Consider the following 140364-nt stretch of genomic DNA (forward strand, 5'->3'; position numbering starts at 1 on the left):
GATTGACGTCCTGCTTTACCTTGGGGAGCCCCAGGTTAAGACCTTCTGTTTCAGCACATTTTGTTTCTCACATGCCTCTCTGGCCCCTCATGCGTGGGCTTGGTTGCACTCTTATTTTCCCAAAAGTTTGGGCATGGGGACAAGTAAACAGGTGAAATAAACTTAGAGTTGAACAGTGTCCTCCAAAATGGAGACAGAACCAGGCTACAGCTGGAAATGAGGAGCCAGCCTTCTTCTCTTCTCCCTCTCCCTCTCCAACTTTTGGCTCTGTTTCCCTGTGTCTGCTTCTTACATTCTTACAGCTCTAAGGCTGGTGAAAATTAAAACCATTTTTTCCTGGTTCCTCAAGCAGAAGGCCTGATTTCATCTCTGACTGGGCCTGATTGCCTTGACTTGGATTATCTGCCAAGTCCTGACCTGTGGCCCAGGGCAGGGTATGTGTTGTTCTGATGGGCCAGGCCTGAGTCTCATGTTTGGGGGATGTGAGTCAGTTTCACCTAGAGTGAAAATCACCAAGCTGGCTTGGACAGTCCTTCCAGAAAACCCAAGAGAGTCCATTCAATTCCTTCCTTCCTTCATTCAACATACTGAGTGTCCTCCCATGTGCCTGTCACGGGATGATACATGCATAGACTAGGATCTACCAGGTAATACGGCAGTGCATTTCAGGTACACCCATTCTGGAGTTGACAAGTGTTATTCAAGCCAAAACCTGAAGGGTGAGTAGATGTTGGCTAGGTGAAGGCCAAGGGAGAAAGGAGTGGGATGGAAGGAGATGGTATTCCAGACAGAGGAAACAGCAAGGACAAAAACCTGGAGATAAGAGGGAACAAGATCCTTTAGATGAGCTTTTTAAAAGCTTATAGCATCGGGATCTTAGAGTGTAAGAGACAGCTTAGCAGAAGATAAAGCTGAAGAGTTAGCTGGGGTCAAATCTCAGGTCATGGAGGCCACGTTAGTGTTGAGAATTTTAACATGAACATAATAGGAAACTGTAGATAGCTTTAAGCAGAAGAGTAACATGATCCAATTTGTATTTTGGGAAAGTCACTCTGGCTTCAGAGTGGGGAACAGATTGGAAGAAGGGAGACTAGGTAGAAGGCTGTTGCTATAGTAGAGACGAGATGATGGCATGAACTAGGGATGATGCTTAGAATTAAAGCTCAGTATAGAGGTTAGATATGAGATAGAAATTTTAAAATAAGTAACTTTCCAATATATCACTGAAAGAATAAAATGGTAAAAAGAAAGAAATTCTGTTCCCAGAGCAACCATAAAGCACACAGAACAAATTTTTTTTTTTTGCACATGCCATGCGGCTTGTGGGATCTTAATTCCCCAACCAGGGATTGAACCTGGGCCCTCAGCAGTGAGAGCACTGAGTCCTAACCACTGGACCACCAGGAAATTCCCTCAGAGAAAAAATTATGACTTTGTCTGTGGGAAACACCTTGACCTCTATGCAGAAGTTCAGCCCAACATTCAGTGAGTGTATGGAACACCTTTGGCCAATCTTGCAGGGAAATTTTGTCAGCTCCTTCCTTCAACCCATCCTCACACCCTGGGGTAGGCCCTGGGCAGCCATGTTTCTGCCAAAGATGATTGGTCTGGGAGTGGTCATCTAACCCACGTTGGGTAACTAAGTTTGTGTTTCCCAAAAGCATAACCTGAGACAAGGATTTCGGTGCAGATAATTCATGTAGGAGGTAGTCCTAGCCAGAGTAAGAGAGCAGGAAGGAGGGAGACACGGAAGGAAGGAAAACAAAGTGTATTATTGAACTGGTTACTACTATGGTTCCCAATTCCACTGGGAGCCCTAGAAGGAAGCATGTAAAATACACCTCAGAATCGTCCTTCTAAAGGACAGGAGGCTGGGCTGACTCCTGTCTTCTGTAAGTTGGGGGTTTCTCCTGGGAGTGATAAGTCCCCCATGTCCACCTTGCACAGCCAACCCGTACCTGTGTGCAAGCTGATTGAGCTACGCGGGGCTTTGGGAAAAGCCCTGAGGCAGAAATACTGAAGCTGGCTCAGCTTGGAGGTGGGAAGGCATCTGGGCTCATAGGAGCTGTCCACAGCGACAGCTGAAGTCCAAGGTGTGCCAAGCAGACGAGGCACAGGGCACCAGGAGCATCTGCTATATTTGGCCAATCAGATTCTTTCCTGGGAATTTGGAATCGAGGCCAAAAAAATCAGTGTTCATTGGATCTGTAACATACAAGCTATGGGCTTGCCATCTGCCATACTACCATGCTGTCATACTGACTGAGGGACAGGAAGAGATTGTTATCTGCAATACTATGACTGATGGGACACAGCCCCATAAAAAGAGATTGATTTTGTAGCTTACACACATGGGTTTAAATCATATCATTACCTCTTTTGCCTCCTCCCAAAGTCTACACCCCCCAACAAAACCGTGGCTAACTGCCTTCATTTCATTAGTTTCACTTTGTCCCTTTAAGATAGTTATAAGTTATCCCATTAGATTCACTGTATTTCCCAAGGCTTTGTCAGACTCTCTTATCACACCCGAGGTCAGGCTATTGACATGCAGGAGACTCTTCATCCGGGTATGCACCTAAGCGTCCTCTGCCATAGGGATTCAGCTTTTGACCCAAGCCCTTCAGAAAGGAGAGCTGTTGAAGAGCTTGCTATTTGTCAATTCCAAGACTCCATATCTGTGGAATCCAGCATCAGTTCTGTTAGATTTAAACATATGAAATTGTTAATAGTTGACTTTTTTTTTTTTTCATTTACAAAAACAGCAATTTCATATGGTTTAATCTAAGCAGCACATGTCATAGGCAAGAACTGTTTTTCCTCTGACCTTCAATCTAATCCTCACCCTGCTGGGTTTTGGAGCCCAGATATGAAGACAAACAGGCACTGTCTGGGAGTATGGTTTAAAGTCCACACACCTTAAAATCAGATGTGTCAAATGTCTATGTACCTTAGCACTTCAACCTTGCACCATTTTCTACTAACAATGTATAAGGAGAGGGTATTGGGTAGGATATAGGTTAAACTGCCATAACAGTGACTCAGAAACAGTGGCATTAACAAGAAAGAAGTTTAATTTCTTGCTTATGTAATTATTCAGGGCTGGCTGGTATGATAGCACTTGTCGGGGACTTGGACACCTCCTATTTTGTTGCTTCACCATCATTAAGGTGTTGCCTTTGTCTACGTGGTACCAAATGAGTCCTTGTTCTAGGCAGCAGAATGAGGGAGCAGAAGGCATCCCCTCCACCCTCCACCCGCCCCACCCCCGCCATTCAATGACCTTGAATTGGCATACATCACTTCTGTGAACATTGTATAGACCAGCTATAATTGTATAAATCATTAACTTAGTCACACGATCACACCCAAGTCCAGGGAAGCTGGGAAATGTAGTCTTTAGCTGGGTGGCTATGTGTCCAGATAAAATTTCAATTATTATGTCAGTGAAGGAGAACAGATATTTGGGGGACAACTAGTGTCACAAAAGGAAATAAAGGATGACTTTTATGGTATTTGGGCTGTCCTGAGCTTGAAGTAATGAAGCAGGTGGTGGGTCACTTAAAGGCACACAGCAGCCAGAATGGTGTAAGGCATATCTCTTAGCTCGGGAGGTTGGAGGATGAGAAAAACAGGACCAAGCACCACCTGGTCAGTCTTCGATTGTAGCCCACTCTACCCAATAGCCATTCCCCAGCTCCCTCCTTGAGGACAAAACTCTGATTTTAATCATCTTTTTCCAAGTAGTTGTTTTTTGCATAGGTCCCTTTGCAGCTCCTAGGATGAGTCTTAAATGGTCTAAGTCAATGTTTTTCAAACTTTTTAACCATTACTCACAATAGGAAATACATTTTTTAACCCAACACAAACACACACACACACATACACACGCAAACACACACATACATGCCTGACACTTGACTTTTTTTTTTTTCTTTTTTGCGGTACGCGAGCCTCTCACTGTTGTGGCCTCTCCCGTTGCGGAGCACAGGCTCCGGACGCGCAGGCTCAGCGACCATGGCTTACGGGCCCAGCCGCTCCGCGGCATGTGTGATCTTCCCGGACCGGGGCACGAACCCGTGTCCCCTGCATCGGCAGGCGGACTCTCAACCACTGCGCCACCAGGGAAGCCCTATTTTTTTAAAATTAATTTATCTATTTTTTTTTTTGGCTGTGTTGGGTCTTTGTTGCTGGGCTCAGGCTTTCTTTAGTTGTGGCAAGCGGGGCTACCCTTCCTTGCGGTGCGTGGGCTTCTCATTGATGTGGCTTCTCTTGTTGCGGAGCACGGGCTCTAGGCGCAAGGGCTTCAGTAGTTGTGTCTCGTGGGCTCTAGAGCACAGGCTCAGTAGTTGTGGTGCACAGGCTTAGTTGCTCCGCAGCATGTGGGATCTTCATGGACCAGGGCTTGAACCTGTGTACCCTGCATTGGCAGGCAGATTCTTAACCTCTGCGCCACTAGGGAATTGACCTTATTATTTTTTTAAAATAAATTTATTGTTTATTTATTTATGGCTGCATTGGGTCTTCGTTGCTGCACACAGGCTTTCTCTAGTTGCGGTGAGCAGGGGCTACTCTTTGTCGTGGTGCGCAGCTTCTCATTGCGGTGGCTTCTCTTGTTGCAGACCACGGGCTCTAGGCACACAGGCTTCCGTAGTTGTAGCACGCAGGCTCAGCAGTTGTGGCTCGTGTGCTCTAGAGCGCAGGCTCAGTAGTTGTGGCGCAAGGGCTTAGTTGCTCCGCGGCATGTGGGATCTTCCCGGACCAGGGCTTGAACCCGTGTCCCCTGCATTGGCAGGCGGGTTCTTAACCACTGCGCCACCAGGGAAGCCCAACCTTATTATTTTTGATACACTTTGATATTCTATTATATTTCATTTTTTTAAAATGCTGGTTGCCATACACTACACTGATTTCCATCCACCATCCCATTAAGGGGATACAACCTTCAGTTTGGGAAAAAACCCAAATTCTCTAAGCCAACAAAACTTCCCCTTTGTTGAGGCATGTAAAACAATTTGTATCTGAAAGAAAAATTTATCCCAAACTTTAAAGAAGACAAAAATGGGGAATTCTCTGGCGGTCCAGTGGTCAGGCCTCTGGGCTTTCACTGCCGAGGGCCCAAACTAAGATCCCACAAGCCACGTGGCCAAATAAATAAGTTAGAACTAAAAAGATAAAGACTTTTAAAAAATAAAAAAGACAAAAAATGATGATCATTCTTTTTTTAATATAATACTAGAGTTTTCCTAAGAATCCAACTTGACCTTCATCTGATACTCCTGGGAATATAACTGTTGTCACAGTATATTTGATTAACAATCCACTACTGATAAAAGCACAGAGGTTACAGTTCTGTAACATTAACCTGTAGAAATTGATAAGGTGTTGTTCTTGTATACCCTTGAAGAAACATTAACCTAAAAGTTATTTTTAATTTATTTTTATTTATTTATTTTTGCGGTATGCGGGCCTCTCACTGTTGTGGCCTCTCCCGTTGCGGAGCACAGGCTCCAGACACGCAGGCTCAGCGGTCATGGCTCACGAGTCCAGCTGCTCCACGGCATGTGGGATCTTCCCGGACAGGGGCACGAACCCGTGTCCCCTGCATCGGCAGGCGAACTCTCAACCACTGTGCCACCAGGGAAGCCCTAAAAGTTGTTATTTTTTAGCCCTGTGGAATGTTAATCAGTTTAGTATCTAACCTAGTAATTATTTTCATTCTGATATGTATACATTTTTTTCCTGAAAACACTCAGAGAACCATTTTTTTGTATTCTTTATCAGTTCCCTCATGAATGATTTATATGTTCATATAGTCTATTTGGATGAGAATTTATAATATTTCTGCTCTGGACATTACCTATGACATCTAGCACTCAGGCAGCTATTTTGTGACCATGAGTGGAGCCAAGCAGAGCCAACATGCTGAAGATGGCAGAGAAGAAAGATGGAAAAGATCCAGGGTCACTGATAAATTAACCAACCCGGGGATACCACATCTGGCTTCTTGTTATGTAAGAGAGGAAATGTCCTTGTTAGCAATGTTTTCTACATTTTGCAACCCAAAGCTTCCTTTGTGATACACCTGTTGTGGCAGCTCACCTTAATAAAAGTGAACATTTGATTCACCCAGATGGAACTTTTTGCTGGTGTATCATCAACATATGATGGTGGCTCTGGTGGTAGCAGTGGAATGATCACTGAGTTTCCCAATCAACTTGAGAGATCCTCCCCTCACAGCTCGGCAAAGACTCCTGATACAGTGATATTATATTCTGCACATTAATGTTCTGTAAACTTGTTTTATCTTTATTTTTGTTTACTTGCTTTTAATTTTAAATTACTTCCAGGGCTTTATAAATCCTTTTGTTTTAATATATAGCTGTCTGATTTTAAATATTTTTTCTTGTTAAACTATAATCATTTCATTTTAAGAATTTTATTTATTCATTTTTTTCCCTCTCTACATTCATGGCTTTAGAGAGGTAGGCTTCCAATTTTTTGGAACCTTGTGTGGAGCAGACTAAACAAAGAGAAACACTGCCTCTTTCCCCGCTCCCACTCCACAAATGCTCAGATAACCAAAAGCTTAGAGAACCCTAAAAATAAAATCTTGGAAGTTCTCTCTTGAGCATAAGCCAGAATGTTTTAACTGTCAGAGACCCCAAAGGCCACAAGAGAGAATGAAGCCCTCACAGTTTCCCTTGTCTCAGGCAAAACTTTTCCTGACTGGTAGGTTATAGTCCAGATTAAGCTATAACCTACCTGACTGGTAGGTTATAGTTCTGACTGGTAGGTTATAGTCCAGATTAACCTACCTATAGGTAGGTTAAGTCCATGCTGATCAGCAGCCTAGGAGCTTCCCAAGATTTAAAAGGATGATGAACAGACCAAAGCCACTACCTCCTGCTACATAGTGTGGACGTAGGTTCCTTGCTTCCGAATAAGGGAATAAAGGAGAACATTGAGAGAAATCCAGTAACACTTTCCACATTGAACAAGCTGTGTCAGAAGATATCAACTAGCAATTGAGCATTGCTTAAGTCTCTTTGATTGTAGACCAACAAAGCACACGCAGACCTGCTAAGCAGCTTTGTGCTTCAGCTGTGGGAAGCTGAGCTGCAGCCTCCCACAGGAAAAGGAGAAATGGGCTCCTCTACAAATCAGCAGGTGCAGTCACGGCCAGACACCTCTTATCTCAGCTTCAGCAGGTTTAAAGCAGACAAGGTCAACGTGAGGATGCCAGCAAGGATGTCTTGGGCCCAATTCTACTCAAATTTTAGTTTAATGGTATCTGTTTAGTTTCGTGGTTTTCCTCCTCCTCAAATGACTCTTAGAGAAACAGTGCATACTGAAAGGGAAAGGAAAACTGTTTTGCTAACTGTCCTGTCCTACTATTACTCATCTCTTAGTTTATTTAATCCCCCATGAAAACCTTTTGAAGTGGATATTATGTATTCCCCTTTTGAAGATAAGAAGACTGAGACTGAGAGAGATGAAGTTACTTGCCTTTGGAGATGGGATCTGGACCCAGGTTTGTGCATTGCCTTAAGTCCCGTGTTCTTTCACTATACAACATTGCCTCCCCCAAATCGACTCTATAACCTCCTCAGCAACTGAAAAGAAGAATCTTAAGTGGTGGTTTTCTCAGAGTGTGGAAAATCCCAAATCTCTCCATGGGTTATCAATAATCAAACACCCTTTCAGAGCAAGGTACTATTTAAATATCTAAATATGACTATTTAAATAACCAGGTGTGGAAGCTCTTTGATTGGAACTGACTTCAGACCCCAGGAGAGACCAGCATGGCTCTGCCTTCACTGAGGTCTGCCTTGCTTTCTTAGGTACGTGATACACAATCTTTGTGACAATATTCAGTCCCTTGTCCTGAAGTGCCCTAGCTCTCCTGTGGATTAATTATAGACCTAGTTTAGGCGCATAGTTCAAATTCATATGATTTTATAGGTCACACAGTGATTTCACATGTATCTGATTCAACCCACTAAATATTGACCAAGTCTTATCAGATGTTATACTAGGCCCTGGGCATAGAGGTGAATAACTTATGGCCTCTACCCCATAGTTGTTCAATGTCCAGAGGGGTAAGGGGATAGTGGGGGAGAGGGTGCTACTGGCATCTAATGGGTGGAGGCCAAGGATGATGCAGCTAAACATTCGACAATGAACAGGACAGCCCCTATCACCACCAAAAAATAATTATCTGGCTCAAGGGGCTTCCCTGGTGGCGCAGTGGCTAAGAATCCGCCTGCCAACACGGGACACGGACGGGTTCGAGCCCTGGTCCGGGAAGATCCCACATGCCGCGGAGCAACTAAGCCCGTGGGCCAAAACTACTGAGTCTGTGCTCTAGAGCCCGTGAGCCACAACTACTGAAGCCCACGTGCCACAACTACTGAAGCCTGCACACCTAGAGCCCGTGCTCCTCAACAAGAGAAGCCATTGCAATGAGAAGCCCTCACACTTTGGGCAAGCCATTTTACCTCACTAAGCCTCAGTTTCCTCATCTGTAAAATGGGGAAGGGGTCCTACATCCAAGCATGATGGTGAAGATTACAAAACTGATACATGTAAAGCACTCAGATCTACGACTAACATATACTAAATTATCTAACATATGTGTATTGTTAGTTGTTTAACTGTGTATATTATTCATTATTACTAAATTTGTTCATTTTCCATGTGTTGATACATTGTCTTTATTTTTTATAATGGGTAGATTGCCAGTCCAAATTCTTGAATATAATTTCCAGATAAGCTTGGTGTCGTGGTTTTAAAATATGTCCATAAGAGAACTCCCTGGTGGTCTAGTGGTTAGAACTAGTGGTTTCACTGCCATGACCCGGGTTCAATTCCTGGTCAGGGAAGTAAGATCCACAAGCAGTGCAGCCAAAAAAAAAGTCCACAAATTTTTTTCTACTTTTCCCTTAAAGAGCTTGGGCTAGACTCAGTGACTTGCTTCTAATGTATAGAATACAGTGGAAGTGATGGAGTGTGACTTTTGACACTAGGTCATAAAAAGCACTGTGGCTTTCTTCTTGCTCTCTTGGACCACTTGCTCTAGGGAAGGAAGCTGTCATGTCGTGATGACACTCAAGCAGCCATAGGAAGAGGTCAGTGTGATGAGGAACTGAGGCCTCTTGTCAACAGCTATCTATCCATAAACACATACGCCTCTGTACTCCATACACCGTACTCATATGAAGATTCTACGTGATATGTGGAAAAACAGCAGTATACTGAGGGAGCACTAGGAGAGCAGGTCTGCTATGGGGGGCGGGGTGGGTGATGTGGAACATCAGGGAAGACTTCGAAAATGGAACGTGGTCTGAAGTACATCTTAAAAGACAAGTGAAATGTTTAGCAGCTGGAGGGATGAGGGGTGTGGGTGTAGAGCAGGGGTGGAGGAGGGCAGTGCAGCTGAGCCAAGGAAAGAATCTGTCTGGGGTTGATGCTGTAGTGTAAAGAGCAAGCCAGGGCAAGGGCAGATCTCAGAAGACTTCTTTTTTTTTTTCATAAATTAATTGAAATTATTTTTTAAAATATTTATTTGGTTGCGTCGGGTATTCGTTGTGGCATGCGAACTCGTAGTTGAGGCATGCACGTGGGATCTAGTTCCCAGACCAGGGATCAAGACTGGGCCCCCTGGGCTTCCCTGGTGGCGCAGTGGTTGAGAGTCCGCCTGCCGATGCAGGGGACACGGGGTCGTGACCCGGTCCGGGAGGATCCCACATGCCGCGGAGCGGCTGGGCCCGTGAGCCATGGCTGCTGAGCCTGCGCGTCCGGAGCCTGTGGTCCGCAGCGGGAGGGGCCACAGCAGTGAGAGGCCCGCGTACCGCAAAAAAAACAACAAAAGAACTGGGCCCCCTGCATTGGGAGCGCAGAGTCTTAGCCACTGAGCCACCAGGGAAGTCCCTTAGAAGGCTTGTTAACCATATCAGGGAGCTTGAATGATACCTTGTAGGAGGAGAGCCTTGATTACTATTAGATAGCAGAAAGCTCACCCAATTTGTATTTTTAACTTATTTAGCTCCTTTTTTGGGCATAAATTTCGGTGGGGGTCAAGAGTGTGGGCAGGGAAGCTGCTGCATTGGGCCAAGTGAGAGATGAGGAGGTTGTGAATCAGGGCTGTGAGAGGGCTGAATCAAGAAATAATTAGGACACCCAATTAGCAGCAACTCCACACCCAACCCTGGGTGTGGGATGAGAGAAAAGCAGACCTTCCGAGCTGGTGGTGACGACAAGCATGATAGTAAATACAGAAAAAGCCTATCTGTGTAGGGGAGTAGTGGGGTGGAATGCAGAGTGGAAAGAGCATGGGTTCAGTTTTTGTTATGTTGAGCAGAAGGTGCTCGTGGGACATTCAAGTGGAGATGCTTAGTCGGAAGTTCTGGGAAATGAGCTAAGATTTAGAAGTCATCAGCATGAGTGGAAACTGAATGGGTGAACAAGTGAAATTGCCCAGGCAGACTGCAAGGAAAAAGTGAGCCAGTGATAGACGCAGTGAAAAACCAACATTTAAGGGAGCAGGAGGAGGAAGTCCAAGAGACTTTAGTTGGACACGAAAAGCAAAACAACATGGTGATATACTGGCCTTGCATGATGGAAAATTCTTATACTCTGTCCTTGCTCTTTGTACCTTTTTTTTTTTTTTTTTTTTTGCGGTACGCAGGCCTCTCACTGTTGTGGTCTCTCCCATTGCGGACCACAGGCTCCGGAAGCGCAGGCTCCGCGGCCATGGCCCACGGGCCCAGCTGCTCCGCGGCATGTGGGATCTTCCCAGACCGGGGCACGAACCCGTGTCCCCTGCATCGGCAGGCGGACTCTCAACCACTGCGCCACCAGGGAAGCCCGATCTTTGTACTTTTAAAGATCATTTAAATCTGTTTTGCAAAATCTCTGACCAGAAAAACAAATTCTGCCTACACTATTATTAATCAAACTCTTCTCAAAGATTTAATTTCTGCCCTCTGCAGTACTACAGATAACCCTGCAAAGTTTGACGGCAGCTAACGTGACTTACTTCAGCATTCCCTTCTTGGCTTGAACGTTGTTACTTCACAGTTCCCCATACGCTCCACGTGATGACATTTTCAGCCTTCATCTCTGGTGATTCTCTTCTGGCACTCTGCTATTTGCCAACTTGTCCACAAGCATAGCAAGCCATCCTCTGGAAGTAGTCTAACTTGTGCACAGTACACTCTAGGTATTATATTCTTTCCAGTAATGCAGCCTAAAATTAAGTTTAGGAGCAGCAACATTACACTATTAGCTGTTTGAATGTGTAGTTAACTAAAGTGCACTGCCCTCCCCCTGCAAACATAAACATGTAACCAACCCTTTTTCCCCCAGCCTGTACTTCATTTTTTTCTTTAGCCTAACTGTAGTTTTCACATTTCTGCTCAGTTTTTTTTCACTCATATGAAAAGCTTTCTTCTTGTCTCTTTCATCATGGGGCAGGAAATGGCCAGGACGCCTGATAATAAAAAGTTGTAGACAAACATATAGCAACCATCAGACCAAGGCAAGTGTCAAGAATGGACTCTCATGCAACTCCAAACATATGGTTAATGTTTTGACCCAACTACAGGCTTCTGGCTCTATCTTCAAGCTGCAAGTTTAACAAGGAAATAGTTTATGGGTGGGGCAGACGGCAGCCATTGTTTTTCTGATTAATTCTACTTTTCCTGAATTGCCTGTTTGATGATTATAACTGTTTTCTCATTCTCTTCAGAAGTTTCTCGATGATTACAAGTTCTTATGCCTTCAGTGACAAAAGACAGGGAGGGCCATTGAAACCCTGAGTCTTTCAGGCAAATGTAAAACAAATGGAAAAGAAAAATTTCTCACACGCTTAAGAGAGATGCAGCACAGAAGTCAACCTCAAAAAGCCAGGTAGCATTGCCATATGGTGTCTCTAGCTGAAGGCCGAGCATGTGAACCCATAAAAAAGGCCATCTGCCCAGTTCTGGGCTTTCCTTTAACGTTGTTCTCCCCCAAAGAGCAAGGATTGTTAAGAGACCACTCTTTGTGAAGCGGAGATAGTATGCAGATTGGTGCTCTATCATTCCCACGCCCTGAGCATCTCCCCATTTGCACCCTACTAATGGACAGGGGCTTCCTGTTCCAGGGTGACTGCTGGAGCCAGACTGCTTGGGTTTGGATTCTGGCTCCACCACGTATTAAGGCCGTGGCCTTGTGAAAGTCAACATCTGTAAAATGAAATAACAGTATCTATTATCTCAGGGTCATGAGGGAAAAACGAGTTAATATAAATCACCTAGAGGAGTGCCAAGCACATATCTTGCGTTCAATTAGCACTAGACACCATTTCTTTAATGTTCCTGGGCCTGGAATCACTTTTAATACAGGTATAGGTCCCGCTTGTTTGGTTCTCCCAGGATAGATAAATGAGGACCGAAGGAGTTAATTGTCAGCACGTAGATGAGTAAGGACTTCTTGACAGTGTTAAGGTTGTGGGCAAAACTGTAGAAAACAACTGTTATGGTCCCAAATTTCTACTGACTGGGAAGCCAAAGCAATTTCCTCCTGCATACAATTTATTTGGACGTGCTCAATCTCACCAAGTATATCACAGCATCAGAGAACACGGCTAAGGGCAGGTTACTTACGTCTGTCAGGGTAAATTCTTGCTTCTTGCCTTGTTTTGCACGAAGGTAAATAAACAGCCAGGAGCGAGGTGGGGGACAATGAAATAAGGGCAGAGCACAGAGTGAGGGCGATAGCTCACAGTGAGGCAGGCAGGCAGGCAGCAGCAGTTCTAGCCATCAATACTTTATTGTTCCAGTCAACACCTGCACAGATGTTACTGTCCAATTCCTGACCCTAGTAGGGGGTCCCACCACACTTGGACCATGGCCCAGAGAAGCAGGTCTCCTTATTCCTCCCTAAGATAGTAAGAAAGCCCCTCGCCCCACAAGACAGAGCTCCTGCTCACTAACGTAGTGCTGGCGCATGTGCTGTGGGATCCCTGCTCCCATCCTGCATTGGGAAAGGCTGGGATGAACCAGGGCAAGGGTGCAGTGGAGGATACACGGGCTACAGCGACTAAGTGCATAACTACTGACCTGACCCACCACCCCGGGCTTCGTCTGCACCTCCCAGACAGGAGCCTCCCTAAAGCTTTGCCGGGGCCTGCTGGGAAGGAGGAGCTGGCAAAGAGTGGGGATTGAGCTGCTAAGGACAGGACACAGCAGGGAAATAAAGCAGAGAGGAGCGTGGCACAGGAGAGAAAAATGATAAAGTGCCTGAACTAAACAACCAAGTGGGACACAAGGACAGAGCAGCACAGGTCCCTGAGGATAGGAGGAAAAAGAAAGGGACAGACCACCAGGGCTTGGGGCATCGTGGAATGAGACTAGAGTTGAGGCAGGGAAGCAAGTGGGAAGGACTCTTCTAGCCCTGTTCACATCCACTAACCCAAATGTAAAATTATTTACAAGCTTAAAACCAATCCCAGGTACTGTACCAGGCCCAGGACAGCAGGCAGGCAGGCAGGCAGAGGGCGGACTGGCTCCATCTGATAGCCAGCTTCCCCACATATTGCTCCTCCCCAGCGCAGTAGGGAAAGGAGGAAACAGTGACATCCCTAGCCAAGAAGCCCTACTGTGCCTGCAACTCCTTCCCCTGGGGTTCATGGCTCTGCCATGGCCTGAGCCTCTTGGGCTGACTGTACCAGAGACGGGGTATTGGGCCCTAGCGGGGGAGCATCAGCGGGCTCTGGGAATGTCTCTGGCCCCAACCCCAGCTCTGCATTCAGCTGCTCCAGCTCCCCCTGATCCAGCAATTCAAAGTCCTCAGTGGTGAGTGCCTCTTCTTCCTCGGGGGCAGGCAGGGGCTGGGGTGAGTCCTGGGGAAGAGGCGGGAGTACTGAGGGGGTAGGGGCCGGGTCATTTTCAGCAAGGCAAAGTAGGGGTGACAGGGCGCTAGGTGGAGTGATGAGATCACCACTCACTGCCTCTGGGCTCGGTGTCTCCACTGGTCCTCCAGCGGAGAGCATCACTCCATCTGTGGGAGACCCCGCCCCATTGAAGTGCGTGTTCACAAAGTGAAGGGGGGATGAGAGCCGAAGCAAGGTTTCCTTGGATGCCACATCTTCTTCCTCCTCCAAGTCCAAGTCTTGCCTTGAGAGGGCCTGAGGGGAGCCCAGCAGGTCTTCGGGAGGGGCCAGGTCTGTCTCCTCTCCCTCCCCCAGCTCCCGACTCAGGGCCTCCTCTGGCTCACTTGGCAGGCTCTGCTGGTCCAAATCTGGGCAGAAAACAAAGGGCCAGGAATGGGCCTGCTGTGCTGAGCAGCTGCAACAGGCCAATCGGCTCGAGGTTGAGAACTCAAGACATGGAAGGCTGGGCCAGGCCTTAGGCATTAAGGTCTTTCAGGAGTTTGGAGTAGAACTAGAGGATCAGCTCCCCACAGAAAACACTTATGGGGGCAACTGCCAGAGAGCACAGCCAGCATCCCACGACAGGGAACAGGAAGCTTGGAGGGGACAAAGGACCATACCCTCCGACACGTCAGTTAGTTGTGGAGTCGTCGCCCGGGATACGGAGAAGCCACCACTTTCCAAAATAGAAGCCTCCTCATCTGACAGCTCTGAGTCTGTAATGGCCAAAGCCAGGGCTGTTTTCTTCACATCCACCTGCAGGAGAACCAGGATGAATGTCACAGGCAAGGGGCTAAGAGAGCCCACTCTCCAGGAGCATCCCTGCCCCACCACCAACCCCCACCCCGTGGAGAGGTGGCTGCTCTAAAGCAGAGCAATTCTCCCCCAGCCCACCTCCCTTGGACCTCACCACTGGGGAGAAGCCAGCCAGTTCTGCCTCACTCTCACTCTCTGTCTCCGCCAGTGGCTCATCACCTCCGGGGGGTGCATTCTTCCCCTGCCGCTCTAGAGAACCAAGAACAGCTGGGCAGTGACCAAGCAGCAACAGTGGTGGGGGACAAACACTGCCAAAGGTATGGAAAGTATCTAAATCCCAGGGCATTTCACAAGCTACAAGCCAAGGTCCTCCCCCATTCCCCCCCTTCTGGGGCATGGGATCCCCTTACTCCTCTTGTCGTGTTTGTGATGCAGGGCATCAGCTTCCGCCTTCATGCTGTAGTCCAGCTGCATGAGCAGGGGCTCCAGACGAGTGTACATCCTCTGGATCAGCTCATGATAAACCACCAGGGGCCACAGCAGGATGCTCAGCACTGGGGGTTAGAGTGTCCACTCAGAGATCCCTAAGCCTATTTCCCAAGGGCCCTCATTCAACTGATGCTTAAACAGAAAAGGCTGAAGGAAGACAAAGTCCCTTCCTGAGGCTGTTCCAACTTCTTCCCACATCCACTGCCCTCCCCAGATGACTATTCCACTGTTACTAATACTACAGCATCCCCTGGAGGTCTCTGTAAATGGGTAACTGGGCAGACAGTGTACCATCCACCCCTGGGTCAGTCCATGGAAAGAAAACAAAGACAGGGCTTTGGAAAGGGGAGAGGTCAGACCCTACTCACAGACAATGTAGGAAATCATAATCCCCGGAACATAGTGTCCCAGCACAGCCAGTACAGCACAGCCAGAGCAGACGCGAGCACAGAACTGCAGAGGAGAGCACAGGATCTAAGAACTGTAGGCTGAGGTATGCGCTCCACTTATCTGGGTAAGAAATATTACTGCTCAGCTGGTGGAAGGAAGCGTATGCCCTCTAGGAATGCGGTGATCCAGTTTAGTCAAGTGGATGCCCAGGACCACCAACTAGGAAGTTTGCAACAAACATTACCAAACACCTATAATTCAAACTGGTCTCTCTCGGCAAGAAACCGTGTCAGAACGGCAGAAGCTTATTCTGCCTCCTGTACCAGCCTACTAGCTGTAAATCTTGCCTCAAGAAGGCACCAGGCCTTATCCTTCAGTCTCCAGCTGGGGAGTTCGAGTCACTCCTCCCCACCCCCGCCTCTATTTCTCCACAGCGTAGAGAACTGTTGTGTGATGTGGGGGAGGTTACCTGAGCTGGATTCTGCCTCTTGTACTGCAGCAGCTCCTGCAGGTGAATCTGGAAGGTGAGCCAGCTCTCAGCCAGGTATCTGCACAACTCGGGCACACTCAGCAGGTGCGGCCGGGCGCCTGACCCCGCACCCTCACTGGGGAGACATGACACGACCCCTGGAGGCCTCAGACACCAGCTTCCTAGGCACTCAAATCCCTCTGAGAATGTCAATGAGCTCTTTAGTCTAAGGAAGTGGACAACCCCACCTCCCAGAGGGAGGCCGTCTGGGTCCTGGAACAAAGCCCAGAGCTCCCAACCCTTTGCCCTGAAAGGAGCAGGCACACGAACACCGGCGCGAGAACCTGGGACCAAGCTTGTTACCAGTGCATCCACTATGCTGGGGCCTGTGCCTGCAGAAGCTGCAGTACTGCTATGCACTGTGGCGGTGAGACACTGGCACCAAAGCAAGACAGGGATTGGGCATTAGTCTTCAAGCGTGGCCTGCACTCACCTGTCAGAGTGTGGCTCCTCTGGGGAGGATGCTTTAGAGAAAGGAGGAAAACAAGTTACTGAGGTGTAGAGCTCTGGGAAACACTCCCTAAGCCAGAAACAGCTGCCCTTCCTCTGCAGTCCCAGAGTGCTTTTTTGAAATGCCATTTGCAGGCAGTATTACATCGTTGTCATTTGTATGTCTGTCTCCTTCTTTAGACTTTACCTTTTTCCACAATGGGAACGACATCTTATTCACGTTTACACCCCAAACAACTCACACACAGTCTGGCACCTAGTTACTCCAACATGTCAATTAAGTGAGTATGTAGACAACAAAAAACACAGGAAGAGCTAACGCTCCTATAGTTCCTATCATATATGAAGCCCTACCACAGGCACATAAAGTGAGTTCACTTCTTTATTCTCCACCTCCTTACGAAATAAGTTTTACAGTCCCTGTTTTACAGTTGAGGAAACAGGCAAACGCAAATCGGAGATCAAGTGACTCTTCCAAGGTCACATACAGGGTAAATGGGAGAGCAGGCAATGGAACCCAGGCCATCTGGCTGCAGAGTCCGCAGTCTTAACTACTACACACAATAACATTAATTTTGAGAAAGGGGAAATTATATTTCCCATCTGGGGAAGCAGTTGTGCTCTGGGAGGCAGGTGGCCTGCTGTACGCTCTCCTCACCATTCAACCCAGCCAGGTGAGTCAGGCACAAAGCAAGTGCTCAACGGGGCTTGCTGAATGAATGAAGTAACACTCACCTGAGATGTCAGGGAGGAAGCGAGGCTGCCAGAGATCCAACAGAAAATAGGCCAAAAGTGAGATGCTGAGTAGGAAGAAGGGCCGTAGGGAGGAAGAAGACAGCAACCTTAGGGAGAGACAGGCAGCTCAGCGGTGAGCGGGTGAGAGAGGCTCCCACATCCATCGCAAAGGCGGAAAAGCGCCCACTGATGGGGGAATGGGAACCTCCAGGCCTAACTCGACACCCGAAGACAGAGAAATGGGGCAACCCAGGCGGACGACGACCTTTAAAAAACAGCTGATGGGTCAGTCCCCCAGGACAAGCATCTTCCCCAGAAAGAGGAATCCGGGCTCTCCCGCCCCCGCTCTACCGCGCAGCCCGGCCCCGCCCCCCTCCTCCGCGGCCCTTACCAGAAGAGGCCGTTGAGCGCGGCCGCCGTGACCAGGCTGTGCAGCGGCTTCTCCCACACCAGCAGCCGCTGCGCTGCCGCCAGCACCGCCTCCCAGCCGCGGAGCCGCAGCCACAGAGCCGTGGCCAGGCGTCCCACCGCCTCGGCCGTGGCAGCCTCCTCCTCCGCCTCGCCGGTGGCCTCACCCATGCCTAGGCTCAGGCCCAGGCCGAGGCTCAGGCCCAGCCCCGAGCCCCCACCTGCGCCGGTGTTACCAGCGCCACCGCCACCGCCACTCGCCATGGCCCCGCCGCAGCCGCCGCCCAAGCCCGCGAGGAGCCAGGGCTGCGCGGCCGCCGCCGGGGGCGCGTCAGGCGGAAGGGGGCGCACGCAGCGGAGAAGGCCGCTGAGGCCGCGGACGGGCGTCACGTGACGGCGGAGCGACGACTCCGTCACGTGACATGCCCTAACCGCCGAGCTAGGGCGGCTGGAGCCTGCGCGCAGGCGGTTGCCGGTGACCCTGCTCCTACGCAGGTTCGTATTTTGGCTGCGCCGAGCGGTGTCTGCCTCTTTCGGACGGAAGGACGGAAATCTCCGCCTTTACCCACCCCAGCCAATTTTCTTCTCCCTGTGTAGTCAGGGCGGCTAGGAAGGCTGGTCTTGGCCCGGTATTTCTGGCGTGATGCGGCCGACAGGGTCAGGGAGTGGGCTTCAGATGCCCAGTATACCCCGAGAGACCTGCTTCTGCTCTGGTAGGGCGGCGACCGTTCCTTTACGCAACACTCGACGGTACTAGTCCTCCCAGTTCCCTCTCCTCAGCGAATAAACAAACAGCAGCGCCTGACTCGACAGACTCAAAAACAGCTCCAGCTATTAAGAGAAGTAGTTACCTTCCCATCTTTCTGTAAACTCTCCCGCCTTTACGCACGGAAAACTCCTTCCAGTCCCTTGCTTAAGCAAGAGATTGGGGTCTGGGGGTGAGTTTAAAAATAAAACCCTGTTTAGGTGCTGTTTACTCTTTGGGGGGCATGTTAACACCATTTGTTTTTGTTTTTTGCGGTACGCGGGCCTTTCACTGTTGTGGCCTCTCCCGTTGCGGAGCACAGGCTCCGGACGCGCAGGCTCAGCGGTCATGGCTCACGGGCCCAGCTGCTCCGCGGCACGTGGGATCTTCCCGGACCGGGGCACGAACCCGTGTCCCCTGCATCGGCAGGCGGACTCTCAACCACTCCGCCACCAGGGACGCCAACACCATTTGTTGAGGCGTAAAATATAACAAGCGTTTTGTGTTTCCTTGAGATCATTTAATCTCTGCAATAATCCTACAAAATTCGTGTTTAATTAGGTCTAAAATTCCAAGCTGTACAAAAGGAAGATGTACAGCCAAAAGTGCTCTTGCCTTTTGTACACAATTCACTACTGTTAAATTTTTGTGTACTCTTCCTGACGCTTTTTTATGTATATTATTCTGTGTGTGCGTATTATCTCCTCTTTAAAAAAACAATTGCTAGAAACTCCCTGTCCTGAGTCTTTGTTTTATTTACATCGGTATGAAAAGTTCACCCGGGCTCGTTCATCCTCACTGCGCCATGGTCCCCTAAGAATTGTTCCGATTTCTCAGACGAGGGCACGCTGGGGCTCAGCGATACCAGGAATAATAGCCCGGCTCCTTCCCGGCGGTCGGGGCCGGTGGCTCGGGCCGCCGGGAGGCAGGAAGTCTCGGGCGCTGACTGGCCAGCGGCGCCCCCGCGGCCTCTAAACGCAGGGCAGACGCGCGGCGCGGCAAAGGCACAACACGCGCCTCGAAGCCGGGTCTTCTCTACTGGGTGAGGTGGACGTCCTGGCCCTTGAGCTTCACTCCCCGAGTCCGGAGCCCAGATCCCGGGGCTGGGAGCCCGGAGCCCCGCCCGGAGCGGAACAGGAAGAGGCTCCCGCCTGCCCGGCCCCGCCTGCCGCCTCTGGCCAGTGGTGGGGGTTGCTCCACCGGCGAGGGTGGGGGCCAGCTTGAGGGAGGCCGGCGGGCAGGTGGACAGGCATTCAGGGGCGGTTCCGCGGCTCCCTTACAATTCGTTTCCTTTCCTTCCACCTTCGCAGGGCGGCGGCTGGCGGCGCGATGGACCTGGCCGGGCTCCTGCTGGACGAAGAAGGCACATTCTCCCTCACCGGCTTCCAGGACTTCACGGTGAGCGTGCGGCCCGCCCCCTCCCCTGCCTCCCCGCGCTTGGAGCCGGGACTCCGGGCGCTCCCGTCGGGGCCCGAGCGGGGCCGCGATCTCGCCTGATGGCTCTGCCGGGGAACCAGGCGGTAGTCGCTCTAACCGTGCCTACTCGAGGCCCTGGCTGCTTGGGCCCCGGGGGTCAGCCGCGGGGTACAGGACTATGGAGTAGGAGGTGGCCAGCCGGGGCCTTTCTCAGAGAACTTCTCCCCCAGAGCCCTCAGCGAAGAGGATTCCACCCCCTGTGGACAGACTGCTATTGGCAAACAGTCCGGAGAATGCGGGGCTGGGTGGGGCATGGGCCGCGCTAGTGGTGAGGCAGGCCTCTCGTCCGGCACCCCCCTTCCAGCCGGGATCCACGATCTCCATCATATCCTTCCCTGCCCTTCGCTCTCCACCACCCTCCTGCCCTGTTCAGTTCCTCCCAGGACACCAGAAGCTGAGTGCCCGGATCCGAAGGAGACTCTACTATGGCTGGGACTGGGAAGCTGATTGTAGCTTGGAGGAGCTCTCCAGCCCTGTGGCAGGTTAGACAGTGTTGTGCGAATGGGCCAACGAGAAGTCTGAAAATGGGGTTGTCAGTGGTCACCAAAATGACTCTAGGTGTACCCTGGGAACTGCACTGTCTCTTCATAGCTGGTGCATTTGATTGGTGTAAGCACTAGGTTTGTGTTTCACTTTTTTTTTTAAAGCCTAGATGAGGAGGAGACATGGCTGTTTTACAAGTCTATATCATTTTTGATTTGTATACCAGAAACTTTAAATTTTCCGAGGATACATGTCGTATATTTCCGAAACAACGCATGTGTACCTTTTCAAATGAATTAAAGAACAAATCTAGATAATTTCAGGTGACAGGGAAATAAGCCTTCCTCCTGGAAGGAGCTGAAATTCAAACCTGGAATGGGCTTTTCGTCTCAGTGTGGGAGAATTCGATGTCTATTTTGTTATTATGGTTCTGCCCCCAAGGCCTCAGATAATACAGTTTTGGGTGATAACAGTGGGGACAACTTTGGAGGAGTTGTTTGCTCACTGTTTTCCTTCTGCCCCCTGCAGACATCGCTGTGGAACTGCTCCAGAAGGCAGCCCCCAGTCCTATTCGCAGGCTTCAGAAGAAATATGTAGCCCATGTGTCCCGGTGAGCCTGCAATTGAGAGAGATGGAGTGAGAGTGTTTCGGCCCTAGAGAGAGGGGAACGGTTATCTCTAAGGAGAAGTTGTAAAGATACAGGGATGAGCATCATAAGAATTACAAGAGCTGAAAGACCCTTGGGTTTAATTACTAATCCTTTTCGCCACCCAGGGAGGCATGCATTTCCCCGTGTGCTATGATGCTAGCTCTGGTGTACATTGAGCGGCTCCGGCATCGAAACCCAGACTACCTACAGCATGTGTCATCGTCTGACTTGTTCCTGATCTCCATGGTAAGATGCCCTCTTCCCTTCATCTCTCTGGTGAGCCGGGAGCCTGGTGTGAGCTCTACTGACACCACCTCTGGTTCCTCTGCAGATGGTGGCCAGTAAGTACCTCTATGATGAAGGGGAGGAGGAGGAAGTCTTCAGTGATGAATGGGGAGCTGCTGGGGGTGTGGCCGTGCCCACTCTCAATGCCCTGGAGAGGGGTTTCCTGAGTGCCATGGTGAGTAACTATTCTCTCTCGCTCTGTTTTCCTGGCCCATCTTTATATTCCTTTCATCCTTTGTCTTTTATCTCCCAGCTTTCTGCTGTCTCTTCATTTCTCTTTTTGCTTGTCCTCCCTGTGCCTTCCTTTGTTACTGTCTTCCCTTCTAGCTTTTCTGGAATAAGCACACCCTTTGGAGGTTCCTGGCATGGTGAAGCCAGAAATGGAGCATCCCTCATCACCAATCCTCCAGGCACCACAGGGGACACTCTGGGCCAGAGCTTATCTTACTGGGCTCTGATTATTTGCTCCCTATGAGTATGGACCATCCTCAAGAATACTTTTTCCCCTTGCTTTTAATGGAGGCTGCAATATGAAACCAGATATGTGGTGACTAAGTAAGTTAATACGTAAAAGCTTTTGGAACAGGACTTCTCTGGTGGTGCAGTGGTTAAGAATCCACCTGCCAGTGCAGGGGACACGGGTTCGAGCCCTGGTCCAGGAAGATCCCACGTGCCACAGAGCAGCTAAGCCCGTGTGCCACACCTACTGAGCCTGCGCTCTAGAGCCCATGAACCACAACTACTGAGCCCGCGTGCCACAACTACTGAAGCCCGCGTGCCCAGAGCCCATGCTCCGCAACAGAGAAGCCACCACAGTGAGAAGCCCACGCATTGCCACGAAGAGTAGCCCCTGCTCGCCACAACTAGAGAAAGCCCGTGCGCAGCAATGAAGACCTAATGCAGCCAAAAATAAATAAATAAATACATATTAAAAAAATAAAATAAAATAAAAACTTCTGGAACAGTATCTGGCACACAGTAAGAGCCAAGTGTTACCCGTAGCAGTGGTTGTACTTGCTCCTCTGGGTCTGGTTATTAATTGACTGTGACTGTGGCTCATATCCAAGCCTGGTTCGACGCTCTTCTCTTCCTACCCACAGGATTGGCGTCTCTACACTGACCCTCGGGAGATCTTTGAGGTGCTGAGCTGGCTGGAGAGCTGGTAGGTTCCAGGATTTAGGAAGAGGTCGAGGGATTTGGGGGGAGGCTTCAGCCACAGGAGCTAAACAGAGATGAGGGTGTGTGTAACTGGGGGAGAGAGAAGACGGGAAAAAGAATCGCCCAAGGTAGTGGTTCCCAAAGCTGTCTGCGGTCCTCTTTGTAATAACCTTTGGGAGGGTGGGAGAAGCTTATTTAAAATACAGATCTTTGTCTCATTCTCAGTTTCTGGATCAACGGGTAGTCTAGGAATCTGTACATTTACCAAGTTCCCTAGTGTTTCCTGGCGGGTCCGCAGGGGAAAGAGCGTGCCAGTGGGCCAGCTGCAGGAGGGTTGCAGACGCTCTCTGTCTTTTCTCCTCTTTGTGCAGCGTGGCTGAGCAGCAGGGCCGCCGGCGGGGCTGGTACACCTACACAGACCTGTGTGTGCTGCTGGAGCAGCCTGCCTGGCAGCTGGCCCTGGGCTCCCTCTGCCAGTGGCTGGCAAAGGTGAGGAGGGGTCAGGAAGGATAGGGAGCTTGAGCCGGCTGCGGTGTAGGGTGGGATGATGGAAAGCAAATACGGAAAGGCTCAGGAGATGAGGTTTGGGAGTAGATGGTGATAGAGAGCTCTCACTTGAGTCCAGGTGTCCAGAAATAAGGGGTGGGCGTGTTAAGGACAGTGAGAAGCGGGTTTGGGGGAAGGGGATCTGGGCACTGACCTTTCTTAATCCCTCTCCTGCAGGTGTCCTGCCTGTTAGCTATGGCATATGTGAGCAGTGTGGCCCTGGCTGTGGCATCGATGGCCGTAATACACCAGTCCTTGGGGCAGTCCTGTAGCCCCCCACCTGGCCCCCCAGACCTTGGACTGGCCTCCAGGTGCCTTTCGGAACCCTGCATACCTGCTTCGGTGCCACGGTGCCTGCCTTCTCCTGCTAACGTCTCTAGCTGCCTGGAAGTCGACGTAGGGCCGCGTCCACTCTGGGGCAGCCTTCTGGCCTCACGGGCACCGCCACCATTGCCTCCCCCGGCTGCTCCGGCTCCTCTCGCTCTTCTCCACAGCTGCCCCCTTTGCCAGAAGCTCCAGAAGGACTCCCCAGCCTGCCGTACCTGCCACCACCCCAACCATACCGTCCCCACTGGGCCCCCCAGCCCCCGGTACCACTCCCACGGCCTGGCTCCCCCCTGGCCTTGGAGCCCGACGCCCCCGCTGCTCCCACAGCCCCAGCAGTGTTCCCTCTTCGGCATCATGGAACTGGCCCGCCTTAAGTCTTTCATTTTTCCAGGCTAGGTAGGGTTCTGAGGAACGCATTAAGAGGATTTGGGAGTCCCTGAGAACCTGGAGGAGCAAAGCGTGATCTGGGTTCTTGGCTGGTCCCCTGTCCTCCTGAGTGATGGAGCTTAAGGGCGTTGTGGGGCAGAAGGACTGAAGGTCACTTGCTCTTCCATCCCTCAGTGGCTGGCTGATTGGCCAGGGCAGTGGTGGTGCCAGGAGAAGCTTCAGCTCAGCGACCAGGGGCGTGTCACAGGTGGACAGGGGAGGAGCCCCTGTCCCTCCATTTCCCCTGGGCTCTTTTAGACTTTTGAGTTTCCTAGGATGGGGGGAGGGAGGGAGGAAACATTGGCCATGGTCTATGTGATGTCCCTGATGCAGGAGAGGCAGGGACTGACAGGGCCACCCACGGTGGGAGCTGCTGCCGGCAGGCGGGGTGAGGGGGGAAACCCTCTCCTCACCCGTCACTGGGACTTAGTCTGGAAAAGCCAGGGACTGCTGGGACCTGCAACCTGGCCCTTTCGTCTTCCACCCTTCTCTTCTTAGTCTCCCGCTCCTGGGCTTCCTTCTCTTCTGGTTCCTCTCCCGGGTGTTCTCCTCACAGGCCTCTCTGGCCACTGCTTTGTATCTGGGTTTTTCACGCTTTTTGTAGAACCAAGATTTCAATAAACAATTTCAGTCGCGTGGCTTGGACTCTTCCTTCTGCAGCAGCCCTCGAAGAACTCTCCTCCCCATATCTACCTTCTCAGCCTCCCTACTCCCTGATGCTATCATCTTGCAACTCATTCTCTCAGCCCCATTCCAGAACTTCCCTGTTGTTTGATGGCCATAGGCTCCCATATCAAGCTTCTCCCTCATCCCTGCTCCCGGCACCCTGGGGCCCCAAGCACTGCTCGACTTGGATGCAGTGGGGCCCAGAAGGTGACTGTGCCACGCCAGGGGGTCGTAGCCCTGTCTGTCACAAGTTCTGATTGAGCACCGTCTTTGTGGATCCGTAAGCACATCTCGTGGAGAGAGGCCAAGCCAAGTATCCAGCGGAGCCCCGTGAGCTTGAGGGCAAGCCCAAGGACACCTTATCTCTCTCCGGACATCCTTTCTGGTCTGACACGTGGTCGTCTTTCTGGTCTGACACGTTAGGTCGCCATTATTAAAGAGAAGACCAAGGCTGGGTTATCACTGGAAGAAGGAAAACTGAGCAGCCAGCTGGACTAAGGTTATTTGGGACCATGGAAGAAGGTCCTCAGCAGGGGTGGTGCTGCTACCTAGGGTGCATCTTGGAAATTTATGGGGCTTTTTGTTTGTTTTTTGGCCGCACTGTGTGGCATGTGGGATCTCAGTTCCCCGACTAGGGATGGAGCCCATGCCCACTGCAGTAGAAGCATAGAGTCCTAACCATTGGACCACCGGGGAAGTCCCTATGGGACATTTTTTGATTGACAAAAATTTGAAGGGAAGGAACTCGCTGGCATGTAGTCGCCCTGTACAGGATGCTACACGTCCTGAAATGCTCAGGAACCCCACCTCTTATTATGAAGAATTCCTGAGACAATTTTTGAACCACCGGATGTACGTCACGTATATGAAAAGCCTGTTTGTCTGAGCCTAGAATTACGTGTTTTACATGTAAACACAATAGATTTTGCACATTTGGAAAAAGACTCAGTTTGCTAGGAATGCACCTCTGTGTAAATTAAAACTATGCTTTGTTCATCACTTTACCAAGAACTTGTTCACTATTTTGGAACATCAGGTCACTAACGGCAGCAGTGCCTGTGGTACACGTGTCATCAGGAAAGCACCGATATCAGTTGGCATTGCAGTTGTCACATCCACGTTGATTCCACATATGGGGGTGGGCACTGGACTACTTCATTGTCTTCTGGTTTAGTTGGGCCCAAGCTTTCACACACTGAAAGGATAAATTACTTGTATTTCTCCTTTATATTACAGTGAGGACATTATACGGAGTTGTGGTCACTGTTGTCGTACACGATGTAGGGATGTTTCCTTTTGAGGTAGTCCACGGGGCTGGACGCTAATAGGCTTGAGAACTGCAGTGTAATCGTGATGGTTGCAAATGGCAGTGGTGAGGAGGGAATACAGTCTGTAAAATCTCCCCAGCCTATTTTAGAGGCTTCCTCCCCACCACTCCTATCCCGGGACAGGGGCTCTAGATGGAGATTCTTGGGGGGAGGGGTCCAGAACTTGGCTCCCCGGTTAATGGGTGACGGAATTTGTGCAAGAGCTGGGCAAAGGTGAAAGGGCCGTGTCCTGCCCCAAATCCCTCATCCCTTCGCTCTGCTTCATTGACACTCCCGCCCCCTGCCCACTCCAGGCAGCTAACTTCACACAAACTCTGACCTCTTACTCTCCCTCCTTAACTCCAGGGCAGGCAAGACAAGACGAAAGGCAGGGCAGCATGAGCCGATCACCCCCCAACGCCATACAACTCCGATCCGTGGGCTCCCAGGGTACCATGGCTTCCCTGCCGCAGCCGTCTGCTGTCCAAAATCCCTCCTCTCACTCTTGGGCCTCTGTGTGTGGGTCTCCACCCTGGGGCCTCAGCTGTCTTCTGGCTCTGCAGGTAGGAGCAGAGGTGCAGGAGCTGGTGCTGGCTGAAGGGGGTGTTTGGAGGGAGGAGGTGTGGCATGAGAAACCCTCTGGAAGTAGGTATTTCTGCCTATTTCTGAAGACTGTTCCTCTGCCTGCAGCATATCTTGGTCCTGGCTTCTCTGCTCTGCGCCTCCCACCTGCTCCTGCTTCAATGTCTCCCTGCAGGAGGACTCTCTTCCTCCCCTGCCCAGCTCCTGGCCTCCAGCCTCTTTTCATGTGGCGTGTCTACAGCCCTGCAAACTTGGATGGGCAGCAGGTGAGGGGAACTCCCTGGAGAGAAGGGAACAGGGTCCCAGCGCGTAGGAGAGGCTCGGGGAGGCTTTCAGCTGCCCCGTGTTTCCAGACTTGCCTGGGCTGCTGTTCCTACAGGCTGCCTCTTATCCAGGCTCCATCCTTAGAGTTTCTTATCCCTGGTCTGGTGCTGACCAGTCAGAAGCTACCTCTGACCACCCGGACACCTGGAAACTGTGAGCACAGAGCAAGGGCACAGGGTGAGGGTGAGGTTGGGTGCCCACCTGAGCACACAGTTGTAAGTGGGTGCAGGATTGAGATGGGGCAATGATGGGAGGGTTAGGCACCATGGGGTGCTGGAGCTGTGTCAGGCACCAGCCAGAACTGTAGAGCAATGGGTCTCCAACCTGTTTATCTCTCTGCTCTCCACGTCCCCAACTTCTCCCAGCTTCCCTTGTGCTGCGCCTGTGTGGGGGACCTGGCTGCCACGGCCTGGAACTCTGGAACACTTCTCTCCGAGAAGTGAGTACGTGGGGATGCGGAGGAGGAAAGCTAAGAGTGGTGCCCGACTGGGGAGGCTCTTGTTTCCACTTTACAGGGACTGAGAGGCTCTAGGGCAAAGAGTTGGGTGGGGGGAACCTCTCCTGGAATTTTTTTTTTTCCACACCACGTGGCTTGTGGGATCTCAGTTCCCTGACCAGGGACTGAACCCGGGCCACGGCAGTGAAAGCCCGGAATCCTAACCACTAGGCCACCAGAGAACTCCCTGGAATTAGTTAAGATGTCCAGGCTGAGGTCATCTCAATTGAGCAGAATGTTTTCTCTTTGTCCACTTCTCCACTCCACCAGGTGTCCGGGGCCGTGGTGGTCTCCGGGCTGCTGCAGGTCATGCTGGGGCTGTTCGGGGGTCCTGGCCACTTGTTCCCCCACTGTGGGCCCCTGGTGCTGGCCCCCAGCCTAGTTGTGGCAGGGCTCTCGGCCCACAGGGAGGTAGCCCTGTTCTGCTCTGCTCACTGGGGCCTGGCATCGCTGTACGTAAGTCCTGAGAGGCGTGGTGCCCGGTGGGGTGTGTGGGAGCGGGGGAGGGCAGAGGTGCTGGCTCCACCGGGTTTAGCTGCCATCTTGAAAGGGACAACACTTTGTGGATCTGGAATCCAGGACTTTTGCTGGATTCATTTGTTCACCCTGACTTTCACCTTGTCTCCCACTGACCCCCAAGGTGCCCTCCTTCCCCCTCCATGGGGGGCTTTCTTCTCCGGGACCCCCTTTTATGGTATTCTGCCACTCCTACCTCCACTGCCCCGCCTCCGGATGACTGCTTCCTCTTGCTCGTAAAGCTCCTTCCCTCTCCTAGGCTTATCCTGCTCATGGTGGTCTGTTCTCAGCACCTGGGTGCCCGCCTGTTCCCGCCTCACCCCTGGAGGCGAGCTTCAACCTCTTCAACCCACACTCACATCCCTGTCTTCAGGCTCCTCTCGGTATGTGGAGGTCTGGGCAGGGGCAGTTGAAGTTAGAAGGGCTGGCACGGAATGCTCGCTCGGCCCCCTACCTTTTGGTTTCTGTCTACCCCTCCAAGGCTAGCTTGAAAAGTTCTGGGGGAGGGGTTCTTTTCCGTCTCAGTCTTGTCCCTCAGGTGCTGATCCCAGTAGCTTGTGTGTGGATCCTCTCTGCCCTTCTGGGTCTCAGCATCACCCCCTGGGAGCTGTCCGCCGAGGCACCGTGGTTTTGGCTGCCTCACCCAGGTAGGTTTTCTCCTCCTCCATCTTCTTACTCAAATAAAGGTGTCTCTTTCTTTGGACTCTGAGTTAGTGAAATTAGCTGTACGGATTCTCAAAACACACAAGGGAGAGAAATTGCCAGTCTGAGGGGCAATGCCAGCCGCTCACCACAGGTGTCTTTGTTACTGTTTAGAGACATCTGTAAGCCCCACCACTGCGTGTTGATACTCCTTAACCAATTTACACATTTATGTTACTTACTCCCACAGACATTTGAGTTGGTGACCTGTGCACAAAGATTGCTTTTGAGGAGGCATTGTATATGAAATTTGCTCTCTCATCAATTTAATAGTGGTCTGTTGAGTGCTTATTATGTGCTAGGCACGTGACAGGGGACATGGTGATAAACATGACAGACACGGTACCTGCACTCATGAAGCCTATAATCTGTTGGGGAATACAGATACTAATTAAATAGTCACCCAAGTAAATGTAAAATTGCACGCCGTAAATTAAAAAGGGCGGGTACCTTGTGTGATGAAAGGTCATAATGGGGAATCTGACTTTATTGGAGAGTTCAGGAAAGGCACTCTTTTTTTATGTTTTTATTTATTTAATTTTTAATTAAAAATTTTTTTGGCTGCACTGTGTGGCTTGTGGGATCTGAGTTCCCCAACCAGGGATTGAACGTGGGCCCTCGCAGTGAGAGCATGGAACCCTAACCACTGGACCACCAGAGAATTCCCAGGAAAGGCATTCTTGAGGAAGTGATCACTGAGCTGAGATGTGAGAGATGAGTAGGAGCTTATTGGGTAAAGGCAAGAGTGAAGAGCATTCTAGGTGGAGAGAACAGCATATGTAAAGGCCCTCTAGTGGCCAGCAACACAAGTACAAGGGCCTGAAACAAGGCCAGTGTATCTGGAGTGAAAGAAGTGAGGCAGAGTGTGGTGGGAGATGAGGTTAGAGAGATAGGTAAGGGTCAGACCAAAGAGGACCTTGTAGACCACAGTAAAGGGATGGGTCTTTACCCTGAGTTTGATGCTTTTGTCCCAAGCCATTATCTTCAGAGACAATGGGGCCTTTAGGGTGCTTGTGTCATAGGCTGTCAGAGGCAGGGGGATGCTTCAGACGTGAGTCTGGCCCCAAAGCAGCTCTTTCTCCCTCCCCAGCTGAGTGGGACTGGCCCTTGCTGACACCCAGGGCTCTGGCTGCAGGCATCTCTATGGCCTTGGCAGCTTCCACCAGCTCCCTGGGCTGCTATGCCCTGTGTGGCCAGCTGCTGCATCTGCCTTCTCCACCTCCGCATGCCTGTAGCCGAGGGCTGAGCCTGGAGGGTCTGGGCAGTGTGCTGGCCGGGCTGTTGGGGAGCCCCATGGGCACTGCATCCAGCTTCCCCAACGTGGGCACGGTGAGCCTTCTCCAGGTATGTGGACGGGGGTGGGGGGAGAGGAGCCGGAGGTGCAGGAGAGGGAAGGGGACTGATTGCCAGCTGTGCCCAGCCCTCTGCCAGGCACTCCACAGCAGTGATCTCATTTAGAGAGGTACCTAGAAGTGGTAAGGGCTAGGAGTGTGAGGAAGACACTAAATCACTACTGAACTCCTTCTGTGCCTCAGGCACTGTGCCAGGGCTGAGGTTCTAGAGAGAAGCAAGTCAGATGAAGTCCCTGCTGTCTTGGGGACTTCGAGAGAGAGAGGTGGACAATTTAAGAAAAAAAAAAAAAGAGATAATTTCCAAGAGTGATAAGTGCTATTTAGAAAACAAAGTGGGGGTGGGATAGTGGTTGAGTAAGGGAAGCCCCTTTAGGTAGAGTGCTGGGGGATGCTTCCTGGGAGAGTGACATTTGAGTTGGGATCCAAACGATGAGAAGGTGTCGGCCAGGTGAAAACCTTGAACGGTCGAGGAGGTGGCTGTGTTTTCTAGGCTGGATCTCGGCGAGTGGCCCACTTGGTGGGGCTGCTCTGCGTGGTGCTTGGGCTTTCCCCGAGGCTGGTCCAGCTCTTCACCACCATCCCACTGCCTGTGCTTGGTGAGTGGATGTATCAGCAGGACTGGTGTTGAACCAGTACCCCCCAGCAGGGCCCAACTGGTTGCTGGTGGTCAGCACCCTTTCTTTCTGAATAGCCTCCCTAATATATGGATGTACGTGTCAGCTGTCCTATTTTCTCAGCCATATCTTGGCCTCTTTTTTTTTTTTAACATCTTTATTGGGGTATAATTGCTTTACAATGGTGTGTTAGTTTCTGCTTTATAACAAAGTGAATCAGTCATACATAAACATATGTTCCCATATGTCTTCCCTCTTGCGTCTCCCTCCCTCCCACCCTCCATCTTGGCCTCTTGACTGGCCTTCTCTGCTCCTGGGCCTCTTGGTTGTCTCCGCCCATTACAACCTGCCCTGGCCTGCAATACTCTCTGCTGTGCCAGCCCTCTCCCAACATCTTCAATTACTTCTGTATGAGACAGGTGGGGTGCTGGGGGTGACCCAGGCCGTGGTTCTGTCTACTGGATTCTCCAGCTTCCACTTGGCTGACATTGACTCTGGGCGGAATGTCTTCATTGTTGGCTTCTCCATCTTCATGGCCCTGTTGCTGCCAAGATGGTTTCGGGAAGCTCCAGTCCTACTGAGCACAGGTGGGAAGAGGGGGGATGGAAAGAGAAGTTGCTTTGCAGTGGGAAAGCAAGGGCTCAAGGCTTGAGTTTCTCTGGACTCCAGGCCCCCACACCCAGAGAAGGGCTTTGGTATAGTCCACCCATTTGTTTAGCAAATATTTATTGAATACTGTGCTAGCCCCTTGGGATACAAAGGTGACTGTAGATGTGACAGTCTAGAAAAAGAGATGAGATGTGTAGAAACATAACTAGAAAGGTTTAGATAAAGAGCTATGGTGCTCGGCGGTGAGAGAGATGGCTTCTGTTGGAGATGATCTGGGTAACTTTTATGGAGAAAGTAACATTGAGCTGGTCTTGAAGGACGGTAAGATTTAAAAACGTATTTGGTGAGAAGGTCATTCCTGGTGGAGGAACCACCATAAACAAAGACATAGAAGTAGGAAGTCACAGGGTATGTCCTGGGAGTGGCGAGTAACTTAGTTAGCTTAGCTTAGCAAATAGCAGTGGTTCTTAACTGAGGATGGTTTTGTCCCACAGAGAACATCTGGCAATGTCTGGAGACATTTTTGGTTGTTACAAGCAGGGGAGAGGTGATTGTTAGTGGCACTTAGTGGGTAGAAGGATGCTACTAAACATTCTGCAATGTACAGAACAGCCCCCTCAAACAGAAAAGTATCTAGTCCAAAATGTTAGTAGTACTGAGGTTGAGGAACCCAGGCTAGAGCACAGAAGGTAAGAAATGGGAAATAAGGTTGGGGCTTTTAATACCAAACTTTCAGGAGACAGGGAGCCTGGAACTATCGAAGCATATCTGGAGGGCATGTGTATGCTTAGAAGATAGGGTGTTGAGCAGGGACCCTGTGGGAAGGGCCTGGGTGTGGGAAATAGAGAGCACAGGGACAAAGGAGGGGGGGCATGGAACAGTTCAGAAAGATCTGTCCTTGGTCCAAGACTTAGGCTTAGGTTGGAAGTATTAGGCTCCTTGGCTTTGCATAGGATCAGAGTTTCCCCTCCTGCCTGGCCCCAACCCCCTGTAGGCTGGAGCCCCTTGGATGTGTTACTACGCTCACTGCTCACAGAGCCCATCTTCCTGGCGGGACTCTTGGGCTTCCTCCTAGAGAACACCGTTCCTGGTAAGTTGAGGCCAGGCCCCAGCAGACTGGGGAATGGCCAGGAAGTCATCACTTCCTGGGTTGGGCAATGGCCTGAACACCCTCTCTCTCTCTCTCTCTCTCTCTTTGAATTAAAAACATATATTTTTTAAAATTTATCTTATTTTTGGCTCTGTTGGGTCTTCGTTGCTGTATGCAGGCTTTCTCTAGCTGCGGCGAGTGCGGGCTTCTTATTGTGGTGGCTTCTCTTGCTGTGGAGCACGGGCTCTAGGCGAGAGGGCTTCAGTAGTTGTGGCTCGTGGGCTCTAGAGCACAGGCTCAGTAGTTGCAGCACACAAGCTTAGTTGCTCCATGGTATGTGGGATCTTCCCGGACCAGAGCTTGAACCTGTGTCCCCTGCATTGGCAGGCGGATTCTTAACCACTGCACCACCAGGGAAGCCCTGACCACCCTCTCTTTTGCAGGCACACAGCTTGAGCGAGGCCTAGGTCAAGGGCTGCCATCTTCTTTCACTGCCCAAGAGGTTCGGATGCCTCAGAAGTCCAGGGAGAAGCCTGCTCAAGAGTATGAGCTTCCTTTCTCCATCCAAAACCTGTGTCCCTGCATTCCCCATCCCCTCCGTTGCCTCTGCCCACTTCCCGAAGACTCTGGGAATGAAGAAGGAGTGCCCTCTGAGCCAGGAGAGACAGCCGACTTGCTGCCTGGCTTTGGGGAGCAGTGCCCTGGGTCTAGCAGAGAAGAACTTAGGTCCCAGTAATTACCAGGACTCCAGCTTCCACCTTGATTACTTTAGCCCTATCTCTCAGCTTGCTGGAGAGCCAGATCCCAGGCTCTACTTTCTCTCAGGGAGAGGATGTGTGTGTGTGTGTGTGTTTCACACGGGCCCACCTAAAGGTCTCATTTCCCAGCAGGTGTGTTTGCCTTTCCTTCTCTTAATTAGGCCCAACTGTTCCAGAGCAGGGCCATGGTTTATGGGCCATGATTGAATGATATTTTGCCTGTGAACTATCTATACTCGAACCCCAGCATTCACTAACTGATACTTATTATGCCTCCTATGTGCAAGGTCCTGGAAATACAGATATGGATAAGGCAGGGTCCCTGCCCTCTCAAACACTTATGGTTTAAAAAGACATGTAATTACCAACTAAAATCCAAAGTAGAAAGCAGTCTGCAATAAAGATCGAAACAATGCTATGGGAGCAAAGCGGAAGAAATAATGAGTTCTGATTGGGGATAGTGGGAAAAGCTTTACATAGAAGCAGCACTGAGGCTGGCCTTAACAAGAGGATTTTTCGTTGTGGAACAGGGATGGGGAGAATTTTTTAGGCTCAAGTATTCAGCTCGAGCAAAACAGTAAGTTGTACAAGGTGCAAGATGAGTTGAAGGATGTCAAGCTTCTCTGTGGTGATGGAGCATAAATTGGGGGTGCATGGAGGGAGAAATGAGACAGGAGAGGTAAAGGATGAGGTCAGACCATGGGATTTATGCCTGGGAGACTCATCTCTTAACTCGAGTGCTGGTGGAGACCCAAAAGAGATATCTAGTGAAGTTCAATCCCCTCGTTTTATTTAAAAACAAAACAACAAAAAAGGCTGGACGCGTAGGGAAGGGAAATGACTTTGGGTTTATCAACAAATCCAAATCCGGGGTCCCCTCTCCTGCACTTCGTCCGGCATTCTTTCTACTCTGCCAGCGCGACACTGAGGGGCGGCCCTACCCCTCCACCTCTCTACCAGGGAGTTCTCCAGCCTCTCTTCTCGCTTTCCCGGCCACGGTGTCGCTCCACCTCTGACGGATCCATTTATCAGCTCCGTGGGCCCAGATGTCCCGCCCACATCAGGCTTGGGCTCCGCCCCAGTGTCCCAAGACCCCGCCTCCCCGTGGTTGGGGGGAAATGCCCCTACTCTAGGCCTTTCGGGTTGCGCGGGCGGGCCAGCTTGCCGCGGGGAGAGTGAGAGCTCTCGAGGCCGCTCACGGTAGGTGGGGTCGAGCTCTAATCGGGGCCAGGGCCGGGGCCGGGCGGCGAGAGATTGCTCGGACTCTGCGGGCTGGCCCTGGCAACGCGCTTCCTCCAAGAGTTTTCCTCCCAGGAGGGACCCGCGCGCGGCCGGGGTTCTGGGACAGGCCTCCGAGGGTGGGCGTGGGCGGGGCCGGGGGGCCGCGCGTGCGCAGCTTGCCTCCCGGCCGCGAGGCGGGGTTTGTGCGGGTACTCCTATGCGGGCCGCTCGGCGCCACCAAGCAGCCGGTTTTCGGTTTTGTTGCCCTTTGAGGGGTCCCGAGCCGCGCCTCATGCAGCCCGTGCTGTAAAAATAGAAACGTGGGGCTTCCCCGGTGGCGCAGTGGTTGAGAGTTCACCTGCCAATGCAGGGGACACGGGTTCGGGACACGGGTTCGTGCCCCAGTCCGGGAGGATCCCTCATGCCGCGGAGCGGCTGGGCCCGTGAGCCTATGGCCGCTGAGCCTGCGCGTCAAGGCCACAACAGTGAGAGGCCCGCATACTGCATAAAAAAAAAAAAATAGAAACGTGAACGGTGAAGGCCTTTCTAGTGAGGGCGAATGGAAACTGGACGCCAGGCGGGTCTCCTGGGGTAGAGCTGTGGTAAAGGGACCGAGGGGCGGGGCGGGGCCCAGCCCGGACGGTCGCCGGGGTTTTGCTGCCCTCTGCAGGATGGCGGAGGAACTGCGCCGAGGGAGGGGCTCACGGCCGAGGTGCGGGACTGGGTGCCGACCCGCTTTAGGCCACCCCACTCCTCTGTTGGCCCTCGGCGCTTCCCCATCCTCATTCAAAATAATAAACGGGTGACTCTGGTTAACGTGAGGGTTAAAGGCATCCTTGAAGGAAACATGAGAAAGGTGAGATATAGAGGCCTCAAAGCAGGACACGCGTGGTGGGAGCAGCAAACCCAGGTCTGATGCTGAATTTCTCAGACCTTTTTAGGGGGCTTGTTGATCCCAGATCCCACATTTTAAACTCCTCCCCCGCCCGCAGAACAAAACATACTGTGTGAGGGTCCTGAGCTTCCAGGCTTTCCGAAGTGACAGGCTCGGATAGTCAACCCAATTTTGGTGACTCTTAGAGCGCACGCTGGGGAGTGCCTGTAAGGGAGAGAAGGGCTTGGCGACTTGCTGTTTGTGACCGACTTGCTGTTTCTGACCTTGAGCAATGTGGAACTCTGGTCCCGTGAGGACTAGCTTAATCATTCCAAGATCTTCTCTTCCCAGTAGGAACAGCAGGGGGGAATGTGACTGAAATACCATCATCTGAACACAAGGTTTTGAGGCTGCTGCAGATAAAAATCACAATATATATAGTTCTATTTCACCTGTCTAGTGACTGTACAAATTATGTTACAAGGCCATGCTTCAAAAACTAGGTTATGGTTGGAAGAATAATGGCTTAGATTGAGATGAAAATGACTGGAAGAACAGCACCGTGTTAACCACGTTAATGAAATCCAAGGATTTTCATTGTTTTCTTTGTATTCTAAGATCTGCGCTCCCCCCACCAACTTCACTTTGTGTTTATAAACTGAAATTACATCACGTTTTTTGTTTGGCTGCGCAGGATCTCTGACCAGGGATTGAACCCGTGCCCCCTGCAGTGGAGGCATGGAGTCTTAACCGCCAGGGAGGTCCACCCTTTTTTTTTTTTTACCCTCCGGAAAAATGATCAAACTGCCTGTAAACTAGCCATAGTTACTGAACATCTACTAGATTAAGGCTACAAATTTAGTTGCTGAAGTCAAAAGGTTGGTTTCCAGGATGTGCAGCCGGGCATGATATCATTGATGGCAGTGCCTTGGATGTGGGTGTGGATGAGTGAAGTGGAGTTAATTCGTGGTCTCTACCTCTGTGATGTGCTGTGCCTTGTATTGACTTCTTAGTCATTCAGGGTCTTCTTGAAATGGGGTTGGGGCTTTTCTCCTTGCTTCTGGACACAGAGTTATTAGCTCTTTATTTGTGTCTCATTGATCCCTTTGAGAATTTGACCATAGCTGTGGACGTCTTCCCTCCAAATGGGTATATGCAGGTATGCACAAATTTTGCACATAATTCCAGAGGGTTTACATGCATAGACTCTAGATTAAGAATCCCTGACTTAGAGAATGTATATATATTTAGGGAAAAAATATATTTAGGGGGCATATAAATATATATATATATATATATATACACACACACACACACACATACATACATATATTCATTTAGGAAATATATATATATGTTTAGGGAATACATATATATATATACCCACACACACACATATTTAAAATTCTGAGAGCTTCCAGAGTTTTTTTTTTTTAGATTTTATTTATTTATTTTTAATTTATGGCTGTGTTGGGTCTTCGTTGCTGCATGCAGGCTTTCTCTAGTTGCGGCGATCGGGGGCTACTCTTCCCTGCGGTGCACGGGCTTCTCATTGCGGTGGCTTCTCTTGTTGTGGAGCACGGGCTCTAGGCGTGCGGGCTTCAGTAGTTGTGGCTCGCGGGCTGTAGAGTGCAGGCTCCATAGTTGTGGCACACTGGCTTAGTTGCTCCACGATATGTGGGACCTTCATGGACCAGGGCTCGAACCTGTGTCCCCTGCATTGGCAGGTGGATTCTTAACCACTGCGCCACCAGGGAAGCCCAGAGTTTTGCTTTTAGATAATGATCAAATAATTTGAATTTCCTGCGTGTGACACTTATGACATGATGTTTTGTAAAACAAGAACTATTTCTTCTCTTCTAGAAGCTCTGGGAAAGGATAACATTGACATATTTATTAGGAATGTGATAAAGGTGCAACAAGAATGGTTTAGGTTTCCATATTGTTATATTATTAGAAAGCAGAAATACTAGTACCAATATGCTGAGGCTTAACCGCTATAGAAGAAGGAGATATTTTATGTTTTCTAGGAATTTAATATGGGAAAAAAAACCCTCAAAATTCTAAATCGATTTTTAGTGGCAAGAGGTGGTAAGGTTGGTGCTCAGCTGGTTATATACTGGGAGGGTGAAGGAGAGGGGGTAGAATGTAAATCAATGCCTTCTGTTTTCTTAGGGAGGATTTTCACAAGATGTATTTGATAGAGAACTCTCTGAGTGGTGTCCCCCCAGGCCTACAGCACCCTGGGGGCACTTTGCTAAATTAAGACTCTCCTGCAGATGGAGGAACTGGAGCAAGGCCTGCTGATGCAGCCGTGGGCATGGCTACAGCTTGCCGAGAATTCCCTCTTGGCCAAGGCTTATATCACCAAGCAGGGCTATGCCTTGCTGGTTTCAGATCTTCAACAGGTGTGGCATGAACAGGTGGACACTAGTGTGATCAGCCAGCGAGCCAAGGTAAGTGTGAAGAGAAGTACTGCTATGGGTGGCAGTGGACATAATTTCTTTCCTAGTGAAGGTCAGGGGGCATTAACATCACCCAGCTCATTGGCCTATAGGTAGCCAAGGAAGGTCAAATTAGGTTGCTACAATTCCCATTAATGTTCTGCACTTCTACCTCTAGCCCTAGGATCTTTCCATATGGGTGTGTGTGTGTGTGTGTGTGTGTGTGTATGTGTGTTTCTGTAGTGCATTCAGTGGAAGGCAGAATTGTGAAGTAGGCCAGTTGATCTCTCTTCTTTTTGTTTTCTTCTTTCCTGTTCTGATGTTTTTATTTTCCCTTCCCTTCCTCTTCTGCCCACTGTCTTCATGTTAACCAGAGCTTTCCTTTGCTGTTACTTACCAGGGAGTCAGTTTCCTTTTAGCCCTCTCACCCTGTGCAACGCTTGCTCTCTTCTTAGGAGCTGAACAAGCGCCTCACTGCTCCTCCTGCGGCTTTTCTTTGTCATTTGGATGATCTGCTTTGCCCACTGTTGAAGGACACTGCTTGCCCTGGCAAAGCTACATTCTCCTGTGATCGTGTGGCAGAGGCGCTGATACTCCGGGTGCGGAGTGAGCTCTCTGGTCTCCCATTCTATTGGAATTTCCACTGCATCCTAGCTAGCCCTTCGCTGGTAAGTGCAATTCAAATACGGGGTAGGGAAAGGGATGCCAGCTGCTTCCCCTTCTCAAAGCTTCTCAAATGAAGCTTTAGGTGGGTTTTTTTTTTTTTGGTAAACCCCATTTGACATTTGTCTCCAATTAGAAAACTTTCCTTGACTAGGAAGAAGGCAGAAAGATTTCTTGACTGGTACATTCTTTCCTTACAAAAGGAGCATAGTTTGGGCCTACATGCTTTACCGGGTATCTTTATTCATTACTTGGTTTATTCAACATTTATTAAGCATCTACTATGGGCTAATTGTTGGGTGTCCAGATCTAAAACAATATAGCCTATTCCTGGAGTTCATAATCTAATGAGAAGGCAGACAGACAGGAAACAGGATAAATTATGGTATATACTTTGATTGAGATAAGCCCAGGATGATTGAGGATCTGAAAAACCTTTTTGAAGAGAGAGTTTCTGAGCTGAGTTTTGAAGATGAATAGGAAATAAGTGGGAGAAAATAAAAAGATCATTTTAGGCATGAATGCATTCTGAGAGGTGTGGAGATGTATAAGTGTGGGGCAAGTGGGGGAACTTCATGACTACAGGGAGCCGTGAGAAATGAGGTAGGCAGTGGCCAGATCTTGAAGGATTCTAATGAGTTTGGATTTTACCCAAAAGGCAACAGGGATTCACTGAACAACTTTAAGCAGGGGTTTAACACGATCCAATTTGTAATTTATCAAGATCACTCTGGTAGTAGGGTAGGCTATATACCAGTGTTGAGTACCTTTCTGAACATTATCTTGTCATTTAATCCTCACAACTGTCCTGTCCTGCAAGATAAATATTATTGCCATTTTTCAGAGTAGCAAGCTGAGATTGAAGGTAATTTGTCCAAAGTCATCCAGTTTATAAATGAATGAGCTGGAATTTGACTCCCAGGTAGGTCTGATTCAAGAGCCCATTTTCAGGGACTCAGAAGATAATGTCCTCTGCTCACTTGTAGCTTTCTAGGCCCCAAGAGCTTTTATTAGCAATTAGTTAGTTGAGAGTGAAGAACTAGTTTGCAGGAATTACTTCTGCTTGTCCTTCTACCCTTTTATAGAAACAGAGCTTGTTTTAGCATTAGAGGACAGGGTCTTCTTTGGGGGTCCTAAGGTTGTAGGTTTATCAGCAGAGGGATCTGAAGACAAATGGGCATCATTTCCTGTCTCCCTTCTTTAGTTTCCCAGAGGTAGTGTGATGCTTTGGCAACAATAGGGTGATGGAACAAAGTGCTTTTCAATAAACTGTTCCCTGTTTTTGATCTAGTGTTTTTGACCCAAGCTAGTCTTGAGTGTTTGGAGAACACTAACCTCTGAATTTTTAAGGCCCATTAACAGTGCTTAGCAAATAATAATCACTCAATTTTGTTGATTTTAATTGAACTTCTTGTGAAAATTTCCACCTTGCTTTAGGTAGAATTTATCTTGTTCAAAACCCCTGTAACTTTTTCTAAGTAACACCAGGAGGCACTGTTCCCTCAATAATGCTTGTTATGACACAAAAACATTTGGGCAGCCTTGGGGAAGCCCTAGCAATAGCTACTCTCATTTTATATCACACAGCCCTGGAAATTCAGAAGAGTGAGATTGGGGAGGCAGTTCTTGTTGGAAGCTGATGGGCTCTAATAGTTTTTTCTTTCAAAAGAATACAGTAAAGAACACTTGTATAATGATATTATAATTGAAAGTAATGGGTGAAGAAAACCTAGCTATTCTAGGCAAATTCCTCTAATTGCAGAGCTGCAATTTAAAAAGAGGCAACAGGGGCTTCCCTGGTGGCACAGTGGTTAAGAATCCGCCTACCAATGCAGGGGACAAGGGTTCAAGCCCTGGTCCGGGAAGATCCCACATGCCGCGGAACAACTAAGCCCGTGCACCACAAATACTGAGCCCGCACTCTAGGGTCCATGAGCCACAACTGCTGAGCCCGTATGTCACAACTAGTGAAGCCTGCACGCCTAGAGCCCATGCTCCACAACAAGAGAAGCCACCGCAATGAGAAGCCCGCAGACTGCAATGAAGAGTAGCCCCCGCTCGCCACGGCTAGAGAAAGCCCACACGCAGCAATGAAGACCCAATGCAGCCAAAAAAATAAATAAATAAAATAAATTATAAATAAATAAAAAGAGGCAACAGTGTTTAGAGTGGAATGAATCTCGGTTGGCCATGGGGAGAACAATTTATTAATAATTATGCTTCAAGGTATATTATTAAAAGAAGAAGAATGCCATCCCAGGGAAATCCCTGTACCTGAGGAAGCTTTATAGGGAAAAAGTTAGAGCCAGTGGACACCGGTGAGGATGTAGGCGGATACTATTTCAGGCTTGTGTGTGTGTCTATGAGGTCACACAGTCATAATTTTTGTTTGTTACTCATTCTTGTCATAGTTTTTATTTAATTCTTTTTGAATGAGTAACTCATGCAAAAGGCAAACACTTCAAATAGCATTTAAGTGTATGTAGGGAAGAAATAGGTCTTCTTTCTACTCCCTTTCCAGTCCCTCATTTTCCTTCTCTGAAGCAATTACTGCTGTCAACTTCTTGTGAATTCTCAAGCAAAGCCACGTATATATGTGTGTGTATATGTATGTATATATACATATATATATCAGTATATATATATATCAGTACATATGAATATACTCATATAGTCAAATACATATCTAGATATATGTATTTTCACAAATGGCAATATTCTGTTCACAGTGTTCAGTACCTTGCTTTTTTCACTTAGTTTTAGAACATAGAAATCATTCACAGCAATACATTTAGAAGACCTGCCTTAATATTTTTTAATGGCAACATAGCATTTTGATGAATGAGTTTATCAACGTGTGTTTAATTGCTCTGCTGCTAGTAGACACTTAAATTGTTTCCATTCTTTTGTTTTTATATGTAGTGAATATCCTGCATTTTCTTTTCTTTTTTTTTTTTTTGGGCGGTACGCGGGCCTCTCACAGCTGTGGCCTCTCCCTTTGCGGAGCACAGGCTCCGGATGCGCAGGCTCAGTGGCCATGGCTCACGGGCCCAGCCGCTCCGCGGCATGTGGGATCTTCCCAGACCGGGGCACGAACCCGCGTCCCCTGCATCGGCAGGCGGATTCTCAACCACTGCGCCACCAGGGAAGCCCTGCATTTACTTTTTCTATGTGTAAATGTGTGAGTAAATTCCTAGAAGGGGAATAGCTGAATCAAGGAGTATTTGCATCTTTGATCTCGCTAACGTAATGTTGTGTTGTCTTCCAGAGAGACTGTGCAGCTTAACTCCTCCAAGTCATGTCAGAGAGTAGGAGAGTACCTATTTCCCCACACTCCCTACCACATTCACATTAATAATGTAATACTTTTTATGTCTCTGCAGGATATTATGGAATATACAAAGCTTTCTAACACTAAGCCCATTTCCACTTCTGGCCAACTTCTCTTCATCACCCCCTCCTCCTTCCCACTGTCTATTCTTCCTAGTATCTAATGTAATTATTTTTTGTTGTTGTCATTCTTATCTTTTTTTTCTAGTGTAATTCTAGTGTAATTCTTTATATTCCATATTTTGAGTTTCAAATTTGTCACCTCTTTGGCCAGATTATGATTCCCAGGAGTCACATCTGAAGGTTTTTTGGGTGGTAGAAGGAGCACAGGCAGACCTGAATTTGTAACTCAGCTCCATCACTTTGACTACTTGTATTACCTTGGATAAGTTACTGAATTTTTATGAGACTCAGTTTCTTCATCTGTAAAATGGCGATACCAGTCCTGACCTTACCACAGAGACGTGAGGATTAAATAAGAGAACATATGTAATATTACTTAACCTTAGCATTATAGTGGGCCTGTGAGAGCAAATAGTCCAACTCCATAATTTGTCTTTTTAAAAAAAAGACAAGGGGCTTTCCTGGGGGCTCAGTGGTTAAAAATCTACCTGCCAATGCAGGGGACATGCCATCGAGCCCTGGTCTGGGAAGATCTCACATGCCGCAGAGCAACTAAGCCCGTGCACCACAACTACCGAGCCTGTGCTCTAGAGCCTGTGAGCCACAACTACTGAAGCCCGCGCTCAGTAGTTGAGCCCATGCTCGGCAACAAGAGAAACCATCGCAATGAGAAGCCTGCGCACCGCAACAAAGAGTAGCCCCTGCTCGCCACAACTAGAAAAAGCCCGCGTGCAGCAACGAAGACCCAATGCAGCCAAAAATAAATAAATAAAATAAATTTATTTTAAAAATAAATAAATAAAATAAAAATAAAAAAGACAAGGACCATGAGAGTACTTGGGGTTAAGCCATTTTCACATCTAGGTGCTATGAGAGCCAGGGCTAGAATCTTGGTCTCCTAATTCCCAGTCTACTATTCTTTTCATTATATCCAAACATGATATGTTTCATCTTGGGATTGGTAACTGCCATCCTGCTCTTCTGCCTATGACTTATGAGCATTTCTATGGGAAATCTGAAGATGCTGGGGAAAATTATAAATAGCTTTTCCTCTGGAGAAGATTGGCAACTCCTGTTCTGTATCCACCACACTTCCTGACTTCCTTAACTGTTGTGATCTCTTTGAGGGCAGAAGCCTCACAGGGTCAGAGCGTGTATTCAGCACCCAGTAGGTATTTGTTGAATTGATTTATTGAACTGCATCTTTTCATATGTTGCTGTCTGTAAATGAAGGGGAGGGAGTGTCCCAGCCTCCTAAAGCACTTCAAGATTTTTCTTCGTAGTGTCTGTGGATTTGCTTTGAAATCTGTTGCTTCAGCCACAATGTTTTATTCTAATTAATTGATCTAAGTTAGGGTTCAACTAACTTTGAAATGAGTTATACCCCAATGAGTCGGAGTGGTGTAACCCAATCCTATGAAATTATTTGAGAAGTTGAAATATTTAAGGATAAAAAACTTTTAAAAAATGCTCTATAGACATTGGAGTCCTATCAATAATTTCAATAATTACCACATTTAATTAGACATAGCATTGATTAAAAACTGTTCCTCATCATGTTTCATGCTGTTATATTTACCACTACTCAAAGGAATTGCTGTGAAAGTAGCCCCCAGAGAAAGGTTGGTTATTGACTGTAGGAATTTCTGTTATTTGAGTGCTGCCAGCAGATGGATGGTGATGCTGCTTGGTTGGTAGTGGCAATTATTTTCAATTCAACTCACCAAACATTGGCTTGCTTTCATACAAGTATTCACCTATTTTTCCTCCTGATCTCCCTTGAGAAGGAGCAAACTTAAAACAATTCCTAGGAAAGAGAGTTGAGTCTAGAGCAGATACATTTTCCAAAAGCAGAGCTTCTGTCACATTCTGAACAGTACTTCCTGGAGGTTTAAGTTTATACTAAGGACTGAGCTGGGAGACAGTTCTATGTTGGGATGTGCTATGTGACAGAAAGAAGTGACGGGTGTCTATAGCTGGACCTGATTGCCGGCCTTCCACTCTGCACTGTTACCCTGCGTTTCTTGGGTCCTAGTGCTGGTGCAAAAGCTGCTGCCACTAAACCCTAACCTCCCGCAACCCTAACGCACACCCAGTGTCTTCTCCTCTACTCTGTCTTTAGAGAAAAAGAATCATTTCCTGTTAGTTTGAGCCACAATACACCTGAAATTTTTAGTAATAAGTTTTACTAGAAAATTAATGGAAATGAAAACGTACAAGTCTGAAGAGTCCAGACTTCTGATCCTGATCCAGATGAGTCTGGCTTGCACATCTTATGGGCCACTTTAGTACCTTTTCCTCACTTCAAGCCTCTGTGGGGTTTCTTGTCTAAAAGCTATCCTTTTTAGGTCTAGGGTACAGGTTGGCATACTGTGGCCAACAGGCCAAACCTGGCTTGCTGCTTATTTTTGTAAAGTTATACTGGAACCCAGCCACCCTCATTTATTACATGTTTTCTATGACTGCTTTCTTGCTACAACAGCAGAGTTGAATATTGTGACAGGGACTATATGGGCCACAGGGCTGAAAATGTTGACTCTCTGGCCCTTACAGAAAAAGTTTGCTGACCTCTGATCTAGGGCGTTTCTTCTCACTGCCTCCTTTAGTTCACCTCCTTGGGGGAAGGGAAAGGAACTTTCATAATACCCCCCAGCCACAAATTATCGATTTTAGCTAATTTTTTGGACGGCTAATGGACACCTTGTATAGGTGAATGGAATGGTTATTCTATATAGCTATGCATTATCATATGAGAACATCATTCTAGCTGTGCTGCAGTGTAGCCATGCTTACATCCTTCTTACCTCTGGTTAAGAGCAAGCTGTGTGGAGGGGTGGTTTATTCCTTCCTAGGCTGGTCTCTTGGTGACTGGCTTGTTTCTATTACAACAGTGACCTTAGACTTTGCTGCATTTGTGGGAACAGATGGAAACTCTGGCCTCATTCTGGGCTATCATCAGCCCTGAAATGGTTCATAATTGGTGTCTGGGTCTGATTTGACTTTCACAGTTCTCTACTTTCTGTTGATATTTGTCTTCTATTACACTCCAGCTAGCATACTCTGTTTTAGTTGCACCTACTTGCTTGGAGGTTACTTGGATCTTCTGCTTTCATCTCTCAGTTTTTGCTGAGAGTTGAGTCCACACTTACCTCTTATCACCTGTATCACATCCTTCTCTCTCTTTTTTTTTTTTTTTTTGCGGTACGCGGGCCTCTCACTGTTGTGGCCTCCCCCGTTGCGGAGCACAGGCTCCGGACGCGCAGGCTCAGCGACCATGGCTCACGGGCCCAGCCACTCCGCGGCATGTGGGATCTTCCCGGACCGGGGCACGAACCTGTGTCCCCTGCATCGGCAGGCAGACTCTCAACCACTGCACCACCAGGGAACCCCACATCTTTCTCTAGGTTATCTGTTCTCTAGGTTATCTATTCATACATGTTCTCCTTTATTCTTCCCATCCTTTTATCTGTGCCACAAAGAAAATCCTTGAACCTCTTTCATATATTTATTTAATTATTATATTTGTGTTTACATTCATGTAAATGGGTTGCTTGACTATGAAAATACAAGTTCCTGTGAAAACATTTGTTTTTCAGTATTTTTTCCTGGTACCTTATACACTGTTAGGGAGTACTTTGTGTTTATCTGTTGGCTAATTGGTATCTCTTCCATGGAAGGTCTCCCAACATTTGATTCGTCCTCTGATGGGCATGAGTCTGGCACTGCAGTGCCAGGTGAGGGACCTAGCAACATTGCTTCGTATGAAAGATCTGGAGATCCAGGACTACCAGGAGAGTGGGGCTACGCTGAGCCGAGGTGAGAGGACATTCTTTGAGGAGTTGGGTCGTGAGTGGTACAGACGGTCGAAGAGCCTTAGCAAAGGGGGAGACTCATTTGCATTAGGGAGGTGCTTTCCCGAGGGTGGGTGCTGACCAGGACTGGAGACTAGATGACACTTCTTTTGCGTCAAGTACCTGGCTGGGGCCCAAGTATCCAATAGAAGCTGTAACTGAGCCCAGACATGCCCTAGGCAATGGGAAGGAAAGACTCTGGAAAGGGCCAACAGCTATATAAAATTGCATGAGGGAAAAATGACCTGGGACTTTAGGAAGCTGCATAGCTCCAACTTCAGAGTAAAAATTCAATTTCACCTGTCTTTGTGGTGGGAAAACCTTCTAGAGCGCATGCTGCCAATGAACCTGTCATTTATTGCTAATCACCCTTTCCTCCTCCTGTTTGTCCTCTTCTCCCACTGGACTAGGTGTCTCTGGGTGTTGCATCTTTATCCTCTTTCCCAAGAAGTCCTGGGCTCTGTTCCCTTTCCATCTCACAGGTAGGAAACTCATTCTAAGACTCATATTTCTTTTCTGCCTCCCTTCTTACTACAGATCGGTTGAAGACAGAGCCATTTGAAGAGAATTCCTTCTTGGGACAGTTTATGGTAGAGGTAGAGTATTTGCTATTTCCTTTCTCCTTGTGCAGCTTTGCTTTACTTCCTCTTTCCAGGTGCCTGAGTGGTGACTTGCATTTTGGGTGTTAGGTTTGCTTGCATCGTTGGAGAACCCTTTCTGTGGAAAAGTTACCTATAGAAAGTCTGATAAAGCTGAAGATGTACCTGGGGAAGATGGGGAGAAGTAGGGGGAAAGATGTAAAAGGCAAAAGTGAGCTGATTAACATTTGTAAAACATCTCTGCTAAGGTACCTAGGGATTTTGTTTGGAATTCTCTTGGAAACCTTGGTTGACCAGTTGCTAAATTTTTGCTTGCTGAGATCTGTTCCCAGGTCTGGATTGTGGAGCGGGGGGCTAGTCATTATTACTTGTCTGGGCCCCTTCGACATCCCACAGTAGAGGAAGGTGAAAAGCACAGGGCTACCATTTGGGGACTGTCTTGTGGGCACGGTAGGCTGTGGAAAATCACAGTGTTTATACAAGGGGACTGGCAAAGGAATGAATGGGGAGTAGATAATTGTGGCCTGTCAGAAGCTCCTGCCTAGGTTTCCCTTCTAAGGATTGAGCTTGGCCAAAAGAAACATCTATTAAATGCCAAGCAGGGGTAATATTAATAGTAGTGACCTTTGATAATACCAGTCAATATTGATCTTTTTCTCTAACTCTTCTGAGACTTGTTGGTTGTACAGTTAGTACCCTAGTATTATTGCACTATTTTCTAATTATACGTGTTACCCAGGTTGGTACTTTATTGTGTAAGTAAATAATGCTGTTATAATATTGTGTTATGTATAGATTATTTATATTTCTGTCTTGTCTTCTAGGCTAATTTGTAAGCTTGTTGTGGACAGGGGCTGTGACTCCTACTTCTTTTGAACCTGAAATTAGTGCTTTTCACAGGGCTGAGCAAAGCAGGTGATTTGGAACCTTCTGTTCTGCCTTTTGTCCATTGAGCAGTAGCCTCCTGATGCTTGAGGTCTCAACAGTGAGAACAAAACATGTGAGTTGAGCGTTCAGTCCATCTACTGAAGCAGTTGTAATTCTGGAGGAGAAGGAAAGCATGTGTTGCTAAGTCCTGAAGCAGAATAGGTTTCAGGTCTTCATGGGGAAAGAGAGATCATTAAACCTAAACCTGTGACAGAGAGAGATTTCCTAGGCCATTTTTCTCTCAGATAGCTTCCCCCATTTTTCTCTCAGATAGCTTTCTCTCAGATAGGTTTGGGTATTAAGGAGGTTAATGTAGGCTGGGATGGCATACTAGTTCCCTACCTCAGCCCCTTAGTCAAACAATGAGATGCTTATTCTTAGCTCAGCAGGGAGGTCCCTTCCTGATCTAGTGCCTGCATACGTATCCAGCTTGGTTTCTCAACATTTTTCTCTGTGTATTTTATGCTTCAGCCATGCAGAATGGCTTTGAATTACCAAAAACGCTGTTTTCTCTAGCCTTTGTGTCTTTGCACACATTGTTCCTTTATCTAGAATGCCCAGTGCCCTGGTCTTATCTACCTTGTAAACTTCTATTAATCTTTCAAGTGTCAGCTTCAGCTTCTTTGGGAGACCTTTCCGGACTGTCCTTGTAAAGATAATCCTTCTTTCCTGCTACTATAGTGCCTTGGTTCATGCCTCTATTTTACTAGTTATAACTTTGTCATGATGCTGTTTGTATGTCTGCAAGACTATGTCTTTTTCCACTCATCTATGGACTCTTTGAGGGCAAGGACCACGTTGAATGTGTTTCTATGTTCCCAGCACCAAACATAGTGCTTAGAAGTAATAGGTTCTCAACGAGTTTGTGGGTGAATATGTTGATAAACCTACACTGGAGGGATTTTATGAAAATTGTGGTGGTGTGGGCTGTGGATATAGTGTTGCTTGTTAGACCCATATTTGGGATCTTCAGTTATTCTCCTGATTTATTTTGCGGCTTTGGATAAATCACTTCTCTCAGAGCCTCTATTTTCTCATTTGTAGAACTGAAGTCTCATTTCTTTCATGCTGTTGGGGTGGAGGAACACTGCAGAACTGAATGAGAAAGCATGCGGAATACAGGTGCTAGCCCAGGAAGGGGATTGGTGTTTGGAACCAACTACTTCAAGAACTCTGGTCCTCTAGGTTCTGGGTGGATCACATCCAAACTGCATAGACTTGTGGAATTTTATTATATCTGGAAAGGATCTGGACGATAGATAGTTGTAGCTTTCCATTTCATAGATTAAGAAATTGGGCCTCAGAGGGCTTAGGTGACTCGCCTAAGGTCATATGGTGGCAGCTGTATGTTTCGGGCCATCCACACTTCTTGACTCATAGTCTAGGATTATCCCTATTTTGTTTTGCTACTTTTACTGGTCGTACACACAAATTAGAGGAGAGTCAAGGGCTAGGATAATGTAGAATTCTTGTGACCTCTGGGATCACTGCCCTGTCCTCGGAATGTCCTGTAGAACTGCTAGAACTGAAAGGTTTCCTACCGGGACTGCAGCATTTCTTATGGCCAGTGCATCTTTTCAGTTACTCTGCTTGCCTGGGGTCCTACAAACAGGACACAGAAGGGTCACGGGGTCACCCAAGACCGAGCTGGAAGGATGTGCCATCAAAATAAGCAACATAGGAAGATAAACAAACCAGAGACAGAGAGCTCGGGATGAAGGTGCAGGGGGCAGGGCTGATGTCAGAGGGCCATGCGGTCAGTGCCTTTGCTCTGTTTTTCCTGCTTCTCGTTAGGACTATTGCTAGGCAAGAGGACATCGAGATAGGGCACAGGAGGCAGTAGGATGGGAGGTTTCTAGGATACTAAGGCCAGGAAGATTATTTAAGGATCGAACAGGGGTTACTTCTCCATATTTAGTCCTTTTGTTTTCCCTCTCCCCTTAGGAGCCTGATTTTCATTTCCAGGGAGCCCAAGGGGGACAATCGATGGTGACCTAACTAGAGGGGGATTCCTGGCAGTGCCCATTCAAGTCAGGGCTGGCCCTGTTCTCACAGAAGGCAACATCCCCATGTAGAGCATTTCCTAGGACTAGGGGCTAGGAATAGAAGACCAGTCAAGGAATTGGGGGCTATGACTACATGCCAGTATGAACAGTGTTAAGGAGGAAGTTTAGGATGAGTGGGCTGGCATGGCCCACGCTCAGCAGGGTCCACTGGAGGGAGTTCCTTCCCCTGGCCGCGTCCATGCCTCCCTCTCTTCATCTGGTTGCCATCAGGCTGTACGGCTGCTGGCGTGCTCTTTATTTATTTATCCCAGTGTAATGGGGTGAGGAGGGAGCTGGCCTAAAGCTGGCATTCCGAGGCCATGCCACGAGCCACAGGCGGTTTGCATGGGTGTGTGAGTCACTGGGGCTGCATGCTGCTCAAACCAGACGCGGCTGGGCTCAGGGACAGCAGGCAGCCCAAAATAGAGCCCCGCCCTCTGCAGCTGGCAACCCCTGGCTGGGAATCAGCCCTGTACACCGAAACCTGGGCAGTTGCGTGAAGTTGGCTTCCTTGGGGAGGGAGGCCTTAGCAGAGATAGAGATTTTTGCAGTTCTCTCCTTCTCTATCTTCAGAGGAGAATATTCAGCATAGCAGTCACTCCCGTTAACTGCTTTCCGAATGCCTTGTAAGACTTAAAGAATCTGTTCTGTGTAATATCTTAACCAATTTCTATTATATAGTTAGAGTTCTACAACTATAGTTAACATTGATTTGACTCAGCATCCTAAATGTAGCCATGGCCTTTGTGTCCTGTCTAGTTTTTGTTAGTATTTTCATCCCCTGTCTGGTTGCAGCCTGATTCTAGAGCAGAGACTTCAAGCTATGAAGATATTCATTGCTGTTCTTATGAAGCTAGAGCTTATATCAGAGACACCTGGGGAAGATGCAGAGTTCTTTAACCTGAAAATTGCTATCCTGTTAAGTTCACAGACAGCTTCTACTTGGTTTCCTTGGCTGGCTCTCCATCCTTTCCCTACCCTCAAATGTTAGTATAACCCAGGATTGGGTCCTCCATCCTCCCACCCTTCACTCTCTTTCTCTCTGGGTGATCTCATCCAGAACCCAGTTCTAGCTATCACTAGTACACCCCTGAGTACCAGTTTTATATCTCCACTATGTTTCAGGCCCATATTTCTTTCTGCATATTTGACATTCCCACCTGGATGTCCCAAATGCAATACCCTAAACGTGTCCAAAATTAATCATCTGCTCCCCCCAAACCCAGTTCTCTTCTATATTCCTTATCTTGGGGAATTGTACCATTATCCATTCAGTTTTCTAAGCTAGAAACTTGGGAGTTATGCCCTCTTCTCTTTGTCCTTACTTCCAGAGCCTAACTTATTAACCCGTTTTTGAATCTGCTCTTCTTCTCTATTCCGGCTTCCATTGCCTTAGATTAGCCATTCCCCACCCTGTTTCTGGTTTGACTATGCCACAGCCTCCTAACTTGTCTACCAGTCAATACTTATTTTCCTCCAGTTGAACTTGCAGTTATGTCAGAGTGATCTCTTTAAAACAGGAACATGATGATGTCACTCTCTCGCTTAAAGTCCTTAAGTGGTTCCCAACAGGCTGCAGGGTAAAGTTCAAACTCCTTGCATGCCACACAAGATGGTTCATGATTTGGTCCTGCTGACCTCTTCAGCCTGACCTTCTGTCACTCCCCAGTAGCACCCCACCCTTTCATCACGTTCAAGTATTGACAGCTTCCTGCCCGTACGTCTCGTGATCCATTTGCCAGGTATTCTCTTGTCCTCATGCCAAACTCCTGTTCAATTTTCCCAACTCTGCACTGGTGTCATCCCTTTTGTGAGTCTTCCATGACAGTTTTTCCTTTTCTCAGTCTGCTCTCCTTCCTCTAGGGATAAGTACACTACCCTGCTAGCCCCACAGCCCCCTGTACTTATCACTGCTGTAGAATTTGACATCAGGCAGGATGTGGAAATGAAAAGAAGAGTAGGGAGACAGAGGACAATCGAGTTGGCTAATCCTTTCCCATTTAGGTTTTTCCTTTATAATGCTTGTCAGTTCCTTCTCTTCAATATACTTTCTTAACATGGCTTCCACAGAACAATACTCTCCTGTTTCTCCCCATCTCATTGGTTGTTCCTTCTCAGAATCTTTTGCTGGTTCTTCTCCCTTACCTCCTAATGTTGGAGTGCCTTAGGACTCAGTCCGTGATGCTCTGATCTTTTTTCACTCGTTTAGTGATCTCATCTAGTCCCATGGCTTTAAATATCATCTTGTTGATGAATCCCAAGTTTAATCTTAATTCTAGACCTTGCCCCTAACTTCAGACTGTCTCCTCAACATTTTTACATGGAAGTCTAATGGCATCTCAAATTCAACATGTCCAAAACTGAACTCCTAATCCTAACCCCCAAAGTTGCTTTTCTAAAAACCCCCTCCCATGTTGATGGAAACTTCATCCATTTACTTGCTAGGGCCAGAAACCTTGGAGTCATCCTTGACTTCTGTCCTTTCACATCCTACATCCAGTTTATCAGCCTCTTGGCTCTACCTTCAAAGTACACCTGTAATTTCACCTATGCTGCTACCACTCTTGTCTGAGCCACCATTGTCTCTTACCCACATTTTTGCATTAACCTCTTTATTAGTATCCCTCTTGCTACTTCTCCTCCCTTCTGGGCCCATTACCAACAAAGTGATCTTATTAAAACACAAATCACATCGTGATACTCTCCCGCTCAAAGCTGGCTTCACATTTCATTTATAGAGTAAAACCCAAAGACCTTATGATGGCCTACAAAATCCTACATGATCTGGATCTTATTACCTTTCTGACCTCATCTCCTCCCTCTCCCCCCACCCCCACTCCACTGCAGCCACACTGGCCTCTTGCTGGTTTTCTAATACTCTAAGCATCACCTCCTTTAGGGCTTTACACTGCCTATTCCCTCTGCCTGGAATGCTCTTTCTTCAGATATTTGTATGGCCAAATTCCTCCCTTCTTTTCTGTCTGTATTAGTTATCTATTGCCGTATAACAGATTACTCCAAAACTTAGTGGCTTAAAACAATAAACATTTATTATCTCACATGGTTTTGAAGGTCGGGAATCTAGAAGCAGCTAGCTGGGTGATTCTGGCTCAGAGTTTCCCTTGAAACCGCAAGTCAGGATCTCGGCTGGAAAGGCAGTCATCATAAGGGGTTGGAGAATTCACTTCCAAGCTCTCTCATGTGACTGTTGGCAGGAGGTGCCATTTCATTGCTACATGGCCTCTCCATAAGGCCGCTCACATGACATGGCCCTGGCTTCCTCCAGAGCCAATAATCCGAGAGACTGAGAGACCAAGACCAAGACCAAGATGGGAGCTGCAGTCTCTTTATAACTTGATCTCAGAAGTGACACCTTATCACCGTCTTGTTATATTCTCTTCGTTAGAAGTGAGTCACTAAGTCCAGGCCACACTCCTCCAGGAAAGGGTAATTAAGCTCCACCTCTTAAGGGGAGGCATGTCAAGAAATGTGCCGGCATATCTACATGGACTACAATCATGTCTTTGTTCAGATGTCACCTTCTCAGTAGGTTTACCCTAATTATCCTATTTAAGACTGTAAGCCACATCCCTGCCCCTCTGCACCTGGCACTCCCATTTCACTTTACCATGCTCTACTTCTTATTTTTTCGCCATAGCACTTATCTTCCATATTACCATCAAGTTTACTTATTTTATTATGCTTATGGTTTATGGCCTGTCTTCCCCCTGCCCGAATGTATAAACTCAATGAGGACAAGGAAGTGTGTTTTGCGTGCTGGTTTATCCAAGTGCTTAAAGCTATGCCTCCACACATAGTTGGCACTCAGGAAGTATTTGTTGATGGATGAAGGAATCATATCTTCCCATTCTTCCTTATTTTTACTGTCTTATGACTAGGCCATGAAACCATCACCTGTTGGTAGCCTGAGACTTAGACAGCCCTACTGTAAACAGATGAGTAGCCTAAGGAGAAGATCACTGTCAGATTGCCATTCTACTACCTGCCTTGTTTCTTTGACACTTAGTTTACTGGGAGACAGTCCCAATTTTGGGATGAAGTATAAACCTTGAATCTTTTATTACTGAGAGATCCTAGAACCTCTTTTTTTAGAGCCAGTTAAGAAATTAAGTATCTCAAAAACCAAAGGAATAAGAACCTGACAAAATCCTGGGAAGAACATTAGTCATAGAACCCAAAGTAAGTTATTAAGTTTCTTCCTTCCTCAGTCTTTCCTTCCTCTTCCAAGTCTGGAAGGGCTGCTCCTCTGCCATATATCTGTTCTACAATATGTAGAGGAAGATATAGCATTCAGAGGATGTTTTTTCAGTTTTCTTCATGGGCATCACAAAGAAGGATAAGTCTAGATGCATGAGAACATCCTGCATACGATTGTATGTGTCAGTTCTCTGATCTCGCGAGACTTGCAGCTAGTTCATCCTTACAGTATTCAGTGTTGTGCATATGTATTATGAGCATAAATGGCAATATTGCCATCAAAGAGCTTGCTGTACTTAATGAATGGCTACAGGGGCCACAGTAGTGGAGTGATTGGAAAAAGCTTCCTGTAAAAGGCATGACTTGAACTGGACTTTAGTCTTTCTTTCAGATTTTGCTAGGGAACTATGTGGAAGGCATTTTAGGTGAGAAACACATGGGCAAAGGATGTAAAATAAGAAGAAGAGTGGGTGAGGATTAGTAGAAAATAAAGTTAGCAAGATAATAACTTGAGGCTAGGTTGTGGGGAGGCCTTAAATGCTGGCCTGGAAGATTGGTGCTTTGTTCTGAAGGTAAATGTTTTTTAGCTCTTTTCTGCCTGTAATCCATTTATTTGCCCGTTTCAGTCCAGTTATTAACATCTATCATTACATGCAGTGATTTTCAAACGGCGGCACGTCTCCTAGGAGGGAGATGGGGCGCTTCCTTCTTGCAGTTAATTACTGTTATAGAGAGTGGGAAACCATTGGAAGTTTTGACTGGAGAAGTGACATATGAAAGTGATCTTTTAGGAAGATTAGGCTGTCAGTGCTTTGCCTATGTGATCTGAAGAATAGTGGTGCCATTGACAGACTGGAAAAATCATGGGTGGGGCTCAATTAAATCTAATCTTGGGCATATAAAGGAATGGTTTTCCTTATTTAAAACACAAGTCCACCAGTATTTGAGGTCTGGAATGAAAGTCTCCGGGGAGGAAGGGATGGCTGCACATGTTTCTCAACCATATTTCTTTTGAATTTTGCCTTCTCTTTGGGGTTTTCTCACTGGGATTCCTGTAGTCACCACTGAGCCCTGCTACCAGGGGTCACCACTTCTCTCTTTTTGCCCCAAGAATGTATAAAAAGGCTTCTTTCTTTATTTTCCTTTTACAAAGCTCTATAAGGGCTTATACTTTCAAAAGAAAATTTATTAAAAGTCTGAGGGGAAAAAAACCACCAAAAATCTGTGGGAAAACAAGAAGGAAATCAATATAGAGAATACAAGTGGGTTAAAATTACTCATTTCCAACAGTTGGGCTTTCTGATTCTGAGAATCCCAGTAGTAAAGGGCTTTATCACATTTCAATTCTCTTATCCTAAAACGCTCAAAACCAGGTATTACAAACTCAGATGACTACAGGGGGTAGGTATATAACAGAAACATGTATCTAGCTGGATAAAAGACAACAGAGTTTGTAGGGGCCTGTGGAAAACTAAATCCTGCATGTCTAGATACATCTAGACCCAGATTGGCTAACACAGTTTAACAGACACTGCCGCAGGGGCTGTGCACCTTATTTCATTCAAAGGAAGTTACCTACTCTTCTAAAATGAAAACTGTTTTTCTTTTTTTCTGTTTAGCTTCACCAAATCCACTGCTAGTCTCTCATTTGGTTTCAATCTCTGGTCTGAGAAATCCACTGAGATGAGAATTGCGTAGTGAGGGAGTGATAACTGATACCTTATTTCTGGCAAATATCGAGTCCTTTTAGGTCTAACCTATAAGCTTCACATACCTCTGGAACATTTTGCCACAATTCACACAGTTGAATCTCCCTCGTCGTCCCCTAGTAGAGGAAGGGTTTCATAAAAGCCCATTCATTCCAGTGTGACCACTTAACGATGCCTTAGCTTATTAAAAAAAAAAAAGCCTTATATATAATTAGAGTTAATTTAAAAACATAAGACGAAAATCTTTTTCAATACATGTTGGATTTAAATTGATTATAGGACATACAAGTGGGAATGTTCAGGAAAGAGTTAAAAAAATAGGATTGAAGCTTAGGTTGAAAAAGGACCTCTATAAATAGAATTGGGAATGTTCTACAAAGGAGCAGCATTTGAAGGCATGAGAATGGAAGCATCTTTTGCTGGGAACAGCATGGAGAAAAGAACAGAAGTCCAATGATTGAGATTTGGGGAACACTCATAATTGGAAGGTAGTAGGAGCCAGTGAAGGAAACGTGAGATAGGAAGAGAATCTGGATAGAGGAGTAAGTTAGCTAAGAAAGGGGAACTAGCAGTTATCAAGTACATACTGCTCGTGTGTTAGGTACAGCAGTAGGTGCTTCAGCTAAGTTATAACTTTTAATCCTTAAAACAAACCTACGAGGTTGGTTTGATATTATCCTCATTTTAAAGATAAAGAAGCAGGAGCTCAAGGGCTAGGTAATTTGCTTCGGGTCACTTCAGGTCACAGAATTTGTCTCTATTCAAATCCCATGCTCTTCCCATTACCAGGCAGGGTCGTCCACCGTGCCATGTGCTGGATAGAGACTAGACTGACTGCCTGAGGAAAGATCATCAGGCAGTTCGGAATCTTGGGCAATATCAGCAGATTGTAGGCAGCTAAAGAAGGGTGGATTGATAAGGCAATGGAGGCAATAAGTGTAGAACTCTCATCGGGAAGTTTCACAATGAAAAGGAAATGAGAGCTAGCTGGAGAGCTAGAAGTGGCCCAGCAAAACTCCCCTTTAAAGAAGAGAAGACACATACGTGTTTGAAAACAAAGAAGCCACTGGAGAAGGAGAAACTTACGGTGGTGAAGGGAAAATGACAGTGTGAAAGCAAGGACCTACGGAGTGGAGCAAAGTGAGGGGATAGGCCTTCCTCTGGGATTTGTGGGTGGCATGAAGGCACAGGCGATATTTTGAAGATAGGTGACTTGATTTCTGCCTATTTCCCTCTTCTTTCCCTAGGGGATGTAGCCTTTTCATCCAGGAATTTTGCAGTTCTTTCCAAGGGCATTTAATTCTCCTTACTTAAAAAGAGAATCAGATGGTTCCATGACATTTCTGTTATGCTAGAAATAGTGAAAGGGACAGAAGTCAAGGTATAAGCTATATTCTTTCCCTCTTCTGAGATCCCACAATGCTTTGTATCTTTCCTGTGTCTCTTATCACTTTGGCCTTGTATATAAGAATTTCTGTACTTATCGCCCCTGTTAGGTGATAAATTCCATCAGGGCAAAACTGTCTTGCTCATTTTGTTTCCTATTCTGAACCTACTGCAGTGCCCTGTAGTAGGAGGTACACAATAATGAGTGCTTGTAGTTCAAAGGTCTTGGCATTGGAGAAGTTTCTCACATTGGTAAATGTCTCTGGTTATAGAAAGGAAGAGAGAAAACAAAAGTATCCAACGACTTACCTTTAAGCTTTGCCTGATCTATTGACTTTATATAGCCTTATATAAAGTGGTCTCTTATGATGGCCTTCGCTTGTGGGTGAAACCTGTTTTGGATAATGAGCCACAGTGAAACATGAGAGGGAGTCTGAGTCCTGTAGGTTGGCAGCTCAGCTGTCCAATGTTTAGGGAACAAGACAGCAGGATTCGTGGGCATCCTTGTTATCTCCCGTAAGGGAATTGTCAAAGGGGAAATTGCCCCAGAGTCTCAGGAAGCATTTTTTTCATTCTGTGTGGGTGATCTTTAGTCTATTTGTTTTTTTATTTGGAAATTTAAACTCTGTGTGGACAGTACTTATTAAGCACCAGTGAAATATTAAACATCGTGGAGTCATACTGAGAAGTTAAAACATGGTTTCTGCCCTTGAAAGATGGACATTTTTTTTTTTATTTTGCGGTATGCGGGCTTCTCACTGTTGTGGCCTCTCCCGTTGCGGAGCACAGGCTCCGGACGCACAGGCTCAGCGGCCATGGCTCACGGGCCCAGCCGCTCCGCGGCATGTGGGATCCTCCCGGACCGGAGCACGGACCCGTGTCCCCTGCATCGGCAGGCGGACTCTCAACCACTGCGCCACCAGGGAAGCCCCCGAAAGATGGACTTTTGAAGAGAGAGATTAGACCATGTTTACACATATGCAAAGAATATTCTAAATACATAAAATATATGTTGTCTGAGAGGAGGAAGAAATAGATTCATTTGGATGGGATCTGGGGTTCATATCAGGCTAGTTTGGGTAAGGTACTTCTGGGAGAGGTGAATCTTGAGCTTCAAGTTCAGAGAGATTTTGTACGGTGAATAGCTGCTGAAGGAAAGACACATCTAAGGATTTTATTCATTTATACAATCTGAGAGGCTCTCCCTAAGTGTGGTGGTTTGAGGGAGTCCTTCAAAAGCTCTTTGGCTACTGTTACTCTTACCCTTGAAGCCTAAGCAGTTCTGATGCTGTACATTGTCTTCTTCGAATATTTATTGCAAAGAACTCCTTCCAACTTGGTGTGAGTGAAGCTAGGAATGAAGAGGAGCTTTGAGACAAGGATGATGATACTGCTCGGTGTAAAGAAGGAATAGTCAATGAGCATCTTAGCATTTAGGTTTCTGTAGTACCCGGCAGCCGGGGAAGAGCAGAGTGAAACTGCTGAATTTAGTGGGTTCCTAAGGAGACGCAAGTCTCAAGCCGAATATCCCCCCCAATTTGGGATCACTTCTGATACTGAGATAAATAAGAATCAATATAAAGTGGATGAGATTAGCTACCTACAGAAGTAATCCACCCAACTGTTTGTAAATATATTGCTTATGAGATGAGGTTATAGATCTCAAGGGCCTAGGCTAGTACCTAAGAAGGAAATTATGGCATCTCAGATATCTTGTTCAGAAGATTAGAGCCATAGAATTTTAAGAGCTGGAAGGGACTTTATCAATCTAAGGACATATCAAGCCTCTTTGTTCTACTTATGAGGCAATTAGGGCCTACAAAGGTAAAAGAACTCTTACATAGAAAAACAGTGGTAGATTTTGGCACCAGGACCCAGAATTTAGCACAAGGACCCAGGGCTCTGAACTTCCAGCCCAGTGTTCTTCCATCATGTCCCATTGCCTTGCTGCATGTTACACAGCTACACCTGGAACTTTCTGTGGGCAGGAGGCAAGACTGAGACCCATCTATGAGCAATAGGGAGACTCGTAACTATCTCGTAACTTCATTTTTTTTTTTTTTTTTGCGGTACGCGGGCCTCTCACTGTTGTGGCCTCTCCCGTTGCGGAGCACAGGCTCCAGACGCGCAGGCTTCAGCGGCCATGGCTCATGGGCCCAGCCTCTCCGCGGCATGTGGGATCTTCCCGGACCAGGGCACGAACCCATGTCCCCTGCATCGGCAGGCGGACTCTCAACCACTGTGCCACCAGGGAAGCTCCGTAACTTCATTTTGAGACAGGGAAGTGGTCCATGGCTAGAGAACTCTGCCCCAAGTACCGCCTCATTTCTTACTCCATATCCCTTTCTTCCAACTCTTCATCTTGCACACCTCTTGGCTCTTACAAGCAATTTGAGAAAAACTGTTATATAGTTAATTCATGAGGTCTGAGGAGATGTACTAACAGAGGAGCAGAGTTGTATAGAATTTAGGAAAAGAAAAGCCAAGGAGTGACAATTGATTAATTTGTCTAGCACAGTGCCAAAGCAATGCTAGAGTAGAATGAGGATGAATGGCTAGTTTTTTCCGCAGTGTATATGAACTATCACATAAAGTCATTTGCTGTGTTTGCCTTTTTTCTGTGTTTAGCAAGTAGCACTCTCAGTGTTTAATTCAGCGTCCCAGGAAAAATCGGCTGAAGATATATCAGTCACTGGAATAGTATAGCCCTCACCTTGTAAACTAATAAATTGGTACTTTAATTTCTAAATTGGTCTCTTATGATTTTAGTTAGCATCAGTTAATCCTCTAGAGTCTGATTATCCCTAAACTAACCAATGGAAACCAAGTTAAAGACTCTGGACCTTTGGTGATGCCAACAAAGTAGAGACTCCCCATGAGATGCTGCTTCGGCAACCACTCAGAGTGTCTCAATCCATGTATCTATTTCCCTCCGCCAACATTTCTTATTGAAAACTGTCAATAGCAGGGGCTCATCTGACTCCCTCTTGGAGGATCAAGGTGATTTTAAATGCATCACAGATCAGTCTTCGGAGAGTGGGTATTGGATGCTGTGCCTTTTGTTCAGTGCAGTAAATGTACACACGGCCCCTTTTGTCAAACCTAACATGTACAGTAAGAAATCCTCCCATCAGTTTTGGGGCTTTGCCCAGCTGGAGAAGCCCTTTGGTGAAGGGAGGTATGAAATTCTAACTGGAAGCAGGGGGTCTCTCTCAGCGCTCTCTTAACTCATAGCTTTCTTTTCTTTGACTTCATCCACCGGTGGAGGAGGGAAATATCGGTGCCCCTTTGACTCTCTTTGTTCCATTTTAGAAAATGTAGTGTCAGAGAACTTCCCAGAGTTTTGTTCCCCTGGTCTAGTGAGCCCTGATATCTCAGAAGTTCGAGCATTGTTTCTGGCTGTACTGATCTGGTCAGAACCGCCTGGATCAACTAGCAATCAACTGACACACAGACCAGTAGCTCCTCTCTCTTGAATCAAATGGCCATTGTACTAACCTCATATCGAGGCTCAGAATGTCAGTTTCCAGCTTGTCCTCATATATAAATATAGGTCTCTCTAGATATAAAAAGTGAGAGAGTCTGTAAGTTGCTTTTTTTTTTCTATACCCCCTTTCATGGGGAAGGCTAATGAGATGCATATCATTAGAGACCCAATGTTTTGTGGGACGGAGCCTTTTAAACTGGATGTGCCTGGCTTAGTCATGGCAAATATTTACCAAAAAAAAAAAAAAAAAAGGGACATACCATATAAAATTAGAGTTCTGAAAATAGTACTGAGAGAGGGAGAAAGAAAAAAAAAAAAAAAAAAAACCAGGACAGAAAATACAGGCCAGTCTGTTTGGGGAAAAGGGAAAAAGAGATAAAATGAGAGAAACCTCGCAGTAAAAACAGCATCTTGGTAAACAGACTATAAAAAAAATTGTGACCTGCTTTCTGGCAGCCCTGGCGGCTGTCGAGCGGGTGAAGGTGGCGAAGCTGGCGTCTGTGTGGACACACGGTGCCCGGGGCGCACGGCTCCCCTGGCCGCGCAGGGCGTTAAATTTAGCCACATAATGATGGGCCTGAGGACAGCCTCTTGTTGACCACACCATAATTACTGCTTCGCTTTATGAATTTTATTTTGCTTATTCTGTTTCCTCCTTCTTTGGCATGAAGGAGGCCTGGAGTGGGGGGAGTCCCGCCGCCACACCCCTCCTCTTACTGGACAAATGAGTCTTCATAGAAACTTGGACTCTTGAGCCAGGGTAAAGAGTAAGCTCCCTTGATTAATCCGAAGGGGAGGAAGGTTTCCTGGTCCCCAAGGCTCTTGATTGATCATAGTAAAGTCATAAATAGGACTTGCCAGCCCTACTTCTCAGTGCTCTTGGAGAAAATGTTCCTAAGTCTTTGGTCTTAGAAGGTGCTCTCCTGTGAGTCTGAGAGGTTGACGCTCTTACTCTGTTTATACCCCAAGAGCTAGACTTCCAGGTGGTGTCAGATGTTTGGGTCTTGGGTCCTCACTCCCTAGCTAGCTACTAGAAGTTTAGTTTTGACAACATTCTGCATCGTGAAGAGGTGCATTGTTTTATATATGTTAGTCTTGGTGATAACTGGGTTCTTGAATCTGAGAACCTAATATAATTAAGTGACTATTCAGATAACTTAAAAATACTTGTTCAGAACATTTTGTTGAAAGCTCAAATATTGTTCTTCTTGGGCACTTGTATAGGTGCTGATTTTCTTGGTTTTAGAGTTAAAATAGCACAGTTTGCTAGAGCATACCATGACCTTTGTCAGAGTAGTGCTCTGAGGCTTAGCTTTACCTACAACTCTAGGGAAGGATGCCCTTGGTCTCAGACCAAAAGTACCATATTGGGGAGAGAAAGTAGGCTGTAGAAAGGGCATCGGAAGAGTCATATGGAGTAGGTACTGGGTCATTGGGGGTGAAGTTCTTGAGTGGTGACCTAGGCTGGCAGCTCCCTATGGCCCCACAGTGGCCCTCCAACTGAGGAAGTGGTGGAAAAGGAAAAGCAAACAGGGGTTGTGGTCAGGGTACTGGCTTGTCTCTCACTGGCCAGGACTGTCCTGTTTGTGTGTCAGGAGTGGTTGGGCTCCTCCCGAAGCCAGGCAAGAACGTGTCAAGGAGAGGCTTCTTGCAGCTCTTGTTTTCCCAAAACAAAGGAAACTCCTTGCATTGCTGGAAGTCGCGTGCTTGGATGCTGAGTTTGTTATTGCCTGATAACCTGGCCACCAACTCCTGCCCTCCTCTTCACCCCACACAGCCAGTGGCTTAGTGGGAGCAGCTTCCTGTTCCTCATCCTCGGCAGCAGATTCGCTCTCTTGTCCCCAGAAGGGAGGGGGGGAGGAGGAGAGCTAGCCCTCCTACCCCAAGACCGCTCCTCTTCTCTTCCCATGGAACCTTCTAGAACAGTGCTTTTCAAAGTAATCTGACACATGGTCTTACTGTGCATAACTCATATGCAGCAGGTGTCACATGTGACAAGTCCAGTAATACTCAAACTGTTTTATACCCTGTTCATTGAGATGAGTCCTCTGAACATGTATTTGGATGTCATGGCAATATCAGGTTGCTATAAAAGTTTTCAAATGCTTACACTTGATTTCTGTACTTACCTTATGTGTGGGCTGGTAACAAGGAGTCCATGGACCAGGAGCAATTTGTTGATAACACTTCGAGTAGCATTATTCTAGAACCTTAAGAGGTAGTGAGTTTGAGCTATTCCTGATTGGACATAGAGGTCCCACCCTAAACCTGTTCAATGGGGAATGAATCTAAAAATAAATTCTTAAGGAAATTTCAGGCAGTAAGAAATAATCTGATCTCAATTGCCAAGTCATGCCAAAGAGCTCTGACACTCAGGTGGAAGGCTGGGCTAGAGGATTAAAGGTTTCTTTCCCAGTGCCAAGGTTCTGCAATTCTAAGGTTAAATGGTGAGGCCAAGAGATAAAGTTAATGACCATGATGATTTTCCCTTAGGGTATTGATTCTAAGCCTTAAACTGTGGCTCTAGGTGACTTAATGAGGTAAAGAAAGAAAAGGAGGGGATGTTTTTCATACAGTTCATTTGCTAGTCTGTCATTATCATCCAGTTATGAGGTCTTTCTTATACAGATCGATCATGTGTTTGGGCAGCATTATCTTAGCCTTCTGTTAGGAGGCCACCAAATTGTTTCTACAGGTTGAAAGATCTAGGATTGAGGAGAAAAGTAAATATTGGCAGAGTTGGTGGAATTCAAGTAGGAGATAAGAAATGGCCCTTGGGTTAGAAATGTGGACTATTGCCTGGGTTACCCGACAGCCCTCATTGGAGAGTGGGGGGTGATACTCAAGAAAGGACAAGAAACCAGATGGAAACTCCTGATTAAAGTAAATCTGGTCACGTGTTCCTGCTGAAAACTGATCGGTGGCTCCCTATTGACCTTAAGATAAAGTCCAAACTCCTTAGTAAAACCATTATGGCCCTTTATGATCTGGCGTCTCCTTACCTCTCCCACTCTTTTGCTAGGCCACACTCACCCCCAAATCTACACTTCCAAATCTACACCCCCAAACCCATCCCAGATCTTCACTTCAGTCGCAGTGAACGACTGTCAGTTCCTAGAGCCCATTATTCTCTTATCTCTAGTCCTGGGCACATGCTCTTCCCTCTGGAAACCTCCTGCCAACCGTCAGCAAAACCTTCTCACCTGGATGACTCCTGTTATTGTTTGGATTTCAGTGAAGATGTCACTTCCTCCAGGGAATTTTCCCTGGCCCTCTGAGTTCAGGCTAGTTGCCCTTCTTTTTTTTTCTTTAAGGCCGTACCGCATGGCTTGCAGGATCTTAGTTCCCCTACCAGGGATCGAACCCAGGCCCCCAGCAGTGGAAGCACAGAGTCCTAACCACTGGACCACCAGGGAATTCCCTAGTTGCCCTTCTTATGTGCTACTTTTTTTTTTTTTTTTTGCGGTACGCGGGCCTCTCACTGTTGTGGCCTCTCCTGTTGTGGAGCACAGGCTCCGGACGCGCAGGCCCAGCGGCCATGGCTCACGGGCCCAGCCGCTCCGCGGCATGTGGGATCTTCCCAGACCGGGGCACGAACCCGTGTCCCCTGCATCGGCAGGCGGACTCTCAACCACTGCGCCACCAGGGAAGCCCTTACGTGCTACTTTATTTGTTCTATCATAGGCCCTATCAACACTGCATTGTACTTACTGGTTTTTCTGGCTCCTTCCACTACACGGTAAGTTCCCCAACAGCAGGGATATTTTCTTATTTTTAATAAATTTATTTATTTTTATTTTTATTTTTGGCTGTGTTGGGTCTTTATTGCTGTGCGTGGGCTTTCTCTGGTTGCAGCAAGCGGGGGCTACTCTTCCTTGCGGGGCGCAGGCTTCTCATTGCAGTGGCTTCTCTTGTTGCAGAGCACGGGCTCTAGGCGTGCGGGCTTCACTAGTTGTGGCATGCGGGCTCAGTAGTTGTAGCACACGAGCTCTAGAGCGCAGGCCCAGTAGTTGTGGCGCAGAGGCTTAGTTGCTCCGCGGCATGTGGGATCTTCCCAGACCAGGGCTCGAACCCGTGTCCCCTGCATTGGCAGGCGGATTCTTAACCACTACGCTACCAGGGGAGCCCCTGAAAGCAGGGGTATTATTGGTCTTGTTTAACTTGTCTCATCCATTGTAAGTACTCAGCAAATTTTGTGGTGCTATGTATTCTGCAGAGAATTTTTGCCTTTGTTATTTAATTTGATTCTCATAACTATCTGATGAAATGAGCAGGTTTCATTGAGGAAAATTCAACATAATATATTGATCACCTACTCAGATTTTTAAAAAGGCTAAAAAGAAAGAACAAATTTACATAAAAATATTTTTCACTCCACTAGTGCCATTTCAGATTAAGGAGATATGATGGATTGGCTAAGAGAATTAAGTGACCTTGTGTCCCACAAGTAATTGCAGTTGAAGCCAGAACCTCATCCTTTGACTTTCTAGTACAGAGCTTTTTTCCACTATCTCACACTGTCTCAGAGACTCTTGTTCTAATGAAATATATTTCAGAAGGCAGGATACTCAGAGAGTAAAAAGCATTCCTGTAACTCTTCTTAACTCTGCCCATTGAAACACAGGTCTGAAATTATAGAAAAAACGGCCAAGCACCAAACTGGAGTATTATCACACAGAAGGTCAAGGAAAAATGTTAGGACCACGGGACATAGAAATGAGCTGAGACGCAGTTGGAGGGGAATCCTCTATCTTGGAGAAGGATCTGAGAAACACTGACATTTTCAGCTGCCAAAATGTTTCCCTTGGGGCCGCCCTGGGAACAGGATAGCCAAGTGGGATGAGAACAGAACTGGGTGGGATACTTGCTAGCCCTCTTCCAGCTCTAACAATTTCTCAGCCACTGAACAAGTAAGGCAGAGCTAGAACCATTAAGGTTGCCTCTCAGCCCTTTTTATCCTTCAGCTCTTGGGAGCTGGAGGGAATTGGTATCACCCAAATCAGCGGAAACCTAGTCTGTAGGCAGAGCTGGCCACAAGGCTAGGTTCAAAATTATTCCTGCGCCCTGGCCTTTGGGCAGGGAAGAGCGTGGCCTGCGTTCTGTCACCAGGAGGGATCAGTAAATTCTAGCCATATAGGACCCAGACGCTCTTTGTCCAGCAATGTTTTCCCAGTGTCTCCTGGGGAGTGATTCAGGGCCAAGGTGACAGTGGGTTTGGAGCCTAGATGAAAGGATCGCGGGGACCACAAGACAAGATCCCTTGTGTGGTGGCCGGCTGGAAAGAGGAGGGAGTGAGTGTGTGTGGAGGTCAGTGACGCAATCCCCCTGGCTTGCAGCAATGGAGGAGAAGGCTCGCGGTGTGTCTCCTTATAAAGAGGCCCTTACCACATGAAGCAGGGGTGAAGGTGATCCCACTGTGAGTCACCCAGGAAGGGACGCCGTGTGCCCAGAGCCCAGAGGAGAAGACTTGTGGATTTCCCACTCTTTCCTTCTATGATTTTATGCGTAATATGGGCTGGTTTAGTCACTCAGGCTGCACTGCTTCTCTTTCTGTCTTCGAATCCATTCTGTCTCCTCACTCTACACCATCCCTGATGTGTGCAGTCTCTAAATCTATCAATTTGCTCTCGATTTTTAATAGTTGTTTTTTTTTAATCTGAAGTTTGATATCTGTTGATTTCAAGAAACCCAAACCATTACTAATTGTGTTTGCCTTTGAGAAGATGGTCTGGTGGCTCTTTGCCAAGCATGGCTGTTCTTAGATTGTGTTTGCTTTCCTTCTTATCTTCAACCAAGGCAGGTTCATATCCTGGCCTGGAATCTGAAGAGATTCTAGGGGCCCCCCGGATCCAATTGCCCCTCAGTTGAAAGCGACTCTAGTCTGGCCTTTATTGAGGTCTGGGACTGCAGAGAGCTCTGGGGAGTGTCCCTGTAATCAGCCAGCCACCAACCCCACACTGCCTTGTAATAAAGCAGCTCTATATTTGTTCTGTTTATAGTCTCCTCTGTAATAATGCCACAGCCCTCACTGCTCTCTCTTTGGGGAGATTTTCTGGGTAATAGGAAATTTTGAAATGTTAAAGAGGGTTGTAGACTCAGAAAATGTTTTTATCTAGGATGTGTCTTAAGTTGGGAAGGTGCCCAGGAAATCCAGGCAGCCAGTGAGAGCTCGTGGGGAGGAGTGTGCTGTGGTGAGCGTGTTGTGTGTGAGATGCTGTGGCCGTAGGGACCGTGTGTGAGGGGGGTGTGTATGGGCCACGCTGTGGTTGTCATACGTGTGAAGCGCACCGCGCTCTTGGTGGCTGCAAGTGGAGTGTAGGGTCGGCACGGGGAGTGTGAGAGGGGTTGCAGAGGGGAGAGTGCAATGACAGAGAACCCTGTTTTGGCAAATTTCGAAACTGTCAGGTATGTTGGATGGTGAGATGTAGACGGTTAGCCTCAGAATAGAACCTTTTAGAGTTCACATTCCATTCATTCTTTCAACTGCCGTCCCCTGTACTCTGGTCCCCAGCCTTTTCAGGCCTCCACACAGTTCTGCGGACATTCCTTCTGCTTCCTTCCCAGTCCTTTCAATTTCTCATCTCTTTCTTTGTTAACCAGGAAGAAGTCAGAGGCAGACTGTTCTGGAGAGGGAGTGGAGCCACCTTGATCGGGGCTAGTGAGAGCCAGCCAGGTGGCCCAGGCTGACCCTTTGAAGTTGAGCTATGTGATGAATACTGGGGGTGCTGTTGCCAGGGCTCTTGCGAACAATTACAATTCTGATTCCTCTTCCCGCCCCCCACTCCCCCCCCCGGATTCTATAAATACTTTATTATATGGCATTAGTAAAGCTTCAAGTGTTTCTTTTTATTAGAGCTACATAATATGGTAATTGTGTGACAGAACACAGCTCCATGAGCAGTCCCCACCCTCTTCCTAGTTGTGGCCTCCACCACCTCAGCTGGGGTTAGGCCCACAGGCCTCTCTGTTCCTCTGGAGTGTGTGCGAAGGGGGCGGGGTCAGGTGTGCAGACAGAGCTGGGGGTCAAGGCCTTTGGGTAGGATCAGGCAAGAGGAGTAAAGAGGTGTTTTCTAGTTTTAAGCAAAGTCTGCTTTGGTGTGCAAGTACAGCAGGAATCCTATTATTAGCATTAATTCCAATCCTCGCATGGCGCACTTAACCTGCCTTTCCTTTTTTTTTTTTTTGCGGTACGCGGGCCTCTCACTGTTGTGGCCTCTCCCGTTGTGGAGCACAGGCTCCGGACGCGCAGGCTCAGCGGCCATGGCTCACGGGCCCAGCCGCTCCGCGGTACGCGGGATCTTCCCGGACCGGGGCACGAACCCATGTCCCCTGCATCGGCAGGCAGACTCTCAACCACTGCGCCACCAGGGAAGCCCCTGCCTTTCCTTTTAATAGTATTGTCATGTGCCATGGAAGTAGGTTTTGAGCTTAGACCCAGGGCCAGTGGTGGCTGGGTTTCTTTGGTCAACTCAATTCATGGTACTTTTCCTTTATTTATGTATTTTTCATAACAGTCATCATTCTTACTGGTGTCTCCTGGGTTCAGAATCTGTAGGTGCTTAAGGAACCCGATCCCTCTTATCTCTTGCTCCTTCAGTGTTAGAACATCTTTTCCCTTAAACCCAAGTCATTGGTCTCTGTGTCTGCTTGTTTCACGGAAGGTGTAGGGCTGGAAATTCCACAGCCTGTAGGTCTTTCATTACTGTTAATGTGTGACCTGCTAACTGTGTATTTTGTTGCCTAATTGAGCCTTATTATTTGATTCTGGTTTCTGTCCAATGAGATCTGACTTTGAACCTTCCCTACCCCTCTACTGTAGCTCTTGATTGATCTAGGTCAGGGTATCCCTACCAGTTCTTCTCTGAATTGAGTAAGACTTAGTTTCTGCATCCTTACTTCTGTAGAGCTTGAGAATTGGGGATTTCTGCCTGGGTAGCAGATAACAGAGTCTTCAGTGCCAGGGACGTGGGCACAATGTTTAGTCCTTTCTTAACTGCCCTTGTGCCCAGCGTTTGCATAGAGGCCAACCCCCAACTAGACTCTGCCATTCGCTCTTTACTCATCACGGAGTCGTATGGGCATATGCTCTTCCCACCTTTTGGGACTAGCCAAGGTTAATATTAGACCTTCTAGCTGGGCTGCTGTTCCCGAAAGCCACAGGGTGTTGTTAATATTCATGTGACCGCAGAGGCTCATCAATATTCATGAGGTATCTGCAGCCTTCCTTTGGGCCCTTAGCTTGGAGAAAACAGGAATGATTAGAGTTTCTAGAACTTAAAACTAGCTCTATTTCCTGGAGTCTCTTGAGGAGAAGGCAAACCTTAAGAGTAAATGTCTGGGCCAAGAGAAAGAGGAATTTTCATGCCAATATCCTGAACTGGTCTGACAACTTAGCAGAGTTGTGCTGGATGGCTGTTCATGCCATCGTCCTTGTCCTGTGTGTATTGAGTACTGCTGGGTTTACGTTCTTGCGTGAGGTACTCTGTGGGGTAGGAAACTAGCATTGGTAAGTACTCAGTGAGTGCTAGGGATTCCTGCCCCAAGAGGCACGTGGAAGAGAAGGGGAGACAGTTAGGTATTCATATATCTATTATCCAAAGTGAGAGTACTGTTCCGGAGACGTACACAAAGCGCTGAGCGAGGACAAACGAGGAAGTCGTTCTCTGTGAGGAAATTAGTGAAGGATTTCCAGGGAGCTCTTGAAAGGAAAGAAAAATAGAATTTCCTGCGATTCCTTTAATAACCCTCAACAAGGTGTAAAGCCCCTCTAAATGCCACCTCCCCCGGGTGCCCTGCTTACCAGCCTTGCCTGCTACACCTTTTGTCAGATGCTTCAGCTATTCCAGTATCTTATTTAATAGAACTTCTTTCCTAGAAAGTATCCTTCTACTTCCTAGGTGGGAAAATTTCCCTTTTTTTTTTCTGAAAGATTTAACTAGTAAGAGCTCCCAACTGTGATACAGTTTTTGGCATAGTTTGGTTATTTAAAAAGATGAACATAATTCCAGATTGCATAATTAAAAGAAGAGTAGGAGAGCCTGAGGCCACCCTTCCATTGTAGCACTAGTTGGCCACTTAGGATTTTGGTGTCATGTTTGAAAGATGCATGGGGCCTTAGTGCCCATAAGAAGATCAGGACAATAATAAAAGGGATGGAAACAGAATTCTTAAAAAAGTATCCAGGCTTCCCCGGTGGCGCAGAACCTGCCTGCCAACGCAGGGGACACGGGTTCAAGCCCTGGTCCGGGAAGATCCCACATGCCGCGGAGCAACTATGCCCGTGTACCACAGCTACTGAGCCTATGCTCTAGAGACCGCGTGCCGCAACTACTGAAGCCTGCGCGCTTAGAGCCCGTGCTCCACAACAAGAGAAGCCACTGCAATGAGAAGCCCTCGCGCCGCAACTAGAGAAAGCCCGCGCACAGCAACAAAGACCCAATGCAGCCAAAAATAAAAATAAATAAATTTATTAAAAAAAAGAAAAATATATTCAAGGAAAATGGGATTAATTAATTGAGAGAGTAGATTGAGTGGTAGCTCGTTTTTTTAAACATGAAAATTTATCATCTGTAGGATATGCTTTTCTACATTTCATACACGATATTACAAGAAAGGATAAACTTGAATTATAGCAATAAGGATATAGTTGAGGTGGAGAGAAGAATTTTTTATCTGACTGTAATGTTACCAGGGAAGCTTTGGAAACTACTCCTCTAGAATTCTTTAAGACTGTTTCCCTAATGACAGGTGTTGTCCCTGCTTGGAAACAATTGGAAAGCAATAGGAGAGGGCATGGCTGGCCCTAAGATTCTATGGTTAACTCTCTATTCCCCTCGATTTGCTGGTTTGTACTACAGCCTAGCAGAAGTTTCTCCTTCTTCTACCAGATGACAATACTTTTTATGGAGCCACACATATTTCCTATGGTGACATTTGGGGAAATACTTGCATATAATTTAAGCTGTCAATCCCAGGCATCCCTTCATACTTTCTACTAAAGACCTACTAGATCCTTCTTGAGGTCTGAGGAAGCTGACCTTGGAAGCTGGCATGCAGTGCCTAGAGTTAGGTCCAGGAATGGGTTTTAGGAAAAAAACATTTCTTCAGAAGGGATATGAGGGAGGGATAATATTAACAGTTCTTTTTCTATACACATTCATTGTCCCCCTCTATATCCTTCCTCTTATATTTCTTCATTCTGTCTCTTTACAAAGTCTGTTTACATTTTTTCTTGATCTTCGCTGTTCACCTAGATATTCTTTAAGATGGGTGAGAAATTGCTAGATTACCTTAAAGAATCAGATAAATGATGCTAAAATGGAGGCTTCATGAGAGCTGGGTGCTTGTGTGTCTTGTTCACCACTGTACCTCCAGCTTGTGCCTCGTTCATAGTAGGTGCTACAGAAATATTTGTTAAATGGATGAACAAATGTTTATATTTGTGAGATGAACTGACCGCTCGATGAGCATATTGCTTATTAGAATGTTTGCCCAGACCATAGTGAGGACCACAGGAATGGTAGAGCAGCGTGAAATATCTAAGTCACTGCTCGGTGATGACACTGCTTTCATTCTACTGTTTGATGACAAAGGATCATGTCATCTCGGTGCAAAATTAGAATTCCTACTTAAAACCAAGAAAACCAGACAGTGTGATACAGAAATATTTTTTAAATATATGGAATTTATTAACTAGAGAAAGGGCTTGTTGAGTGTTCACAGTTCTCAAATCAGCAAGTCTCTTGGAGAAGGAACCTCACAGACTAATGGCTGTTAAGACTGGAACTCAGAACCCACTAAGAAGGTTCTGGCTAGTTGGGGTTCCTAAGACATGAGTCCAAAGGAATGGGAGAAGCGTGGAGCCCTGGACTTGTCCATTGTTTGGATTCCGTTCCTTTAGGGCTTGTGACGAATTGAAGAAGGTGAATTTGAGGTCCATCCAGTTTTAGGATCTAGTGTACTCAGCTGTCAGGAAGAGACAGCAGGTGGCGCCAAAACATTGTCCTACTTCTCACGCTGACTTGGGGAAGACGCGACGTGGAGAGAGGGAAGGGTTCTCTTGGGGACAGGGAGGGGGGACTGGCTGCCCCGGCTGTTGCTCAGGTAGGAAATCCTTGCGGGCTCAGTGTCTGCTCACTCCCCCTCACCCAGGGACTGTACCTCCAATGTCCTACTTTGACCAGAGGTTTGGTGAGGAGAGGGGGATCCCAGCAAATCCAAGAGTGGAAGAAGGGCCAGCTCACCTTCTGTGCCTGGCAAGACTGTCTTCTTCAGGGCCTGATTCTACCAGATGCCATGGGTTCTGAGGCTCTCGCCTCATTCTGTGAGCCTTTCGGTGAATTTCTTTCTGTCTTTTGACAGATGCCCATCTTGGGATACCTTTCCTGTTTCGGGACACTTTCCTCATGGGTAGATCTCTTTTTTCGACCTGTCCCCACCCCAGTTTCTCTGGGAGGCTAAGAGTGGGGTTAAGGGAGTGGGGAATGGAGAACACTGGCCCCTGGATGAATTTAAACCGGAGGTGCTGGTCAGGAGGGCAGAGGAGGACAGGGAAAGCTGGTTCATGAGAGGCTCTTTGGTTCTGAGAAGGCAGCAGGACACTGTCCAGACTGTAGGACACCAAAGCGAGTGTTAGAAGTCACCTCAGGATCTGCCAAAACTCAGAGGCCGGCTCTCTGGCCTCCAGGTGTTGGAGCAGGCACGGCTCCCCAGCCCTGACTGATTCCCGCAGCCCAGTCGTTAGCTCTCTTCTCCCATTGTCCCCGACACCCCTGCTTTCCCCACTCCCTTCGCAAACCCGCCGGGCTGTCTCCAACCTTCATTCCTTGAGCTTGTTCCTTGGGCCTCCCCCCTTCTCCGGGGCGGGTTTAAGGGCTGGGCGGAGCTGTCCGCCTGAATCCCCTGTGGCCCCTTTGGTTCCTGGTTCTATATATATCCCTGTCCTTCTCTGCGCAGGGTTTGATACGGCTTTATGGGCATTTCCATCCGCTTCACAGGCACAGCCATCACAGAGGCGTGTTTCACCCGAGAAACCTCAGCGGAGCCTGGCCTGTGGCACGGACTCAGTCTGGCCCCTGAATCAAGGCTCTCTTCTCTCCCGGCTCTCCCCCGTCCCTCCCCCTCCGTGTCCCCACTGCCTACCCCCAAGTGAGTAACAGAGCTCTGGGGAGCACTCAGCCTCATTGGCAGAGCGTTTTGGAACTCCAGAGACTCATGGAGAATTCTTTAGTGTCCATTTCTCCACTCAGTTAGCTGGGGAAGGTATGAACCCTGACTTCTGGCTTAGACTCTGCTGTAATAGGGCAGTCAGGCACTTGAAGAGAATGGAACCCAGTGGGAGGTTCCCTTGAGGCATATGAAGAGAAAGAAGAAGAGCCTTTATGAACTGAGGCCGGAGGAGCCAACGGGGGCCTGGTGAGGAGGGTCCAGAGCACAACTGGGTCATATGAGTTCAAAGTGATGAAGTGACAAGGGTACTCAAGACAGTGGGTAGGAAAGAATACTCCCCCTGGGGCCTCCCTTTTGGCTCATTCTCTGGCCAGGAGATGAAACGGTGGAATCTGGTTTAGAAAGGGAAAGTTTTCTTAGAATAAAGGGGAAACCTGTGCAGCAGGCTAAAATTTGCGTGAGGAAGCAATAGAACCCCCACCCGCCCCGTTTTAGGATGTCTAACATTCCTGATGATCATAATAGCTACCGTTTGGGGTACCTCTTGAGTGCTGGATCCTCTGGCTACAAATCTTGTTGCTCTTCACCACCTTTTTATGAGTTGGTATTTCCCATGGTATGGAGAGTGAAACTGAGATTCAGAGAATGTAAGTTTCCCGAAGTCACATAGCTGGTAAGTGATGAAGCCAGCTTTCAAAGTGAGTCAGCTAAATCCAAAGCCCATGCTCTTTCCACTACGCCATGCTGCCTCCCTGAGGAGCCCATAAGAAGGTGATGGAGCTGATTCTGACTTAGTTTGTGGTCTGAATAATGTTTAGCCTCTTTATGTTATTTAAAATTTCACATTTCCACGTGGTTCTCTAAACCTGACACCTGTGTTTACTCGTGAGTTTCCCTGACATTCTGGCTGATTCTTTGAGCCTGGGAATTCCCAGGGCACCAGGATGCTTGGCTGTGCCCCGTGAAGGATTGGCACATCTGGGTGTACATCTCTTTGTTATTATCCAACTGAGCTCAAGCAAGAAGACAGCTCATTGTTATTGCCTAGAGGGCTTCATCCATGGCTTATAGACATCAGTCCGTTTGTGACTCTGCTGTCCAGAGTGGCCTGGCCAGGTATTTTCTTTTCCCTGCGATGTTTACTGTTCTTTCGTGGGATTTCAGATTTCCATGATGGTGGAAGGCTTGTAAAATGTAGGCGTGGGGAAGGGTTACTGTGGCAAGAGCCTGGGCCAGGCCAGGTCGAGCCAGCAGCACAGACAGCTTTTATAATGGTGTGCAGGGCTAGCAGGCTTGTAAAGGCGACGCAGGCAGATAGGGGGATAAATCATGCAAGCAGTGGGCAGGGTGGTGAGCCGAGGTTAGGAATTAACTTTGTGTTGGATGGAGCCCAGGTTGTGGGATGGGAAGAGAGGCCTCTCCTCTTTTCCTCTCCTCTCAGCTCTGTTCTTTGCCTCTCCTTTCTGTTGGCCCTATTCACTGCAGGCTGTGACATGTTTGCCCTAGCCCTTCCTGTCCCTCCTCCAAGTTGCCTGAACTAAATCAACAAAGGAGAGGGTACCCCAGAGCAAGGGAAGAAAGTACTTCACGCTTCTACCAATCAAACTGCTTTGTTCTTTTGTAAATATGGAATGGAACTAGCTGACCCCTTCCTTCCTATAGCCATGTGTATATGAGGGTGCCCATCCCTAGTTCCTTTCTGCTTGTTCTTATGCATTATGACTTTTACCTAGAAAATGGACCTGAATCCTTCAGGATCATAAGGAAAGCAGAATATACTCCTCCAGCTCTTCTCAGGTTCCCCACCTTGATGTCTCAGCCTGCCTGAGCCAGGGTGTAGACCTTGACTGGCTTCTCTTGAGGGCTGAGGCGAATCCAGGTAGCTTCATTCAGGAAGTATATTCCATGACGGCCTGTTTTTTCTCGTGAGGTCTCTGTGTCTCGTGTGTGGAAATGAGGAGGGAGCTGGGAGCAATGCAGAGTCAGGCCACATGAGTGGTCAGAGTGGACTTTGTAAAAGAAGTCGAGGTTAAATTTTCTCTGAAGACTTGTGCATGTGTATATAGTGGCTGAGAGTTAAGAGCTGGGTGCTTATTGCAGGGATAGTGCTTATAAGCCTCTTCAGGTCAGAGCTACATCTGTCACGATCTTTATTCTAGTCCTCCGTACAGCCTTTCATGTGATGCTTTGCAAACTGCGAGTGATCAATAAATGCTTCTGACTATGTGCTTTGGTTCTTGATTGGCATGAGCAGTCAGCCCCTAGGCCCGCTCTCTCTGTTGCTCCCTTCCCCTCCAGCATCTCTCACCATAAATTGTCCCTCTAACCATCACAGCTTTCAAGTGGATGGCTCAGCCCAAGCGAAAGTCATTGACTGCATTTCTTCCTCCCCAGATCTGTAATAATAGCACTGCCACTTTTCTTTCTAATTAGGCCCTGATTGAAAACTGGTTGCATTCAGACTTTTCTCCTTCTGTTCTGCTTTTTAGTTCCAGTGGTGGAAAAATATTCAGCTGAGGTTTGGGTTTTTCCTTTCTCCCCCACCCCACCCCCGCCTTTTTTTCTTCTCCTTTTTCTTCTTCTTTCTTCTTCTTTTTCTTCTTCTTTTTTTAATATGGTGGGATTCTTTTGGAAAAGCTATCCCCAGCCTCTTGGATTCCCCACTCACAAATCCCAGCTTTCTTCTAGAAGACCAGGTCTTTTCAAGCAGTTTGCGTTGAACATGTCGGAGCCCCCAGTGCCTGTGACAGTTTCTGTTAATTATAGACGCTCTTTCCCCCTCTCACATTAGTCAAAGGAGTTTTGTGTATTTTAACAGCGCTTTCCCTTGGCTTGAATAAGACTCTGTTCAGACATTTCCCAGGGCTGGTGAGTCGGCAGCACTCACTGGTACCCGGTAGCAGTGTTTCCTTATTTACTTCTCTAGGGGCTTCAGAGATTACCAGAGAAGGATGCTTCCTAATGTGCTTGAAATTTAGTTGTTTCTGGGTAGCAGACATAGTTCTTACACAGTCAAAAACTTCTGCAGTGTCTGAGCCTCAGACAGGAAATAGATGTGCACTTGTGTATGGAGATGTTCTCCAGGTCTGTGGGTCCCTTCTTTGTGCTTTCGCTTTGCTCCCAGCCTTATCCAGGCCCTGTGTAAGAGTCCCCGTCTTGACCTTACTGTTGGGCTACATCAGAGCATTTCTGGGGACCTTGGCTTCATTTTGTATTTCTTAGGCCTGAATAAGCATTGCTCAAAGGCCTGAATAGGCCTTTGGAGCCTTTGTGGAGCTGTCATCTTTGATATTGAAGTGCCCTTCTGTCTTGAAGCCCCCAAGAAAGACATTTTGCTTGCTTGGTCAAGCCAAGGCATTCTAAGTGGGAATCTGCCCTGGCACGTGATCTGCTCAGGGGCTGCTCTGAGAGGTCAGTCTCCCAGTTTGGCTAGGAGAGAGCAGGAGATCACTGAAACAAGCAGTATTCAACGAGAAATCCTAAGTGGGGCTGCATTTTTCTGCATTCCGTTGAATTTGGGCAGCCTGAATTTAGTCTGAGAGGGGATCGCCAGGGTCTCACAGGTGAAGCTGTGGGTAGAGGGTCAAGAGACCCCCTCGTCAAGCATCTTTGGACGCGTCACTTCTAACTGCTGGATAATAATCGCTTGTCCCATTGTGCCCTTTATTATTTTCTTGGAGATTTACTTAGCTGTGATTTTCTCCTTAAGAATAGTTTGCTTTTGAAGATACTTGTTTCCAGCTCCTGTACCATTTTCCAAGCCTAGACACCACCCTATCTAAAGCATTGATTTTATTTGGATGAGAGCATTGAGGCAGGAGGATCTTGAAGAGTGACAGACTGACACGTTCTGTTCAGGGCTTCTCCTGGGAGCACTGGCACTTAGAGTGAGGATGGACTTTTTTGGAGTATTAAATGGATGACACTCTTAATTACGGTAACATCTATTTCCCTTTTTCTAGAAGTAGGGAATACTTGAAAACAATATCAGTTCTGGGTATAGCTTAATAGGTAAGGAATCTTAGGCTCCTGCAGAGAAGGTCCGCTAGCTCAGCTAGCTTGGCTTCTCCAAAGTTCATGGAAGATGGAACTAAAACTTACAGAGAAGGAGTCCTTTGCCTATGGGAAAGGGGGTGGGGGGAGTGAGGAGAGAACTCTTTTCTATGAAAGAATAACAAAAGCTCTTAGAGGCCCTGAGCAGCTGGACCTGGGGGCATATCACTTCTCTTTATCCCTGCAGAAGGATAAAGCCATAGGAAGAGGGTTATGGAAATTCACAATGATTCCATTTTTAAGTTCTTGGATCACAGTTCAGGGAAGCTGGTTCCACACGTGGAGTGTAATTTCCCCACTCTCTTCCCCTTTTCTTTCCTGTCTGTCTCCCGCTCCCCAATTTGTTGGGAGTCTCTGCCTCAGCACGTGTTTGGTGCACCAAATAAAAAACATCTTTCTGGGCTTCCCTGGTGGCGCAGTGGTTGAGAGTCCGCCTTCCAATGCAGGGGACGCGGGTTCGTGCCCCGGTCCGGGAAGATCCCACATGCCGCAGAGCGGCTGGGCCCGTGAGCCATGGCCGCTGAGCCTGTGCGTCCGGAGCCTGTGCTCCGCCACGCGAGAGGCCACAGCAGTGAGAGGCCCGCGTACTGCAAAAAAACAACAAAAAAAACATCTTCCTGTCCTGTGACCACAGAGACTGCAACGTTGGAAATTCCTCCTGAATTGCTGACATGGTTGTGCTGTACATTGTTTATGTTTTATGACACACGTTTAACAATATAAACTGTAATATACTAAGGTAAAACATTGAACAAGTGAAGCGGAGTTGGAAGATACTAGTGACGTGTCTGGTTAGTACAGAGGAGGAGGTAAAGGACTTTAATTTCATCACTACCTTTCTCATGTGCCGTAAGTGATAGACGCTTGCCTACCCCATGCTTTTAAGGTGTGGAGTATAAGCAGTGTAAACAGTGTACCACGTAAAGGCACAGGAGCTTTCTATAAAACTGGTGACTAATTTCAGCAAAACCTTTTCATGTATTGTTCAAAGTTGAAATACTTTCAGAATTGTGATTCTTGGTGGCATAACTGGGGGAGAGGGTGTTATCATGCCCTGTGTAGAGATTGGATCCAGGCCTTTTATGTGTATTATTATTGATCATGAAAGTCATGTGTGTAAAGGAAAGGATAAAAGAGGGTGAAGGCATCAGAGTTTGGAACAGAACTAAGTTGCCCAGCGTCTGTGATGTTTGTTCCTGCAAAACCTTAGGTTGCCAGAGATCAGCTTTCAGGGAAATAATACTGATGAGTCCTTTCTCCTCCTGCTTATCTAGGCCTTTTGCAGCTGTGAGTGTGGCTTTTGGGGACTATTGCAGCAAGCTGGCCTGCCTGTCATCCTGCAGCAAGGGAAGGATTAGGTATATGCCGTTAGGAGGCTTTTAAACAAGTTAAGGGGAAGCTCAGCCTCTCCCTTCTGACCCCTCCTGACTTTGCTCTTAGAGAGACTGCAGTTTATTGGCCAGTTTGGAGCATAAAGGTGCATAGTTAGCTGGAATAGAATTAATAAAAGTAATGATTTATATCTGTGTGGTATTTATAGTTGGCAAAGTGCTTACATTTACATCGTCTTCTGGTTGTGGTCTCTGTGAATTAGGACAATGTTTTTATATTACTACCCCTATTTTACAGATGAAGAAGCTGGGGTCCCTGCGCTTCCCAAGGTTACATAGCAAGTAAGCAGCAGAGCCAAGACTCAATCCAAGTCAGTTTAGATTGTTCCACTGGGTTAAGTTGGTCACCTGGTCTTCTACCTTATGACTCTTGGTTTGACCAAGGGCCAGGGTTCAAAAGGATAAGCTCCCCAGTGTTTTCTCCATTCAGTTTCAATCTCTGTTATATTTCTCACTATTTTTAGCAATTTTTTCTTTCTGACACTTCCTTTTTCCTCTCTATCCCTACTTCTCTGACCCCCCACTTTCAGAGACTGCCTTATTTGCTTTCCTAGAAATTCCTCTTTTAAGGCTTCTGGGAACTTTGACCTACCAGTAGTAACTACGTTTAAGAGAGTGTTTAAAACGTCTCCTGCCCCTCTCACTCATCCCCCACCCCCAAAGCATGGCCTCGCCCCATCCTGCCATCATGCTGGCCAAGCGCGTGGGGCAGCTGTGGTCAATCCCATTTATAAAACTGGTAAATATGGGACCGGTTTCTGTCCCCTCCAAAGGTCAATATTTGTGCAGAGTTTAATTTTAACTTAACAAGCAGTTGTTTTCTGCAGCTGCCCTGGTGTGTTGTGTTGTGTGTGCTTTCCTTTTCCCTCCTTCCCCCTGACTGTGTGGGTCTGTGTGTGTGTACGTATCTGTATCCATGCTGTAGACTTCATCTGGCCTCCAGACCTGCGGCCCACTGGCTCAGCCAGGCTCTGTCTCACAAAGGACATTTGGGCTGAAGAGAGCTAGGGAAAGGGGAGTGGGCCTCGCAGGTGGAGATAACAGACTTTTTCTAGGGGTCAGGGGACAGAGAACACTATTTAGTCTTCGGTAATCCTAATGTCATCACCATCACCTCCCTCTGCAGGAGAGACTCTAGAAATGTGAGATTTGAGAGAAATGGTCCCTTCTTTTAAAATCTGCACTATCCCCCTCCTTTGCTTTCTAAGGAGTGTTAACCCTTATCCAAGAGCCCTGGGTTCTAATTCGGTAGCTGCTTCTTGTGTAAGATGAGGGGAATGCGTAATATAATCTATTAAGGACTCTCCAGTTTTTAATATGCTATGATCTGATGAATAATGGAGCATCGGACTGGGTATGAAGAGTAAATTCTATTCCAGTTTCTAGCTTTAAAATCATTTAACAAATGATTCTGAGCTAGCCATTTTTCCCTCTGGTCCTTAGTTAAGGGGATATGACCTTTGTTCCTTGGAGGGATTTTGTGCAAATGGATGAGATTTTATTTAGAAGAACTCTGAGCTGTTTAAATAATAAGAAAGACTTTAATACTAAGCTCATCTTACCTACTGACCTGTGCCCCCTTTCACCAAGGTATTTACATTTTTTCTGCTTGTGATCACGTTCCTGGCTTCGACAATTTAGTCCAACAGGTGATCAGAGCCGCAGGATCTGAGGTGGAGGAAGAACTCTGATGTGAACAGTGGGATGTGGGCTCCAGCCTCAGTGGCTACCTCCTTAGTCTTCCTTGGACATCCTAGACGTGTGTCCCACCTCAGGCCCTCGGCACTCGCTGGGCCCTCTGCTAAGAATGCTCTTTCCCCAGATACCTGCATGGCTGGTTCCTCCTCTTCCTCCAGGCCTTTTCCCTGTGCCTTCTAGTTGAGGACTTCCTGGCCACCCTATCTAAAATTCCACCCACCCCCACCCCCACCAGTACTTTCTGTCCCCTTTCCCTGCTCTGTTTTTCTCCTTAGTAATTATCATTACCCAATGTACCCCAGATTTTACTTTTCTATTATGTTGTTTTCCTCCTCTGTGAAGGCATGGATTCTCAATGAGGGCAGGGATTGCCATCTACCCAGTGCCTCTAGAACAATGCCTGGCACGTGTAAGCTCTCAAAATGTATTTGTTGAATACATGGAAGGAAGGGAGGGAGGGAAGGAGAAGTAGGCTCTCTAAACCGATGATTCTTCATAGGGGGTACATAGCCCCCAGGGGAGGTGATCAGAATGATTTGGAGGCCTTTCCGAGCATTCATACCCTCACCAAAAAAAATTCCGATATGTGCCCCCGCCAACCCCAGGATGGTCAGGATCATTGCATAATGACCTGTAGTTACCGATGAAAATATTTGGTATGCCTCATATGTGTTGGGATGGGAAAAAAAGGTCGAGAACCACTGTCCTAGGCAGGCTGACAGGCTTGTCCCCTCCTGGCCTGGGAATTTCAGGCAACCCTCATGGTAGGAGATTTGTTGTTTGTTGTTTTTCTCCTCCTTTTCACCTTTCCCTACCTCCTATATACCCCCAACCCATGCCTCCCTGCCCCTCCTGTTTCCTTTATTCTCAGCCAGACACCCACCCACCTCCAGCACACAGAGGCTGCCTACATTGTGAGTGGTTGTAGTCAGGACACAGAGAGCCCTTGACGGCGGCAAGCCCTTCTTGTGACATCAGCTCTGTGGCTTTAGGGGGAAGGCTGTGGCTCCAGGTCCCCAAGGGAGGGGGCTGTTTTTCTCTTCTTGATCGTTCATGTTGGTGCCCGTCTGACTTATAAACTTTAATGGCCAGTTTTAAAGGTTACCGCCATGGGGCACCTTTGTTGCCAGTTTTAGTTTTTTAATTTGGAAACATTTTTCCCCCTTGTGGTCTTGGGAGGAAAGATTTGGGGCCATTTGGGGCTGGGAATTGGTATTTGTGGGTGATGATGAGATAGCACAGCAGCATTCTGGTTCTGGCTCCAATAATCAGAATCTATGGCATATTACCCAGTGGCCCAAATGAACCCCAAAGTGAGAAGGAGAAGACTGACATTGGGATGTATAGTCTTGGGCAGTATCGGTCAAGGATATAGAGGGTTGGGAACTTGTTGGGCTGTCTGAGAAGAATGGTAACCGTAGTCGAGGCACTGGAGCACCAGGAAAGGAAGGAGACTTCTCACTTTTATTCTAAGCCCTTACCTCTTCTTTTATTTCTAGTTGTAATCCTTTGCTCTGAATATGAACATCATTGACAATGGTCAGGTTTAATTGAGATGGAGGCAAGGCTTCAGATTAGAATTGATGGTTGAGAATGTGGCCCATTGGTGGTTGTCCCAGTGCGGCACAGATACAGGTCTAACACAGAAAGCTTCACTGAGTCTTTTTGCCAAGTCTTTTTGTTATTAATCTTTGTGCCTTTATCTTTAAAAAACCCCAAAACCCCTTTTCTCCACTCAGGGTGACTTCACAAAGCTTCACATATCAAACAACGGTCGTTGTCTGCCTCAGAATCATCTGCATTCCTAGGAGAAAAACTGCATTATGGACTAATACTCAAGTAACAGCATCTTGGAATCAGAAGGGATTTTTAATACATAAGAACTCTAATAAAACTAAATAGTACTCGGGTACTTGTCTTGTTGTGGCGTAGTAATTCAAATAAGTGGGTAGATAATCTAACAAATAGACCCTAAGAATGGGCAAGCCTACCAATCCATGGGTGCTTAGACACTTACTCAAAGAGATATGCTCTTCATGGACTGTCGGCTGATGTCCTCCCCTCTCTAGTGTTTGAATGGATTAGGCTGAACTCAGGATTCAACTTTGGATGATCTTGAAGAATTCAGGAAGGGATGCCTGCTATAGAAGGAACAGATACAACTCAGCTCTCCACGATATGCAGTACGAGGGCAGACCCTTTGGGACAGTTTCGATACCTTCCGCAGGACATATAATATAGGGTCTTGGATTCAGATCTCACTCCTGGCTGTTCTTCCTGGGCTGGACAGAGCTGGGTTTGCTTCTCGTTCCCTGTGTTGCAGGGCGGGGGAGGAGTGGGGGTTGGCTCGGGGCTGGGCCACAATTAGTGACCTGGAAGCCGGGCTGGGCACCCAGAGGCTATAAATAGCAGACATGGCGCAGTCGCTGAGTGGACTCGAAGCCCAGCCAGACTAGCCACGTTTCAAGTGGTCTGGGTGGGATTTTTTTTCTCCGTTAACCATTTGTACGTCTGGTTTCCTCAGCATTGGTGGGGGCAAAGGAGGAGGGTGGGGTTGTGAGCAGAACCAGAAGTTCATATGTGGAGTGGCTTCTGGGTTAGTTTTGCCATATGTGTATCTTGGAGCTTTTGGGGCCCTCAGGACTAGCGGGCATCTGGGAGTAAAAATGGTGACTGCTAGAAGATAAGGTTTCAGAGCAGGACATGCTGTGTGGGAAATGCGGAAGTCCTGCAGGGCCCCTGTCACTAACATATGGTGGGTGTTCCTGAGGAGGGAGAGAAGTAGGGTCTCACATGGAGCCACTTGTTATCTGGGAATAGACAAGGGCTTCTTAGTTCTCAGCACTCTATGAAACAGGCCCTCTGTCACAGCTAAGCCAATCTGCTCACCTTCCTCCTTACAGGCATTGCTGATTCTTGCTTCTCTGCATTTGTTCCTGTCATCTGCCCTGGATTTGAAGTCAGAATACTTTGACTTTTCAAATTATTATTGAAATATAGTTGACGTACAGTATTATGTTAGTTCCAAGTGTGCTACATAATGGTTTGACATTTGCACACATTATGAAATGATCACCATGATAAGTCTACTAACCCTCTGTCCCCATATAAAGTTATTACAATATCACTGACCATATTCCTTATATCACATCCCCATGGCTTATCTATTTTATAACTGGTGGTTTGTACCTCTTAATCCCATTCACCTATTTTGTCTCCCTTACCCCTTTTCCCTCAGGCAACCACCCATTTTTCTCTGTGTTTATGAGTTTGTTTTCATTTTGTTTTGTTTGTTTGTTTTGTGTTTTAGATTCTACATATAAGTGAGACCATACGGTATTTATCTTTGTCCGACTTATTTCAATTAGCATAATACCCTCTAGTTCCATCCATGTTGTCACAAATGGCAAGATTTTATTTTTTATGGTTGAATAATATTCCATTATATATATGATATTCCAACACACACACACACACACACACATATATATATACATCTTCTTTATCCATTCATCTATCGATGGACACTTAGGTTGCTTGCATAACTTGGCTACTGTAATGAATGCTGCAATGAACAGTGGTGTTACTTTGATTTGAATTCCAGTTCTTCCACTTATTTGTCACTTGGACATATTATTTAAGCTCCCTGGGCTTCTGTTTAATTCATCTGTCAATGAGCAATCTTGATAGACTATCCCATAAGATTCCTTCGAGCTTTTATAAACCCATATATTGATTTCAATCAGTCCATTTCTATTTTTCTTCTTCAGGATATATTTTTCTTCTTTCCTTGCATATATCAAATGTTTCTTTGCAGTTATTTTCTGGCTATTTTCACATATTTATATTTTGTCTCTTCAAGTAGATTACAAGTTCTTTGAAGCAGGAAACCATATCTTCTCTATCTCTACCACTCACTGCACTTACGATGAATGTTGTAGGCAGCATTAAAGCCCACTAATACTTCTCTGAGAGGCCGGCAGGCAGACTTGGAGGGGATTGGGCATAGGAAGTAATGAATATGTTTTCAGCAAACTCCACTTTGAGAGATGACTTTGTTAGAGTAAAATGGAAAATAGCGAATTAGAGCACAGATGGGAGATTTCATGTGTTTTACTGAACGACGGGATTCCAGGCCCGTTGCTTTGCTGATCTCTTTCTCTTCACCGTTTCTTCTTTCATCTTCTCTTGGAGGTGCTTTTACTTACGGGTGCAGTCTGAAGCAGTGGTTTTTTTGGACACTGCTTTAATAACACTGAGTATGGGACTATATTTTGCATAATGGTAAAAGGACTTTCTGTTCCAAGCATAGGCTCTTTGATATTAGGTTTCAGTTCTTCTAGTTTCAGTAATCCGTCTGTTTGTAGACCTCCTTTAGGCCTGGAGATGAGGATAATAACACTTGCTGATATCTGAAAATGTATATGACATTGTTTTCTCAGTCCAGGGAGAGCAGTGTCTCTCCTGGTTGGCTTTCCTGTCCCAGGGCTTTGATCTTCCATCCCTTGTTTCATCCTTTCTCCTACTTTTAGCTCTTTGGACCAGGCTAAACAATTCCTCCCCTCTTGGGTGTTTACACTCTCCCAATGTTAGCAGAAGGTTATCGTGTCCAGTCTCAGACGTCATAGACCATCTGCCTGGCTTAAGCCCCTAATCACTCCTTTTTTATCCTTTCCTCCCTCACCCCAAGTCAGTTATGTGACTCTTCCTGGAGCTCCCCCAAACTTATCTCTACAGATTTGGTGCCAGAATGCCCAATACTGGGCACATGAACCAGGCAGGAAAGAGACCGTTTCTCTAACTTCAAGGCATGATGCCTCCCAGCCCTGGGATTTGAGGCAAGGAACTTTCTTTTTGTTGGTATTATCTTTCTTTCAGTTCATTCATGTAATAAACATTTCTTGAGCACCTATTATATGCTTCCTTCTTATTAGACACCAAGAATATAATTCTATTTTATTAAACTTAGCAGACATTTAGGTAATGACTATTTATTTGCAAGGTATTATGTTAGAAGGTGGGGGTTCAAGAATAATTGTATCCAGAACTTTGCCCCCAAGGAGTTTATAACCCGGTGGAAGGGCCCCTGACGTGTATATACTGAACTGTAATGCAGTGCAGAATGAAATGAGAGCAAATATGGGTCGAACTAATGTGCTCTGGAAGAAAAGAATAAAGTAGGTTTGATTTTTGGCTCTTTGAAGGAGGTAGGGTTGTGGGCAGCAGGAGGGGATCAGGGAAGACTTTGAGAAAGAGAAGAAATTTGAGCTGGACCTTGAAGGGTAAGAATTTCCCTAAGTAGAGAATGTGGAAAAGGATATTAGACCCAGCAAACAACATTCATTCTTTCTTCCCAGAAATATTTTTTGAGAGAATGGGAAAGGGGCATATTAAACAGAACAACACTTATTCCTTCTTTAGATATTTGTGAGTGCCAACTGTGTGCCGGTCACTGTGCTAGATGTGGTGATAGAGCAGTGACCAAAACAAAGTCCTTGCTCTCAGAGAACTGACAGTCCGGTGAGTTGTCTAAACGAATGTGACCTTTTTCCTCTGTCCCATTGCTATTATCACTCATCATGCTTTTTACTGTACTAAGTCCTTTGAACTGAAAAAAATCATGTCTCAACCCTCTGGGCATTGTCATCTCCCTATGTGGTGCTATCTCCATCTTTCTAGATTATTCCTTCTTAGCTAGATTTTTGACACGTCAGTAACAGAGACCAGATTCTGCACAAGCCTTAGGCAATAGTGATGATTGATACTTTTGATAAACACCCCATATCATTAGAAGATTATGAGATGTCTTATATTTTACTGTTATTTTTACTTTACAGTATACTTTTGAATTCTTTGAAAATTGATAATCTGTATATGTTACAAATGGTAAATATTAAACCAGAAAATATGATTAACCAGAATATCCGCTTCTCAATCAAGCATGTGATTGATACTATAATCATATTTACCTTGGCTGAATCTGCTCCATTTCTTTCAGTTACTGTGCTGATTCTCAAGGCCCATCTTCTGCCCAGCTGATGTATGTTTCTGTTTTACCCATGGTCTCTTCATGGCTTTAGGCCATTTTAATTTGGTCAAGTTAAGCCTTTCTTCCCAAGTCTGCAATTGCCTTTGCCTCAATTCTAAGAGAGGCTGACAGTAGGAATGAATCCAAAATTCCATTCATTTTATATTCACCACATCTGGGTTTCTTTTAGCATCATTTTCCCCCTTGAGAACATTTTCAAGGTTCTCCTAATTTTCTAGGTTTTTTTTTTTTTTGGAGGGGGCGGTGCCTTTTATAAGATTGCTAAGAAGTTTCCAGGACTGACTATCTAGTCTTGAGTCTATTTATGTATCCCCTCTTCCCTGCCACCTTCTCTAGACTAGTAAAATAATTTTCTTTTCCTTTCTTCATTTATTCTGTAGGCATCTTATTCTTGAGACCCAAGATGTGGGTGATACTTACCCTCTGTTCCCCTTTGTTCCCTAGGGAAGCATTTGTTCTATAAAGAGTAGTCCTGATATATCTTGCATTCCCTTATAAGGGAGCCCTCTAGGTAGAGAGAGCAGCAATTAGTTTTCATATCTCCTGATTTCACTACAGCAACGACCCTAGTTCAGCAGTTCTGGAGATTTCTAGCCAGACTTTTGTGGTTGTTAACACCGTTCTGAGCCACTAGGGGCCACTCTGTTTCCCTTAGCTCTTTTGGCCTAATTATGGGAGAAATATCCCTTTTCCTTTAGTCAGTCTGTGTCGGGTCCTGGGGCCACCACATTTGGCCCTGCAGGTTGTGTACTGCACAACTCCAGTGAGTTCCGTGCACATAAAGTATGATGCCCTGGAGTCATGCACTGAGCGGCTCTGCCGTTAGTTCAGCCAAGGCAATCTCAGTACTTTTTTTTTTTGAAACCTTAGACAAAACAGAACCCAAAATACCAAAACCAGAACCAAAAAAACAAACAAAAAAAAAACCCCCACGTTTACTTAGGACTAAATTCTTTCCCACACCATCACTACATTATTGATATAAATAATGCAAGTTCTACTAAACAAACAAACACCTTACATATGTGTGCTCTGGAGTTAGACAGGCCTGGGTTTGACAGTCTGGGTTGACTGCACCACTTGCTGGCTGTGCAACTTCGCTTGAGCAAGTTACTTAACTTGTCTGAGTGGGGGCTGCAGAGTCAAGTGATCTGGTTTCAAAGCATGGTTCTACTCAGTTACTAGCTGTATGACTTTGAGAAAGATACTTAACCTATCTGGCTTCAGTTTCTTTTTCTGTAATATGGGTATATTAATGTACCCTATAGAGATGTAAGAGCTTGATAAGATAATATACTTAGGTACTTTTCACAGTGTCTGGGCACATCATCAACCCTCAAAGGTACTGGTTATGTGTATAATTATTATTCTCATATTTCTTTCCATTTAGCAATCAGTATATTAATAAAGATGGCATCCCTTGGTTCAATGTTCATGTATATAAATGGATTTGAAATTAGTTCTCATTATCATTACACTGAAATATCCTTCCCTACCTAAACAGACAAACAAACAAAACAAAAAGGAGTTCACATTAAAACAAGAATGCGGGGCTTCCCTGGTGGCGCAGTGGTTGAGAGTCCGCCTGCCGATGCAGGGGACACGGGTTCGTGCCCCGGTCCGGGAAGATCCCACATGCCGCGGAGTGGCTGGGCCTGTGAGCCATGGCCGCTGAGCCTGTGCATCCGGAGCCTGTACTCCGCAATGGGAGAGGCCACAACAGTGAGAGGACCGCGTACTGCAAAAAAAAAAAAAAAAACAAAAAAAACAAGAATGCGATCTTCTCCTATCAGTTGGCAAAAATTAAGATAGATTATTATAGTTTTGGCAAGAGTGTGGGGAATTGGGCATTCTTTATACAATTCTAGTGGGAAGGTAAATTGATACATTAGTTTTGAAGGGCAATTTTTGGCAGTATCAGATATATCCTTTAATCCAGCAGGTAGGAATGTAATCTGTAGAATTATTAACATGCAAAGATATACACAAGTATGTTCAAAGTAGCGTTCTTTATAATTGGAAACAGTTTAAATGCCTACTGTTATGTAAATAAGAAAAATTATGGTTTATCCGTTCAATGTAATACAAAGAAGCCATTAAAAAGAATGAGGTAGACCTGTCTATACCTTGAAAAGATGACCATGATATACTATTAAGTGAAAAAAGAAAAATGCATAAAAATATGTGTAATATGATCCCATTTTAGGGGGAAAATCACCTCTGTGTATGTTTATATAAGAATAGAAAAACGTCTGGGAGGATATACACCAAATTGTTTACAGTGATTACCTCTGAGGAATGGACTGGAGGTGAAAAGAGGGAGTCTTTTACTTATATACTTCTGTAGTGTTTAAACTTGTGTTAAGTGTAAACTTAAGTGTTAAGTCAGTATGTTTCTCTGTAATCTTTTTAAAAGGAAGAAAAATAAATGGATGAGTTTACCCAGCACCAATTCCTTATCCTGATAGAGTTCTTTGCCTCTTCTTAGACTGATTGATTGGTTTAGCTTCCGGGGCCCACTGGTCCTTGTTCCTTTCCTCAGTCTTGTCTGGCTTGGTGGGTGTGTTGCCAGTGGGATAATTATCAGTTCCTCTGGGAATTTACAAATTCTAATTCTCTTCCAGAGTGTAAGCACGAGATCAAGTCCTCTGGATTCTTGGCCATATTTCATTGCTTCTTTAGAGCTCCTCTGGCCCTCTTAGATCGCCCTAATTTCTAATCTAATGAGGAAAGCACTTTCCTAATGGGCCCCAAGAGTTCTACTTAGGTCTTTAGGCCTATCTTCACTAACCTTACACAAGCTTCACCCTTCTTGAAAGTTTCCTTAGCTCCTGGACTCTTGAAAATCCTGTTCTCATCTCTTGAGAGATATGTGTCTGTTTGGTTGACTTCCTAATATTAAAGCTGGTGCTATTCTTTGGAGTTTAGAAATCTATCCTTTTGTTCTAGACTAGTTCTAGCCTCCGGTTGGTAATTATAGCATGACTCCTAGTGGCATGTGCTGTATTCCCAGCAGATTGTTACCTTGTGTCCACCTTCCTGCCAGGATAACAGAGGCTTCCTTCTTTTCTGTTCTGAAGATTTGTGTCCTCTACACCACCACTCCCCTTAGTGGACCTTCCACTGGATTCCACCTTCCAGTTTGAGGAGCACATCTTGCATTTCTCCATTCTGTCCTCTTTTCCCACCCTTCCCCAGTTGCTGAACCCTTCCACTGTACCTTCTGGAATTAATAGTACATCATCAGCAGAATCTTCTTTAACTTCAGTCTCTTCTCTGGGCATTTCTTTCTCTTTCCTGCTCAGAAACCTGGCTTTCCCCTGAGGATGTTTCTTTTTTACACCCCTCTCACATGGTAGCTATTTCTTTTCCCATAGTCCTCTTACCACTGAGTTTGAAGGTGGGATACGTGTCCTCCATGCTTCTAATTGCTGCTTTCCGACTGTTCTCCCTCCTCTTCCCTAAAAAGCCTGGCTTTGAATCTCGTGTCATAAGATTATATCATCCATTATTCTTCATTGTTGTTGTAACGCACTGACTCTGAGTCATTGCAACTCATTTCTTGGGGACTTTAGCTCCTGACTCACCACCACTTTCTCCAGTCTTCTCTGATTACCTTGACTTCTGCTGTGTCTCATTCACTGATTACTGTGGACATACTCTAGAGCACTGGTTCTCAGCAAGGGGAGGTTGTGCCCTCAGAGAACCTTTGGAAATGTCTGGAGACATGTTTGGTTGTCACCATCTGTGGTGGGGTGCTGCTGGCATCTAGTGTAGTATGTAACATCCAGGGATGCTGCTCAGCGTCCTGTAGTGCACAGGATGGGCCCCATGACAAAGACCTGTCTAACCCAAAGGGTCAGTAGTGCCACTGTTTAGAAGCTGCTCTAGGGTCTCCTCTGGACTTTGTCATTATCAGTTATCGCAACCCCTCCGTAATCTCAATTTTATACATCCTACTTTCCAACCATTTCCTTTTCTTATCATTCCAGCTCTCCTTCTCTACCTCGACTCAATATTCTTTTAATTCCACAGAGACCTCCAGTCCATTGACCTTACCCTCCTTTTCATTGTCTTGACTCCTTTGATGTCCTGCTTCCTTTCCTTACCCAGCTTCTATGGTCAATCATTATAATCACTTCCTTGCATGCACTCTTTTTTTTTTTTTTTTTGCTCTCACTGTTGTGGCCTCTCCCATTGCAGAGCATGGGCTCCGGACGCACAGGCCCAGCGGCCACGGCTCACGGGCCCAGCCGCTCCGCCGCATGTGGGATCTTCCCGGACCGGAGCACGATCCCACGTCTCCTGCATCGGCAGGTGGACTCTCAACCACTGCGCCACCAGGGAAGCCCCCTTGCATGCACTCTTGATTCTGTTACCCATCTCTTGTGTCATATACAGTTAAACCCAACTTTTCTACCTCTCCCATACCTGCATATGCAGCCAGATATAGTCAGAAAAAAAAACAAAACAAGCATGCTGACTAGTTTCAATTTAAATTCTTGACCAACAACTTCAAGTGCACCCTTAATAATGCCAGGCAGTCATATTATATTTCCCTAATCCATTCACTCTCCCATCATTCTAGATGACTATTTCATACCTTCTTCTCTTTCCTTAAGTCCCTATCACCTTAACCTTGCTTCCTAATTTGCTGGGGGAAAAAGAAGAATCAATAAGAAGTGAATGGTAACAGACTTACGCCACCACTTCTACTTACTGCTAGCATATATACCCTCATATACTGACTTTCTGCTTGTTTGCATAGATAAATTAGCCATCTACCAATCTAAAAGCAGTCCCTCTATTTGTGCAATTAGATTCCATGTTACCTATCAAGGAAATTGCTCCAGTAATTCTCCCCTCTCTTAACTTTTTGCTTTCTATAAGTTTATCATATTAGCATACAAATGTGCTATTATTTTTTGATACCCTGCTTTGCCCAGTAATTACTACCCTACTTCTTTGCCCCCTTTGCTACAGAACTCCTTTCAAGAGCTGTCTATTTTCATGATGCTCATTTTCTCTCTTGTTCTCTCTTAAAACCATTTCAGTGGGGTTTGACTCTCACTCTACCAAAGCTGTTCTTGAAAAGGTCACTGCTGACTTTCTCACTGCCAAGTCCAATAGTTAGTTCTTGGTTCTCATCTCTTTTGATCTACAAGCAGCCTTTGATACAGCGGGTCACCCAGGCCTTCTTGACACACTATCTTCATTTGGCTTCCAGAGCTGTGCACTTTCTTGGCTTTATTTTCCACTTCTTGGTTACTTCTTCACAAGCTCCTTTGCTGATTCCTTCTCTTCTGCACTCCCTCCAGGACTCAGTCCTGGGTCCTCTTCTGTTCTCTACCCACCTTCACTCTGACTGATTGCATTCAATCTCATGGCTTCAAATACCATCTTTACGCCTGTTTCTCCAGCCCAGATGTTCTCAAACCTCACACTTGTGTTTCCAGCTGCTTGTTCAACATTTCCACTTGAAAGTCTAATAGACGTCTCAAATGCAACATATTCAAATTGAATATTTCCTTTCCATTCTCTGCTTTATTCTCCCACAGATCTTACAAAAGCCACCTCTGTAACTAGATTCAGTGGAAGTGGGAAAGGAAGAAAGCTGATTTGGCCAAGTGTTTCCTTAGCTTTTCTCTCATATCCACTGCCCACCTTCCCTTTCTAGGAAGGGATCAGTACAGCCTTTCACATCTCTTGGTCAGTCTTTTCTTTAGACCCTCCCTTAGGTGCCTTTCTACTCTGGCTAGTGGCCTTTGGGGTGGAGTGGGGGTGGGGGGCCCCTGGGGTGGGCATCACAGGGAATAAATTCCTCTCCCACCCTCTTCCTCTGTTTTGGTGGGTTGGAGGGCCAAAGCCTTGACAGATAATGTTTTATTATCAGCAGGTGTTGCAGATGCCCTGTAACCAGAGCCTAGATTTGGTCCTTCCTTCGTCCCCTCACCTGGAGATGAACCCTGGAGTAGCTGTTCTGTTCCCTAGGGTCAGCCTGGTGTCAGGGCTGCCTGTTCTTGCCTCCTAAGTGAACCTGAGGATAAGGGTTTAGCAAACTCAGTGGGAATCTTAAACCCACAAGATTATGGCTTCCTACGAGGAAGTGGAGAGTGTATCAGTTAGGAAACGCTTAATTAGGTAACCAGGGCATTCTCTCCTCTTCAGTGAAACCTAGATCCAAAGGAGTGTGAGATGTACTGTACCTAGAAATGATCCAGGCATCTTTGAGTCCCTGTGGTCCCTGGACTACAACGGGGAGAGTGGACAAGGGACGCAGAAATCCTGGGCTGAGGGACTAGAAAGGCTCAGAAAGCAGCTTTTAGCATCAAGCCTGATTACATCCATTTAGGAAAATTCCCTCCTAATTAAGCCTGCCTTGACCCCTCTGCAGAGTCACACTTCTCTGTTTCTCCAGCCCCCTTCTCCCACCACCCTCAACTCCCCCATAGTGCAACCACACTCCTGTTCTGAGTCGTGGTCTGGTTGAAGTGTATCTTTTTTTTTTTTTTTCCTGCGGTACACGGGCCCCTCACCGCTGTGGCCTCTCCCATTGCGGAGCACAGGCCCAGCGGCCGTGGCGCACGGGCCCAGCCGCTCCGCGGCATATGGGATCTTCCCGGACCGGGGCACGAACCCGTGTCCCCTGCATCGGCAGGCGGACTCTCAACCATTGCGTCACCAGGGAAGCCCTGAAGCGTATCTTTTAACCTCCACTTTTTTCCTAGTATTCCATCTTTTTCTGGCATCTCTTTAATGCCTCATTAGGCCTGCCTAGTTTTCCCTAGGCACTGGAGTTTAGAGTGGACAACTTTGGGTCACACCCCTCCGTCACCACCCCAGCTATGTGTTAGGCAGGTGCCCTGTTGTGAATGAGTATTTTGAGCTGAACTGTGCAGGTGACTCAGGCCTAGCGATTAACATGCTAGCGCTTCAGCTTCCTAACCTTGAAGCCTGCCGGGTTCTTGATTTTCTGGAAAGTGACTTTGTATCTAGAATTTTTTTTTTCTTAGAACCTCAGATTTCTTGGAATCTGTGCCCTTCTTTAAACTCAGAGTTCAGGGGGGCCAGGCACTGGTACAAGTCTGAAGAGCATGACCCTCAACAGATTTGCCATGCTTGGACTTTGGTAGTCACTGCAGTGTTGTGTTAAATATTTTTTACATTTTCATTTGGATGTTTGATTTGATTTGTTTTCACTGTCTTTTAAAATATTTTTACTTGCTCTTGCCCTCCCTAAACCTAGAGCTCTACAATGATTCAGATGGTACCAGGACCTCTTTCTTGATTTTTCATCCTAATCCATTTCATCAGGCTCCTATGAGCTCACTATCTAAACTGCCTATGTTTGCCTGCCAGGTTTAGCCACATAGGCAGAAGAAAGGCAGCTTTCCCTCCTCCTCAGAGGCATTTGATATTGTTAGTATCTGCTACAGCGAGCTCATGGACATCAGCAGCTACGGGCTTTACAGAGTTAAGATTACACATACTCTGAACTCTTAAGGAATTCATAATCCGGTAGGATGTTAATATATACAAATAAACATAGTATATTATAAACATGTTTCAGTTCACTCATTTGTTTAAAGAATTATTTCAGTAATTAATTGTAAGGAAGAAAATCCCCTCAATTAGCTTAGGTAAACAGGAAATTTACTGAAAATGCACAAGGAGATCTGTCCGTGTCTAATTTCAGGATACCTAACCATGTCTCACAGGAACTGGAAAGTTAGCGTCTTTCTCTGGGATCTCAAGATCGCTCATCTCAAGACCCACTGACAGATTTGTTTCTGCTCCTGTAAGCTATTGACTGACATGTGGCTTTGGCTTGCCTTACTGCTAACTCTGACTAGGTCTGCATGGCCTTTCTAAGTAAGCAAGCACTGTTATCTAATGCAAGTCTTTATAGCAGGAGTTTTTCACCCTGGGATCCATGGATACCTTGAGAATTCATGCTTAGAATTCAGGGTTTCATGAATTGGATGCGGGGGGGGATTGCATCTTTATTTTCATTAACCTGTAACAAATTTAGCATTTCCTCTATTATAAACGTAAACAAGGTCAGAATGGCTGTCATCCAAAAGTCTACAAACAATAAATGCTGGAGAGGGTGTTAAGTAAAGGGAACCCTCCTACATTGTTGGTGGGAATGTAAATTGATACAGCCACTATGGAGAACAGTACGGAGGTTCCCTAAAAATTAAAAATAGAGCTACCATATGATCCAGCAATCCCACTCCTGGACATGTATCCCAAAAAGATGAAAATTGTAATTCAAAAAGATTTAAGCACCCCAGTGTTCATAGCAGCACTATTTACAGTAGCCAAGACATGGAAATAACCCAGGTGCCCATCAACAGATGATTGGTTTAAGAAGATGTGGTATATATATATATATATATATATATATATATATATATATATACACACACACACACAATGGAATATTACTCAGCTGTAAAAAATGAAATATTGCCATTTGTAGCAACATGGATGGACCTAGAGAATATCATACTGGTGAAGTAAGTCAGACAAAGACAAATAGTATATGATATCACTTATATGTAGAATCTAAAAAATAATATAAATGAATCTATATACAAAGCAGAAATAGACTCACAGACATAGAAAACAAACTTACAGCTATCAAAGGAGAAAGAGGGTGGGAGGGGTAAATTAGGAGTATGGGATTAACAGATACAAATTACTATACATAAAACAGATAAACAGAAACTAGGGGCAGGACGGGAATAAAGACACAGATCTACTAGAGAATGGCTTGAGGACACGGGGAGGGGGAAGGGTAAGCTGGGACAAAGTGAGAGAGTGTCATGGACATATATACACTACCAAATGTAAAACAGATAGCTAGTGGGAAGCAGCCGCATAGCACAGGGAGATCAGCTCGGTGCTTTGTGACCACCTGGGTGGGTGGGATGTGGAGGCTGGGAGGGAGAGAGATGCAAAAGGGAAGAGATATGGGTGTGTGTGTGTATGTATAGCTGATTCACTTTGTTGTAAAGCAGAAGGTAACACACCATTGTGGAGCAATTATACTCCAATAAATCTGTTAAAAATATTTTTTAATTAAAAGAAAAAAACACCAAAACACAAAACACAGATAAACAACAAGGATTTACTGTATAGCCCAGGGAACTATATTCAATATCTTAACCTATAATGGAAAATAATCTGAAAAAATATGTATATACATGAATCACTTTGCTGTAACCTGAAACTAACACAATATTATAAATCAACTATATTTCAATTAAAAAAATAAACAAATGTAAGCAAAATTCACCATGTCATTAGCAGTATCTGTGACTTTGTCACCAATAGAAATCACAGATATTTTCATATCATTTTATAGTTGCTACAGATATCATGAAATATAATTTACACTCATCACTACTTGAAATTCTGGTGGTTATTTGACCTACTACTAGATCTTATAATTTAATGTGTTAATAAAGAAGTACATATATTATTCTGTTACACATTTTATTTTATTTATTTATTTTTTAAAAATATTTATTTATCTGGTTGCGCCGGGTCTTAGTTACAGCAGGCGGGCTCCTCTTAGTGGTGGCTCGTGGCCTCCTTAGTTGTGGCATGTGAACTCTTAGTTGCAGCATGCATATGGGATCTAGTTCCCTGAGCAGGGATTGAACCTGGGCCCCCTGCATTGGGAGCATGGAGTCTTAACCACTGTGCCACCAGGGAAGTCCCCACATTTTAAAAATATTTGAATATGGCATTTTAATTAATTTATTTCCTTTGTAATCTTATATATTTTATTTTATGCATTTGAAAAGGCTCCCCAGGCTTCACCAGACTGCAAAGGAGTCCATAGCACACACAAAAAGCTAAGCATCCGTGCTGTGACTTTCGGGTCACACAGCCAATGAAGAGAATCTGGTTGATCTAGAGACTGACTTCTCTTGGGTCAGGTGTCCACCCTTGGTCTAATTAGTTGGGGCCAGGGGCTCAGAGTCACACTGATTGATAGATTGATCAGTCAATCAATAAAGGATTGATTTTGTGTGTGTGTATGTACACTCTTGTTCATTTAACAAAAAATTCGAGGCAGCTTTTTAAATATTCCTTTCAATTTTATTATCTCCCAATCCTGGAAAACAATGTTCTCTTGGCCTATCCCCAGAGAGTTTGCTGCTGAATATATTTACTAAAGTCTAATGGAGCATCCCTAGACCTCAGGCTGGTTTTAGCAGGAAGCAGCCTTGGAATGGTCAGGATCAATGCTAGAGAAGCTCAGACTATGGGAAGCAGCAATCTCAGGGCACTGAATTTGAAAAGTGCTGAGGACTCGAGTTATTCCTCCTCTGCAGGACTTAAAAGGAGCCTTTTGCCTCCCTATCCCCACCTCCCATCCCACCCCCATCCCAGACAGTACATCCCTTGCCCGATACTGACTGTTCTTGCTTTTAGAATGCTGATGTGAATAGCTTTGTAAGGAAAGAACTTGCTGAAATGTCTCTGAGGTTGTGCTGTTTGCCCTCGCTTAAGCTCTGCTGGACTGTGAGCATGGGAATCTGGGACTGCAAAAGGAAGAACTAAGATGTCCCAAGAGTTCCAGCCCCTTGCGTTTTGGACTCAGTGAGAGATTGGCAGCCAAGGGCTCGTCTCTAACTGGGCTAATCAGAAGAGGTCCTCAGCCAGGACTGGGATATACTTCCATCCCAAAGCTCTGCAACAAATATAGAGTATAAGCTCCGTGTCTGTACCCCCAAACTGAATTCCCAGCACATACTTCAGAGCCTAGCATGTAGTAGATACTCAATAAATATTTGCTGAATGAACCTGAACTCTAGGAGCTCACAGTCTACTGGGAGAGAAAGGAAACAAGTAAACATAAATAATTGAAAATTATTATGACTGTTTTGAGGAAAAAGAAGAGAGTGCTATAAGAACAAATACTTTAGATGACATGGTAAGGGGACCAGGAGAAGTTCCGTTTGAACTGAGATCTGAGATCTGAAAGATGAGAAGGAACCAGCCACTTGAAGAGTAGGGGGAGACAGATATACAGGAGATGCCCTTAAGCCCCTGGCCAGTTAGTAGCAATGCTGAGGAGGAAGTCGAAGTCTGCCTGCCTATTTATCTAGGTTCTTGTAGGCTATTTGTAGAAAAAAGAAGGGGTCTACTGTTAATTCGTGGTTAGTCTGTTCACCACTGCCCCCACCCCACACCATCCCGTACGTATCCAGCTTGGTTTTTAATGCCTTAGACCTAGTGTTGCTGACTGACAGTCAAAGGCTCCAGTGTGTGCCCAGCCATAAGAACAATTATCTGTTTATGTGTCTGACTCCCCAACCAGACTATGAGCTCCTTGAAGGCAGTGAACTCCATCTTATCCTTAGGACACAGCACACTATCTGACATAGTCAACAGTTTTGATTAATGGCTGAATTAATAACAACAGTTAATATTTATTGAGTGCCTTCTATGTGCCAGACAGTGTAGTGAGGACTTTACATGCGTTATCTCATTTAATCCTCAGAATTACTCGAAAATGCATGTAGTATTCTTATTCCCATTGTATAACTGGAGAAACTAAGGCTTAGAAAGATAAAGTAATGGACTTGGGATCTGAGTGTAAGCAATTCAACTCCAGAGCCCACACTGTTTTGCCAAATCAAAGTGCTTCTGGTTGCCTTGAGGTAGCTGAGGTTCCTTGGAACTCCAAGAGAGCAGAATTAATATGTTACGTACATGATCTCATTTAACAATCCTCACAACAACCCTCATTGATAGGAATTATTCTACTCATTTTATAGAGAGAAAATTGAGGCTCAAAGAGATTAATAGACACTTAGCCAAGATCATAAAAAGAATATGTAAGTGGTGGGCTTATTTTCAAAGCTAGGCCCATGCAACTCTAGATCCCGTGCTCTGTCCCCATTCTGTGATAACGCCAGTTACTCAGCCACTAGGCAGGAATCTGCTCCACTGACTGTGTTAAAGTCCTTTGAAAGTTGTCCAGGCCTGTTGGGAGCCTGAGAGTCTTTTCCTGACAGAGGGAATAGAGTGGAGGACAGGCAGAGGAGTGTGGGAGAGTAGAGACTTTATCTTTTTTAAAAAATCTTTTCGAAAAATTGAGATGTAATTCACATACCATAACATTTACCAAAAAAGTATAAAGCAAAAGTATATAATTCCGTGGTTTTACAATATTCATAAAGTTGTTTAACTACAACTACTATATAATTCCAGAACCTCTTCATCACCCCCGAAGAGAAACTCTATATCCACTTGCAGTCATTTTCCATTCCCCACTCCCCCCATTCTTGGAAATCACGAATCTACTTTCTGTCTCTGTGTAGATTCACCTCTCTTGAATATTTCATGTAAATGGAATCATACAGTATGTGGTCTTTTGTGTCTGGCTTCTTTCACTTAGCATTGTTTTCAAGGTCCATCCATTGAAGCAAGTATCAGTACTTTATTCCTTTTTATGGCAGGATAATAGACCCTTATACGGATATACCACATTTTGTTTATTCATTCGTCAGTTGATAGACAGTTGGGTCATTTTCCACTTTGGGGTTATTATGAATAAAACTGCTGTGAACATTTGTGTGTAAGTTTCTGTATGAACATACGTTTTCAATTCTCTTGGGTATATACCTAGGAGCGCAATATAATAACTATATGGATCATATAATAACTCTATGTTTAACTTTCGGAGGAACTGCCAAATTGTTTTTCTTCTATTAATAAACTTTTAAAGTCAAAGTATAAGATGCATACAGAAAAGTGCCCCTATCATAAGCATACAGCCTGAAGAATTACAAAATGAACATAGCTGTGTAATCAGAACCCAGATCAAGAACTAGAAAATTTCCAGTACTCAGTACCTACTGCCTCCAAAGGGTCACCGTCCTGACTTTTAATATGATAGATTAATTTTGCCTGTTTTGAATTTCATATAAGTAGAATTATATGGTATGTACTCTTTTGTGTCTGACTTCTTTCACTCAACAAAATTTTTATGAAATTCATCCATGTTAGTTGTACTTTGTTAATTTTCATTTCTGTATAATATTTTATTTTAAGACTATTCCACAATTTATTTACCCATTTGTGTTGGATGCTTCATAGTTATGCATATGTTTAGATTTTGTAGATACTGCCAAACGGTTTTCCAAAATGACTGTATCAATTTATACTTATACAAGCAGTATATGAGAGTTCTGGTTGTACCACATCCTTGTCAACACTTGTGTTATCTGCCTTTTCTTTTTAGCCATTATAGTGAATATGTAGTGGTATCCTACTGTGGCTTTTTAACTCCCCTAGTGACTAATGAGGTTCTGTACATTTTCATGTAATTATTGATCACTTAGCTATGACCGAGCCTTTTGTCAGTTTTCTGTTGGGTTATTTGTCTTTTTCTTATTGATTTTTCAGAGTTCTTCAAATATTCTGAAAATGAGTCCTTTGTTGGTTATATGTATTGCAAATATTTTCTCCCGCTTTATAGCTTGCTTTTTTGCTCTCTTATTTGTATCTTTTTTTTTTTTTTTTTTAGCTGTACGTGGGCCTCTCACTGCTGTGGCCTCTCCTGTTGTGGAGTACAGGCTCCAGACGCGCAGGCTCAGCAGCCATGGCTCACGGGCCCAGCCGTTCTGCGGCATGTGGGATCTTCCTGGACCGGGGCATTACCCCATGTCCCCTGCGTTGGCAGGCGGACTCTCAACCACTGCGCCACCAGGGAAGCCCTTATTTGTATCTTTTGATGAACAGAAGTTCCTAACTTTGATGTAGTCCAATTTATCAATCTTTTCCTTTATGAATGTCCTGTTAAGAAATCTTTGCCTACCTAAGGTCATGAAGATCAGGCCCTTATCATGAGCGCGCGCGTGCGTGCGTGCGTGCGTGTGTGTGTGTGTGTGTGTGTGTGTGTGTGTGTGTGTGTTACGTGGGGTGGAGAGGACAGGAAGGGCGGGGGCGAGGAGCCCATGAGATCACAGCCGCCGTGGGCTGTGTTCCCAGCTGTCAAGCGTGTAATGGGGAGTGAAAGAGAATCCCTTTGGTGGTAGAGGTCCTACAGATAATACTGCCGGGTCCTCTAAATCACCTCTGTGCCCTACAGACCCAGTTGACTGTCCTCTCGTCTCCACTGATACAGGGAAAAAGTGAAGTATGTGCTCCTGTGTCGTGCTCATAGCCTGGGGCAGGGATCACAAGCTTTCGGAGTCAGATGCCTGCTGTATTGTTGTGATTTTCTTTTTGTCCTTAAACCTGAGGCTCTTTTCTTTTTGGTTTTTACCTCCTTGTTTCATTTCCACCTGGAGAAAGGATGGTGAGGTGGCTGACTTTGAGAGAGGGACTAAACTATCCTTCAGACTGGTTGTCCCCGATGGGCTGGTTGGCACCCCCTCCCTGAGCCAGAGCTGACAGGAGCTGCTTGTTCTTCCTGGAGAAGGAGTGGGAGCAGAAAAAGAAGGAATGAGAGTTGCTACTGCACTTTCTGAGGGGCTCTGAGGATTCCTTCCCCCCCAGGAAACCACTTGCGTCCCCCCAGCCCCTTTGCTGCTTGTTAGTTAGAAAGCCGTGGTTTGTGCTGGCGCTGGGTGGGGCTTCGGGGACAGTGTAGGCTCTGGCCCTCCGGAGGGGAGGGGGTGCTTGCAAGCGAGCAGAGGGTCACCGCTCAGGCTGTACCATTTGCTTGTCACCTTGAGAAGTTCCACCTTGTCTAGCAAAACCTCCTTTCAGAGGCAGCCACCACAAAGGGCTCTTATGAGAGCGGCGGCCCCTGCCCCCACCTTCACTTCCACTCCCTTTACCATTATTTTTCTTTTGGGGCAGAGCTGAGGGGCCTTCCTGCTATGACTTTGAGGGGCTGTACTTATTTTAAAAGGAGATTTAGAGTCTAGAGCCTCCCCATACCAGAGATTCATTTTTCTGATTTTCTAGTCCCGTTGGAGGACAGTCAAGGACTTAAGTAAGGCTCTCCTTCTCTGGAGGGCATTTTGTCTTTTCCCTCTATCAGTCTCTTGGGCTCTTTGGAGGTTTCAGAAGGAAGGCGAGAGAGCTACATTCTAGTACCACTAGGTCTCAGACCAGGGACCATCCTCCTTCTGGGGAGTGGGAGCTGGGGGATAGGAGGGAGAAATGGCTGTCTCAGTGGGTGACTTTACGAGGAGATTCAGTGAAGTGGTTCAAGTGTACGTTCTGGAGTTCAGCTTCCTGGGCCTTCTGCTGCCCCATTCTGCAACTTTCTAGCTGTGGCCTTAGTCAAGTTTCATAACCTCTCTGAGCTTTTGTTTTCCCCTGTATAAACTGAGAATGATTTTAGTGCCTACCTGGTAGGCTTACTGTGGATATTAATTGAGATGATGGATTAAAATGCTTAGCCTAGTACCTAGTATACTGAAAGCATTCCAAAATGTTCATCTTACTAATATTATTCAAGCCTTCTGTTTGGACCTCCCTTTATAGTCTTTCTTCCCATCTCCCTTCTCTTCTGACTGTGCACTTCAGGGAGCTACCTAGGCCTCAAGCAGAACCAGAAAAATCTGGACTTTATCTCAAACTGTTTTGAGCTCTGCACCTATTTTATCTCGGCTGCATTTCCAGCACTGTGAGGGACAGTGAGGCAGCAAAATTATCCCATTTTGAAGGGCAGACCACGGAGAAGGTGCTGTAATGGTTTAACCGGATTGCATGAATGCATTCTTGGATAGGTGAGTATATGCACGCATCCATTCTCCCACCTAGTTTTAAAAGTGGGGAGGGCTGAGGTAGACTGTAATTAATTTGCAAGGTCTCAAACACAAGATTAAGTTTAGGTCTGTTTGTGTTTTTTCCCCTAGTAGAGCCCAGTGCTGAGTGGGTGGCTGCTCAGGAACCAGAGGCCAAAGGGAGAGCATGGTGAGGTCAGCCGCGGCAGGGCACAATGGTCAGGGTGGGCCTCGTGTGACACAGACCCAACAAAGCCAAGCCAGACGAAACACAGGAGCAGGTCAGCTGTCTCGTCGGCTTCACATACGATCTCAAGGGCAGCGCGCCTCGTATCCTTAGAGCGCCGGGTCTCTCCCAAATCACCAGGGTTTGTGATCAGTGAACTGAGGGAATTCAGAGGCGTATTCTGTGAGGGACAACACAGAGGGACCCCTTGGGCTTAGATCTTGCCTGAAACACCTCATCCAAGTGAGCTGCTGTGGAAAAATTTCAAGGGAGGCGAAGGGAGAGTGAGCTGGTCGTCTTTTGAAAACCTGGACATCACCACCACATCTCTTTTCTCTGTCCTATTAATGTTTTTTTTTTCCCTCTCAAACTCTGAAGAAGCTGTGAGATTAATCCCATCAAAAACATACGACTGACTGTTTGAATGACATATCTGCAGGTCACGTTTTTCTACTTTCCAAATAGCCTTTACTGAGTGTATATTACTTTACAATGGAAACACCGTAGCAGAGCCTCTTGGCCAGACCTCACTGGGGAGCAGGAAATGGCAGTGAGAAAGGGTTCCTGGTGGAATCATTGTTGGACTTCAGCTCAAGTTTTTCAGGGAGTAAGCTGTTTGTGCTTTGTGTGCTTCTGGAATAGGAAGTTTTACTCTCCACTATTATACCCACCACCTCCCAAAAAAGGAGGGTGAGGAGAAGGAAGGTGAAACCTTGGCTTCTTGGGTAGGTCCTGCACTTTGGGAGAGTAAAGGAGATATTTGAGAGGCAACAAGAGCATTTGAGGGGAGGTCAGGAGACATAATTTATAAGGAGCAGGCAACCTTTACATGTATTACCTCATATAATCCTTCTATCAGTCTCATAAAAGTAGGTATTGGTCTCCTCATTGTTCTGGTGAAGGGATAGAGGCTAAAAGAAGTCAGTAACATAGCTGCTAACTGGCAAAGCCAGAGTTTAAAGCCAGGACCTTGGTCCTTACTGGAGCCTGAGGATTGGGCTCGTGTGGCCATGGTGGACAGTGAACTACCCACAGGTTACTAGCTGGGTTTCTGTGACTGTATCTCCCTGACCTGGGCTTTGAGTAGTCACTGAATTTTTAGATCATATGCTTTGGGACGCAGTGGGAAAAGGTTAACATTTGGGTGAGACCCTGGTTTCTCTAAGTACTGGAGCTCATTAGGGCATTTCTTGAGCCTCCTTTGTCTTGCAAAGGGAGGGGACAGAGATTTCTTGGGTACTTATTCTACTCGCTTGTTTAATCCTCTCATGAACTCTATGATGTAGATATTGTTTGTCTCAGTCCCCCCTCCCCACCCCCCATATCTACCCAACCCTCCATCTCTTTTTTTCTCTTAAAATAGGATGTTGATTATACAGTAAATTGCCCAAAGTGTCACAGCTAGCAAATAGAAGACCTTAGGTACAGATCCGAGTCTTTGTGACTCTAAAGCCAGAACTTAAAGCTTGTTTCTACTTATCTTTTTTTTCTGAGACATTTTTCCCCCTAATTCCTAGACGGTTTTGTTTCGTCCTCTTTGAGTGAGAAGCCACTTATGGCTTCTTCTTTTTAAACTTTTTGATACTTCTCTTGGGCATTGGGTTCACGTTTCCCACTGAGTCTCCCTGTTTTCCTACCCAGGTTGAGTCTGTGTTGTCGACCCACGAGCCATTTCAAGTTATCTCTGATTTTATTTTAGGTTTCTGGATCATCCCTCTGTAACATCTGCCTTATGCCCTGGAGTAGAGATATCCTTGATTCCTCTCAATGGATTCCATCCATTGATGGATTGATATCCAATCCATCAATGAATCCTATCGGCCATACCTTCAAATGTATCCAGGATCTGATCACTTATCACCACCTCCACTGTTGCCACCCAGGCCCAAGCTACTATCCTCTCCTACTTGGTTATTGTAGCAGCCTCCTAACAGATCTACCCACTTGTCTTTCTACATTCAAAGTGATCTTTTTAAAATGTGTATCAGATCATTTCACTCTTCTCTTTATAAACTCCAGTGGCTTCCCATCTTACAGAATAAAAGATCATATGCTACATTATCTCACGATTTCAAATAAACACACAGACACATATCCACAGACCTGCTATGCTCTCCCTCTGATATAGGGTGATCATCTAATTTATCATCCAAATTGGGACACTTATAAGAGAGAAAAGGAGCTCTACTAATAAACGACAACAAGCACAAACTGGGACTGACCCAGGCAAACTGGGAATCTGGTCACTTGATCTGGATAGCCAGTGGACTGTCCTGTTACTTTCCTTTAGATCTTTTTAAAGTGTCATCTCTCAGTGAGGCCTTCTTTGACCTCTATTTAAAATTGCAACACATTCCTGCCCCATCCCGTAATCAGCCTGTGCTGATTTATTTTCCTCTGTGGTGCTAACACCATCTGATAGGGAATATGGTTTAATTAGCTATGTTTGTTGTTGATCTCCCCTCTCAAGAATGTAAACTTCAGGAGGGCAGGGAATTTTTTTTTTTTTTTTTTGCTGTACGAGGGCCTCTCACTGTTGTGACCTCTCCCGTTGCGGAGCACAGGCTCCGGACGTGCAGGCTCAGCGGCCATGGCTCACGGGCCTAGCCGCTTGGCGGCATGTGGGATCTTCCCAGACCGGAGCATGAACCCGTGTCCCCTGCATCGGCAGGTGGACTCTCAACCATTGCACCACCAGAGAAGCCCGAGGGCAGGGAATTTTTATCTCTTTTGTTCAATATACTGTATCCCCAGCACCCACATCATCGTGAACACTGTAGGTAATCAGTAAATATTTGTCGAATGAATGGATGGTGTGGCGGGGGTGGAATTCTATTCCGAAGAGTCTTTCTCCTTGGAGTCCTCTTCCCAAACCAGTTTTCTTGTTCCTCCCTATTTATTTTGGTAAACCTTTGGTAATCTGAGACCTTAGAAGGGTTTTTCAGTATGCTTTTACCGCAAAGAGGAGCTAATGATGAAGATTACCATGATTTCCTAACCTGACTTGGGCCCTCTAGGGAGGGAAGTTTGTATCCAGTACAGCAGTTTACCACATTGCAAGAGGCAGGAGAGGATTCTTACCCTTGGGAAGTCACGTGTTGGGGGCCCTGCCCTGGCGGTTATGATATTGTGATGGTCAGTGTCAGGGCCTTGGGGCTGTGGCAGCTTCTGGGGCTGGTGCCAGAACCAAAGACCTACTCAGGGCTAGTGTTGGGGGCTCCAGTTTGCTCATTTCTCCCTTCTCTTCTGTCTTTTAAACCTGTATACTTGACCTATGGGTCCATACTGAGTAGGGTGAGCAGTATATCCGGGTCCAGCCTTTCCTTACCCAGGATTCTAAAGGTTTCTTTTCTGAAGCAGCCTCAGAGGAAAGGAGGGATGAGATGGGGGTGGGGAGTGGGGGTAGGATCAGACCTTTCATTTCTAGTTGAAAGTGGCAGTTGGGATTGCTCCAACAGATCCTGTTGGGATCATGGGGTAGGAGGGGGTCTTAGAATTTTCAGACCACTGGGAGTGAGTTTTAGACTCAGTGAAGTTGGGAATTATGGTTAAAGGAGGGGAGTTTGGGGCCTAGCAACCAAGATGGGCTGCCATAGGGACAAGAAGGGGAAATAAAATGCCGTTTATGATTTCTGTAACTTTGGTTTTCCTAACGCTTCTGATGTGGCCGTATAGCAGGGGCCAAAGTCCTAGAGGACTGGAGGTGAGAGAGTAACAGAACTAATGGAGACAGGAGAGTGATGTAGCTCTTGTGGCTCTTAAAGGGTCACAGTACCAGCAGTAAGTAGTGAAGAGGTTCTAAATGTAGCAGAAAGCCTAGAAAGGGAAACCTTGAGGAAACTTCTGACTCCTCGATGTTTTATCAGTAATAGTTTGATGCCAAGGAAGCCTTGGCAAGTAGTTGTATAGCAGAGAAAGCCACTTTGTGAAACAAAAGGGATTCCCATGGGCATACCCTTCATTCAGAAAGCAAAGTCCTTTGCCATCTCGTGGATATGAATTTAGCCTTCCAGTCTCATTTCCCATGAGATCTGTCCACCTGTCCTGTCCTTTCACACCTTTGTGCTTCAAATACTTCCACCACATTCAAAGTCTAACCTTGCAAAGGCTTAACTCAATGTCACCACCTCTGAAGTGTTTTGCAGGACTCTCAGTGAGACTTTGTCCCTTCCTTGTTCTCTGGGTTCTTATTACCCTTTGTTTATAACTCTGTAATAGCATAATGCCTGAAAAACACACATACACACATACAGGTTCCTCCTTCTATCTGAAAGTAGAGCACTCCTATGAACCATTTCATAAGCTGAAATGGGGTAAAGTGAAGGAGAAATTACCTTTTCTCATAAAAGCGAAAATCTTTTTTGGATTTCTTCCAGTTAGCAAAAACAGGTACTAATGTAGGCTTTTCCTAAAAGCAAAGTGACATCAAGCAAATTTTCAAAAAGTGGGGGATACCTGCATCTGCCTCTGTCCCACGTATGACTGTAAACTCTTTGAGGCAGGGCCCCTGACTTATTTATCTTTTTTTTTTTTAATTTATTTATTTTTGGCTGCATTGGGTCTTCATTGCTGTGTGCGGGCTTTCTCTAGTTGTGGCGAGCTGGGGCTACTCGTCATTGCGGCGCACGGGCTTTTCATTGTGGTGGCTTCTCTTGTTGCCGAGCACGGGCTCTAGGTGCGCGGGCTTCAGTATTTGTGGCTTGCAGGCTCTAGAGCACAGGCCCAGTTAGTTGTGGCACATGGGCTTAGTTGCTCTGAGGCATGTGGGATCTTCCCAGACCAGGGCTCAAACCAGTGTCCCCTGCATTGGCAGGCGGATTCTTAACCACCGCACCACCAGGGAAGCCCTGACTTATTTATCTTTATACTAACTCTGTCCTGTTCTGAGGAGGGAAGGACTGGTGCATCCACTTCCCCTCCCCCAGTCCTGTAGCACCTGGCACATGGTAGAATCTCAGTAACCTTTCTGCTGAGTAGAATTGATTCTGGGTTAATCAGATGAACATATTATACAGTAGACTGACCTGGCTCTTCTTCCCCTCCCCATTCTGGGCAGTGACCCGCTTGTGGCTGGTACACCTTGCTCCTGGCTCAGGTGTACTTATAGCAGGGGGCACTGCTATTTGCTTTTCTTAGTCCTGACTCCAGCTTCTCCCTTTGATCTCTGCTGCCCGCCCCAGCTCACCCCTACCATTGTCCTGCACAGGGAACTAGTATTTCTCCTTCCCAGGCTCAGGCCTCACCACCTGTCTTCCCTAGCATATTCTGAGAATGATACCCAAGGGATCAGTGATGATGGGGAACAGCGAGGACAGGATTAAGGGTATGGCCCTTCAGCCCTCTGAGAGTTCCAGGTAGGGCCAGTTGCCTCCTTTATATCTGCTCATGTTTTCCTTGTCCCCTGAGGGAGCTTGTTTCTGAGCTGGATGGGTGCAGCTGATGATCTGTGACGCAGATGATCTGTGATGCAGATGATCTATGATGCAAGGAATTAAGGGCTGTAATCCTGGGGAAGGCTGTATTGCCCTTTAGACTAAAATTCTATGCTTCAGAAAAGTAAATAGGGTAGTTGTTATATGCGAGGGCCCTGAAGCCACATGGTCTGGATTCTGATCTTGTTCCACCACTTACCAGCTGTAACTGCCTCAGCAAGATGGGGTCACACTCATGCCAACCATATTCCTTCATTCATACATAGTTATTGAGCATCCCCTGTGGGCCAGGTTGTTCTAGGTGCCAGGGAAATAGCAGTGAATAAGACAGGATGGGTTGATACCTTTAAATGCTTAGAGCAGTGTCTAGCACATAGTAAATATGCAGGAAATGTACCAATACTCTCTTCCTAGTACTTTTCTGAGAATAGACAATCGGGTGGGATGACCTTTGGTAGCAGCTCCAGGACCAGATCTCCCTGAGAAGGGGAAGGATGGAGGAAGGGCTAAGATACAGGTTCTGGATTTGGACTTAGGTCCAGGACAGCAGTAGCTCCAGTGGCCTTTTATTTCTGGCACTTCATTTTGAGATTAAATACATGAACTGGCTAAAGGTCACCCTGGAAATTTTATGAGTCTGTTTAGTTCCATAGAAAGGGCAGGAGGAGATGACCCTGGACCGCCTAGATTCTGCCTGGCCCGTTTGTACAGACAGCGCAGTGCCTACCAAACCATGTGTGGGTGACCCTAAGAGAGGCCACACGTCGTGAGCAGTATGAAGGGAGATCCCAGAGACGTGAGATGTGAGGACAGAGAACAGCCGTTTGCCTCTCTGCTGTCAGGGCTCTCTGGCCATAGAGTAGAGGACCTTCTGCTGGAGGAGGTGGCTTGGGGGTTAGGAAGGAGAGTGAGGTGAGATAGAGGTCCGTGGCCTGTTTCAGTTCATTCCTCAGGGAATGCTGCTGAGGAGGGCTGTTATACTCCTAGTGAGATTACTGCTGGAAGCAACGTCTGCACTCAAGGCTCCTGATTGATTGCGGTTTCCAGTGAAAGTCCAAGACTGATACAGTCTTTATGTGAGTAGGGTTGGAGTAGAAATCTATGTTACATTTCTCGGGGATCAATAAGTTTTTCAGCTACCACCGTGCTCAGGGAAAGAGCTGTATAATCTTAACCATGGTTTCAGCAACTAGTTCACTGCTTCTCCCACTTTCTCTCTTCCATCCTTCTCCCACAGTGGGTTTTCAGAAATGAATGCCCTTATAGCACAGAGAGAGTGCCCTTGACATGAGATGTGGGCCAATCCAGGATTCCTGGGCTTGTTCCCATGTGAGCTGCTGGCCTGGCTTCCCTTGGAGAACCTGCTAACTTGGCTGGGAGCCATGGCGATTTGCATGCATAGGGACAGACGAAGTGGTTCTGGGCCCTTTCCAAGATTCTGAAGTACAGCCAGGTTTAGGTCCACTGGACACCATACTCTTTCATCTCATTTTTATTGCACTTTCTTAAGTCTTCAGCCGTTACTTAAACTCAGTTCAGCCAAGTGTATGAAACCTGAACTAGGCAAAGCATTTTGCTGTGGATATAAATCCACAGTTCATTCCATAATGAAGGAAACAGATAAATATAATATGATTGTAGCAGTGTTTCTCAATTTTTTTTTCATTATCACCTCCCTGAGGAACCTTTTAAGACATTTTTTCCTAATCATCCCCCCTCAGGAAATTTTAATACCATAGATAAACCAAAATTCTGTTTATGTGCAATTTGTGTATCTGTGCTTTATACTTTAAAAGAGTAAGATTTTTTTCATTCCCCCAAGAGCAAATTTTCTCCCCACTTGGGGGAAATATCACCCCCAATGTGAGTTCATGGATTATAGTAAAGCACAATGTATAGTGTAGCAGGCAAGCCTCCAAAGCTTTGTAAACTTTGTTTCTCCCGTCTCCTTTGACTGACTGTCATAGCTCCATAATTTATTCTTGTCTCTCAGTCTGTCATTCCCATTTTGCTCTTTTTCCCCTTTCCTGGATTTCATCCTTTTTCTCTCTCCAGTGTAGAAGTTTAGGAGTGAATTTAATTAAAATAGTAATCTGTACAACTCAGGGACAATTTAGGGAAGATGATTTCGTAAAACAGTCCTCTAAGAGGTCATCCTTTTGGACAAAAGAACCTACAAACCTATGAGGTGTTCATGGGGAAACATAATAGACATAAGTATTGAAGGAAATAAAGATATTTGTTTGAGTTGCCTTTCAGAGGAGAAGACCTCCCAAGAGGTCTTTATATTGGTCCTAACAGGTTTGGATATGGATGTCCTATATTGGATCTAAGTTCTGTATATAAATTCTTTTAGGGTTGATGCCAGTTCTACCAGTGGGATATCAAGTTTCTTTTCTCTAGCAATACCATGTCACCAATGATAGCATCTCCTCTCCCCTGTAGAAACTACCAGAGGCATGCAGTGTTGGTGACGGAAAACGCTTTGTCACAAATCTACAGAGTCTGTATATGGCAGTCACCAGACAAGAGATCCAAGTGGGACAGAAGCTTCAAGGCACTGGTGAGTAGCTCCAGAGGTACCTGGTTTCCTGGGGTTAGAGTTAGGGTCTAGGTTTGTGCTGTTCAATATGGTAGCTCTAGCCAATAGTGACTATTTAAATTTAAATAAATAAAAATTAAATAAAATGAAAAATTCATCCCCTCATTTGCACATTTCAGGTGCTCAATAGCTACATGTGTCCAGTGGCTACCAGGTTGGACAGCTCAGATACAGAACATTTCCATCACTGCAGAAAGCTTTATGAGAACTGGTCTACATGCTGAGGAGAATTAGTGAGAGAACCAGGAAAAAAATTAGTCTCCCTACCTGAGACGTGGCAGGCAATACGTAGAAGAACAGTGAGCTGTTCTGGGTCAGGGAAACTCTTGTCCTACATGGTTAACGTGGCCTGGAGAACCTTCATCATAGAAACAGCGCTTTCCAGAAGTTAGTTGGAAGTGGATTTGTGTCTGTTTACATATTAGTACCAAAGCCTGGCCTTTATCAGAATGCTTGGTAAATGCTAATGCCTTTCTGGTAAGAAGAAGGCAGTTATCACTATCTTCCCTTGATCTTTCTGATCAGAAGACCCCCAGACCTCAAGCAGTGCCTCCTCACAAGGAACTGATAGCCAACTTCTGAATCAGCCAGAAGAGCCGGACTCCTCAGCACCGTCCCTCCCAGTGCCTGAAAAAGAGCCCACAGTAAGTCGTGAGCAGCTTCCTAGACTGCATTGCAAGATTTGGGAGAGTCTGCACCTATAGCTCCCAAGCCAGTGGTCCCTGGAACTGTCACCTAGTTGACACTGCCTTAACAACACTGGGGCATATTTGCGACCAGGCATCTAAATTGTGGATTTCTGGATGGAGAGTCATGGTCTTTTGCATCTTCCCTTGCTGTCTCCTCTCTGCAGTTCTTCTGGATGATGGACCTTGACTCCTTTTTTGCCTTATCGCACTTGCGGTGATGGTCTATGAGGTTGTTCCCTAGGGGAGAAGTGATGTGCGTATCTCCTGCATAGAGTCTTATATCACATTCACTGCCTGACATGGACTTCAGAACTCCTGCATCAGCCACCCATCTTAACCAGAGCCATGGGAGGAAGGAATTTCTTTTCCTAACTTAAGTGGAACTATTTAAAACCTCTATTAACTTGGGTTCCTTTTTTTCTAGGTTACTTCAGGCCCTACGCAGAGACCTCAGCTGTTGAAGGTCAAGAGGAAGAAGCTAAGGGGGCTCTTCAGTTAACCTGTCACTGTCTCAACTGCTGAGGATGGACTCAGAGAGTAGTTTCCTAGTGTCACCTTGAAAGGAGGTCCTGTGACAGCAGCATCTCTGACACAGAGTTACACAGTCAGGGACTCCACTGTAAGGGCAAGATAACTGAAGTTCATGTTGACAGGCATGGATACTATCAACTGAGGGAATCCTGGCTCCAACCCATCGGGCACTGGCCTTCCCTGTCCGAGTGGAAGCCAATCTCTGGGAATCCCATACCCTCCTTTCTTTTGGTGAAGGTTCTCTAGACCCAGGATCTACCATGGACTTTAGGTATATGGGGCAGGTCTGCAGAAAGGCACAGCATGCTTAGGAAGCCTTGTCTACCTTTCTTAAGAGTCCCTAGCCAGTCCCAGGTGTTCCGCAGAGACCCTCTCCTCTCTTTAGCATGGAATAAAAAGCACTCACACTCCCCTGCTCTTGAGATTGCTTATCTGTGGAACACATACCAACTCACTTCACTTTACTGGGTCCCACCCCATTGTTGTCTCTGGATGAAGTCTAGGCCCTCGGTCTAATCCTTCAGGTTCTTCTTATACTTCTCTTCTGTGGCCTGTGCTAAGCCTCCAATCGGGAGCTTTGATCTTGAGACCTCTCTCCATGGTGGGCACAAGATAGCAGAACATATGGTTTCTGTGCTCTTTGGTCCAACTTGATATGGGTTTTTTTTTGTCTATTTCCAAGGCATAGACAACAGGTTAATATGGGATTGAATATGGGATTGAAATTACAAAGAGCTCTGAGCCCTAGGGCCAAGTTAGTTTCCCGGAGTGGGAGAAAAAGGAATTTTATTTTCCCATCCTTCACTTCACTTCAAATAACATAGTAACTAGAAGAACTAGAAAAGATAGGATGACAGGGAACAGGAAATATGGCCAGAGGAGTTCTCTGGAACCAAAAGAATTGATGTATAGAATGAATAGCGCTTAGCAGGAAAATATGTAAAGACTGTATGAGATAGGCAGAATCTTAGTTAGAAAGTGAACTCTTTGGACAAATCTAGCAGGATTTGAGACTTCCCTGGCTGTCCAGTGGATAGGACTCGGTACTTTCACTGCTGTGGCCCCGGTCGGGGAACTAAGATTCCACAAGCTGCGTGGCATGGCCAAAAAAAAAAAAGAAGAAGATTTAGCAGAAGAGGATTCGCAGAGTTCCTTGGCCTTCTCTGCTAGGTTTTCCTCTATAGGTAAGACCATCTGAAACTTTACCTTGGAGAGACAGGAAGGAAAGTAGAACTCAGATATTCACTGGGAGCTGTTAGGTAGAGGCCTTTTCTGGTTCAGTTACTTACGATGGTCAAAGGCCTCCTCGTCCACATGTCCTTTCTGGCTGGGACTGGTGTGTCTGTCCCCATGTCAAGTCTTGAGGGAAAGAGGATGATCCAAGTAATTATAATAATGATTATAATAACGATAATAAACAGCTACCAGTTAATGTATACCAGGTACTCTAATAAGTGCCTGGCATTGAATCCTCACAGCATCATATGAAGAAGATACTGTTAACCCACTAGGAAATGGAGTCTTGAAGGGACTAAGTGACTTATCAGAGGTCACACAGCTAATAAGTAACAGCCAGAATTTGAACCCAGACAGCTGAGTTCTAAACTGCATTATTACATACATTACCGAAAACATTTTCCAGGAAGGATGTAACGTCCTTCTTTCTCCCGTGACGCTGCCTCTTTTCAAAGAGGATGTTCTTTCTACTCCCTATTAGCTCTTCAAGGGAGGAGCCTTGGCGGACTCCAGGACTTACCACCAGGCCTTTTTACCTGCTGGCAGAGTCTGAGAGAGCTCCACCAGGGCTCATTCCCAGTTGCTGCTGATAACCTTCTTTACCCTCAGACCCAGTCTGTGCCCTGGTGGTGACTGTCATTGAAGTGAATTGGGAACTGTGTAAAAACAATCTATCAGATGACTTACTTTGTTGTTTAGTTTCTCTTGGCATAATTTAGATGGCCAGATTTCAAGGTATGAGACCACATGAAAAATGGAAAGACTTCCACAGCAAGCTGGGGGAAAATAAGGGTTCTTTACCCTAGATAATCCTTCTGCCCTAAGAGCACAGTCTCAAGAGCAGGCATTTTTAATCAGAGAGGGATCAGGGGTTTTAGAATCCCCTAAAATTATAAGTAAAATCTTAACAGCATAATTTTTCTTTTCATGTTCTCAAAAGAATGTGTAACTTTTTAAAAAGGTTAAGTAAGAGTATGCCTCATGACCTCCCCACCCACTGCCCCCTTTATCCCCAGAGGTTGCTGCCCCCATGGGGGTATTGCCCAAACACACCCTTAGAGAAACATTGCTCCCCAAGGCCCTGCCTCAGTCATTCTTGCTCTGAAGCTCTTGCCCCCCAAAGCAATGGGTGGTGTTTGAAAATCATTCATCCCAGGGCAACTCCAGGGAAATCCCTGCCTTGACAAATTGGCCTAGCCAGGCTGTATTCCAGCCCTGCCCCCTGGCTTGGGCCCCTCCCTGAGGCCCCCAGGCTGGCCCAGCCCCACTCCACATGCACATAAAAGGGTCGAATTCTCGTGGCTGCTCCATAAATTTTATTCCGTAAATATTAGTTTTCCCTGTGTTTAATAAAGCAGTGGCCCACCTCCCCGCCTACCCACCCGCTCCCCGGGGCTGGGGCTGGGGCCAGGGCTGGCTGGTGGGAGAAGGGACTCTTTCAATTGCTTTGGAGTATTTTTAGAAAAAAAAATAATATAAGGTGGTTTATAGCAGCAAGCCAGCAAACCAGGAGCAGGAGTAGGGACCTCGAGGAAGTTCCTGCAGGAACTTGACCTAAAAAGTAGAGAAATAGCGCCACCTAGGCTGCAAGGCCTACTTGGCCCTGCTGGTGGTTCACCCCTCCCCCACGGTCAGCCAGGAGAGGCCAGCTCTTTGCTGGGAGAGAAATCTTCATCCCTTAGCACTCCAGCTGGGCAGCACCTCCTCTCTTCAGGCCTCACCGAGGGCTTTCTCAGCAGCCCTGAGGGCAGAGCCCGAGCTGGGTCCTGGAAAACCCCACGAGGGTCATTCTCTGTTCTGTCACCAGTCATCCAATCTCCCAGATCAAGGAGTGTCTCCAAGGGGTAGTAAAATTATTGAAAAGGGAGGAAGGAGCTTCTAGTCTCTGCCCACTGAATCCTGAGGAACTAGCCCTGGAGTCCCTAGGGTGTAAAGTGGCAAAGAGTGAGATCTGAGCTCCTGTACTCTGGACTTGGAAAGAATCTGTTCCTGTTGGACCAAGATCCTTCTACGGGTCTGATACAGTTCACCTTCGGTGAGCACCTGGGGGAGGGAGAGATGCTCAAGTCTCCTGAATACTCAGCCCGCTGCTTCTTAATTTTATCCCGTGGTCCATTTGAACTCCCTTTTCTTGCGTTCCTGTTCACTTAAACCTCCCATTTTCTGAAGCCCTTACCTCCTCCTCCCTGGTCTGCTGGGAGATCAGCAGGAGCCGGTGTGTCATTCTCTGTACAGAGATGGTGGGAGTGGGGATGGAAAAGCCCGTGCTTTTTCTCCTCGTCCTAGATTTGGTCTCGTTCTTGACATTGTCACCAGGGGCATTTCCTTCTTCCAATTATTCTGTCCTTCATTTCCTCCTGTTTACAAAGCTAAGGGGATTTGCTCCAGAGAGTATCGGGGAAACCTAAAATCCTCTTAATTACCCTTCCTCGTGATGTAGTAAGCTCACTTTATCTGTTCTGCCCACCTCCTCGCTATTTGTGCTGTTAATATAATCAGTGTTTATATACAGATTTCCTATGGGCTTTTTGTTTTCATCCTTACATTGGCATATACTCTGAGAACAGGGTCAGTTTTTAATGCTAAATCAAAAAATATCACTGTGTTGGGATTATACTACTAAAGGGTGCAATGTTATGTTCACTGGGTTTTCATGCAATCACGATATGCTTTTCTGAGCTCTTCCCAGAAGTATTTTTCTGTCTTCTAATTTTCCTGAAGAAGAAACTGTTCAAAAGGAGCAAGTGACATTCTACAAGGAAGCCACTAAACTCGGAGCTCAAGACCCTTGGTTCCTAGTCCCTGTCACCAACATGAGTAAATGCACGGATTCACAGAACTGTGGTGGATTCTGCTAGCACTTAGATACAGAGAGAACTGCCAGAAGAGGAGGGAGCCCACGCTCTGGAGAGAGGATTTCCCCTAGCTGCTGTGACCTCCTGGAAGCTGCTGCAGGGTATTCTTGTTGAGGGCTTCTTAATGCTCTCTTTTTCTTCCATGTTCTCTTGGACAGGGCTTCAGAAGATCCCACCCTGAGGGGAAACATTCAGAGAAGGGAGGGTGTGAGGTAGCTTGTCTGTCTGTGATGGGCGAGGGACCCTAGGGAATCCATCTCTACCCTAGGGAAGCCCATCTATCCTCTGTCTTCCATCCCAGAGCTATCAAGGAATACTTTTCTCCTGAGACTTGCATTTATGGTGGGCTTTAAGCTTCCCCTCAATTCTTGGGTCTCACTTTTCTACCCTGGCATATGGGAGGTCATGAGGTAGCACCAAAGCATTCTGGCAAAGGCTCAGTCTCTTCAAAGCTGTGAAATCCTACCTGCCCTCAGTTTCTCTGTCCTGGAACCCAACAGATTTTGCTGTGCTTTCCACACTCCTGGACCCTTTGAGTGAGCGCTAGCCTCTCAGCACCTAACTCTCATGGGTTCGTGAGAATCTGGGTCAGCCTAGGGAACCCGGAAGAAGCATTGGAAAACTCCAGGGTGTGGGGAGCACACAGCCATTGACTCACCTGGGAATATTGTGCCAGGTTACTGTCCTGCCGGCGGGGCGGCTGAGGGCCAGGAGTTAAAGGAGCATGCAGTGTCACACTCTTCCTCCCTCCCCTCACTTTGGGGTTAGAATTGGGGAGTAGGGCTTGGGGGCTGCAGGGAGTCCCTTCTGAAATCTGGGTGTTGTATTTACTTTTTCATATTGGCAGCTGCAAGGGGAAGCCCATCCCAGCTCGGCATTGTTGTCTAACATGGTTAATCAGATCCTATAATCCTGCTGTGGAAATATTGGGCCTCACTCAAAACAATAGAGACCAAGAATATTGTGGTTAAATTTCAACCAGCTGCCTCCCTGGCCTGTTTGCCTAACCCCTACCCCCCTCTCCTGGGCCAGAGTCCTCCTGGCTTTATGGACCCCTGATAGGATCGACAGCCAGTCAGAAATGGGTGACAAGAGCAGGGAGGATGGAGTAGGGGAAGGGTAATCCTCTCGACTGGCACTCCATCCTGTCTTTCCCCTCCCACTCCAGGCCTTGAAGGTTGAGCAGGGGGTGGTGAAACAAGTTGGAGCTGGTGGGGAAGCCCCCGCTGGGTCTGGGTGTGTGTTCAGGGGTCAAGAGCAGTACTGCTGGGAATCCTGGTTGGTAAAGAGATCCCTTATTCAAGACAGAAAAAGACTCCTGCCAGACGAGAAGGAAAGACCGCCAGTTTCATTTATTACTACTGCCTGGTGCTTCCAGGGCACAAAGCAATGCCAGTTGGTCGTATGTCACATATGGGGGAATAGGAAGGCACTGGTTGGGGGAAGGGGAGCTGGTAATAAATATTTCTGTTTCATTTAGTAACCTGATATATCGGCAGTATAAATAATACTGTGATGATGTATGAAGGTGATACTGATACCCCAACTTGAGTGCTTTCCTGGTAGTGGTAATGTCCATTATGGTGCTCTCTTGAATAAGTACGAATTAACTGTGGCAGGGTAATTTATATAATTAGAATAGCGGGACAGAGGGAATAGGTAAGCTGTGCAATGGCATTTTGGAAAAAACCAGAAAGATGCAGTGTCTGGACTGTGCGAAAGGGGAAAATTAACATGTGCTACGTTCAGGAAAAGGCAGAGGATGTTCCTGTTGTAGATCCTAGGGCACCCAGCTTGTGAAGTGGCCAACTTTGAGTTTGTACTTGGCTGTCACACACCCACTGGGCACAAGTTGCCACCACACTGCTTTTGGAGGTGTCATCAGTCAATGAGGTGAAGTACAGCGAGGCCCTAGTTCCAGCACCGTGGACTATTGAACGGTCAAAGTGTATGCATTTTTAGGATTTGACGAATGAAAATAGCAGAGCTGTGCCAAACGAAACTGCAGGTATTTAATCTCTTCATATAGGGCAGGAGTGGAGCAACATCAGAGGACATTTGATGTTTCCCACCTGGGGTGCTATGTGATGATTCAGGGACTGGCATGGCTCCTGTGGGCCATTCATCAAAGCCATTTTAAAGCAGGGACTGCTTGGTGGGAACTGAGCTTCCCATCAGAAAGACATCTGGGAAATACTTCCTTGGACTAAGAATCTAAGAGAGGTGTATGCTTCTGTGTGGACATCTCAAAAATACCTTAATGGCAGTCATCAAATCAAATTGAAGCAGGTATGAAACTGATATCAAGATGATTTAAAGATGACGGAAAACATTTCAACAGTTAAACTTGGGTAACTAGTGGGAAGAATTCAGTGTGAAGAAAGACCCGCCATGGAATCTCTAAAGAATGGGCTATATTCCTGACCAGGAAAGGGGATATAAGAAACCAAGTTGGTTACGCTGTACAGAGACGTGAACTGCAAAATGGGGAAGTCCAACAGGAACATGCCAAATCACTGCAAAGGAATTCAAAGGAATGGCATGGGTTTGTTGGAAATGTGTTGGGAATGAGATAGAAAAACCCACATTCAATAAGAAACGGGAATACCTAGACATGTATTAACTCGTATATATATTGAATGCTTACTCACTAGCATTCCCACCAATGGGGCGTTATGCTACTTGCTGTCTTATGGCCACAAAGACATATCTTCTGCTCTCAAGAAGTCTACAATCCAAAGATGATATTTAAAGCACAGATTTTTTCCCCCCAAAGCTTTTCAAGTGTGGGAAGAAGAAAGTGAGAGCCATGAGTATGTATCTCTTTTTTAAAAAATTTAAAAGAATCCTATGGATAAATTCCGTTCTGTTACCTGCCTTTACTTAACTGCATTGTGTCTGTATTTACATGTCAATACATAAATCTCTTTAAAGGATAAGATATCTTCACTCTGAGCTTCATAAAAAGTTTGAAAAACATTCCCATGATCAGAAAGTAGAAAGTCAAATTTATTCACTCCATCTCTCCCTTCATCTTTGATCTCACTGGTCTCCTTGCTATTTCTCTAATATGCAAACACCTGAGGGCCTTTGCTCTTTGCATTTCTCTCTGCCTAGAACGCTCTTCCCTTAGGTGTCTGCTTGGTTGAAGCCCTCACCTCTTTCAGTTCTTAGCTTAAATCACACCATCTCAGTGAGGCCTCCACTGAGCCCCCTACTTAACAGAGCCACCTGCCTCCTGGCCTCGGACTGCTGCCCACAGGCTGGCTGTACTCTCAACCTTTTACCCTGTTTCATGTTTTGTGTTCACAGCCCTTATTCCCTTCTAACACATTATAATACATATTTGCTTTTTTACTTTTATTTTATTTTTAATTGCAGTATAGTTCATTTACAATGTTGTATTTGTTTCTGATATACAGAAAAGTGATTCTTTTTAAAATTCTTTTCCATTATAGGTTATTACAAGGTATTTAATATAGTTCCTGGTGCTATACAGTAGGACCATGTTGTTTATCTATTTTATATATAGTAATATTTTTTATATTTATTTTTGTCTCCCCAATGCCTTTCCACTAGAATAAAGTTCCGTAAGGGCAGGAATCTTTTTTTTTTCTCCCATCTTGAGCACCTCTCCAGTGTCTGGCACTTAGTAGATGCTCAGAAATACTTGTTGAGTGAATATATGAAGGAGGATTATCTCACACATACACACACACACACACACACACACACACCCCTCCACAGCAGCAGTATCTTGAAGTGGTTTTAGAAATTTGTGGATATCAATGGATGTAATCTTTTTTGTTTGGGGCAACCAGTCATAAGGTGAGAGTGGGGATTAAATACCATTTTGTTAGCTATAACCATAACAGAATGAATTTGTCATTTTACAGAAACTAAGAATACACGTTATTAAAAAGTAAGTTACTATACACCTTCTTGCTTTCTTTGGCTATAGATCCTTGGCTATAGATCTGGCATCCTTAGGGTGCTATCTTGACCAAGAGAGACGGGTGAGAGAGTGTGGGTGGACTAGTACAGACCCAGTTACAGAAAGCTGACAGGCATGTCAGGAGCATCGCTTGAGTAGTAAAAGAGTAGAACCCCTTCCCCCTCCACTGCATTCATTCACTGAACTAGTATCTTCCAAGATTCTCTTTAAGCAACTAATTTCTTCCCAAATAGAGACACTGAGATGGAAATAAAGCCCATTAGTTAGTAAACATGTTATTATCCATATACAGAAATATATGTATGTCTTTCTGTCTGCAAGTGTCTTTCTGTCTATGAGAGTTTCACACAGTCTTTAAGTCTCTGACTTGAGGGGAAAATACTCTCTTTGTAACTAATTCTGCTACTTTTTCCTACCTTGTCAAAGTCATCAAAGCAAGGTCTTTAATGCTTGAATCTCTCTGAAGTGCCTTGTAATGAGCTTATTGTTAGGGCAAAGGTAACTTGACATTCCCATTTCTAATCGATAGCCAGCTTTTAAAGCATTGTTAGTTTTGAGTGGCTCTAACTGGATCTCCAAATGTGTTCTGCGCTGATCAGAGGCTTGAAAGACAGGCATGCTTCTTTCATTTCAGCATTTGGGTGAAATTTGGTGGAGCTGCTAACCTCTTCAAAAAATCAACAGTAGGAGTCAGAATGATCCCAACCAGTTGGGGAAATGGTTAGTCAAAGACAGTATGAATTTTTAAAGCCCAAGATGAAGATAATAAGAGTTTCCTAGATTTAGAGAGAAAATGAGTGACTTGAACAGAGGTCAGCAACCCAGCATGCTGTGCTAGGAATCACTCACCAAGAAACTGGATTATTATGGAGTCAGACAGGCCTGGATTCCAACTCCAACTCCTCCAACCTCCTCACTTAGAAGCTCGGAACCTCAGTTCCTCATTCATAAAATGAAGATGGTTGTGTAAACTTCATAAGGTTTTTGTGAAGGTTACATCAGATAATATTAGGGCTTCTCCCCTCTACTAGATCATCCAACTTGGCGCTTCATGATTACGATGCCAGCATCTTTGCTTGGGCCACTGTCCTTTCCTGAGTATCCTCTTCATTTCTTCCAGTCATTCCTTTCCCTCCTTCAAAACATCTCTTCCAAGAGGTCTAACCCCACGCTAATTGTTCCTTAATTCCATATTCTTCTAGATCAAGTTCATCTTATCTATTAACCTATCTAGTTTAGAATGCATTATTCTGTACTCATTTATGAATGGCATTCATGGCTTTGTAACTGCCTTTTATTTTCATGATTTGAGGTTATATAGTAAATACCTTGAAGACAACTATGTCTTCTACTTTTCTGTTTGCATTTTTCATCCTTTTGTGCCTGTTACACTAGCATGCACAATGTAGATGCTTCCCTAATAGAAAGAAGTAGGGCCTCTTAATCCCCACCACTGTCTTGGGTGCACATAGATGAGCATCCTGATGTATTTCCTGGGGACGAGTAATAAGAATCAGAGAACTGCTACCGCCAGTGAACTGTCCAGAGGATGAAAATGAATTATACATAAGATTTGTATTTTACGGCTTGTATTTTTAACCCTCTTAACAACCCTATGAGGTAGGTGATATTAATTTTCACTTTATAGATGAGAGAACTAAAATTCAGAAAAGTCAAGTGACTTGCTCAAGGCCACACAGGTAAAAGATATCAAAGAGAGTTTTCAGACACAGATCTGCCAACTCCAGGCCTTCGTGCTCTTTCTACTGAGCCAGGGCTGCTGCGCACTGAATCAGTGGAGGATATTTGACTAACTGCATTCCTGAAACTTGTCTGGTTGTGGCTTAGCACTTGTGGATTTAGAGCAGGATAGATCTGGTCAAGAAGCAGGATCAGGAGAAAAAAGACTAGTTGATTATAGAAGTGTGGACCTACACTGTGTGTGTGTGGTGTGTGTGTGTGTGTGTGTGTTGTGTGTGTGTGTGTGTGTGTGTGTGTGTGTGTGTATCGCTATTAGTACAGTGTATTTGTACTATGGTGTTAAATTCAAGACTGACTAAAAATGCCAACATGGTAATCTACTAAACAGATGTTTAAATTATCAGGTTCTAATGGTGTATTTTCCTCCCTCCCTTTCCTTCCAAACTATTTTCCCAACTTTTACTCTTGTAAGCAAAAAATCATATTATCCAAAGAAATAGATTTTACTTTGTTTTCTTCAAAATAGAGATGGTTGAGGGGTAGAAGAGATCCAAAGTTGAGAGAAGAAAAGTGATTTTACCAACAGGCCCAGGACTCAGATGTGAGGTGCCCTGATAAGGCTCTATTGCTGCTGCTCAGACCCCAGGCCATTGGTGCCTCCAGAATGGGACACCTCGGTTCTCCAATTTTACTGCAGGCAAAAGCCTGGCAGTGACCAGAAAAAGAGCCAGGCTTTGTCTGAGAGGTCTAATGGATTGCGCCACCTCAGAAGCCATCCTACATCAACTGAACAGCTAAGAACATCGGCAGCTAAGAAATGACCAAGGTCCTTAGGCCCCAAATTGGATTAAAAGTGCTCCAAGGTCATTGCTGTAGAAATTATGATGCTTCCAATCTCTGTCGTCCTCTCCCCCCTCCTCCACTGAAGGAGATCTGACTGAAGCCGACCTAAATTTGAGATTCAGATCTTGAATGGCCATTGTGTCCTGAGAAAAGATTATAGGTTTGGAGCAAAAACGCTCTGGGTTCAAGTCTTGACTGTGGGGCCACAGGCAAATTACTTTACTTCTAGAGCTGTAGAGTTGTATACTGGCAAGATGAGAATAATTGCTGTGCACAGAGGGTTATTCTGAAGGTTTTTACTAAGTGCTTAAAGCACCTGTCATAGACAAAGGACTAAATAAATGTTAGCCCCCCATCTGCTTCTCCCAGGACACACCCTGGTCACTGCTGCTAAGTTGCTAGGCCGAGGAGGGTCTAGACCTGATGGAGCACAATCTAAACCAACAAGGTTGCCCTGCTGTGGAAGCAGCCCTGATGCCAAGCTATATCTGCACTGTATACGTAATTCCTATTTGACACTGATCAGATCTTTACCAGAGATTTGTATTCAACAGGATCACAGCTTAAGAGAAGAAATGAGAGGAAGAATGGTAAAGTTAATAAATGGTTATAAGGTAGAACCTCTGAGGGAAGCTGGAAGAAATTGTCTTTCATTGGAGAAAAGAAGATTGAAAGTGGATTTAACAACTCTTCAAGACCATGCATACTGGATAATAAGCAGGATAATGGCCCTAATCTCTATGGCCAGAAAAAGAGGAAAGGAGTTGAATTAGCATTTGAGACGAGGAAGAAAGATTGAATTTAAAGCAAAACTTCTCTAAAAAGTTATTATAAAACACCGGGATAGGTGACCATGGGAGCCTATGGGATTTTCTTTTTCGGACCTCTGAAAAACAGAGCCTTATTTGTCTGGATTGGGAGAGGTACTGACCTGGCTGAGTAGTGTGCCCCAGAAATCTGAGCAGGAGAGAGGGAGGGGTTGGGGAATATTGAAGGGATAGTTCTTGAACCCCGAGAAACATACATTAAAGCACTTTGGAAGCTTTCAAGGAAAAGAAGCAATGTTACAGTAATCTGTGACTGGGAGACACAGAATCTGAATGCAAATATAAGAACGGACATGCGGTGTGGGGAGGAAGTACAGGCAAAGAGAAGTAAAGGAAACGAGCCATTTTGTTTCCAAGTGACAGACATCCGTCCACCCTGGTGGAGCCGTCCTAAATTCCCTTCTGTGGGCCTCAGTTTCCTTTTCTGTAATATGAAGTGCTTGGATTAAGCACTCACTTTTGAGTCCCTTCCAATTCTGAATTTGTGTTCATAAAATCGATCCAGAGAAAATGTGAGTACATCTGTGAAAATCTACCAGTGTCCAAACCCCAGGCTGTACTGGATGGCTGAGTGCTGCCCAGTGAGGGCCCGGGCTCTGGGGTCAGTTGGTGTGGGGGATGGGGTGAATCCCTCAGCCAGGAGCAAGTTGCTTTTCTTCTCTGAACTGCACAATCTTCAAAATTTCAAAATGCGGATGATAATAGCTCATTTGGAGTTGTAAGTTTAAATTAGATAATGCAAGTAGAATGCTTAGTATAATAATATCTAATAGCTTCCATATATCAGGCACATAAGCAGTACCTATTGTATTAATATTCTTGCAATGAGAATTTTTAAACCGTTTTATTTCTCACCCTTTTATTTCTATCTCTATTGAATTTGTAGAAAATACTACAAACACATTACATAATTTGTGGTGGTGGTGTTTGTTTTTAACACACTTGTCTTTTCTTGTTTTAACAGAATGAATCCTAATTCCTTCAGCTTTCCTGAATGTCATATTAAAATACACACACAACCCATGTTTACATCTCTGACTGCCACCACGCATTCTCTGCCCTTGTTCATTTGTGAAGTAGAATTAAGAGAGTTATTTAGCAGCTCCTGTGTCCTGCGGCTTTGAATCATTTTTTGCATCCTCAGCAAGCCCCGGCCCCTGCGATCTGTGCCTGCCCGTCTTCAACGTGGTCAGTCGGGGTTCTCCCGTATTCTGTTGATGTCACCATTTAGCCTCTCTTCTCTACACCTTGGCCTATTCCTTCGCAACTTCATCTTGCTCCTTTTAACAGTGTTTCCAATTCAACCCCCCCCCGCCCCTTTACTCTTCATGAGGCTGAATGCCCCACTCCCAGCTTCAGACTGGACGGCCGTGGGATGTGCACCGGGTTGATACAGAATTTCAGCTCCAGCAAGCTGACAGGGCGCGCCTCCTGGGCCAGGGTGGGGCACCAGGTTATGAGCGGCCTCCTGCCTTTTGGGTTTACTTCCCCGCAAGGGACACCGTAGGCGGCTATGCGGTCCGGCCACTGCCCCCCGCCCCTCGCGTCCGGCCGCGCCGTGGGTTGCGGTCTCTGTGGGGGTGGCAGCTCCTGGCGGGGCACCCCGGAGCCGCGGGGAGCCCAGAGGCGAGGCCAAGGCGGGGTGGGGCGCGTCCGGGCGGGGAGGGCAGACTCAGGCAGTGCAGGGGGCGCCAAGGGCAGCGGGCGGGCGGACGCACGGCGGAGGAGCGAGCGGGACGAGGGCTGGCTAGTGCCGCGGCCGCCCGCCCGAGGGGGAGGAGGCTGTGCTGCCCTTGCCGCAGGTTTGCTGTCGAGCGCACAGGAGGCAGGGACATGGGTAGGGTGCGGTCTGCGCGGGGCCCGAGCCCGGATCTCTTCCATTTCCCCTCTCACTCGGCCCCGGGCTGCGCCGCAGACGGCAGCAGCTCCCGCTCCGCCCCAGCCGCCTGACCGCCGGGCCGGGGTGCTAACCGCGGGGCCCGCCAGCCCGCCGTCCCGGACAGCCCAGCCCAGACCGGCGGCCCGCAGCCCCGCCGCCCGCCGCCCCCCGCCGTCGCCGCGTTGCCAAAACAAACGGGCCGGCCTATTTATTGGCGGCCGGCGAGCCGGGCAGCTCAGAGTCGAGGCGCCGAGGGGGACAGAGCGCCGCCACCAGCCAGGGCCCCGGGCCCCCGCCCTGCACCTGAGTCCCGCCGGCCCTGCGCCGCGCCGCGCAGCCCATGGCGCCCCCACCTGGAGCCCCCCGGAGCCACCCGGACGCCTGAGCCCCCGCAGCGCTCCCGTCGACTCGCCCACCCATCAGCCCACCAGGCGTCCTCTCCCGCCGGTCTCCCGGGCTCCCCGGCCATGTCTCCCGCCCGGCTCCGGCCCCGACTGCGGTTCTGCCTGCTCCTGCTGCTGCTGCTGGTGCCGGCGGCGCGGGGCTGCGGGCCGGGCCGGGTGGTGGGCAGCCGCCGTCGGCCGCCGCGCAAGCTCGTGCCGCTCGCGTATAAGCAGTTCAGCCCCAACGTGCCCGAGAAGACCCTGGGCGCCAGCGGGCGTTACGAAGGCAAGATCGCGCGCAGCTCGGAGCGCTTCAAGGAGCTCACCCCCAACTACAATCCCGACATCATCTTCAAGGACGAGGAGAACACAGGCGCCGACCGCCTCATGACCCAGGTGAGCGCGAAACGCCCTCGCTGGGCGCCGCCGCCGAAGCACCGCCACCTGCCCGGCCCTACCCGCCCCCTGGCACCTTTCCTTGACTGGCTGGCACGCCCCCTGGCACCTGCCCTTCTCGCCGAGATGGGCCGGCCGGGGTCCCGGCGGAGTGTTAGCATTCCCCGAGCCCGCCGGAGGCTGTGAGAAGAGCTCCCCGCTGCCAAGAGCCACAGCCCAGCCGGTTGGCCGTGGCCCCTCTGCCCTGGAGTGCTAGCAGCTCAGGTCAGATGCGGCACCTGGAGGTACCTCTACCTGACTGCCTCCTGCGCCTCCGGGATGCACCAGTCCCTCCCGGCCTAATCTTCCGCACGGCTGCGCCCCTTTCATTTCGAGGCGATTTGGCACCCCTGAGGCGAAGAAGCTCCGGGCGCGGAGGGCCCCACTGGCCTTTCCTTCCCGTGCGCTCTCGGTTCTCAGCGCTGCCCCCTCCTGGAGCAGCGCCCCGGCGGGGTCTGGGTTTAAGGAACAGCGGGGAATATTAGAGCCAGGAGGTGGAGGTGGGGAAGGGAACTTGAAGGGCAAGCCCACGTGTCTGTCCCGAGAGCTGAGCGGCGCAGCTGCAGTTGAAGGGTGAGGTGCCAGGCCTCCGGGCTCTGAGACCTAACTTCGGGGGGGGGGAGCGGGGGGTCCCTGGATTTTATGGCGGGGATGGATTGAAAGAGAGGGGCTGGGATGCCGGACAGCCCCACAGCAGGGCTAACTTTAGTCTCTGCGTGCTCGGAACAGGACCAGCACTCAACCCAAGCGCCTCGGGAAGGGGTGGGGGTGGGGGGGTGGAGAGCAAACTTTCTTCCCTGCTGCCGGGTTCGCAAGGGAAGACATCTCCGTCCCCTTCCTTAGTGGTCTCCCGGGGCTTCCACCGCAGGCAGGCGGCCTGCTTTCTAGGTGCTCTGGGAACGGCAGCTAGACCACGGCCCTCAGCATGCGCTCTGGCGCCGGGTCTGGCCGGCGGGTGTCGGGGCGAAGGTTGGCTGGTGGCCGGGCCGGGCCGGGCGCCGAGGAATGCAGATAAGGATCCGGGCCACGGGCTGGGCAATCATTGACAGCGCGTGCCCGGGCTCTGGACCCGAGGAGGGGAGGGGTGGTGGGGGATAGAGGGGCGGGGAGCAGGGGCCGCGGAGCGGACATAGGTGGGTGGCTAGAAGCCTGGCGGCAAGGAACACACGGAGCTCCCTCCCCGGGCCGTGAGCACCCCCAGCTAGATTGCATCCTGGGACGCATCTTGGGAGGACCGACAGGGCCTTGGGTTTTAGCCGCTGTTGGCTCCTGGGAGACCGAGTCCAAGGGTCTGTGGGGCCCGGGCTCTGAGGGGCGGGGGTAGTTCGAAACATGGGCTGCCTACACTTGGGAGCGCCTGGCACCTCAAAGTGAAGGACTGTGGAAAGGCCCCTCTCCCCCAGGCCCCACCCCCCAGTCAACTGCGGGGTCCCTTGGGCTCCAGGCACGAAGGGAGCCAGCACAGACGATGATCTCTGCGGTCCTTCCCCCAGGGCACAGCTCGACTCCCACTCCATGGGAGGCGGAGCATGAAGCCGGCTCCCTGAGATCACACGCTCAGTTTCTCGGGTCCCTTCCCAGACAGGGGCGGCGCAGAGGTGCTGAGGGCTCTCGACTCAGGGAGAACGTTGCCTGGGTTTATCAACCCGGAGCGCACCCCTTGCAGCGGGAGACCATCCGCATGGTCCTCCATCTGGGCAGGCCAGGCGCTGGCCTTTACACCAGCTTCTGGCTCCCGGGCTGCCGCCTCCCCTGAGCGGGTGCGGGCCGGTTTTGGATCATGAGGGTCCCAGCAGGAATGCTCTGTGGCGCCGAGGGATCCAGGCAGGCTTGGGATTCCCCTCCAACACACCCCCAGGCTGCTGAGGCGCTTCGCACCTGCCGCGCCTGCTGCGCCCTGGCCGCTTCGGGGGCCTCAGCCCTGGGGCTACGGTGACACCTACTGGGCTCCTCGAGGCTTGCACGCCTAGCAGGCCGGCGGCCGGCAGTCAGCTCTGCTACCACCTTTATTCTCCAGGCAGCAGGCGGTCCCTGGTCCCTGGTCCCGCGGTGAGACCGAGGGACCCGGCGCTTAAAAGGTGGAGCCCTGTCTGTGGAGGGATCAGTAATCCCAGCAGGAGAGAGAGAGCTTAGAGAAAAGCCCCCAAGGGTGAGCGAATCGACGCGCCCTCCAGATTTGTGGCGCCACCGCGCGGGCCAGGTCCCTGGGGCAGCTGATGCTAGAAGGGAAGGAGCACTTTAGGACTCTCTGTTCCTAGGAGAGAGGGATAGAGCACCCTCCCCGGTTTCCCGACTCCAGCGAGTCGGGAAGAGTGTGGGAGAGTGAGGGACGAGGCTGCGCCGTAACCTGCCTGCGGGCCAGCTCCTCCCCCTAACTCGGCTTCCTTTCCTCTCGCAGCGCTGCAAGGACCGCCTGAACTCGCTGGCCATCTCGGTGATGAACCAGTGGCCCGGGGTGAAGCTGCGGGTGACCGAGGGCTGGGATGAAGATGGTCACCACTCGGAGGAGTCGCTGCATTATGAAGGCCGCGCGGTGGACATCACCACGTCGGACCGCGACCGCAATAAGTACGGACTGCTGGCGCGCTTGGCAGTGGAGGCTGGCTTCGACTGGGTGTATTACGAGTCCAAGGCGCACGTGCATTGCTCCGTCAAGTCCGGTGAGCCGCTGCCGGGGGGCTGGGCCCGGGGCCGGGGCCGCAGGGCATGGACAGGCGGCGCTGGGCCCGCCAGGGCCAAGAAGGTGAAGAGACCCTCCCAGGGATGGAGGCGGGGACCCCGGGGAAGAGGACGTCTGCGGCGCTCCCCGCTGCTGCTCCTGACCACCTGCTCGACCCGTGCCTGATAGTGTCATGGCAGGAGCCTAGGGAGACAGGGCCCTGTCCCAGCGACGCTGGGTGCTGACTTGGCGGTCCACGGTCCAGAGCCTGCCGCAGGAGGTGCAAGACAGAGCAAGCTGGCCAGATGGAGGAAGCCAGGCTGACAGAGACGGCCTCCCCACCCAGTGTGGTGCAGAACGCTAGGGGGTGGGGTGGGACCAGGGGCCAGAGTGTGCCCAGACACCAGCGTGCCTGAGCGGGAGCCAGGAGCCCAGAGGTTCAGAACCCACGGCCCAGCTGCAGGTCAGGCCCTTTAAGGCACTGTGTACGCCCCTCTCAGGGGGCGCAGGCGTCCCCAGCCTCTCCTCCAGGGCCCTGAAGCTGGACATTTGGGGGCAAAGCCAGCCATGAGGGCAAGAATAAACAGAGTGGACTTAATAAAGTGGATTTTCCCAGATCGGCCGCCTTGTTGATCAGAATTGGCAGGCACTGGGGCCTCGTCCCCCCCCCTCAAATCTTGTCAGCGTCCCTGTCACCTGCATTGAACCCAGTCATGGATGCTTCAAATGGTTCCTGTGTGACTGCCAGCGTGGCCCCCCTCGCGGCAGGCTCAGCCCTCCATGCCGGCCCCATGCAGCGGTCACACTCACAGACCCGGCACACTGAGGCCAGGCAGGCTTTTACTATTCCTGATCCCACCTGGGCTCACAGTGGTGACCCCTCCCTGACCTTTCCCCTCAGCACTTCCCTGCCAACTGTGTCTGCTTCAAGTCACATCAACCCTTCACCTGCTAACGTCGGCCAGGTGCCAGCTCCTAGGGTGGCCACTTGCCTTCATAACTCCTCACCCCCAAACACTATTCTGCATCCCACCCACTGATGCCATGGTGTCCCGTCCCCGCACAAGGACCCAGCACATGAACTGAAGATGGTGATTTCACCCTTGCCACTGAGCCACACCCTGGCCTGGCCATTCACTCTGAGCTTCCCCAGGAGTCTGTATTCTCACCACTGGCTGGTCCTCCTCTCCCTTGGAGTACAGACTCCAAGGGCCGGTTCCGGCACAGAACTTGGGGTGTCAGTCTGAGAGGGCAATTTTGGGAAGCATCTGAGCAATGGGTGAGAAATAATGGGACATCCAGATGCCAGAGGTGCTAAGCAACTTGCCTTCTCGACAAAGCTGCAGCTTCTGGGTGTCAAGTCACAGCTGACCACTGCTTGGCTCAGCTGACCTCTGGCCTCTCTGACTACTTCACAGCCTTGTCAGGATTGGGAGCAGATGGGGGGGCTTCACATGGGCTTCAGGAGGGCCCTTTCCCTCACACCCACTGGGTCTTGAAGCCTCAGTGTGCTCCTCTCATTGGCAAAGCATTAGGCTGGGGAGGAGGGCAGGAGGTCACACTGTGGGCTGGGGTGGATTCAAAGCTGCATGGAAAGTGGGGGGCAGGGGACAGGATATGGCTATGGGGGGCAGCCTGGGAGCAAGAGGAACTCTGGCTGGACTGGGGAGGGATGCTGTGACTGGGAATCCAAGCTCCACAGCAGTAATGCCTTCATGTCCCTTCTTCCCACAGAGCACTCGGCCGCGGCCAAGACAGGCGGCTGCTTCCCTGCTGGAGCCCAGGTGCGCCTGGAGAGTGGGGCACGTGTGGCCTTGTCAGCCGTGAGGCCAGGAGACCGAGTGCTGGCCATGGGGGAGGATGGGAGCCCCACCTTCAGCGACGTACTCATTTTCCTCGATCGCGAACCAGACAGGCTGAGGGCCTTCCAGGTCATCGAGACCCAGGACCCCCCGCGCCGACTGGCACTCACACCCGCCCACCTGCTCTTCACGGCCAACAATCACACAGAGCCAGCCACCCACTTCCGGGCCACGTTTGCCAGCCAAGTGCAGCCCGGCCAGTATGTGCTGGTGGCGGGGGTCCCAGGCCTGCAGCCTGCCCGAGTGGCAGCCGTCTCCACACACGTGGCCCTTGGGGCCTACGCCCCATTAACAAGGCATGGGACACTGGTGGTGGAGGACGTGGTGGCCTCTTGCTTCGCGGCCGTGGCTGACCACCAGCTGGCTCAGTTGGCCTTTTGGCCCCTGCGACTGTTTCACAGCTTGGCGTGGGGCAGCTGGACCCCAGGGGAGGGTGTGCACTGGTACCCCCAGCTGCTCTACCGCCTGGGACGTCTCTTGCTGGAAGAGGGCAGCTTCCACTCACTGGGCATGGCTGGGGCAGGGAGCTGAAAGGATCCCTCTACTGCCCTCCCAGAACTGCCCAAATGGGTCCAAAGGCCTACCTGCCAGGAGGGCGCTGGCCCTGGAAGGGGCCTGAGCGGGGACACTGGTTTCTACCATCTCCTCCACCACAGGTGTACATCACTGAGACTTGGGCAATGCCAGCGTCCTCCACCCCCATCCTGGTGTAGTGACAAAGCTGCAAGCTGAGCTGGCAGTGGGGGATGGCCTCTCTTTCTATCCTAGAGACCAGTGGGTCCCAACCCAGCCAGCTCTCACTATGATTTTTCATACTTGCCTCTCCCAATGGAGAGGGCTCATTCCATCCATCTTAGGCCCCTCTTAAGTGGGCTTGCACCTCAGTTGATGCTGCTAGATTCCCTGGGAGCCAGCAGGGAGCCGGCTGGACTCAATGCTGCCCAGAACTCAGAAGGCTGCAGGGTGGGGCAGCCAGCCTGGCCATCCTGAGGCATGACCTTCCTCTCTGGCCACGCTCCTCGGGACACAACCAGAGACTGTCGCTATCAGTGTACAGAGTTCCGTGTTCCGGCCAATGTGATCGTAGTGCCAGGACTGGGTGAGGGGCTGGATGTCCTTCCCATCCCTGCCCAGGCTCTGCATTCCCACTTCTGCTGAACCATGACCCCCCACTCCTCCTCCGGTCAGTCTCCCCCACCTTATTTATTGGCACCGAGGGGGGAAGCCCATGGGAAAATTTTGGGGATGTTTTGGTCTTTTCTTCCTTTTGTAATAAAAATTATTTAAGTTGTTAGAGCCCTAGTGTCCAGGATGCCGAGTAGGGCCGATACACAGAGAGCCCGGAGCCATGGGTGGGGCTGTCCAGGGCTGTGCTCACCTTCCTCCAAGGTCAAAACTTCCAGAGCTCCCACCCCCTCTGTGGGCCCTTTTCTCACCCAGTAGGTCTGCAAAGTCTCAACAGAGAGCTGTGCTCTGTGCCAGGCAAGGCCTTTCCATGCTGACTCCAAAGCTTACCCTAAACAGTCAGACCAGTCAAAGAACTGATGTAACTAGTCCATGGTCATTTCCCTCATCTAGGACCTGATTTAAGGTGCTTTCCCTGCTTATTCTGGTCTTTCTCAGGGCCTGGGTTTCTGATTTTTCACAGTGGATAATGAACCGTGGTATGAAAATATTCTGTAGAATTCATACCTGCCTTGTGGCCCATCCTGACTTCTTGGGTAAGTCAGGGGTCCCTAACCCAGCAGTTCTCAAATCATCTGGGCAGCTTGTTTAAAAATAATTCCTGGTCCCACTTCCAGGATTCTGCTTTAATAGATCCAGATTGAGGCCCAGGAACTTATTTTTACAAATACCCCAAACACGGCAGATAGTCCATGGACCACACTTTGAGAAACATTGCTTAGTCTAAAGGATGCCAGTTTATTGCCAAGACAAGATGACCCCCTTCTTCCTTTTCTCTTGGTTTCTGTATCCCATGGCAGGTTTTTCTGTACTCATTATAGACCGTCTGAGACTCCCTGGTCCTTTGATACAGTTGTTAAATTTGCAGGAATATTGTGAGCCAGTTGAAATAGGGCATAGTGGGCATATTTACACCATAGAAATTGGCATATGCTACAAATTAGAGCTCCCCTGACCATGGAGGGCCAATTGTTAAAGGACACCCCTGCCCAGGTTCTATCCTCTGACAGAGACTCCTGTGTTGGAAGTGGGGGAGCATGACTGCCCAGACTCTTACCTTACCATCCCCCCCCCCATGAAGGAAAACTCCAGAGAAAACTTCATTGCCCTGGAGACTGTGTCATCTGGGAGGAATAGGCCCCCACAGACTAGAATGACAACTGCTATCATCTAATGAAGACTAACCATTGCCAGGCATTGTTCTAAGTGCTTTACATGTAGCACCCACTTCATTTTCATAGCAACCCTATGTGGTATATACTGTAATCTTACCATTTTCCAGATGAGAACACAGAAGTATGGGGAGGTTAAGTAACTTGCCCAAGATTATGCAGCAAGTGACAGAAGCAGGATTTGAACTCATGCATCTTGCTCACAGGTCCACCGTTCTTACCACAAGGCTTTTCCCTTGGTGAACTTGGGTCCCTTCCAGAAGGCACTCTTAGCATTTCAGGACCGGAAATCTGTTTTGTCAGACCACCTAGAGTGTACTACTCATCACCTTGTGTCAGACTCTCATGGGCCAGGTTCATAGGGACCAGAACATCTATGAACTCATTTGCAGTGAGAAACAAAAGGTCAAGGTCAGGAGGCTCTTGTCCATTCATTTGCACATTCGTTCTTTTATAGAAATTTTGCATGGTTGGGCGAGAGGGTGGTGCGGGGTAGAGAGATCGAGACTCTCCCCTATGGGGGGCCTACCTGCCTCTCCTACAGGGCCTGGGGATACTTTGTCTTGCAGACATAGAGCCATTTGGTGTCCCTAGACCTTTCTGTTCTGTAAGAGTCTCCTCACGAAACACATTTATTCTTCAGACAGAGGTGGCTGCAAAGATTCAGAAAAACACTTTGAATTCAGACCCTCAAAAGACCAACCTTGGGGTAGAGGTGAGGCCCTGCAGTTTTTCTGGGAATAGTGGCCCAGAACTGCAGTGACAGTGCTAGCTGGACAAGCAGAGACAGCCTGGAAAGTCATCCTCCACCTCTGCAGCGCGATGGCCTCAATCCCTCCCACCAGAACCCTGCTTGCTTATCCTTTGTACGATGCCGAGGCCCAGAGGAAGGTCAACCATACTGCCCAGGCCCGGGTAGCTACTGGCCCCATGCCTGCCTTTCCTCTCAGGCCTAAGCTCAGCCCCCAAGGCAGCTGCATCCACAATGGTCATTGTTTGGTCATCGTTTGCTGGACACCCTTGTGCCAGGCACTGTGTCAGAATGAGGGAAAGAGGCAGTCCCTGTACTCAGTGAATTCCCGGGTAGCAGGGAGCAACATGGGGAGACAAATGTCCACACCATATGTTAAGTGTTGTGGCTGACATCCTCACAGGGGCTATGAGAGTGCCATGGAGATCCTGGGAACTAGGAAGACTTCCTGGAGGTGAGGATGCTGCAGTAGAGCAAGGAGAAGTTTGCATGGCAGCTAAGTAAAGGAAGGGATCCAGGCTGAAGACATGGTAAATGCAAAGGCTTGGAAGGGGCTTCCCTGGAGGCGCAGTGGTTGAGAGTCCGCCTGCCGATGCAGGGGACATGGGTTCGTGCCCCGGTCTGGGAAGATCCCACATGCCGCGGAGCGGCTGGGCCCGTGGGCCATGGCCGCTGAGCCTGCGCGTCCGGAGCCTGTGCTCCGCAACGGGAGAGGCCACAACAGTGAGAGGCCTGCGTGCCGCAAAAAAAAAAAAAAAAAAGACGTGGAAGAACCAGCATCAGGTCCGCATCTCAAAGCCATCTGGCGCAGGTGGGCATGGCGAAGCTGATGTAGAGAGCTGGCTGGAGTTAGACAACACAGATCCTTGTGTTCCCCAAATTTGGACTTTATCTCGGGGGCTTGGGGAGCACCCAGGAGGTTTGAAGTCTGGAAAAGCTTGCAACTAGATTGTTTCAGAAAGCTTCCCCAGCTGCACTGTGGAGCACAGACCAGAGAGGCAGCTGTGGAAGCAGGGAGTTCATTTGCTGGGCAGAGAGGTTGGTGACCTGGACTGAAGAGGTGACTGTAGGGTCAGAAAGAAGGTGACATTTAGGCAGCAGAATGACCAGGACTTGAAGCCAGTTCAGGTGAGCAATGAGGGCAAGGAAGGGGCGCACATCAACTTTGGGTTTTTAAACATGAGATCCAGCTGCCCCACGCCCTTGACCTTGGTCCTTCTCTGGCCTTAGTGTCCACACCTTCAAGGGAGATGTCCAGGGATTTCTTGCCCATATAGATATCCTCTCTTTTCATTGTCCAAGGCTGGTCTACCTGGGTTCAAGGGACCCTCCAGGCTCTGCTCTCTCTGCCTGCACCCCTACCCCCATCCCGGAAGGGCATGGGGAGGAGATTCAGAGTAGCCCCTGATATCCCAGTCCAGGCAAGGCGCAAGACCATGCTGAGGGACTTCCCTGGTGGCCCAATGGCTAAGACTCCACGCTCCCAATGCAGGGGTTCCGGGTTTGATCCCTGGTCAGGGCAATAGATCCCTCATGCCCAACTAAGAGTTCGCACTCCGCAACTAAAGATCCCCTATACCACAACTAAAAGATCCCGCGTGCCGCAACTAAGACCCAGTGCAGCCAAAGAAACACTAAAAAAAAAAAAATAGAAGACCATGCTGAAGTGTCAGGTGCTTGGGGAGACCAGGCCTGTGGGAGTCCAGGAGACAAAGTAGGGGAGCCTCCTGGCTGTGAGGCCTAAGCTGCCTGGGCAGACTGCCCACAACACAGGGACCACTGCACCTGCCTTCCCAGCTAGTCTGTGCGAGGCCTCTCCTCAGGTATCCGTCCCCAAGCTGCCTTGCAGCCTCCTCTCTCGTTTGGAAAGACCCCATCACCGCTGGGCATGGCTCTACCGAAGCTCTGTGACTCGCACTCACCCCTCTCCCCCAGCTCCCGCCCAAAGGGGCTGCCTGTGGAGTGGCTTCTGACAGTGAGAAGGGAAGGGCTGAACCAATGCAACAATCCTTTAGGCAGCCAGGCCTGCTGTTAGCACCTGCAGCCCCAGGATGGGAACCGGAAACAGGTGACCCTCCATTAAAAATCTTAGTAAAACGCCCCTTCAGGAGATGCAACTAGAAAAGACAACTCTCCTGGCCTGGCGCCAGGAAGTCTGTTTAGGAGAAAGCCTCACACTGAGGTCGTGTGGGGCATGCAAAACGTCTGGATTTCAGGCCCCCCAACCTTGACCGCCCAGCCTAGAGCCCTTGTGCAGTATATAACTCGTACAACCTTAAACTCTGGCCCCGATGGGCCTGGGCCTCTGCCAGGCTCAGGCAGATTCTGCAGGTGGTGAAAATTTGGAGAGAATTTCCCTACAGTGTCGCACGGGAGGAAGTGGGGAGAGATGACGAGGGATGGGGATGGGATGTACAGTGTCTGGGCACTGCCTGGAAGTGGTTTGGGGCTGGGTATGCGTGACTTGGGCAAGGGTAGGTGGATGGATGTTTGGGAGCGGATGCGTGGAGGAGAACGTAGGCCATGCTCAAGGACCGGGAGCCAGTGCGACTGGCAGCCAGTGCGACTGGGGCTTGAAGGTGCCAGGAGGGGAAATGGAAGTAGGTGAGGAGAAACGCTTCACCCCATAAAAGGGGCAGAGGTGAGGGCCTGGTGGGAAGTGCTGGAGCAGGAAACACCCCAAAGAAGGAACGGAGGCCCTCAGTGGGGAGCACAGGCCCTGCTCCCCACCTCAGATGGTGTCCCTGCTGCAGGAAAACTTCTGGCAGGTGTTGGCGGTGGCCGCTCTCCCAACCCATGCCCTCTGTCCCCTGGGTGGAGCGCGCCTTCCGGAGCCCCAGCCTTGTTCTCAAAGCCTCTTTGTTCCACTGGCCGAGCTGTGGCCAGCCCGGATCTGATAAGGCCAGGTAGGGCAGATAGCAGCCCCACCTTGCAAGCCTGTGCTGCCTCAAGCCACACCCAGGCTGCTTTGCACGCACAGGGATAGACGTAGGGGGCTTCCCACCCAGGTAGGGGTTGGGGAGCCTCAATCTCTGGGCTGGCACTCCCTGCAGTCCGTGTAAGACCCCTCTCATGTGCATGGGGAAGCAGGATAAGGCAATTACCCCCCCCCCCATTTCAGAGGTAAATAAACTAAGTCTCCCAGAGGGAAATGACTCGTCCACAGATATTTCTTCCACAATCAGGAGCATCAATTGCTGGGTCTGCTATTTACATAAAATCCTTTTAAAATCCTAACATCCTGTGAAGTGAGATTATTTTCAATTCCTACTTTGCAGAGAAGAAACTGAGGCCCAGAGAGGCAAAGTCACTTTCCCAAGGTCACACAGTAGCAGAGTCCAGACCAGAACTCAGGTCCCCTGCAGCAGCAAACAGAGGAAGGTGGGAACTCATGAAGAATGGGACGAATGCACTCCCAGCCTCCACCTAAAGATCTGATAGGGCTGGGGTGGCTAAGAACCTTCCAGGAAGGTGGTCCTGGAAAAACGATGTTCTCGATGCTGTGAGAGGATCTCATTTTGATGGGAGTGGCGATGGTTAAAATATGTCCGTAAATTATTCGACACTGCTCTCCCCTTGAATCTGGCCTGAGACTAAGTCAGAAAAAGCCATGTAGCTTCTGCCTGGTTCTACCCTGAGCTTGCTAAGCCGGAAAGGTTATGGATAGTGTAAGGTCGGATCTTAACAAACGGCACCGGGAAACAGAGGAAAGCTTCAAGTGAGCTTTATTAGGGAGCGCTCCCGGGTGAGGTTCACTGGTCCGAGAGAAAGGGGCCAGAGAAGTCGCACCCGGGCGAGGGTTGGGCAAGATTTTATCGGGGAAGAAGAGAAAGGGGTGTGGTGAATCTGGGAGGGTGCAGGGTATTCCTTATTTGCTGGTCTTTTCGGGTATCCTGGGGGACCGTTAGTCCCGCCCCTCGAAAGGCGGGAAGGCTGGGCTGGGTTTAAAGTCCCCAGGTCAGTTCCTGGAACTGGGTGGTCCGGAATGTCTCCAGGGCAGTTTCTGGAACTGGGTGGTCCAGAGAATTTCGGTCTGATTCAACCTGTGAATCTGACTGTGTTCCCCTGCCTCGGGCCAGTTGGCCTTACAGATAGGTGTCCCCAGCCATAGCCTAACTGGGCTTCCAGCCAACAGCCAGCATCAACCATCAGCTGTGTGAGTGCACCATCTTGGAGGTCCAGTCCAGTGGAGCCTTCAGGAGGCTGCAGCCCTGGCCAACATCTGACTGTAACTGTATGACACAGTCCAAGGAAGAACTGCCTGGTCAAGCCCTTCTTGATTCCTGACCCACAAAATCATAAGTAAAATAAAATGGTTGTTTGAAATCTCGATGTTACTTCTTACACTGCCATGGTAACCAGAACAAAGGGCAAAGAGGGAATGGGATTTGATGAAGACATCTCCTGAGGCTCTCCAGAAGCCTTTAATATACTTTTACACAAAAGCTGTTTTAAAATGGAGTTTGCATGAGGCTGGAGGAGGTGTGGTGCTTCTTCATCTTCTAAAGGGGCAGTGTGTAGAAGACACACTGACTTGGAATAGACTCGGGGCAGAGAGAGACAAAGGGGAGGGCTGGAAAAGCACATCTCTCCACACTCGATTGAAAGAATGCTATGTATCTACTCTGGTAGCAGGATATCTGGTGATAGCAAACTCTTGGAGTAGTGAAGAGCCTTCTGGAAGGAAGGAAGTTCCTGGATCTGGGCTAGTGGGTAGCAAGGAGTTGTACATTGCCAAGAAACGAATGCTACTAGAGATTTAAAAAACCCAAATGTTATATGTTGAAGAAAGTGCTCAAAGTTTGGGGCCAGACCTGAGAAAGGGGCTGGACATTCCCATAGACAGTTGCTGGCCACGTTTTCTCAGAGTGCCCCTGTAAGCCGAAAGCTGCCGGGCCTTAACAAAAGGTCCATGAAAATGAACTGAGAAGTACCCTGTTACCCTCATAAACTCCAGGTGTGTCTGCATCTGGCTTCTGCGCACACCTCTGAATGCCCAACTTAAGAAAACTCAGGGGAATTCCCTGGCAGTCCAGTGGTTAGAACTCTGCGCTTTCACTGCTGAGGACCCAGGTTTGATCCCTGGTCAGGGAACTAAGATCTCACAAGCCACATGGTGTGGCCAAAAAGAAAGAAAGAAAAAGAAAGAAAGAAAGAGGAGACCTTCAAGATGGAGGAAGAGTAAGACGTGGAGATCACCTTCCTCCTCACAAATATATCAGAAATACATCTATGTGTGGAACAACTCCTACAGAACACCTACTGAACGCTGGCAGAAGACCTCAGACTTTCCAAAAGTGTCTTGATGCTCCAGCTGGGTGTCAGGCCTGTGCCTCTGAGGTGGGAGAGCCAAGTTCAGGACATTGGTCCACCAGAGACCTCCCGGCTCCATGTAATATCAAACGGCGAAAGCTCTCCCAGAGATCTCCATCTCAATGCTAAGACCAAGCTCCACTCAATGACCAGCAAGCTACAGTGCTGGATACCCTATGCCAAACAACTAGCAAGACAGGAATACAAGCCCACCCATTAGCAGAGAGGCTGCCTAAAATCATAATACGGTCACAGACACCCCAAAACACACCACCGGATGTGGTCTTCCCCACCAGAAAGACAAGATCCAGCCTCATCTACCAGAAAACAGGCACCAGTCCCCTCCACCAGGAAGCCTACACAGCCCACTGAACCAACCTTACCCACTGGGGGGCAGACACCAAAAACAACAGGAACTATGAACCTACAGCCTGCGAAAAGGAGACCCCAAACACAGTAAGTTAAGCAAAATTAGAAGACAGAGAAACACACAGCAGGTGAAGGAGCAAGGTAAAAACCCACCAGACCAAACAAATGAAGAGGAAATAGGCAGTCTACCTGAAAAAGAATTCAGAGTAATGATAATAAAGATGACCCCAAATCTTGGAAATAGAATGGAGAAAATATAAGAAATGTTTAACAAGGACTTAGAAGAACTAAAGAGCAAACAAACAAGGATGAAAAACACAATAAATGAAATTTAAAATTCTCTAGAAGGAATCAATAGCAGTATAACTGAGGCAGAAGAACGGATAAGTGACCTGGAAGATAAAATAGTGGAAATAATTACTTCAGAGCAGAATAAAGAAAACAGAATGAAAAGAATTGAGGACTGTCTCAGAGACCTCTGAGACAACATTAAATGCACCAACATTTGAATTACAGGGGTCCCAGAAGAAGAAGAGAAAAAGAAAGGGACTGAGAAAATATTTGAGGAGATCATAGTTGAAAATTTCCCTAATATAGGAAAGGAAATAGTTAATCAAGTCCAGGAAGCGCAGAGAGTCCCATACAGGATAAATCCAAGGAGAAACATGCCAAGACACATATTAATCAAACTATCAAAAATTAAACACAAAGAAAAAATATTAAAAGCAGCAAGGGAAAAACAACAGATAACATACAAGGGAATCCCCATAAGGTTAACAGCTGATCTTTCAGCAGAAATTCTGCAAGCCAGAAGGAAGTGGCAGAACATAATTAAAGTGATGAAAGGGAGGGCTTCCCTGGTGGCACAGTGGTTAAGAATCCGCCTGCAAATGCAGGGGACACGGGTTCGAGCTCTGGTCCAGGAAGATCCCACATGAGGCCGAGCAACTAAGCCCGTGTGCCACAACTACTGAGCCTGTGCTATAGAGCCTGTGAGCCACAACTACTGAAGCCCACACACCTAGAGCCCATGCTCCGCAACAAGAGGAGCCACCGCAATGAGAAACCCACGCACCACAACAAAGAGTGGCCCCCGCTCACCGCAACTAGAGGAAGCACAGCACAGCAATGAAGACCCAACGCAGCCTAAAATAAATAAAATTTTTAAAAAATGATGAAAGGGAAACACCTACAACCAAGATCACTCTACCCAGCAAGGATCTCTTTCAGGTTTGATGGAGAAATTAAAACCTTTACAGACAAGCAAAAGCTAAGCGAATTCAGCACCACCAAACCACCTTTACAACAAATGCTAAAGGAACTTCTCTAGGCAAGAAACACAAGAGAAGGAAAAGACCTACAATAACAAACCCAAAACAATAAAGAAAATGGTAATAGGAACATACATATTGATAATTACCTTAAATGTAAATGGATTAAATGCTCCAACCAAAAGACATAGACTGGCTGAATGGATACAAAAACAAAACCCGTATATATGTTGTCTACAAGAGACCCACTTCAGACCTAGGGACACATACAGACTGAAAGTGAGGGGATAGAAAAAGATATTCCATGCAAATGGAAATCAAAAGAAAGCTGGAGTAGCAATTCTCATGTCAGACAAAACAGACTTTAAAATAAAGACTATTACAAGAGCCGAGGACACTATATAATGATCAAGGGATCAATCCAAGAAGAAGATATAACAATTGTAAATATTTATGCACCCAACATAGGAGCACCTCAATACATAAGGCAAATGCTAACAGCCATAAAAGGGGAAAACGACAGTAACACAATCATAGTAGGGGACTTTAACACCCCATTTCCACCAATGGACAGATCATCCAAAATGAAAATAAATAAGGAAACACAAGCTTTAAATGATACATTAAACAAGATGGACTTAATTGATATTTATAAGACATTCCATCCAAAAACAACAGAATACACTTTCTTCTCAAGTGCTCATGGAACATTCTCCAGGAGTCATCATATCTTGGGTCACAAATCAAGCCATGGTTAATTTAAGAAAATTGAAATCGTACCAAGTATCTTTTCCGACCACAACGCTACGAGACTAGATATCAATTACAGGAAAAAATCTGTAAAAAATACAAACACATGGAGGCTAAACAATACACTACTCAATAACCAAGAGATCACCAAAGAAATCAAAGAGGAAATCAAAAAATACCTAGAAAAAATTGACAATGAAAACACAACGACCCAAAACCTATGGGATGCAGCAAAAGCAGTTCTAAGAGGGAAGTTTATAGCTATACAATCCTACCTCAAGAAACAAGAAACATCTCAAATAAACAACCTAACCTTACACCTAAAGCAATTAGAGAAAGAAGAACAAAAAACCCCCAAAGTTAGCAGAAGGAAAGAAATCATAAAGATCAGATCACAAATAAATGAAAAAAATATCAAGGAAACAGTAGCAAAGATCAATAAAACTAAAAGCTGGTTCTTTAAGAAGATAAAAAAAAATTGATAAACCATTAGCCAGGCTCATCAAGAAAAAATGGGAGAAGACTCAAATCAATAGAATTAGAAATGAAAAAGAAGTAACAACTGACATTGCAGAAATACAAAGGATCATGAGAGATTACTACAAGCAACTATATGGCAATAAAATGGACAATCTGGAAGAAATGGACAAATTCTTAGAAAAGCACCACCTTCCAAGACTGAACCAGGAAGAAATAGAAAATATAA

At 47.3% G+C, this 140364-nt stretch overlaps 5 protein-coding genes and 1 non-coding gene across 17 annotated transcripts; 4 read left to right on the top strand and 2 right to left on the bottom strand.

Moving 5' to 3' along the window:
- Nucleotides 1–1334: 1334 nt before the first annotated feature.
- On the bottom strand, nt 1335–1407 carry TRNAE-CUC (transfer RNA glutamic acid (anticodon CUC)). The gene has a single exon. It is a non-coding gene; the product is annotated as a tRNA-Glu (tRNA).
- An 11153-nt stretch (nt 1408–12560) lies between these two features.
- On the bottom strand, nt 12561–18064 carry RETREG2 (reticulophagy regulator family member 2). 3 transcript variants are annotated; one of them, XM_060152073.1, is made up of 9 exons: nt 17659–18064; nt 17268–17374; nt 16516–16546; nt 16023–16158; nt 15532–15616; nt 15085–15228; nt 14829–14923; nt 14539–14674; nt 12561–14286 (listed from the first exon to the last, which is right to left on the bottom strand). In XM_060152073.1, the coding sequence occupies exons 1-9, from the start codon at nt 17937–17939 to the stop codon at nt 13673–13675; spliced, it is 1629 nt and encodes a 542-aa protein (XP_060008056.1). In that variant the 5' UTR covers nt 17940–18064; the 3' UTR covers nt 12561–13672. The 3 variants fall into 3 exon arrangements, with proteins under 3 accessions (XP_060008056.1, XP_060008058.1, XP_060008057.1); XM_060152075.1 differs by lacking the exon at nt 17268–17374 and having other exon boundaries at nt 17659–17679; XM_060152074.1 differs by lacking the exons at nt 17268–17374; nt 17659–18064 and having other exon boundaries at nt 16023–16070; nt 16516–16532.
- Nucleotides 18065–18141: 77 nt separating this feature from the next.
- On the top strand, nt 18142–24406 carry CNPPD1 (cyclin Pas1/PHO80 domain containing 1). Of its 4 annotated transcripts, none has more exons than XM_060152077.1 (9): nt 18142–18170; nt 19731–19818; nt 20270–20378; nt 20908–20989; nt 21154–21274; nt 21360–21488; nt 22414–22475; nt 22843–22960; nt 23195–24406. In XM_060152077.1, exons 2-9 carry the CDS (start codon nt 19750–19752, stop codon nt 23738–23740), a joined length of 1236 nt encoding a protein of 411 aa, XP_060008060.1. In that variant the 5' UTR covers nt 18142–18170; nt 19731–19749; the 3' UTR covers nt 23741–24406. The 4 variants fall into 4 exon arrangements, with proteins under 4 accessions (XP_060008060.1, XP_060008059.1, XP_060008062.1 ...); XM_060152076.1 differs by lacking the exon at nt 18142–18170 and adding an exon at nt 19213–19462; XM_060152079.1 differs by lacking the exon at nt 18142–18170 and adding an exon at nt 19599–19604.
- A 1735-nt stretch (nt 24407–26141) lies between these two features.
- Nucleotides 26142–32764, top strand: SLC23A3 (solute carrier family 23 member 3). Of its 3 annotated transcripts, none has more exons than XM_060151276.1 (12): nt 26142–26306; nt 26434–26591; nt 26705–26826; nt 27015–27088; nt 27416–27597; nt 27921–28044; nt 28200–28308; nt 29454–29707; nt 30206–30311; nt 30749–30916; nt 31933–32028; nt 32472–32764. In XM_060151276.1, the coding sequence occupies exons 1-12, from the start codon at nt 26142–26144 to the stop codon at nt 32762–32764; spliced, it is 1851 nt and encodes a 616-aa protein (XP_060007259.1). The 3 variants fall into 3 exon arrangements, with proteins under 3 accessions (XP_060007259.1, XP_060007260.1, XP_060007261.1); XM_060151277.1 differs by having other exon boundaries at nt 26705–26802; XM_060151278.1 differs by lacking the exon at nt 29454–29707 and having other exon boundaries at nt 26705–26802; nt 27952–28044; nt 28269–28308.
- Nucleotides 32765–33873: 1109 nt separating this feature from the next.
- NHEJ1 (non-homologous end joining factor 1) lies at nt 33874–110622 on the top strand. Of its 5 annotated transcripts, none has more exons than XM_060151280.1 (8): nt 33874–33986; nt 37161–37337; nt 37781–37993; nt 45119–45257; nt 45830–45888; nt 108836–108953; nt 109518–109636; nt 110106–110622. In XM_060151280.1, the coding sequence occupies exons 2-8, from the start codon at nt 37161–37163 to the stop codon at nt 110178–110180; spliced, it is 900 nt and encodes a 299-aa protein (XP_060007263.1). In that variant the 5' UTR covers nt 33874–33986; the 3' UTR covers nt 110181–110622. The 5 variants fall into 5 exon arrangements, with proteins under 5 accessions (XP_060007263.1, XP_060007265.1, XP_060007266.1 ...); XM_060151282.1 differs by having other exon boundaries at nt 109521–109636; XM_060151281.1 differs by having other exon boundaries at nt 33888–33986; nt 37057–37337.
- A 13338-nt stretch (nt 110623–123960) lies between these two features.
- Nucleotides 123961–129378, top strand: IHH (Indian hedgehog signaling molecule). Its single transcript, XM_060151285.1, has 3 exons — nt 123961–124287; nt 126725–126986; nt 128720–129378. The coding sequence occupies exons 1-3, from the start codon at nt 123976–123978 to the stop codon at nt 129376–129378; spliced, it is 1233 nt and encodes a 410-aa protein (XP_060007268.1). The 5' UTR covers nt 123961–123975.
- Nucleotides 129379–140364: the final 10986 nt, after the last annotated feature.

Source organism: Lagenorhynchus albirostris, chromosome 6 (genome assembly GCF_949774975.1).
Source record: "Lagenorhynchus albirostris chromosome 6, mLagAlb1.1, whole genome shotgun sequence".
NCBI lineage: Eukaryota > Metazoa > Chordata > Mammalia > Artiodactyla > Delphinidae > Lagenorhynchus > Lagenorhynchus albirostris.

Coding starts and splice junctions, on each gene's coding strand:
- RETREG2 (XM_060152073.1), bottom strand. CDS start 17,939: ATGGCGAGTGGCGGTGGCGGTGGCGCTGGTAACACCGGCGCAGGTGGG. Junction 16,547..17,267: donor CTTCCTCCCTGACATCTCAG/GTGAGTGTTACT, acceptor CTTTCTCTAAAG/CATCCTCCCCAGAGGAGCCA. Junction 16,159..16,515: donor GAGGAGCCACACTCTGACAG/GTGAGTGCAGGC, acceptor ATGTCTCCCCAG/TGAGGGTGCGGGGTCAGGCG.
- CNPPD1 (XM_060152077.1), top strand. CDS start 19,750: ATGGACCTGGCCGGGCTCCTGCTGGACGAAGAAGGCACATTCTCCCTC. Junction 20,379..20,907: donor GCTCTCCAGCCCTGTGGCAG/GTTAGACAGTGT, acceptor TGCCCCCTGCAG/ACATCGCTGTGGAACTGCTC. Junction 20,990..21,153: donor TATGTAGCCCATGTGTCCCG/GTGAGCCTGCAA, acceptor TTCGCCACCCAG/GGAGGCATGCATTTCCCCGT.
- SLC23A3 (XM_060151276.1), top strand. CDS start 26,142: ATGAGCCGATCACCCCCCAACGCCATACAACTCCGATCCGTGGGCTCC. Junction 28,045..28,199: donor CTGTCTTCAGGCTCCTCTCG/GTATGTGGAGGT, acceptor CTTGTCCCTCAG/GTGCTGATCCCAGTAGCTTG. Junction 30,917..31,932: donor TCCAGTCCTACTGAGCACAG/GTGGGAAGAGGG, acceptor AACCCCCTGTAG/GCTGGAGCCCCTTGGATGTG.
- NHEJ1 (XM_060151280.1), top strand. CDS start 37,161: ATGGAGGAACTGGAGCAAGGCCTGCTGATGCAGCCGTGGGCATGGCTA. Junction 37,994..45,118: donor TCCTAGCTAGCCCTTCGCTG/GTAAGTGCAATT, acceptor CTTCCATGGAAG/GTCTCCCAACATTTGATTCG. Junction 45,258..45,829: donor TGGGGCTACGCTGAGCCGAG/GTGAGAGGACAT, acceptor TTCTTACTACAG/ATCGGTTGAAGACAGAGCCA.
- IHH (XM_060151285.1), top strand. CDS start 123,976: ATGTCTCCCGCCCGGCTCCGGCCCCGACTGCGGTTCTGCCTGCTCCTG. Junction 124,288..126,724: donor CCGACCGCCTCATGACCCAG/GTGAGCGCGAAA, acceptor TTCCTCTCGCAG/CGCTGCAAGGACCGCCTGAA. Junction 126,987..128,719: donor GCATTGCTCCGTCAAGTCCG/GTGAGCCGCTGC, acceptor TTCTTCCCACAG/AGCACTCGGCCGCGGCCAAG.